Source organism: Erythrolamprus reginae, chromosome Z, assembly GCF_031021105.1.
Source record: "Erythrolamprus reginae isolate rEryReg1 chromosome Z, rEryReg1.hap1, whole genome shotgun sequence".
Taxonomy (NCBI): domain Eukaryota; kingdom Metazoa; phylum Chordata; class Lepidosauria; order Squamata; family Dipsadidae; genus Erythrolamprus; species Erythrolamprus reginae.
Window position 1 is genome coordinate 105,337,420 of NC_091963.1, and position 144,179 is coordinate 105,481,598.

General features: G+C 39.4%; 1 protein-coding gene across 8 annotated transcripts; it reads right to left on the minus strand.

The window, feature by feature from the left end:
- Positions 1-13,699: 13,699 nt before the first annotated feature.
- Positions 13,700-107,749, minus strand: MED24 (mediator complex subunit 24). Of its 8 annotated transcripts, none has more exons than XM_070728126.1 (27): positions 107,549-107,577; positions 106,664-106,715; positions 105,058-105,199; positions 88,775-88,857; positions 87,483-87,521; positions 82,955-83,028; positions 79,772-79,995; positions 78,919-79,030; positions 78,661-78,811; positions 76,393-76,506; positions 72,116-72,163; positions 70,733-70,815; positions 58,064-58,150; positions 56,235-56,346; positions 54,796-54,938; positions 41,714-41,751; positions 38,548-38,630; positions 36,554-36,732; positions 36,269-36,368; positions 31,247-31,422; positions 30,018-30,282; positions 28,493-28,674; positions 25,996-26,089; positions 21,192-21,291; positions 19,332-19,409; positions 16,053-16,201; positions 13,700-14,097 (listed from the first exon to the last, which is right to left on the minus strand). In XM_070728126.1, the coding sequence occupies exons 1-27, from the start codon at positions 107,560-107,562 to the stop codon at positions 13,981-13,983; spliced, it is 3,039 nt and encodes a 1,012-aa protein (XP_070584227.1). In that variant the 5' UTR covers positions 107,563-107,577; the 3' UTR covers positions 13,700-13,980. The 8 variants fall into 8 exon arrangements, with proteins under 8 accessions (XP_070584227.1, XP_070584226.1, XP_070584225.1 ...); XM_070728125.1 differs by having other exon boundaries at positions 19,332-19,412; XM_070728124.1 differs by having other exon boundaries at positions 21,177-21,291.
- Positions 107,750-144,179: the final 36,430 nt, after the last annotated feature.

The following is a 144,179-nucleotide window of genomic DNA, read 5'->3' on the forward strand; positions in this document are numbered from 1 at the left end:
CTCATCTCTTTTAACAATTGATGAATGCAACACTGTTGGTGGTGCAAGTGACTTATTGGAGCCATTAGCAGCCTTCCTTGGTGGTTTCCTCATTGACTTTGCTGGTGAAAAGCTGACTGTGGAATGTTGCAACCATCAGGTGTCCAGATTATAATAGCAGGATTGCTGGGATGGCTTAGAAATCAAAATTATTACTTGTCAAGAGCCATGGTGGCACAGTGGCTAGAATGCAATAGTACAGGCTACTTCTGCTGACTGCCTACGGTCTCCAATTTGGCAGTTCGAATCCCACCAGGCTCATGATTCAGTCTTCCCAAGGTGGGTAAAATGAAGAGCCATCTGTAAACCACTTAGCGACGGTTGTAAAACACTGTGAAGTTGCGGCCCTATCTGGACAGGGAGTCACTGCTCACAGTCACTCACGCTCTCATCACCTCGAGGCTCGACTACTGTAACACTCTCTACATGGGGCTACCTTTGAAAAGTGTTCGGAAACTCCAGATCATGCAGAATGCAGCTGCGAGAGCAATCATGGGCTTTCCCAAAAATGCCCATGTCACACCAACACTCCGCAGTCTGCATTGGTTTCCGATCAGTTTCCGGTCACAATTCAAAGTGTTGGTCATGACCTATAAAGCCCTTCATGGCACCGGACCAGATTATCTCCGGGACCACCTTCTGCCGCACGAATCCCAGCGACCAATTAGGTCCCACAGAGTGGGCCTTCTCCGGGTCCCATCAACTAAACAATGTTGTTTGGCGGGGCCCAGGGGAAGAGCCTTCTCTGTGGCGGCCCTGGCCCTCTGGAATCAACTCCCCCCAGAGATCAGAATTGCCCCCACCCTCCTCGCCTTTCGTAAGCTCCTTAAAACCCACCTCTGCCGTCAGGCATGGGGGAACTAAGATATTATTTCCCCCTGGGCCTCTACAGTTTATGCATGGTATGTCTGTATGTATGTCTGGTTTTTATAATAAAGGTTTTTTAGTTGTGTTATTATTGGATTGCTACATACTGTTTTTATTACTGTTGTTAGCCGCTCCAAGTCCACGGAGAGGGGCAGCATACAAATCCAATAAATAAATAAATAAATAAATAAATAAATAAATAAATAAATAAATAAATAAATAAATAAATAAATAAATAAATAAATAAATAAATAAATAAATAAATAAATAAATAAATAAATAAATAAATAAATAAATAAATAAATACAACCCCCCCCCATTGTGTTGTGGCCCATCCGTGTCCCACACAGCTGGTCATGGATCCTGAGGATCGAGATGCATGTAAGCTGGTACCCTAGGCCTGTATACCTGGCAACCGAGTCTGATAGCGAGGAGGTTGGAGAGGATGTGATGTCAGAGACTGAAAGCCAACCAGGATGTTCTGCATCTTCCGAGGTGCACATGAGTGATTCAAGAGAAAAGGAGGAGCTTCTTCTTGATGCTAGTGTGTGCAGAGTTGCCATAAGGTATGAGTGGCTAAGCAAGAGGAGGTCTCTGCATGAATAGATCTCTAGAACAATTGGCCACGCCCTTTGGCTATTTAAGGTTGAGCCATAAGCTGCTTCAGTGTGGAAGTCAGCTTTCGTTATGTTCCAGAGGTCTGCTCAGATTTCTTTCTTGGGATATTATTATTTCAATGATGAACTACGAACTGGGGAGTTGGGCTCATTATCTCTGGGCTTCCTGCCAACTTAGAGTGAGTCTGCTAATGAGAGCTGTGGGAGCAAAAAAAATATATCTGTGAGTTTCTGTTTCTGTTTTGAACTCTAACTAGCAGCTGGCACCAAACAAACCTATTTCTTGCTTTTTGCTGAATTTCTAAATCCAAACCTCCCTGCTCCTAAAATATTAGAATTTCAAGCTTAAATCTTGTAAAATCAGTATGTGTGAGCCTATTTCTTGGGGGGCTTGTCGCTGGGACAGAACACATTGCAACACTGAATGGTTGCTAAAAGCTACTATATACAATTAAACAAGGTCTACTTGTGTAACTACATGTAGTCTTCAACTTATAAACATTGGTTTAGCAACCATTTCAAGATAAAATAGCATAGTAACCCTGTGGTCATGATCACTATTTGCAATCTTCCCAGCTAACTTCAATGGGAGAAGCCAGATTTGCTTAACTGTAGCAAAAATAAGCCATTTAAATCAGGCATGACTCACTTACCAACTTGCTTAGCAATTGAAATTCTGGCCCCAACTCAAGGACTACCTGTAATGTTCATGTTGAGAGCAACCATCAGGTCTCAAATATATTTCTACATTTTTGTAAGCTTAAGCTGCCAAGTTATATGTCAGTGACAACTTGAAAGTGGAGGCTACAAGGTACATTTGTTCAAAATGTTAAATAAATAGTATCACAGAAATCAAATCAGGCAATTTGCTATATAAACTTCCCATTTATCTTTCCAAAAGAGCTAGTTCTTTATCTTACTACAAGGTTTGAAAACCAACAAATTAGATTCCAGTTCCTAAATTAACTGGTAGAATAAAGGCATATTGGGAAATAAAAAGGCTGGCTTTACTTCAATGTAGCTAATAAGACCCTCACTTATGATTAAGTGGTTCCACTGCTATTTTCATTAAAGTGTTTTTCCAATAATTAATTTAAATCTCCCTGAGGGAAGTGTAAAGAAGTAAGGCTGATAAATAGCAGTATAAAAGGTGCAAGATAGGATATTGATTCATGATAGATTGGATAAAAATGTGTAATTATGTATGTTTTTGAGATGTCTTAAGGCAGACGTAGGCAAGAGGCAGCCCGCGGGCCGCATCGGCCCACCCGCTGTTTGTGACCGGTCCGCGGAGGTCGGGTCCGCTCCAGTGCGAGGATGGAAGAGCTCACCGCGTCTGCCGGGACTCCTCCGGTTCCTGCTTTCCTGATGAATCATGAGGAAAGCAGGAATCAGAGAAATCCCGGCAGACGCGGTGAGCTCTTCCATCCTCGCACTCGAGCAGACCCGACCTCCTACCAAGAGCGCCGAGCACAGAAACCACGCAAACACTCCAGCGCAGTGACTGTGGTGCACCGTGTTTATTTATTTATTTATTTATTTATTTATTTATTTATTTATTTATTTATTTATTTATTTATTTATTTAGTCCAATACACAATGAGGGTTTTAGTGGGTATATATGTATATACACATAGTAAAATACATGATGAAGGTTATAGAGGAGATACTCATAGTAAAATATATCTAAGAAATAATAGAAAAGAATATATAGGAATAGAATATATAGGAATAGAATATATAGAATATAGGAATAGAATATATATATATATATATATATACACACACACACACACACACACATATATATATATACTGTATATACATACATATATACACATACATATACATGCATATATAGGAATAGAATATATCAATGAAAGAATAGAAGAAGAGATATAGGAGATATAGGAGAGTAATAGGACAGGGGACGGAAGGCACTCTAGTGCACTTGTACTCGCCCCTTACTGACCTCTTAGGAATCTGGATAGGTCAACCGTAGATAATCTAAGGGTAAAGTGTTGGGGGTCTGTAGAGTGGGTCTGGGTGTTTAGGTCAGGCCAGGGTCTGGGTCTTTACAGTATTGGGTGGAACTGAGTTAATTATATTAGTCCAGCCCTCTAAAACCATCCTAATTTCTCATGCGGCCCCAAGGCAAAATTAATTGCCCACCCCTGTCTTAAGGTATATGAATAAGGTATATATGGAAACTGTGGGGAAAAATAATTTTAAAAAATACATCTCCCTTCCTGTAACTAAAATCCATTATTTATGTCAAGGACTCTAAAACATGAAAGAACAGGTCTCAATTTCTTCTACATGACTTCCTGGTAATAAAAGAGTCTTCTCATATTTTCCCAACATGTTTTCTTAAGACAAATCAGATTTAGTTAGCTCAATTTTAATTTCTTAGTACCTAGTTGACCTCATTACCCTTCCTTGAATCTCATCCAACTTCCAATCCTTCTTAATATGAGATGCCCGGAATTGAGCAGAATACTTGAGGGTGATCTGGCCAAAGCAGAATTATTACTTCTCGTTACATGAATACCATTCTTCTGCTGAGGAACTGGATGATGAAGAATTTAAAATAAAGATAAATTGGGGATTGTTTGAAAAGAAGAAAGATACTTAAACAACTAAATTAAAACTAAAGACTCTTTACTCTTAATTCTTACTGATTTCATGGATCAGTCCAGGTAGCTTTTCAGGTTAAAGGAAGTGCCACTGGCTTTTTCTTGATTTTTTTCCCCAATTTCTCAATTTAAACTGTGGTCCAGGAATTCCCCAATGAATTCTTGCTGAGCAGTTCTGACCTTGCTTGACTTTGAAACTCAAACACAACTAAAATACAAACAGAAAATATTTGAAAGTTCCCAGTCAGTATAAAAAATATTAAAAATAAAACAAAGAAAACATAGTACACAGAATGAAATAAATAAAAAGGAAAAAAGAGATGAGAAGGATGGAAACACAGTGCATTTTCAGATTGTATTTTTTTATTCGAAAAACTATGGTGTAAGTCGCCCTGAGTCTAAAAATAGAATGAATAAAACTACTAAAGGATTGGAAAATATTGTACAACTTTTATATAATATTATTAATTTCTGAGAATGAATATAAGCTGTGAGTGCTTGAAAAAGCACTCTTATTGAATTTTTTTTGTTATTCTTATTCCCACCTACTATACTTTGCTTTTTTGCTTGCTATTAAGGTTTTGATTGTTTTGTTATACAATTTAAATATATTAAATGATATATTGCAGCATTTTAATTAAGTGAATAAATTAAGGTCATTGTTCATTCAACAGTTAGGAAGAATTTTATTCAATTCCCCATTAAGATCCAGCTTCACCCAATTACTCATGAACAGTAAGATTGCTGTCTTTAGTAGTAGATGATTTTAATTTCTGCTTTGGCTGTCACTTTGTGTGTGCGTGTGCATGGGTATGTATATGTGTCATTTTTATGGATTTACCATATTTTTGGGAGTATAAAATGCACCAGAATATAACACGCACCTTAATTTAAATATATTAAATGATATATTGCAGCATTTTAATTAAGTGAATAAATTAAGGTCATTGTTCATTCAACAGTTAGGAAGAATTTTATTCAATTCCCCATTAAGATCCAGCTTCACCCAATTACTCATGAACAGTAAGATTGCTGTCTTTAGTAGTAGATGATTTTAATTTCTGCTTTGGCTGTCACTTTGTGTGTGTGTGTGCATGGGTATGTATATGTGTCATTTTTATGGATTTACCATATTTTTGGGAGTATAAAATGCACCAGAATATAACACGCACCTTAATTTGGGGGAAGAAAACAAGAAAAAAAGAATTCTGCCTCTGCCTACCAGCATCAGGATTAGCGGCATCCTAACTTCCACTCGGATTTTAATAACAAGCAGCACACATCTTTTTATCTGTTCTAACAACAAAAATGAATTTTGCTTTCTAAGATTACAGAAATGTGAAATGAACATATTACAAGTAGTCATACAGTATATGATTGTATAATCTTCTATGGTTTTGCATTATTAACAAAACATATTAGTAGCAGATATGCCTTGATTTTTCAGAATCCACTTTTGTTGCATAAGATAAACCTCACATTTCTGCGATCAAAGTAGTCAGTTTACTTGTATAAGGTGACTAACTAAATTTCCCAAGAAAAGCCCCTTCAGGGAAAACTTAGAAGAATAATTAGATTTCTCTAAAGCACATATTGTTCAAATCTTTAATCAGACTTTCTGTTTTATCATCCATCTGTTGACATTTTTCTGCAGAAATTGGGATGGAATTTAACTGGAGTGGGTGAGATGTAGTGTGGCAGGGTATGACTTTCGTGGGAGCAGAAGACAGACTTGGTTCCACTCCCAAAATTCCACGGTCTTCTTACCTACCGCTGTAGGCACTGAAAGCCAGGCTTTCTCACAGCAAGGCCCGATAGCGAGGCAGCAAATCAGTCCTCCCAGATCTGCCATTTAATAGACATGCTACCATCCTGTACAATTCTTGCATTTCAGGCACCATTTTTGAAATGGTGGGAGGAGGATTCTATGCCTGAAATGCGCGGATTGTGGAGGAAAGAATTTTCAGGGGGCAGATTCCCTTCCGTGTTGGGGGAGGGGGATCTGCCACCTGGAAATTCTTTCCTCCATGATCCGCGCATTTCAGGCACCCTTTTTACAATTGGGAAGGGGGATCTACCACTTGAAAATGCTTTTCAATGCAGGCTGCTTTGGGAAACTGAGGCAGCAAGGCTGTAGGGCTTGTTGGGTAGCATGTTTATGAAATGGCAGGTCCAGGAGGGCTGATGTGCTGCCTCTCTATCGGGCCTTGTTGTAAGAAAGCCCAGCTTTCAACACACTTTCCCGGGACACTCTGGGAATCAGGCTCCATGGGGAAGTGAGGATCCCCACCGCCTGCAACCACCTGAAAATGCAACGCACAGAGTGGGTGGGCGGGGCTACATTGGAGTATAAGATGCACCCAGATTTTCACCCTCTTTTTGTAGGGAAAAGGTGCATCTTACACTCTGAAAAATACAGTATGTGTTTTAACCTAAATCAACCACTAGCTTGTCTATGTATATGAATTGGTATGAATGAGCAGTATGCGTGTTGTTTAACTGTTTTTAAATTTTAATTTGGGTTTTAGTAATTACTCGCTTTCTTCCTTGACTTTTTATTGGTAATGTTATTGTAATTTTATATTGTTATGAGCTGCCCTGAGTCCTTTGGGATTGGGCTGCATAGAAGTTAAGTAAGTAAGTAAGTAAGTAAGTAAGTAAGTAAGTAAGTAAGTAAGTAAGTAAGTAAGGAAGGAAGGAAGGAAGGAAGGAAGGAAGGAAGGAAGCAAGCAAGCAAGCAAGCAAATAAATAAAATAAATAAATAAATAAATGTAAGCTTTCAGCCTTCGCCAACCCTTTGTCACTTAATGTGGAGCAGAATACTTCTATCAAGAATGCTACTATATAGGAAGGATGGGAAAAAATAGTATTTGGAAGTTTAGTGTCTACTTACACTTAATGTGGCCTCAATCATCCCAACACCTTTGATTAACCAACCCAACTCTCAATCAATTGTTGCATTTCTAGTTGCGGTACTGCTAATTATGTGGCAAAAATAAGTTATAAATTTCTTCCACTGAGCTTTCAAATGTCATCCAACTCCAGGAAGTTGCTCTAACTACGCATTAGACCAGTCATCTAATTTTTAAACATTTCATTCACAAGAAATCTGAAGGAAGATGCAAGTAAGCATTTTTCATTACAGTGTAATAGCTATCTTGTGTCAGCCTGAGTATATTCCTTAGGCACAGCTCCAGTCCTGGAGCTGTCATTGATGTTCTGCAGGATTTCAAACCCAACCACTGCTTCCTTCTGCATCAAAAAAGGAAGGAAACACAAGTCATGGTCCAAGAGCAGCCTGTTCTTCCTAGACCCAAAGCTAACCAGGTCAAAGGATATCCCTTGCATCAAGTTCAAACCGCAATTCTTATTAAATTTCCTCATTTGGATTGGATCAGCAGTATTACTCTTCAGTGACTGGCCAACCTTTTCGTGTGAATTGGCCACTGCTTAGTTGTCTCCTGCCAGCCTGCTTGCTGAAGCAAATATGATGATGACCTCATGCACCAATCAAATGATGTACAATCTGACTGGAAACCCTGCAACATTTATGTAATACTTATGTAAGAAGAAAATCCCATTCACAAATTAGGATGTGAAGTCGCAGTGGGGTTGTGGATCAGAGGACTACACTCAGGAGACATGATGACACCCAAAATGTTCTTGAACAAACATACATAGAAAATAAAAATAGAAATATTACAATAATCATGTCTCATTTGTGGGTTGAGAATCTTATACATTATAGAGGTGGGTTGGAGAGCAGAATGCACAAGTCACAGGTTTTTATAGACCAACAAAAACATGCATGTATACACATGTGTCATGTGTGCATACAAGTGCATGTATGTACAAGATTATAAATGCACTAGAATTCTATAGTACATCAGACTAGTGGTAGAAAAAACAACAGAAAAAACAGAGAAATAACAAGAGCAAACACTTAAGTCAGGTATTATGACTATTAGATTTATTGTATATTTTAAAGTCAGCTTCAAAATGGAACTTAATAGAATCATCACTAGGTAAATGTTGGGGCTGCCAGATTATACTTAATGTTCTGCAAAAAAAAAAGGAAAAGGAACAGCTGAGCATCAGCTCATTCTGCAAACAGAAAGCTTGGCTGCTATCTCAGATCATCATCGGAGGAAGCAGACAGGCTCCAGGCAGACAGGAGAAGTGAAAAGAACATGGCATGTACAGTATTTCTGAAGCTGGAGCTTCTTTTTAGATGGTGTACTTGGCAGCCAAAGTCCATTAAAACAAAACAAAACCCTAGTACATGTTATCTATAGTTATCACAGCTGCAAAATGACAGCTTATAACTATGGGGGAGTGGAACAGAATAAGGTCCTAGGTAGAATGGGACAACTCTACGGAGTCTGGGAGTCTATGGAGAGAGGCGGCAAACAAACAAGCAAGCAAGCAAACAAACAAACTAATTAATTAATTAATTAATTAAATAAATAAAAATAAGTAAATAAAAAAATAAATAAAAAATAAAAAATAAATGATAAACAAATAAACAAACAAACAAACAAACTCATTGAGGCTGCTTTGCCACCGGACAACTCACCGCAGAATTGCCGGACGCCTTGTCTTGCTTTAGGTTTGAGCCTTTTCAAGTTAGAAGTCCCTGAGACTCAGGTAAGCCAGAGCATGGAGTCCACGTGGACTGAAACAGTATCAGGTTTATTTATTTATTTATTGGATTTGTATGCCGCCCCTCTCCAGAGACTCGGGGCGGCTAACAGCGACAATAAAACAGTGTACAATAGTAATTTGGTATTGATGATTAAAAATCTATTAATATAAAAACCAAACCAAAACCAGCCGCCCCGAGTCTTCGGAGAGGGGCGGCATACAAATCCAAATAATAAAAATAAATAAAATAAATAAATAAACATACATACATACATACATACCATATGCTACCAGTACGGGAAAATTGAGCTGCACAGCTAGCTTTGTTTCTGCTGCGGATATGCGCACGTCCTAGCGAGATTTTGCTTACGCTTGAGATTTTGATGATTTTTTTTTGCTTCTGCGCATGTTTGCCAAAATCTCTCATGTCCCCTCACAATGTTTTGCTTCCTGCGCATGTGCAGGAGCAAAATCTCGCTGGGATGCACCCTCAGAAGTAAAGCTGGGTGCGCAGTGCACTGGTAGCGGCGGAATCGGGAATCCACCCCTGGGCCCAAGGGCTGCTGCGATTCTATGCTCTGGCTCACCCCTGCCACAAGGACCTCCAACTTAAGAAAGTTCAAACCTAAAGCAAGTCAAGGCCTGCTGCAATTCTCCTGGTGCCAATCGGCTGCAGGAAGTTGTCCTAGACCCAGGCTTATTCATGTTCTGCACCAATCGTCACATAATAGTCTATACTTGACAGCAAGAAAGGGCTGTGATTCAATATGAACAACCCTGCACACTTTCATCAGCAGCCTGCTCGTTTTCTGAGAATCTTTAAGATATGTTCAATAGACATTTCTTACTGGATCAAGCCTACAATACAATCGTTTTTTTGAGATGCAATGTCTTACTAGTCAACAATCTCCGAGACCGCCTTCTGCCGCATGAATCCCAGTGACCAGTGAGGTCCCACAGTTGATCTCCTTAGGGTCCCATCGACCAAATGTCAGCTGGCGGGACCTAGGGGAAGAGCCTTCTCTGTGGGGGCCCCCGGCCCTCTGGAATCGGCTCCCTCCGGAGATTTGCACTGCCTCCATCCTCCTCGCCTTCCGGAAGAGTTTAAAAGCTCATCTTTGCCGCCAGGCCTGGGGTTCCTTAGATATTCCCCCGTGAGGAATGAATGCTTTAGTTTGATTGTTGAATGAATGATATTCATGATTTTTCTTTTTTCAATTAGAATTTTAAAGACTGTTTTTAATGTATTAATTGGATTGCTATTATTGTTTCTTGTTTGTTGTACATGTTGTGAGCTGCCCTGACTCCTCGGAGAGGGGTGGCATGCAAATCAAATTAAATAAATAAATAAATAACTTTAACCAGTATATATATTTTTTAAATATAGTATTTCTCCCCTGCCAAAGAAATTTTAAAAAATAAATATATGAGGTATATTGGGTTGCTCATGACTGTCATGTTTAAAAATGAGCTACTATTTTCAGAAATTTCCAAATTATATTGGAATTTGAGATTTTTTTCAAGCCAGACCAAAAATCTAAAACGGTAATAAAATGTAATATTGAAGTACATTATTACAAGTTTTGTAAAATTACAATTTAAATCAGAACAGTTCCGTTGATATGCGAGTTCTACAAAAGGAAAGAAATTGACAACACTAGGAATTGTGCTATTTGTATCCATTCTCTTATTTTGAATAAAATATTCTGTTAGGTAAATCTCTCTCTCTCTTTCTTTCTTTCTTTCTTTCTTTCTCTCTCTCTCTCTGAGATTTCTGGCGAAGTTTCGATGAGGTCCCACTTGTCATCTTTAGGCTGGTGCTTTTGTCCTTGTGCTAGGGCAAACATGTGTTCCCTTAATTTTCAAATTCAGCAAAAACATGTGACATTAGATGATAGATAGATAGGGAGAGAGAGAGAGAGATAGATAGATAGATAGATAGGGAGATAGATATAGATAGATAGATAGATAGATAGATAGATAGATAGATGATAGATAGATAGATAGATAGATAGATAGATAGATAGATAGATAGATAGATAGGGAGATATAGATAGATAGATAGATAGATAGAGATAGATAGATAGATAGGGAGATAGATAGATGATAGATAGATAGATAGATAGATAGATAGGGAGAGAGAGAGAGAGAGAGAGAGAGATAGGGAGATAGATAGATAGATAGATAGATAGATAGATAGGGAGATAGATAGATAGATAGTTTGATAGATAGATAGAGAGAGAGAGAGATAGATAGATAGATAGATAGATAGATAGATAGATAGATAGATAGATAGATAGATAGATAGGGAGATAGATAGATAGATAGATAGATAGATAGGGAGATAGATAGATAGATAGATAGATAGGGAGATAGATAGATAGATAGATAGATAGATAGATAGATAGATAGGGAGATAGATAGATAGGGAGATAGATAGATAGATAGATAGATAGATAGATAGATAGATAGATAGATAGATAGATAGATAGGGAGATAGATAGATAGGGAGATAGATAGATAGATAGATAGATAGATAGATAGATAGATAGATAGATAGATAGATAGGGAGATAGATAGATAGATAGATAGATAGGGAGATAGATAGATAGATAGATAGATAGATAGATAGATAGATAGATAGATAGATAGATAGATAGATAGATAGATAGGGAGATAGATAGGGAGATAGATAGATAGATAGATAGATAGATAGATAGATAGATAGATAGATAGATAGATAGATAGATAGATAGATAGATAGATAGATGGGGAGAGAGATTTTCTCTCAAAATTTTCTATATACAATTTTCTGTCATGTATACACACATAAACATGTATGCATATATATGTATGCATATACACATACGCACACACGTATATGCATATATACATACATGAATAAAATCTAAAGCCATTATGTTGATCCATAATTCACCAGTTCACCAAACTTTGTATCTGTGATGCAAAGTAAACAAATCCATCAGCTTTGTGTTTGGAACATAATTGTAGAATAGCCCAACATTTCTATTAATAAGTGAGACAGAGGTTGAGTGAGTTTTGCCTCATTTTATGCCTTTTTTGCAGCTGTTAAGTGAATTACTGCACCTATTAAGTTTGTCACAAAGTTAAGTGAATCTATTGATTTCCCCACTGAGTTTGCATGTCAGAAAGTTGCAAAAGGTGATGACATAACCCCAGGACAATGCAACCATCATATGAGTCAATTGCCAAGCATCTGGATTTGGATCACGTGATTATAGGGAAATTACAACTGTCAGTGTGAAAAAGAGTCGTAAATCACTTTCTTCAGTGCTATTGTAACTTCAAATAGACACTAAATGTCCTGTTGCAAGTCGGGGACAATTTATATTTAGGAAAAAGCAAAAAGAGGCTATCCTTTAGCATTGATAAAACAATTCAGACTTGAAAAAGCTATAAAATATGTAAGTTGGCAAACAGAAAAGAATGATAGCCGACTAAATTCTTTCTTGGAAAAAAATATATTAGCAATTTTTGATAAAGATCTATGCAATTTTTTAAAAAATATGCAACTTTTAAAAAAACCAATGCTAATTTGTCAAGTTAAAAATATTTATCAATGAATTGCGTGAGTGGCAGCTCTGCCCGTGCAAAAGGGTCCCGCGCTGGAGGGATGCGGACCAAATCTTCCCCTGGAGTCCCATGTTCCCCTGCAGCTACTTCCCATGCGAGGGTTCTGATTATCCTCTGAAGTCTGTGTCGGTCTTGTTGGTTTGCAGAACCAAACCAGAGAGAAAGCTTTCAGAAACTAGAGTCATCTCGACAAACTTCCTAGCAACAAAAACTCTTGGGAGAAGAGGCCTGGATAATCTTTGTGGTCAGTTCAGCAGCTACAGGAATAGTCCTAATGAATTGAAAGTTGTTTGGAAATCAACAAGATTCCTGAGATCTATTCGGGTTGTCCTTACAGGACAGAGAAAGGGTGAAGAAAGAAATGTTAGCAAGTGAGAGAACGGGAAAAGGCCTCTCAGCTGTTCAGCCTGGCAGCTGTGGGAAGACCTGGGCAAGACCTGGGCAGAAGATCCTGGAGAAGGAAACCATCCTCCCTTCAGAGCTTGAGCCCTACAACTTTAGGAAGATCCAATACCAGGAGGCGGAAGGTCCCCGAGGGCTTTGCAGCCAACTCCATGACTTTTGTAGGCGATGGCTGAGACCAGAAGAGCACACCAAAGCCCAGATGTTGGACCTGGTTGTTCTGGAGCAGCTGCTGTCCCTCCTGCCCCCAGAGATGGGAAGCTGGGTGCGGGAGTGTGGAGCAGAGACCAGCTCCCAGGCGGTGGCCCTGGCGGAAGGGAAGCAGGAGAAGCTAGTTGAATTGCAGACCAGAGAACCTATGAGAAAGAGGAATCCATCAACTGCTCCCGGGGAGCTGTGTTCAGTGAAAGTCTATCATGATTCCGCAAGTCAGGACTTCTCAGATGTGAAGAACAGAACGAATTTGAGTCCAGTTTATGGTGCTGCTGAAATTCTGGTTGAAGCTCCAAAAGTAAGAGAGGGATAATAACAAATAAAATGTACACAATGAAGGCGTTGTGTCCTTTAAGGAAGTGGCCGTGTATTTCTCCAAAGAGGAGTGGTCACGGCTGGATGCGGACCAGAAAGAGCTGTATCGGGAAGTCATGCTGAAAAACCATAGGAATGTGGCCTCTTTCGGTGAGAGCGTACAAATTGTTTTTACCAGAATAAAAACTGCAAATTTTGGAAAGAAAATAAAGTGTAAGGTGATTAATAAATAAATATATACTGTATATATATTTATCAATGATATCTGGTTCTAGTCATGATGATCAAGAATGCAGCTCCTTTTTGGCGTTAGAGAATAAATAGGAGGAAAATGCTGCTTATAAAATAAGGCAAGTTAAAATATTTTTTATTTTATTCTACAAATATTCATGAACAACTTAAGAGATGTCTCACTGGCACTGTGGATGATGCTGTTTGAAAGCAAACAAAAAAAGTTCAACCCTGGCAGGTTCCTTTTGAAGAGTTTTGGATTGCAATCGAAGCTAACTTGGTTATGTGCTTCATCAGAGGTGCAGCTCCTGCTTCTATGGAACAGCTTTGGAAAGAGTTTTCTCCACTGCTTCCTGTCTCCTGTGATTTTGCCTCTGGCCTTTGTAAGGTAATGGGAGGATCATAAGGCAGAAATGGCTTGGGCAGCCACTCGACGACCCAGAGGCAAGCTGAGGTCTGTGATGGCCAGTACGATTTTAGGGCTGGACATATTTGATGCTTTCACCAATTCCGAGACCTGGCCAGGAATAACAAATAAATCAATTGACCAAAGGCATACAGCAGCAAAAAGCCTCCTCCAAGTAGCCCACATTTCTCTGACAATCAATCTGTAAAAACTAAAGCTCTTATATATAAGAGCCCCAGGGGAAGAGCCTTCTCTGTGGCGGCACCGGCCCTCTGGAACCAACTCCCCCCGGAGATTAGAACTGCCCCTACTCTTCCTGCCTTCCGTAAACTCCTTAAAACCCACCTTTGCCATCAGGCATGGGGGAACTGAAACATCTCCCCCTGGGCACGTTTAATTTATGCATGGTATGTCTGTGTGTGTGTCTGTTAGCATACGGGGTTTTTTAAATAGTTAAATTTGTCTGATTGCTTATGATTTGTTTCTACATGTTGTGAGCCGCCCCGAGTCTTCGGAGAGGGGCGGCATACAAATCTAAGTAATAAATAAATAAATAAATAAATATAAGTAATTTTGAGTTCTTATGTCAAGGTCTGGATATGTATGTATATATGTATGTATGTGTACTGATTAATGCATATGTAAATATTAATAATCTGGGACCGGTATCATAGAAATCTAAGCATTAATAATTAAAATAAGATGTTATTTATTGAAAATATTAAAGAAAATTATGTGTGAATTTTTAAAAGAAAATGGTATGAATTTCCTGATCTGGTTTTCTTCTTTTTGCTTGCTTTTTGGTTAGTCTGAGTTTCATATGTCCCACACTGCATATTATTCAGAGTTTTATGGCTGGTAAAGAGAAAGGTAGAAATTATAGGTGTGAGTAAGAGTGGTGAAGAACCTATGTGAGTTAGTTTTACTAATAAAACCTAATTCTAATCAGGAAGATTATGAGAGCATCTTTCTAGCAAAGCTGCTTATCCCGGCAGTTAGTAATAGCTAGGATCCATCTTAATATTTCTTTTTGGGAGGAGGGGAAGTTATGTTTGCTTCCTCGGTGTGGAGGAGCATACTGTTTACCTATAGGGCAAGAATATGCTGGGATGCAAGATAATCTGAGATTTTAGTTTGCATAGAAGAACATCATCTCCCATGGGATAAAATTGTGATTTGGCTGTGTCTATGAATCATTTTTTCCTCAAAATAAAGAACTGATTGTACTGTTTCTTTAATAAATTTTATACAAATAATATTAGGTTTGTTTTGAGATTTTTTTAAAAAAGAAATTGGATTCTAGAAATATTTATAAATATTTATAGTATCTATATTATTTCCATACATTTAGTAATAACAAAAAATTATATATGGTAGGTAAGGTATGCTAATTTTTTATTTCCTTGCATTTTTAACATCTACAAAATTAATACATTTCATTTTCTAACCTCTAAAGATTATATGAATTTTATTCTGCAACCCACTGATGTTTACCCCAAAAACAATACCCTGCAATGGGCCTTGTTTCAGGTAACACACAAATGATCCCCACTTAAAACATTCTAATTGCTTTCAATACTATTATTTTTTTGCCAATTGACTCCCTCTAGTGTCAGAAAAATCAAACAACATACAAAGGAGACATTATTTACAAAATGCTGAAAATTTGCAAATCAGAGATGGCTGGTGCTTTAGCAGCCCATATCCCCAATAACAATGAAACCCAGAAGAAATCACTTGGGAAGTGATACTTTAAGCTAGGATTCAAATATTCAGAAATCTATTATGCAAATTTAGAAAGTAATTGCTTGAAAATCATCCCATCCTCACTAGAAGATTGTGGGCTGGATGGAGATTATCCAGCAGAGAATCTGGTGATTATTGGGGGAGGAGGGGATGTAATGGGAGGCTATTTAATTTAGTTAAATTTAATTGACTTCCTTGCTGCCCAATCCCAGTGAGACTCAAAGGGCATGCTACAGAGAGCACCATTAAGAAAAAAACACTCAAAAGGAAAGTCTGAAGAACAATGGGCGTCTGATAAAAAGATAATCGAACTGGCTTACCATGGTAAAAGGCATAAACTGTAGGATGCTGCCGCGGCTTCCTTGTTCCAAGCAATCCACACATTCCTCCATGAACCACTGCACAAACTGGGTATGTGTTCCAGCTGTCTTGGCTCCCAAGATGGAAGAGATCAGCAAGAAGAGGTTGGCTAGGGAGTAGAATGCATATGGGAAAATAATTAATACTTGCTCTTGGGTTGCCTACACAGAAACAGATAATCCTACGAGGCATCGAAGTCAGGATAAATGTTCCATTTTTTCTCCTGAGCCAAGCTTCTTTTCTTGTAACTACTTAGTTAGTTAGTTAGTTAGTTAGTTAGTTAGTTAGTTAGTTAGTTAGTTAGTTAGTTAGTTAGTTGGATTTATATGCCGTCCCTCTCCAAGGACTCGGGGCAGCTTACAACATATAAAAACAATGCAACATCATAATCCAATTAATTTAAAATAGTTAATCTAATACACACACTAATACACTAATCAATGTCATTTGGCGGGACCCAGGAGAAGAGCCTTCTCTGTGGCGGCCCCGACCCTCTGGAACCAGCTCCCCCCAGATATCAGAGTTGCCCCCACCCTCCTTGCCTTTCGCAAGCTCCTTAAAACCCACCTCTGTCGTCAGGCATGGGGGAATTGAAATTTTTTTCTCCCTTCCCCCTAGGCTTATAGAATTTATACATGGTATGCTTGTTGGTATCATTGGTCTCTTAAATTGGGGTTTTTTTTAGATTACTTTTTAATATTAGATTTGTTACATTGTTTTCTTTGTTGCTGTTAGCCGCCCCGAGTCTTCGGAGAGGGGCGGCATACAAATCTAAATAAACTAAACTAAACTAAACTAAACTAAACTAAACACACGCCGGTAGTATTAAAATCAGTCATTCACACAGAAAACACACACTACATTCGTTTGGCCAGGGGGCTAGGGTCTAATGGCCCCAAGCCTGGCGGCATAAATGAATCTTGCAGAAGACAAGGAGGGTGAGGGCAGTGCGGATCTCTGGGGGAGTTGATTCTACAGGGCCGGGGCCCCCACAGAGAAGGCTCTTGCCCTAGCCCCCGCCCCCCAAGCGACATTGTCTAGTTGATGGGACCTGGAGAAGGCTGACTCTGTGGGATCTAACCGGTCACTGGGACTTATGCGGCAGGAGGCGGTCCCACAAGTAATCTGGTCCGATGCCATGTAGGGCTTTATAGGTCATAACCAGCACTTTGAATTGTGTCTGGAAACCAATCAGCAACCAGTGCAGTGCTCACATTTTTGGCTTGCTATGGCCTCCTTGGGTATTTCTAGTTCTGCTTAGCGTTTTTTAGACCAGCTAAGGGGCTTAGGAGTCACCTGCTGTATTAGTAGTTCCATGTTGGTTCAAAAAAAAAAAAATTACAAGTGGTGTAAGGTCAGAGCAATGAATTCAATGCAGAATTTATTTTATTTTATTCATTTTATTAATTAGATTTCTATGCCGCCCTTCTGGAAGCGACTCGAAGCAATTTAGATTTAAAACTGCTTTCTTGGATCATAGTTCTAGTCTCACAAAGTATAAGCTTATGTACACTGATTCAGAAACAAGTCTGTGAAACGTATTTCTTAACTACTTACAAGCAGTTATTTGACATCCACTGCATTGAAGGATTTCTTTTATTTATTCTTTCTTTGGCATGAGCCCTATGTTAAGACGCCAGTTCAAAATCTTAGGTGCTAGGATTTTTCAATTCAGAGGCAAGGTTTTACATACTTTCAGAAGTAATAGCTTGCAAAGAAAAAATGTTAATAATATCCATCTTACTTCATTATGGCAAAACAATCATCTCCCATTTTTGTTAGTTTGGAGGAGGATGAATTGAACAATGAGTTAATTTTTTTTAATCAGTAAAATAAAAGTTGCAGCGATTATTAATTCTAAGTACCATATATTTGAACTTCTAAAAATTCCATTCTGGTGGATTTAAAGCTAAAAAATTATTAAATTAAAAGTTTCATTCTTTGCCCCATTTTAGTTTTGTCCTATCCAATTTATATTACTGTTTTTTTAAATATCATGTGATGTTTAAAACTATAAAACATTTCTTTCACTATTCAAAAGTATGATCTAACTCTGTGTAAATCACTCATTGAACTTTTGAGACACCAGATTTTCCCCTTGATTCCAGAATTCAGACAAAACATATCAACAAAAAAACATGCTTGCATTTCAAAATCAAATTGGCTTGGTAATAGTTAGATTTTAATTCCATTGTTATAACAAGAAAGCAGTATCATCTCTACATTTCCGCATGCCCTATAACCATGATGGCGAACCTATGGCCATATTGGAGGACATGTAAGGCATTGCCCATGTTAGCTCCAGTGCGCATGTGTGCACCAGTCAGCTCATTTTCGGCCTTGGGGAAGGCCATATTGCCCTTCAGAGATGTTTCCCAGAAGCCCCAGAGTGCAAAAAAGTGCCCAACAGGCAAACCGGAAGTTCAGAAAAAAGGACTTCCTGTTTCCTTCTTGTGCTGTTTTTTGCACTACGGAGGCTTCATGGAAGCTTCCTGAAGGTCCCGGAGTATGAAAAACAGTGCAACGGGAAACCGGAAGTCCGTTTTTCTGAACTTCCAGTTTTTTTCATGTGCAGAGTCAATACTGGGGGGGGAGGGGGTTGCACATGCATTAGGGGAGAGAATGGATGTGCACACGTGCTAGCACATGCGTGCATGCACATGTCCACACACCCTTTTGGTATACGAATCAAAAAAGGTTTGCCATCACTACCTTACAACAAGGGTGAATGAAGGGCTGTAAAACTGAGTGGTTAGGGTAAGTGGACTCAGCATACAGTATAGGAACCCCTTGTCTTTGACTTCTAGCCACAAAAAATTATGCTGACCAACACAGCTTGCCATGTGATTTGGAAAACCATGTACATATTGTCACCTCAGCAAATATGAAGATACCTCAAAAGTCTTTGCTGTACTTTTCACAGGTTATTGTTCTGAAAATTATTTATTTGTTTAATTCCAGGCCAAAATGGCACCTTTCAAATTCTGCTTTATACAATTGTTTATAATTTCATTGGCATTTAGATGTCTCACAGATTTTGCTCTAGTGCATGCGATGCTTTCTTTCCACTTTCCTGGTCTTGAACTGAAATAAAAACATTTAGATCTCTGTAACAAAGTTCCTATTTATCCCTTTGTATGGCAAGCTCCTGCACAATATGGGCTGCTGACCAAAGTAATATTTTGGCCTCCTTGGGGAATTTTATTCCTGGCACTCTTAGTAAAAGCTGAAGAACTTACCAAGAACTCTGTTAAGGGGATCACGCATGCTGACCGTGTGGAGTTGCGAGGCAGAAAGTGAAGTGCTCATTGTGCGGTCTGCTGAAAAAAGAAACAAATCCATTTCCGTAACTAGAAACTCACCTATGAAGACAAAGACTAAACGAGGAAGATTTCTTACCAGATCATGGTTAGTCAATGTGATGCCCATATATTTCTACAGGCCAGTCAGCACTCTGCCAACCTGAATTTTGTTAGATGCTTTTAATTGTAATGTTGTGTTTGTATGTGTATATTAGCATCAAGCGTAAACTTCATAAATAAAATATCTAATCCTCATTTAGTCTCATAAGCACTTTTAAAAATGACATGGTTGCAGCCCAATGTTTTGCTTATAAACATAAAAAAGATACAAGTCACTTACAGTGGTCAAGAATGGAATAGTATCTGGCAAAAAACCCTTTCTCAAATTTGTCTTCTAATGCATGTTTTTGTAAACTGTAAAAGGCAACCAATTTGTGATAGCACATTCTTTCTAAAGTTGTTTCTAAAGTCTACATGTGCCTATCAGTCAAGGAGATTTGCCTAAATAGAACTTCCTGACATTTCCCCTTTTGTGGAAATTAGTCACAGAACTTTCAGTGACCAAAAGAGATTGCTGATTTCTGTTTTATCATTATTTAAACAAATCAAATTAATGAAGTAGACTGTCGTTCTGAATGTCTGGTGGTATTATTCAACTCAGTTTTATCAGTAATATTAAAATATTTCAGTGTTCGACTGAAATCTTCTCCATCAGAGAAACTTATACAGCAGGCTTTGTAAAAATGGAGATAACAACACTGACAAATATTTAGGGATTATCAGAAGATTTACAGAGAAAGTGGAACATGAAACTGTTCAAGCAGGTATTATATGATTCAGTCTTTGCCAAATGGTTGTCTTTTATGTTTGCCAGATTACAATTCCCAAAACCAACAGCTGGCAGTGAATTATAAGAATTATAGCCCAGCAGTTTTGGAGAGCACTAGCTTGGGAAAGACCAATATAAATGCAAAATATTATTATGATCATTGTTATGGCTGCTGTATGTTATCAGATGAGTCTAGACTACAATCGCCTTTTCTGCTACTCCCATCTGTTGTCTCCTCCTGGAGGAAAACATGTTTCTGATCACAGATAATTTTGAAATGGCTCACAACTAAGCTAAGGTGAACCATTTTCACTTAGGCCATTTATTTGGTTGATCAACTTCAGAGAGAAGCCTTAACTCTATAACCAAGAGTAGACCTATGTTCTATAAGCAAGAATAAATAGAGCAGACCTATATATTCTATAACCAAAAGGGTGGTGGTGGTAGTATGGAGAGCCAAGACATAATTCAAATTAGAAAATAAAGTTATATTTCCAATTCTGTCAGGATTCCCCCCAAAAAACATATATTTACTCTTGGTTATATGGGCCTACTGTCTTTTGTCTTTCCGATTAAACTACTCTACATATTACAGCAGAAAAGAAAGAGAAATCTTCAACGAAAGGAAGAAACAGCACACATTAAAAACTCCCAAATTGCAAAGTTATAGAGGAAAAAGTGAAATCACAATAAAGCAAGAGGAAATCACGAATATTATGACAACAACACAAAAATTGGGCAAGAGTCCAAGGTGATGAACAATCATATTCTCCATCTCTAGGAAGCTCTGACTAATGCTGTAAATGTCTTGCTGTCATAGTAATTTTTCATTTGATAATCTTTTCCTGTGTTTTTTTTCTGCAGTGTTCTCTCTAAGGGGGGAGGGGGGAGAGAGAGAGGAACAAGCAAGCAGAGGGAGCTGAATGAAGGAAGTTCCAGAAAAGATTCCTCACCGTGATTCCACTTACTGGGACTAGACAGAACGCTGGTGTCTTCCTCGTTGGAGCTGAGCAGGCGCATGAGTTTTGATGGCTGAGTGTCATCCAGTGGAAAAAGACTGATGTAATCCTGGAAGAGTATGACAGCCCCCCCAGACAAAATTGCCGTTACTGTTAACAAAATGGAAACCAAAGCAGGCATTCATCCTCCCATTCAAGTACCAGCTTGCAGTACAATGTCAAGCAGGCTAATTAAGGATGATTCACACACCGTATTTTGATACTTCCTTCTTTTGCAATGTAGGAAGAGAAGTGAATAGAAAGCCAGTAAAAGTACAAGACAGCAAGAAAAGTTAAGAACCTGAGTTGTGGAGCATGACGCTCTGATTCAAAGACCGCTGCCGCCCTAACACTCCTGCAAAAGTATTAACACAATACTGACTTATCCTGCAGGACAGAGAAGTAAAAAATTGATCTAATTTATGATGGTAATTACAACTCGTAGTTGTCACTAAACTATAATTCATAATAGGGGGTGTAGTTCAACAATAATTGAAAAGCCATAGTTTTTACAGGAAACTGTCAATTTATCACGATTCATTTAATGACTGTTTGAAGTTAACAGGATCTTGGAAAGAGTAATGAGTGGCATGAAAAGGACTTTTTGTTGTGATTAAAAATTGCATTTTACCCGCAGCATATACCTGCATATTTGACACCTGGCAACTGGCTTACATTTGCGATCTATTGCAGAGTTTCATAGTCATGTGATGAGATTAGAGACACCCACCCACCTCCGAGTCTTCGGAGAGGGGCGGCATACAAATCTAAATAAACTAAACTAAACTAAACTAAACTATACTATTTACTGTATGAATCTCTTAATGACCCTGGGATTTGGGTTTATAATGACGATTCACTTAGTGAGTGTCGTAAAAGCAGTAAAAGAATGGGTCCAGTTATACATGTGCCTCAACTTACAACTGCAATGACTTATGATCAAAATTACAATCACAAAAATGAAAATTGAAAATTAGCACTGTTAGAGGTCTCTCTGGCCCAAATGTACTAGATGAGCAAAAGTAGTTGATGAGATGTATTAGTTAATGGCGTTGCAAATCTGAATAAAGATGTTGGAAAATTGTATATTTGATTTTTCAGGTGAGAAAAGGAAGCAGCATTTGTGAGATAATAAATACCCCAAGTAAATGAATAATTATTATACTGTAATACAGATGGAAGGTATATGATATTGTACGTGTTTTTTGAGTGGAGAGAAAAAAATTAACCCCAACAAATTCCAGTTACAATTGTGGTTGTAAGTCAAAGACTACCTACATAATAAGAACAAGGATAACAACACTATAATTACAAGAGCTGTACAATAGTTGGGTTTGATTCTAAGCTGAGGAAGACAACATTTGTGCTCTCAGCAATCATGGCGTCATAGAGACTTTCGTGGACACAAACCCAGTCAAATTCACTCTCTAATCACTTGGCGCAATGTTCAATGTAACTATTTTATCAGATATTAAAGAACTTCAAATGGCAAGCTAAAATTTAATACCTGGTGAGAACAAATTTACACCTCCCTGCTGCTTTTACATATGAACTCTGCTACAACATATATTATTGCCACCTTCTACAGAACAGGATTCAAAATATGTCTGATTATCTGTGCCAGAAACACCTGTTTTAAACACCTAGCTCTTTATTATAGAGTACTTGTTATATTTTTATTATATGCATTATGTTTTATAATTCTTTATAGCACACAATAAATGTTTTATTTGATTTGATATAGTCTCAAAAATTTTAAATAATATTCAATTGGCTAAAAGCAGAAAAAATATTTTGATTTAAGAAAGTTTTAAATGGATCAGGAGATCCGATTTGGAATTAGTTACTTTTGATATAACAGCAATTGCACATAGTAATTGCACTTAAGACTTAGATGCTGCTTCATGGTGCTTTACAGCTCTCTCCAAGAGATTTACATAGTCAGCATAATGCCCCTAACAATCTGGAGCCTCATTTTATCAAATTCGGAAGAATGGGAAGCTGAGTCAACTTTAAGCTTGTCAGAATCAAATTCCTGGAGCGAGCAGTGAGTTTGCCCTGCGGTACTGAATTCTAACTACTGCGTCATCATGGTTCTTAAGAGTTGAGAAACATGCATATAATCAATATTCTAAAATGGAATTCAGCCCTTCTTAGAAACTGAGGCTTGGCGAACGGATAGTGAGATAAAGAAATTCTGCATGATGCCTCTTTATTGGAAGAAATAAATTTGGATATGGAACGGTTCCAAGAAGAAATCCTGTAATGATGCTACTTCGTGCAATTTGTAAATGGGAGGTGAAAACTTTGAAGATTTCTTTTAAATATTGAAGAGTGTTGAAAGACCAAATCCTGTGACACCATGTAAGGGTGGACTATTTGAACATGGACTATTTGAACATGGATATGCTATTTGATATTTTTGGTGGCAGACTTTTGATGAACCCAGATTGAAAAGATGATGATTTTTGGATTGAGTAGCGAAAAAGCTAAGGTATAGGGAAAATAATTTTTTATCTGCAACTTTACAAGGTGAAGAGCTAATATAATAACCTGGTGAGATGAAGTTTTGAAGACATTTATTGCTTTTGTTTTCTTTCTCTTCCATTTCTCCCCCTTTTTTTCTGCATGGTCTATGACTGTGATGGCGACCTATGGCATACGTTACACATGGAACCATATTATCCATGGACTTGCAAGCTCAGGTCCAGCACGCTAGCTGATTTTCAGACCTTCTTGGCCCATTGGGAGTTGGGAAACAGCCAGTTTTCAGGCTACGGAGTGGGTGGAGAAGGCCTGTTTTTGGCTCTCCTCAAACTCCAGAGTCTTTCTAGGAGCCCGGGGAGGGCAAAAACGGCTTTTGCCCCCCGGAGCCCTTTGGAGACCAGAAAAGGCCCATTTCCCAAGTTGAAATGGACCATTTCTGGCCTTGATAGGGCCTCCATGCGAGGTAGGCTGTTTTTAATTATTTTTATTATTTTATTTATTGGATTTGTATGCGGCCCCTCTCCGCAGACTTGGGGCGGCATACAAATTTTACCCTCCCCAGGCTCTAGAAAGGCTCTGGAGCTTGGGGAGAACAAAAAAAAGTTCAACCAGAACTTGCCAAATGGGCCGTTTTCGGCCTCTGGAAGGCCTCAGGGGGAGGGTGTTGGGAGGGCTCTTTTTGCTGTCCCCAGGCTCTGAGGCCTGGGGCAAGTGAAAAATGGGCATGCCATCATGTGCTGGGAGCAGGCGGGAGGGATGCACGCATGTACGGAGGCTTTTCACCATCCACAGGCTCCTGAATAGGGCACACAATGGCCCAACGGGCCTACCAGAAGTCCGAAGGGGGGCAGTGGGGGGTTGTGCATGCATGCAGGGGGGAGGGCATTGCATTATGGGTGTGGCACGCATGCTAGCGCGCACACCCGAGCAAAAAAAAGGTTCGCCATCACAGACCCTGCTGAAAATAAAGGGAAAAAAGGTGGGGAAGTAGAAAAGAAAAGGAAATGATAACAAAGTTGGCAGAGGCAAGAAGGCCATTTCCTGTTGGCTACCCCAAGCTAGTACCATGGAATCCTCCCATTCTATTTCTGCATTTTACTTTTAAATGCAAATAGGAAAATATGTTAGAAATGGTCTTAGATGCTATTGTGTATATTCTAAGACTCTGAACCCACAACACTGCATGTGTCTTTTCAAACTGCCTTGTTTTACGGGTTTTGCGGTTTTCTTTAAGGTGCTAAACCTCTAATTTATATGGCTTGAGAAGAAAAAATAAGACATCATTTCTATGATCAGAATTAATAATGGCCAACCTTTAACTTAACAAAAACTAATTATTTGTTTAAATCATATTCATGTCTTGGAGCTCAGAATGAGCTACTCTCCTTGGTGCATTTTAAGTCCCAAATCTCTATCTAACTAACATTTTGAATATACAGAATATTGAGTTGGAAGGAACTTGGATATCCTGAATACCAGAGTTGGAAGGGACTTGGATATCTTCTAGTCCAGCTTTATGTTCAAGCAGGAAATCCTTTGCCAGTGATGGCAAACCTATGGCACACGGAACCATATGTGCTGGTACATGAGCAGTTGTCCTCGCTCAGCTGCAACGTGCATGTGTGTGCCAACCAGGTGATTTTTGGCTCGCACACAGGCTTTGGGATGGTGCTTTGGGCTTCCAGAGAGCCTCTGGGATATGGGGGAGGGCATTTTTACCCTCCCCCGGGTCCAGAGAAGCCTTTGTAGCCTGGGGAGGGCAAAAACACGAGCGTACTGTGCCCACCAAAAGTTGGGAAACAGCCAAATGCCTCCAACAAGTTATTAATCACAACAATACTGTGCTTTTTTCAAAACATTCTTGACCTTATTCTCAAGCATTCGTTTTTATATTTTTAAATTCATCAACTTCATTCCCTCTGCTCAATCTCCAGCCTTTTTCCTCCCCCCCCAACATCTTAGAGCAATGGTCCCCAACTTTGGGGCTTGGCTGATGAGGGGCAGAGGGGAACTGGGCCATGCAAACAGTGGGCGTGCGCACCTGCACATTCAGCTCAACGTGTGTGAGCTGTAGATCAGCACGCGAATGTATTCGCATGCAGCTCGACTGCAAGTGGTCCTGCACACACATGTACATATATGCCAGTCTGCTGCTCATGTGACTTGAGTTATGCACACGTGCCTGCCAGGCCACCTCATACATGGCCCAGTTTTGAATAGATCACAGTCCAGTAGTGGCTGCAGCCTGGGGATTGGGGACCCTTGTCTTACAGTAATTCCAGTGTACCTCTATGTCTTCTCTGTGCCTTTTTCGTTGCCAGGGAGACACCTGTCCCTTATTGTGGGAGGAGTAAGAACTGGAGGCACACCATACAGATAATCTGATAGGGGACAAAAAGAAAGTCAATTTCAAGGTTGGTGCATACCATTTTTAAAAAAAAAATTTAATTAAACATTTTTGTTAAAAAAGATTTTTACAATCTACTTATTTGACAGTTATCCCATTTTCATTTACATCAATTTCACATCCATTTGTCCCTCTTTTCAATTTACATTTATGTATATGTATGTATAAAATGGAAACATATGAACATATAATTCAGTCTTTACATAATTTTCTCTTTATGTTGAACAATAATATTTTTCTTACTAATATATCTCTATTTTACAATAGTACTATTGGGGGAATTGAGATATTTCTTCCCCCCAGGCCTATACAATTTATGGATGGTATATTTGTGTGCATGTTTGGTTTTTAATAAGGGTTTTTAGTTATTTTAAATATTAGATTTGTTATATGTTGTTTTATTACTGTTGTTAGCCGCCCCGAGTCTACAGAGAGGGGCGGCATACAAATCTAATAAATAAATAAATAAATAAAATACAAGGATATTACATTTTTACTGTTACTTAGCACATTTTCTTACTTATATACCATCTTAAAATTCATCATTCCTAGCCTATAGATCTATTGTTTAACCATTTAAACAAGTTATCCCATATCTTATAATATTCTGATTCTTCTTCTGTTTCTTACAAGATCTAGGACAGTGATGGCAAGCCTATGGCACGGGTGCCACAGGTGGCACGCGGAGCCATATCTGCTGCTCCAACCGGTATGTGTTTGCCGGCCAGCTGATTTTTGGCTCGCACAGAGGCTCTGGGAGGGCATTTTTAGCTTCCAGAGAGCCTCCAAGGGGATGGGGAAGGGCATTTTTATCCTCCCCCGACTCCAGGGAAGCTTTTGGAGCCTGGGGAGGGCAAAACATGAGTCTACTGGGCTCACCAGAAGTTGGGAAACAGGCTGTTTCTGGCGTCCTAGAGGGCCTCCGGGGATGGGGCAGGGGAAGCTGTTTTCGCCCTCCCCAGGCATTGAATTATGGGTGTGGGCACTCGCACATGAGTGATAATGCATGCTCACACTCTTTCGGCACCCAAGGAAAAAAAGGTTCACCATCACTGATCTAGGAAATGGATCAACAATCTCAAATTGTATTAGGAACTCATGGGATCATACACCATATTTAGAATCCACAGCTCACATTAGAGAAACATCTTTCAGCTGTGACAAGGGGGGCGTTTGCCCAGGTTCGCCTAGTGCACCAGTTGCGGCCCTATTTGGACCGGGAGTCACTGCTCACAGTCACTCATGCCCTCATCACCTCAAGGCTCGATTACTGTAACGCTCTCTACATGGGGCTACCTTTGAAAAGTGTTCAGAAACTTCAGATCGTGCAGAATGCAGCTGCGAGAGCAATTATGGGCTTCCCCAAATATGCCCATGTCACACCAACACTCCGCAGTCTGCATTGGTTGCCGATCAGTTTCTGGTCACAATTCAAAGTGTTGGTTATGACGTATAAAGCCCTTCATGGCACCGGACCAGATTATCTCCGGGACTGCCTTCCGCTGCATGAATCCCAGCGACCAGTTAGGTCCCACAGAGTTGGCCTTCTCTGGGTCCCATCGACTAAACAATGTCGTTTGGCGGGACCCAGGGGAAGAGCCTTCTCTGTGGTGGCCCCGACCCTCTGGAACCAACTCCCTCCAGAGATCAGAATTGCCCCCACCCTCCTTGTCTTTCGTAAGCTCCTTAAAACCCACCTCTGCCGTCAGGCATGGGGGAACTGAGATATTCTTTCCCCCTAGGCCTCTACAATTTATGCATGGTATGTTTGTATGAATGTTTGGTTTTATAATAAGGGTTTTTTAGTTGTTTTAGTATTGGATTGTTACATGCTGTTTTTATCACTGTTGTTAGCCGCCCCGAGTCTATGGAGAGGGGCGGCATACAAATCAAATCAATCAATCAATCAATCAATCAAATCAAATCAATCAAATCAATCAAATCAATCAAATCAATCAAATCAATCAAATCAATCAAATCAATCAAATCAATCAAATCAATCAAATCAATCAAATCAATCAAATCAATCAAATCAATCAAATCAATCAAATCAATCAAATCAATCAAATCAATCAAATCAATCAAATCAATCAAATCAATCAAATCAATCAAATCAATCAAATCAATCAAATCAATCAAATCAATAAATACTCCATCAAAATTACTATTTCACATTCCTATAAACTCAATGGAATGCACTCATTTGTAATTGTATTATAAAAATCTGATCATGCAGAACTTCCAGGAGGAAATAACACAGTACGATACTTGTCCCATTTCCAAAATAACAAAACAACCGCAAAGCCCCCTTTCCATTAAGTTTCAGCTTGTAGATATCTAATTTTTTTGGTGTCGTCCATTGAGATCTGTCTCTTACTTGGCGAGGGCCTTGCCTGGTGGGTCCATTAGCACATGCCATTTGGAAGAGTCCGTAAGCAAATTGGGCAAAATGTGTCCCAAGAGGGTGAGGGTGAGCTGCTGCATGTCCAGACAAAAAATAGAATAGAGCAACTCCACAGCTCTTATTGCATGTTCTTTCCGTGTCTCTTTTAAGAGTTCCTGAAAAAAAGAAAAGAGGCAGCAAAAATATTGCAAAGGGGGAAAAAAAGGAGTAAACTTTGCCCTTATTTTTCACTGAATGACAGCAATCAGTGTAGGTTTTATCCCACTACCATCTGAAAATCCTAATCTAGTTTACCAGTTCAGGCATTTAATACAGGGGTGAGTTCAAACTTACCTAGCTGCTAGTTCGCTTCCTCCTGCAACGCGTGGCCGTGCCTCATGGACGCACGCATGTGCATTGCAAAAAGCCCAAAACAATTTGGGGAAGAGCCTTCTCTGTGGTGGCCCCGGCCCTCTGGAACCAACTCCCCCCAGAGATTAGAACTGCCCCCACCCTCCTTGCCTTTCGTAAACAACTTAAAACCCACCTCTGCCGCCAGGCATGGGGGAATTGAGATCCTCTTTCCTCCTAGGCCTTTACAATTCTATGCATGGTATGTATGTATGTATGTTTGGTTTTTATATTAATGGATTTTTAATCATTTCTAATACCAAATTACTATTGTACACTGTTTTATTGTCGCTGTTAGCCGCCCCGAGTCTCCGGAGAGGGGCGGCATACAAATCCAATAAATAAATAAATAAATAAATTTAAAATAAAAAAAAAATTAACCTTAGAAAACAAAATGGTGACCATATGCACAGTGCCAGAAACTTGGCTTCTGCACATGTGCGGAAGAAAAAAAATTCTTTTTTTTTAAAGAGGGCACTGCCCATGGACCGGCACCAACCGATCCGGTTCGGTGACATCATCATGAGGAATCCACCCCTGGTTCAATAGGCTAAGATCCATAGTTTGTCAAGATAGAACATAAGAATTGCGATGATCAGGCCAAAGACCTATTAATCCAGTTCCCACAAAGCCAATTAAAAACCTCAGAGAAACCCATACACATCAGGTTTCACTTGATTTGCATTGGAGAACGAACACAAATTTGTGGTAAGTTTACTGCAAGAACTAATGAAGCTATTCCCATGACCGCTATGTATTAAATGCAATGAAATAAAAGTTCAAAATCATGCAGCAACACAATAAGCTTGAGGCATGCCTCTTTTGAACAAAAATAACCACTTCCTTGTTCTAGAAATAGAATATTTCTGGTTTCAAGGTATTTGCTTCTGATCTTGCCAGAACTAGTTCTCACAACAGCTTAACAACAGCCTCCCACTAATGTTTCCAAGCAATCCTGATATGAGTATGGCCTCTGACACTGGAAACGAGGCATATAGCCATCACAAATTGCAACAACCAATATCCTGATGGTCTGATAATTTAGTAAGTCTTTTTCTCAATCCTACAAATTGTTGACCGTCCCTTATATTTCCCATATTTTCCATACCTTGACAAGATTGTTGCAGAACCAATAGACACCGCCCATGTGTAATAGCGTATCAAAGATATGGATAGAATGGCTGTCTACCCAGCCTTTCTCCAGGACTTTGGAGAAGACGTTCGTCAGCACTTCTTTTATAGGCTTTTTTGCAGGGAGGAGATTCCAATAGGGCATTGGGTCAACTCCTGTAGCTGGGAATTTAATCTGCGCAGCCGTCTGCTGAACAACATCGGCACACATGTGCTCAAGGATTGAACTCATGATCACCACTCTGGATAGGGCAGGAAGAGAATAAATATTCAGTTATTGTTTTTCTTTTATGGCTTGCTTGGATGTGGCTATGAAAATTAATGTTCTAAAACAACCCTTTCCAAAAGGTAGTAGGAAAAATCTTTTAAAACAATATAGCAGTGATGGCAAAACTTTTTCCACTCAGATGCCAAAAGCGTGCACATGCGCGAATGCCCACACACATAATGTAATGCTCCTGTCACACGTCCTGTCCCTTGCACATGCGCGCATGGCCCACCATTTTGGCCTCACACTCCAAAACAGTGGTGGGAGAGGGGGGAAAGCCTCCCATCCCCAAAAAGCGCGGGGTAGAACCTCCAGAGATCTGGGAAGGTACAGGCCCCAAAAGTGAGGAGAAAGCATGAGCTTGTCTGACCTGAAAATCAGCTGGCTGGCAGGAGGCAATTGTATAAGTGCAGTGAACCTGAGTTGGTCAATGGCCCGTGTGACTGCAGAGATGCCACCACGTGCCACTTGTGGCATGCATGCCATAGGTTTGCCATCACAATACTATAGCCTAGAATTGGGACAATCATCTCAGATGTAGCTTGGGGAATGGAATATCCAAAAAATGCCATTGCTTAACTCTTTAGAGATTATCCTATTCTACAGGCAACAGTTTTTATACATCAAACAACACAATGTCATAAATAAATAATGGCAAAATTTGAGATTCAGAATTCAGTTCTATATAAAATAAATTACTACACTGAAATGATAAACATGCCAATAAGGAGAAAATAGGGATTGGTGCAAAGTAGAACAATAAACAAAATCTTGCAGCCTTCATCCTATATTTTAAAGTGATGTCAAGTGCCTCTAATTCTTAGTCACAGGCCATGCTGGCTGGGAATCATGAGGACTTGTGTTCCAAAACAATGTTGGAAAAAGCCTGATTTAAATACAGTGTTTTCTTCTTGAAGAGATCAAGATCTGCTGTTTACCTTTCACTGTAGAATTGCAGGGTGTTCTCGCCATATAGGGGGTTGCCCAGCTGTCGAATCATCTGCAGTGACTTCTCTCGTTCATCTAAGCCCAGCATTCGGACATGAGCCACAAGCCAAGCCACAGCACATACGGCCATGCTGCATACCTTTCCCTTGATGTTATCTGTGATTTTCTGGGATAGGAAGAGAAAGTTGTCAGGAACATAACTGAGAATTTTAATACGTGTTGTGGTTAGCTCTAGCCCAGTTCCTGCCCGAAGGAATGTGCAGATGGATGTTGGGGAGACAGGCCTGTTTTGCTCCCAGTAGAATCTGCCAACAAAGCCTCCTCTGACCAAGGAACTGTGAGTGACAGGGAAGAGGGGAGTTTGGCAGACAGCCCAGGAGGAGATCAGTCATCTGTATCATCCCTGCATTCTGAAGAAGAATTAATGACACATCCATGCATGCGTAGAGTGATGCATAGGAGACAACAACTGAAGGATTATTACAAGAGAAAATGAGGCCACCTGTGGTTGGGTGGGGCTGCTGTAATTAGTGCTACAGATAAAAATGCAGCCTGCTGTTTTAGCCTCATGGCAGTTTATCTGATTCATTGTTTCGTCAAGATTGTGGTTTTTGCTGTTCAGGATTGTGTGTGTGGACTCTCTGGACTTTAGAATTGGACTCAATTTCCCAGTTATTGGGTGAGCAATTGGACTGCATTTAACTTGTGCCTTATGTGTACCATAAAATCCCTTTGACATTTAAAAAGGGAGCTGTTTCTGTTTTTCTGTTTTGGGTTTTCCTTTTATCGTGTGGTGTCTTCCTGGAGTAATTACCCTGTAATTACAGGTGGTTGAGACACGCCGGCAGAACAATACGGAGGAGAATTTTTTCTTGCTATGGAGCAGAGAGAAGACTTAAACCGGGACAGATATTTCAGTGGTATTCTTTCTTGAAGGCTCATGTATGTAAGACAGGCATACACTGAATGAATAAATAAATAAATAAATAAATACACTGAATAAATAAATAAAATAAATTTGGGCATAGTGAAATAAGGAAGATCTTGGATTCTGGTTTCCAGAATTATTTTGTTAGAAATATGGCAGAATGCAGTCCTATAATGAATGTCAAATTAAAGTGATCAGGATTAAGGGTATGCCCATCTTTTTTCAGATCTTATACGGAGCTGTTCATAATATTAGCCGCTCCGAGTCCTCGGAGAGGGGCGGCATACAAATCTAATTAATAAATAATAATAAATATTTTTTTTGTTTAATGTATTCACAAGGGAATTATAAGCACATTCTGCTGAACATGCTTATATACCTACATTTATTTATTTATTTATTTATTTATTCCACCCTTCTGTTATAATAATAATATTATTATTTATATAATATAAAAATTATATGTAATTTTTATTGACCCTTAATTACAGTAGTAAAAGTAAACACAAACCAAATTCAGAGAGAAACAGAAACAATATAAAGATCTGGCTCAAAGAAGCTCCATTTTGGCCTGCAATGGGCTGGGGGAGGGCCAGGGAGGGCCAGATATGGCCTGCAGAGGTTCAATTTTGGCCTGTAATGGGCCAGGGAAGGACAACAGAGAGCCAATCAGAGCCTTGGAAGGTCAGATTTAGCCCTCAGAAGTTCCATTTTGACCAGCAAGATGGAGGGCAATACGCAGCTAAGAGGCTGGAGAGGAGACTGCTTGCTAGAGCTTCACAAGGTAAGTGATCCAGCATGGCAAGTTGGGTGGGTGAAGCAAATATGGGGAGCATGAGATATTTCAGTGGGTCAGGGGAGGCCTTGGGTGATCTTAGACAGGTGACCTGTTCCATCAGTAGGCCCTCCCATGGCCTTTCCCACCTTGAAATACCTCAACAAGCCTCACATTCGGTTAGTGAATGCGAAGGTGAAAGGAGGGAGTGATCCTCTGCAAGGTACGAGATTCCAATATACTTAAACTTAAATTTATGCTTTTCCCCATTTTTCCTCTTCTACCTAGTCTTTAGTCCCCTTTAGTGCCCAACTTCTAAAACCATAAAAACCTCACATCTTTGCTATGACTTGCAATCAGCATAGAACCTACGACTGTTGCAACATTCCAGTGGTCATGTGATTGCAATCTAGGCAATTCCACTTACCACAGGTTGCACCTGATCACCACCTGCAATCTTCCCAACCTCATTGTCCCAAAGGTGTTTTCTTTCAAGAGGGAGGCAATTGGACTTTCTAGTTTTTCTTTCGGTTGAGGAAGCTTCTTCGATTAGTAATGGAACATCTTCAAAGCAAAACCAGAAAGACCAGTTGCTTCTTGAAAAAGCACCTTTGGACAACTCTGACCTGGATGACTGAGAATCTCCACAGACATCAACCTGGTTGGTTACTGAGTGAAAATGGTCCCTCAAGAAATCCATCCTTGGATATTGTTCTGTCGGGCTCTCTGGTAGAATCCTCCCAAAAATTCACAGGTACAAATTTCAGACACACACAAGTTTGAAAATTCAAAACAATGTTCTTTATAATGAAAAGTCACTTAAACTAAGCCCTCTTGGTATAGCAAAGAGCAGTCCTCTCCAAACAAACTGGTAATTTGTACAAGTCCCTTATCAGTTCTGTGATACTTAGCTTGCAGCTGTGATACAATTCAAAGTCCTTCTTTCACAAAGTGAAACACACTTTGCTCTGGTTTAGGTTCAAAGCAGGGAAAAATCAGCACACAAAAAGTCAAAGTCAGTAAAGCAGGCACGAAACACAACGATCAGATAATCCTCCACAATGGCCAAACCCACAGGCTGCTCTTTATAGCAGCCTCATTAATTACCACAGCCCCACCCAACCACAGGTGGCCTCATTTTCGTTGATAATAATCTCTCAGTTGTTGTTGCCTATGCATCGCTCTCCGCATGCGTGGCTGTATCATTAACTCTTGTTCTGAATCCAAGGAGGAGCTAGATAATTGATCTCCTTCTGAGCTGTCTGCCACACTCTCCTCCTCCCTGTCACTCATGTCTTCTTGGTCAGAGGAGCCTTCATCATCAGATTCCACCGGGGGCAAAACAGGCCTGCAGCATGTGGATGTCTCCCCCACATCCACAGTCCTTGGGGCAGGAGCTGGGCCAGAGCTAACCACAACAGATATCAGGGTGCATCTTTTTCAGCCATCTTCCCTGAAAGCAAAAAAACCCCCTGCTTGTTGGAGAGATTTCATCCTGCACCAGGCAGAGGCTCTTCAAAGCAGTTTTCTAAGCAGTTGTTGGAACTCTTTTCAGCCAACCTCCTTGAGAACAAGAAACACTGCTTGCCAGAGGTTCCACCATGTGTAGGGTAGTTTTTTCAACAGGCAGGAGGAGAACTGCTGTGCTGTGTTGGACAGAACCTGGATCACAAAGATCACAGTTCTTCCCCCTACTTCAGATGGCAAACCTATGGCACATGTGCCACTAATGGCACATGGAGTCATATTTGAGGGCATGCAGGGTACAGCCCTAAGTCAGCTCCAGGACGCATGCACACCCTGGTTAGCTGATTTTCGGCTTTCTTTTTGGCCGTTTTCGCTCTCCCCAGGCTTCAGGGAAGCCTCCTGAACCCTGGTGATGGCAAAAAATGGACCAGCTGGAAGTTGGTTTCCGAACTTCCAGCTGGCCCGTTGACCAGAAGTTCAGAAACCAACTTTAGGAGGTCTTCCTGAACCCCCGGAAGAGCAAAAAGCAGCCTAATTTGCCTACTGGAAATCTGTAGGCTTTAGTGAGGCCTGTGCACATGGAAGGGTTGTGCATGAGTGGGGGGATGTGTGTGGGTTGCGTGCATGCATGGGGGGAGGGCATTGCATTGTGGGTGTGGGCACACACGCACATACTATCGAGTGCATGCACGTCCTTTTGACACCCGAGCTAAAAAGGATTCGCCATCATTGCCCTACATCCACTTAATGACTCCATCTAGGAAAGCTAAGATGCAGTCATAACATCAACTCAGGTCACATTATGGTCTGCTTTACAACTGCCATAACTTACGCCTATGGCAACTCCTGGCTCAACTAGCCTCAACAACGGTAGAATAACACCCATATTTTCCAATTCTTTAAATTCTTAAACTTATTGATTTTTCTTTTGTTCTGGATTACAGGGGTAGGCAACGTTGGCTCTTTTATGACATGTGGAATTCAACTCCCAGAATTCCTGAGATAGCATGATTGGCTCAGGAATTCTAGGAGTTGAATTCCACAAGTCATAGGAGAGCCAACTTTGCCTGCCCCTGTTCTGGAATAAAGAAAACTAGAGGGCTTTTCAAACTTTTATTCCGAAGATCTCCAATAGCATTAGATAAACAAATACAGTGGGCAATTTGCAAAAGTAATTAGAAAGTAAAGTTAGCAAACCCAGTATCCTTTTAAAGTTTCCATTGTGCTTGAAAGCATGATGGCTTGATCTCTTTGTCTCCTAGCCTACATGCCAATTCTTTAATCTTTGCCTCAATTTCTCTTCTCTCTTTTAGAGATATGCTTATTCCACATACCTCCCCCAGAAGTATGCTTTCTTAAATTTCACATCCTCCAGACTACCCAAATCAACTATGGAGAATAATGCTAATTTTTCCAATTAAAAATCAGGCCAAACAACCCATTGCTCTTTAATCTAGTGTTTCCCTTCAAATGTTTCGAGTTTTTAAATGTTTTAGAACAATGGTTCTCAACATTTCTAATTCTGCATGCCCTTAATACAGTTCCTCATGTTGTGGTGACCCCCAACCATAAGTCTAGAGCCAATTCTCCCAACAGAGCTTTAAGCTGATTGACAGGAAAATTAGAGGGACACCCCCCTGTAAACACCTGATTGATCAGATTGTAAAAATATGTTCCAAGATGCCAGAATAGAAGCTTTAAATTTGTCTTTTCCCATGGTCTTAGGCGACCCCTATGAAATGGTCATTCGACCCCCCCAAGAAATCCTGACCCCCAGGTTTGAGAACCACTACTCTGGAGTGTCATATGTGTGTTGATACAATCTCTGGGTAACAAAGATACCTGGACAGATTCAAAAGTGAGAACTCCATTCTCCCAGGCATTCAGAATCTCCAAGATGGCAGCAGAGATGCTTAGACATGCTTCTTGCCATTTCATCTGCCTTCTCAGTAGTAACGACATTATAGGAGGAGGCAAAAAAGCAAAATAAATATAAGAATGAGTATAATCCAAGGCATTGTTCTCCCTTATCCAGCTCCCCACTTACCCTTATTTTGTTTCACATTATTTTATTTTCAAACTGTTTTTTTTTTTTCAAAGCCTAGGATGTCCTCGCTAAATACTTACACCAACTTCATTTCTGAAGAATTATTCAGCAAAGCAACCAGTGTTTCTACTTTGGTGGAATCTGGTCGGAAGCAAGGGTGGTCAGGGTTGAGAATTTTCCCTTCTTCTGGCATGCAGGTCTGCATCCAGGTCTCAAAGAAAGGCACTTCTCCTGGAGGGCTAGCTTCTGACAGTATTACCTGAAAGCAGCCAAGCAAGAAATAATATACCATGAAATTCTTAACTAAGGACAATAGCACCCTCTAGCGAATAGTTGGTCAACCATAGGATAATTCTGAAAATGTTTTCACAGTATGCTACTTACTGCATTGTACAAATAGCACATGGAAATAAAAGAAAAATTTATTTCACTTCAGAAATAAAGAGAAGAGGCTTTAAAACGCATATATAAAAGAATCCCCCAAATTAACATAATTTATGGGACCAATTTAGAGTTAACCACATGCAGTAATTGAACTATCTCTATGTCTGTAACATTTTATTGCAATGGACTCTATTTCTCTTTAATGGCTTTTACGTTTACAATTGCTTTTATTAGTATGCATAATAAATTTCCTTGAGCAGTCTATTTGGAAATGTGACTCACTAACAGCAAACAAGAAATTTAATTTTTAGTAAATAAAATAAATGAAACATTCAGTGAAAAAAATAGTACAGTCACGAACAACAGAACTTTATATTGTTGCCTGGTATAATGGCCACTACAGATTAATAATTTTGGGGTGACAATAGTTTGGAAAAGGGAGGCAGAGAAGGCATTATCGTCTGCTTTCCTATTTTGTTTGTTTGAGGGTCAACCTCAATATCAGAGGTTTTGCAATTGCAATTTTTGCTTTATTATTTCCTTGCCAATTTTATGGACAAGAAGAGAATCCCAGAGATAATTTAATTCCCTAAGTCTAGAAGAAGAGCAGAGAGGACAACAAACCTCTGATTACACACTTTGATTATACCATTCTGCAAATACACGAAGATGAAACTTCTGGGTAATACTTTATTTTGCAATTTTAAATAAAGTTATCTTCCAATCCTCTACCCCAAAAGTTCATTTGTGTCAGGGACCTTGATAGTTTGTAAAAATGTTCTCTTCCACATGTCCATACCCTCGTCCTAGGAAGCCCATTTTAAGCCAGATGACATAATTATGAATACTGATTGTATACAAAGTGCTTGAGATCTGCAGGTGGTTCTTTATGATTTCCTGAACAATTTTATATTTCTCTCTTGGAATAATTTTGATGACATGGCCATTTTGGAGAAAATTCACTACTGCTCCAAGTTATCTTCAATTTAAGGCTGTCTGTCAGTGGATTGGTAGAATTCCAGAATTTTAAAAATTGTACAAGTTTTTCTAAACTGATGGGCACCAACACTACGCTCTAATTTTTATTCTTTTAAAAAGATATTGTGAGCCGCTCCGAATCTTCGGAGAGGGGCGGCATACAAATAGAAACATAGAAACATAGAAGACTGACAGCAGAAAAAGACCTCATGGTCCATCTAGTCTGCCCTTATACTATTTTCTGTATTTTATCTTAGGATGGATATATGTTTATCCCAGGCATGTTTAAATTCAGTTACTGTGGATTTATCTACCACGTCTGCTGGAAGTTTGTCCCAAGGATCTACTACTCTTTCAGTAAAATAATATTTTCTCATGTTGCTTTTGATCTTTCCCCCAACTAACTTCAGATTGTGTCCCCTTGTTCTTGTGTTCACTTTCCTATTAAAAACACTTCCCTCCTGGACCTTATTTAATCTAAATAATAATAATAATAATAATAATAATAATAATAATAATAATAATAAGTCAGCCATTTCAATCTGGTACTGTGCAGAAGTTTTGGAATATAAATCCCAAAATCTCAGCCAGCATGTAAGGAAGAATAGTAAATAAAAGATATTCTCAGCAATGCATGTTCAAGAACAAATATCTGAGCATGATCTCATTATTTTCTCTATGTGATGTAATACAAAAGTCATAATGTTCCTACCTCAGAGCCATAGGTCTGGGCTACATGACACAGCATAAGAAATGAGATGTCGAAGAGAAGTGCTCGGACTGAGGCTCCCTTAGCTTGGTTTCAGATGGAGAAGGAAGAAATAAAAATCAGAGCAATTGTCATGTGTAAATCAACATGTATCAGTGTACATGTATATGATGGGCTAGAAGTGTATTGTAGTCACCATCATACTAAACAGTAGCATTAATGTCATATGCCAACCCATTCGTTTTTATTTATTTATTTAAATAAATCAACATCTCATCAACAATGGTCCTTCAAATAAATGGAAATTTGATTTCCAAAAAATTTAGCCATCACAGTTCATACTCTGCATATAACTTCATTTATTTATTCGTCTATAACAGTGACGGCGAACCTATGGCATGGATGCCACAGGTGGCACGCAGAGCCATATCTGCTGCCCTAGCTTAGCTCCAAGGTGCATGCGTGTGCCAGCCAGCTGATTTTTGGCTCACAGAGGGTCTGGGAGGGCATTTTTTGTTTCCAAAGAGCCTCCAGGGGGCTGGGGAGAGCGTTTTTACTCTCCCCCAGCTCCAGGGAAGCCTTTGGAACCTGGAAAGAGCGAAACACTAGCCTACTGGGCCCACCAGAAGTTGGTAAACGGGCCATTTCCGGCCTCCAGAAAGCCTCTAGGGTGGGGGAAGCTGTTTTCGCCTTCCCCAGGCATTGGATTATGGGTGTGGGCACTCACACATGCACGATAGTGCTCGCCTATGCTCTTTCGGCACCCAAGGAAAAAAATCCTTGGGTGCCATCACTGATCTATAACAAAATATTGAAATTTTGCATCTAATTCTACCAAAGGAAAAAGGATTCTAAAGCATAAAACACCAAACATTTTTGGAAACAAACAGTTAAACATTTACCATCCACCCCTTGCCCCAGATTTCAAGTAATTTTTAATAATGTAAATAATAAAGTTGGTATCTTTTGCTCTAATTTGTGTAATCCCAAAACAAGTATTAAATTATATCATTATGCTAAGTGACAAAGGAAATAAGTGCTATTAAAATACATGAAAAATTGGAAAAGCAAAGCGATTTCCCCTGAAGAAGAGATAATAAAGAAAATGTTGATTTGTGCAGAAATGGACAGGCTGACTTTAGAACTCAAAGACAAGGGTGAGATGGAATATTACAAAATCTGGAATAAAGTGTATCAGTGGTTAGTAGTGAAGAAGAAATGTCGGGACAGAGAAACATTGATAAGTTGAGAGTAGAAAAATATTGTAGTATTGTGTGATATGTAGAAATTGTAGACCCATTGAACATAACTCTTATATATGAAGGGATATTTGTGTTTGAAGCTTGATAGATTATACATATTTAAATAGCAGGTATGAATGGTATTTATTGATAGGTAAAAAATGTTTGAACCAGAAATTTATTTATTATTTAAATTTATAGGCTGCCCTTCTACTGAACTCAGGGCAGTGTACAGAAATAAAACAAAGATACAAAATTTAAAACCCAATATATATTTAAAAAACCATTCATCCATCAGTCATCCATTACTACTAGCATACTACTGGCCGGAGTAGAGTGTTATTGCTCAACGGCCCCAGGCCTGCCGGCAAAGTTGTGTTTTTAAAGCCTTTCAAAAGCCCAGGAGGATGGGGGCAGTGCGGATCTCTGGGGTGAATTGATTCCAGAGGACCGGCGCCATCACAGAAAAGGCCCTTCCGCGTGGTTCCACCAGCCAGCATTGCTTGGCTGACGGGACCCAGAGAAGTCCAACTCGGTGGGATCTAATCAGTCTCTGGGATGTGTGATGCAGAAACAGTCCCGTAAATAATCTGGTCCTAAGCTAGGTAAGGCTTTATAGGTAATAACCAACACTTTAAATTGTGTTTGGAGACTGATCAGAAGCCAGTGCAGCTCATGGAGTGATGGGGTTATGGGTGTATCTGGGTAAATCCATAACAGCTTGCACAGTTGCATTCTGGACTAATTGAAGTCTCCAAACATTCTTTAAAGGTAGCCCCATGTAGAGTGCATTGCAGTAATCAAGCCTCGAGGTGATGAGGATATGAGTGACTGTGAGAAGAGACTCCAAATATAGAAATGTTGCACTATGTCCAATGTTTTTAATTGTTAACTTTATTCAATTAAAAATTACTTTAAAAAGACATGGAAAGCATGCTCAGTTCTATTTTTCTGGATTCTGAAATTTTATCAACTTCTCTGGAATGGTTTATGATGAAATAATAATTGTAAAACAGCCTTCCCCGAAGTCTGTTGGATTTCTACTTCCATAACACTTGGCTGGAGGATTATAAGAACTGAAATCCAATTTATTTCCCCCAGGCTTATTATAATTTATGTTTGGTATGTATGTGCTGTTTGGTTTTTTAAATTGATAGGGTTTTTAGTTTTTTTTCTTAATATTAGATTTGTGCCTGTACAATATTGTTTTATCGCTTGTTGTGAGCCGCCCCGAGTCTTCGGAGAGGGGCGGCATACAAATCTAATAAATTATTATTATTATTATTATTATTATTATTATTATTATTATTATTATTATCTTGAGGATAAATCTAGTCTGAGCAAAACTGCAACATTCACACAAATGAAAACAAAACAACTCTTTCAACAACTGAAAACTTGTTCCTGATATGTCCAGTGGAAAGTCAGAGAGCTTTTGCCTGTGTAATCACATGCAAACATATTCAGACTCCTTATCTTGGGCTGAGTGGGATTCAAAACATCACTCCTTCCAAAGGACTTGAACTACATGGGTGCACAAAGCAAGATTGGGGGGGGGGGGGAGGGAAGGAAGCAGACACACAGCTGCAAATTAACCCTTTTTCTTCGGGGTTGAGCACCCCACCCAAAGCACACAAAGTCACTATTCTTGGGATCGGAGGAAACGCTGGTGCACGTGGTAGCCAAAAAGACAAAGAGACCCCAGTCATAACTTGAATGTCCCCCTTATTGCACCAGGAATGCTGAGCTGGGCCAGCCTACGCTGCCAGGCACCATGCTCACTTTCAACTCTTCCCTGACCCAGGCCCCCTTCCCTGGCAGCCTTTTATGGTTAACCCATGAAAGCCTGCATTCCCAAGGCTAGCTACCCAGACACTTGATGGCAGTGGGGGGGGGGGAATAAAAGACAAAAGGTAAGAGGGACTTACAGCTTTCTCCACTGATATGTTTGGTAAATTCATTGAGCCTGAAATGGGTAAAGAAAGAAAATATGAAAATTTCACTTTAACCATTTAAATTTCTTTTTTTAAAGCTGGTATCTTTAATGTGCAAAATAACATTTAAAAATCAGGTAGATCATAATTATTTCCACCTTCCAGATGAGGCACAAGCAAAATCAGAATACAGGAATTCTGCATCTTCAGGCTTTAGTAGACCATTATTAGACATTATTTTGCTGTAGTTATCCTCTACCCCAGTGTTTCCCAACCTTGGCCACTTGAAAGTATCTGGACTTCAACTCCCAAAATTCCCCAGCCAGCATTCGCTGGCTGGGGAATTCTGGGAGTTGAAGTCCAAATATCTTCAAGTGGACAAGGTTGGGAAACACTGCTCTACCCTATAACAATTATACTAAAGTAAAATCTTCCCAACCCATAGTAAGCTGCAATGTCACAATTGTACAGGAGCCTCTGGACTTTTCTTTTCTAAAGTTGGGGAAATCCTGGCTTGGTTAAAAAAAATAAAAGCCCTTCATTAGATCATTCTTTGGCCTCTTCCTAAACTAATCTTCACCAATATTGTAAATTACCAAAGACACAAATGGTGGCAAGATTATAGCACTGATCAAACCAATAATTCCCCAGATCTTTAATGTACTCTACACAGGATAAGTAAGAGAAAATGGATTAGCTAATTATAATTTGCTCTTAAACTGCTCTGAGAAAGGACATCGGAATGCATGCCCTATGAAATAAAGAAATTAGATTAAGGTACTTTTCTTATGGAATCTTTATGAATATTCTCTTTGGTTTCTTCAAAATGTTACTCCTTTAATTATTATTCATTATATTCTTTTCTGATTGTATTAAATTGAATACAGTATCGATGCATTATTTTCTGATTGTACAGTAATACCTCATGATACGAACTTAATTGGTGCAAAAAGGAGGTTCGTAAGACGAAAGGTTCGTAAGACGAAACATTGTTTCCCATAGGAAACAATGTAAAGTCAATTAATCCGTGCAACCAAAACCCCCCCCGCAAAAAAACGGCTTTCGGCGACTGCTGGGAAGCCGCGCGGCTGTTTTAAAAGGTGACAGCCGGCCTGGGGGGCTTCCCAGCACCCCCCCGAACCCGGGTTCGGGGGGTGCTGGGAAGCCCCCCAGGCCGGCTGCGACCTTTTAAAACAGCCGCACGGCTTCCCAGCTGTCTCCTGAAGCCGAACGCCAAAGCCGAACTTCCGCGTTCGACTTCGGGAGACAGCTGGGAAGCCGCGTGGCTGTTTTAAAAGGTCGCAGCCGGGCTGGGGGGCTTCCCAGCAACCTCCCGAACCGAACCCGGGGTTCAGAAAAATTTTGCCTCTTCTTACGAACTTTGTTCGAGTTACGAACCGGCGTTCGGGAGGCTTCTGGGAAGCCCCGCCGCCCGGCTGTCACCTTTTAAAACAGCCGCGCGGCTTCCCAGCAGTCTCCAAACGCCGGTTCGTAACTCGAAAAAAGTTCGTAAGAAGAGGCAAAATTTTTCTGAACCCCAGGTTCGTATCACGAGTTGTTCGTAAGACGAGGGGTTCGTATCTTGAGGTACCACTGTATTAGCATTATATTTTTGTTTGTACTTTATCATATCATCTGGTAATTATAATTCACCAATACATTTTTTAAAGGCATCTCTCAAGCCAATTAATCTGGTAATAAAGTTACTCAAGAGTTGACTGCTGTTGCAGGTGGTCTGGTGCTTACTGGGCAAAAATCTCCAGTAAATGATGTAAAAAAAAGCTAAATCATGAAAACTATTAGTTGCAATTCTGGTGCGATGGCTCCGGTCTGTCTTTGCTGGTCAGTGCGTGCCACCATCTTTTAAAATATAATTTTCCATGATTTTCAACTCACTGAGCATGCGCAGAAGGAAATTGACCCTCTGCACATGTGCAGAAGCAAATTGCACTGGGGATGCACCCGCACACCTGAGAAATACACACACAGTGCACTAGTAGGAAAAGGTAAGCAACCTGCCCCTGACTGTACCTTAACAGACTCTTTGAATTTTGACCACCAATTGGTATCCTCCCATAGAAGAAAATATTGTAGTTCAATAAGGTTGAACTGTGCAGTCCCTGATGCTCCTTAGGCTTGATTGTTTTCTTGCAGACAAAATTATCATATTTTTCACATAAGACATATCTCCCCTCCCCCCCAAAAAGTGGGGGGGAAATGTATGCACATCTTGTTTTTAAATAATTTTAAAAATTATTTTTCTTCACAATACATCCATACATATATCTTAATTCATAACAAAATACACATGGTTATACATTTCTATTTAATAAAACATAAATCAATATCTAATTTGCACATTTCATATTTTTATTATCCACCTGTTTTCTCCTTTATATTATATCACTCCCCTCCCTCTATCTCCGTCTCCTTTCTCTACCTTCTTTCTCCTTCTATCCCACTTTCTTATCTTCCTCCTCTCCCTTCTTCCCTTCTCTACTTCCTCTTCTTCCTCTTAACCCTTCCCTGAGTGTGTCTTGTTACATTTCATCTTATAGTTAACAGACAGGTAATTTACGTCCCCAAATCCATTTAATTCATGGTGCATCTCTTAAATCTGTTTTTTTTTCTTTTCCCGTATCCATATCTATTCATATACCTTATATTTTCCTAGGCATATTAACTACTATCTTAATGCTTATCCATTTTGACCTGAATGTATAAATCCACTTAGGAATTTTAAAAATCTATTTGCCATTATTGATGCAAATATTTTATAGTCTGCATTTAAGAGTCTATGTTGGTTGAGGCAGGCATAATTCCATTTGTTGGGGGTCAAAGGAAAGGGAGGGCTTTGCCTTCTCTTTCTGCTCAAGATCCCCATATACAATTGGTGGGCCACTGTGTGACACAGAAAGCTGGACTCGATGGGCTTTGGCCTGATTCAGCATGGCTCTTCTTATGTTCTTATGTTCTTAAGAGTAAAATTGGTCTAGAATTTTTAATTTTTGGTAAATCAGTCTCTTCCTTTGGTATCAAAGTTATAAATACTTCTGTCCATGATTCTGGTGTCTTAGCTTCTAATAACAATTCATTATATAGTTCCAGCATCACAATTTCTAATGTTTCTTCAAATATTTTGAAGAACAAATTCTTACAAGAGGGACATGGTCAGCACCGTGCCGAGACGGCATCTCTTGCACTCCTACGAGAAGATGCCGAATCCCTGCTGTTTGGAGGAGCTGATTCCTGTTGGATTGGCCCGGGACCTCCCTGGAGGGGAGATGAAAAGGGGGTCTTGGTCCCCCGCCGTGGGCTGGCTTTTGACCTCGACCAGCAGTGGGTGAAACGACCTTGGTCGGCATAGCCACGATGACTATATACTAGAAAGATAGGATTTAAAGCATCGGAAGTCATCTGGAAGGAGAAGAAACATAAGTTTTTCTGCTAGAGGTTGAGAATAAGAAAGTTTGGAAGAAAGGATGAACTACTATGCTGTAGGGAGACCTCAGTATGTTTTTTAAAAAATGTTTTAAATGGAAGCGGCCATACTATTAGTGTACCGTTTAATTGCATTAAATGGTCCTAAAAATTAATTAAAACCTCTGGGCATCTAGACGATCCCATGCCTATTTTACCACCTCCTCTGTTCACGTTGTGGGTCCCCAAAGTAGGGGGGGAGTGGCCTTTGGGAGCTCTTTCACACCCACAAACACCCCTCCACACACACACCAGTTCATCTTGAGGGTCCCCAAAAATGGGGGGAGGGGGCTTTGGGAGCTCTTTCATGCACACACACACACACACCAGTTCTAGTCTGATCCGCATCTCATTCATGAGACTGTTACAGAAACATAGAGATGGAAGGGATCTCTGTATCTTTATTTGTATTATGCCACTATTATCCCCTCTGGAATCAATCGTTTAAAGTTTATTCCTTTCTGAATCAATCTCTCAGTCAAAAATTGATACTCTCTTCTCAAATCTTTAACTTGGAATTTGTTTTAGTGTTACTCCTTGTCTCAGTAGTATAATTTCTTAGCTTTTATTTATTTTATTTATTTATTTATTTATTTATTTATTTATTTATTTATTTAGATTTGTATGCCGCCCCTCTCCGCGGACTCGGGGCGGCTTTTGTAAGATTTCTGTTCTAAGAGATTTCTTTGTAAATCTCCAGGGAGTTTATTTCTCATCACATATCTAGTATGGCCTCTGTATATTTCATCAATTTCATTACATATCTTTTATTTGTTTCCTTCCATTGCTTCTGCCAAGATTTCTGCCATTACCTCCACCAGATTTTCTCCCGTCTTCTCTATCACGTTTTGAAAACGTAAATAATATTCAGAACAGTCCATCTGTAGTGTAATAATTGTTCTCTCTTGTTGTTGGTCTGTTTCTGTAAGTTGCTCCTCCAGCCCCTCCATCTTCTTATCAATTGCTCCCACTTTCCTTTCCTTTTTATATAAATGTTGTTCATTCTTTTCCATCAATTTTTGAACCTCTTTCAGTTCTTCTACTTTACCTATACTTTCTTTTATGGAATCTTTAAGATCTATTTGCATCCTGTTCTTCCATTCTATCGTAATGAGTTTGTCTGCAGGGGTTTTGGACTTTTTGCCTCCGCCAGTTGGATGAGGTTCTTTCTTCCGCAGCAGCTGATAGGCCACTGCATTATCTCCCTCGCCAAAACGCCCCTAGCTATTCGCCCCAGCCCTTTTATCACAAAAATCCACATTCAGCCACAGCCTTTTGGCCACATGGGACACTTCACCACCATCCAATCAGAACGGTCCTAACAAAATGCTACTTTGGGAAGGAAAGAATGGGACAGTTCGCTCTTTCATATACACACACACCAGTTCTAGTCTGACCCCCTTCTCATCCAACTGGCGGAGGCAAAAAGTCCAAAGTACAGTTCACCAACAAGATCTGAAGAGATTCATACATGCAATTGAATCCATGCAAGGACTTAGATCGGTTTTCCAACCAAGTACCAATGGTGCAGCAAAATGGACCAACGCGATGGTGGAGCAGTATCTCCATTGTTATGTAGATTACCAACAAGATGACTGGGCAAAGCTGCTACCATTTGCAGAAGTAGAGTATAACAATATCGTTCACAGCAGCAGCACTTTTCCAAGTCACCAGCAGCCAAGAGTTTGTTCCCATGCCGGAGCTACCCACGGAAGTATCCACTTCCATGTCCCTGGCTGAATGGATGGAAACCTTAAAAAAAAGATGGGAAAACACCGAGAGAGCACTGACTGATGCTGCCGAAGCCTACAAGAAGCAAGCTGACAAGCACCAAGAGGGAGATAAAGTTTTCCTATCCACAAAATATATCTGATTGAGATTGCCCAGCAAAAAGTTAGGGCCAAAATTCTTAGAGCTCTTCCCTATAGTCAAAATAATAAACCCGGTCACTGTACAGCTTGCATTGTCCAGAATATTGGGGAAAATCCACCCAGTGTTCCATTGCAGCTTACTAAAACCGATGACAAATCTGAATTAAGGCCACAAACCCTACCACTGCCTCTCCCCCTAGTAATATAGGGGGAGTTGCATTATTAGGTGAAAAAAAACCTTAGACTCCAAGCATTTAGAGGCCAATTACAATACCTCATTCATTGGAAGGGGTACCCTTTGTCTGAATCCACATGGGTAAAAAGTTGGAAAGTAAAAACGGACAGATTAGTTAAACAATTCCATGACAAATACCCAGATAAGCCCAAGGGTCCCCCTGGGGGAGGGAGGGGTGGTTAAACTGGTTAACCCCTTGTGATCTCCCTCTCTCAACTGCAGGATATTGTTTTTTCTTGAGGAGAGGCCGTCTGTCAAGCCAATGCAGAAGTTAGTGATAAATCCACAGCTTGCTACAGTATCTGTAGGAGGCGTAATGTTTATGGGAACTTGGGCGGGGTGCAGTGTTTCCTCTAATTTTTTTGGGGGGTGGGCGGAAAGGTATAGTGTCTGAGCGGCAGTCCCTTTGGGACTGGGCGGCACAGAAATAATAAATAAATAAATGAATAAATGAATGAACGAATGAACAAACAAACAAACAAACAAAGAAATAAAAAACCCACCCTGTTTTGCCTCAGAGAATTTCAAAATAAAATACTGTACTGTGTGTCTATAACAGTGAGCTCATAATAGGGCAACTCTATCAATATCAAAATGCCACTTAAATAGTTGAGCTAGTTTCAAACTAGATTTTGATTTTCTTTCTCTCTTCCTTACTCCCATTCTTTTTCTTTCTCTTTTCCTTCCTCTCTTTTTTCTATCTGTTTCTCTCTCTTCCTCTCTTCCTCTCTCTCTCCTTCCCTCTCACTCTTCCCCTCTCGGCTTCTGGGCAGGTTTGGAAAACTCTGAGTTGATGATGATTTTTAAGTGAGCGATTGCTCACTGCTCAGCTTAGAGGGAACTATGGCGTGGTGATTTACATGAGGGTGCAGATGCAGCCGCAAAGCATTATTTCGAGAAGTTCAAGGCCCTACTGTGTCCACCACCCGGGCGGATGAGGAAAGAGAAGTTGCCATGCTGGCACAATCTGAGTAGGCAACATGACAAGTTTGTGGGGGGTGGGGGGCAAGAGATGCGAACTTTCAACTGGGTGGGAAGCTCAGATTTGGGTTTCCCAACTGTAGGTGCCAGCATGGCTCCAGCAATAAATTGGAACTTTGAGAAATACTTTGAGTTGGACTTTGATTTAGTTTGGATGCTACCTGGAACCTTGACAGCAGAATTATTCTATCTTCTTTAGCAAAAATGGGAGAAGCAAATAAACTCTATATTTATTTAATGTTTTCTGTATTATTCACATGGTAATAGAATGTGAATCTTTTTGAAGCTTCTGTAAACCTGGAACACTATGACCTACAGTGTTATCTGAGTTCCATCTATGACCTATTACTAAATAAAAAGACTTGGTTAAACAGATGACACATGAAAGAATGTCATGTCGTTATGGAATATATTAAACCAACATTCACTGACTTCTTGGAAAACATATGGAACATTCTAGATTTATTAACTTATGACACTAGCAGCAATCCTTTTAAACAAGCATTTCCAGTACCTTTTGAACATATGAAATTTGAAGTATTTTGGCCCACTGCCCTTTACAGAACTGCTTCAACTCATTGATATGTTTGGCTGTCTTGCATAAGCAGTACTTCTCAGATATTGAACATTTCTAATCAGTAATATTCAGAACTTTGATTCCAAAATATTAAATTGATTCTGCTCCAGCCATTTGATTAAAGATTTATTTTTGTGGGCTACACCAGCATTACCCAACCGGTGTGCCGCGGCACACTAGTGTGCCGCGAGACACCATCAGGTGTGCCGCGGCGAGAGGCAGCGGAGGAGAGTGGGCGGATCGGGTGGGCAATGGGGCAGGGCGGAGAAGCCAGGGGCGCGTTTGGCCGGAGGCACCTACTGCTGCACCTCCCTGCCCCTGCCTCCCCACGGTGCCTCCGGCCAAATGCGCCCCTGGCTTCTCCGCCCTGCCCCATTGCCCGCCCGATCCGCCCACTCTCCTCCGCCGCCGCCTCCTGCCTTGGGGCGAGCAATCCGGGAGTCTGGGACTGTGTGGCTTTGCGCCTTGAAGAGAAAACGGCCGACTTTTCCCTGCTGCCGTTTTCTCTTCATGGCGCAAAGCCACACAGTCCCGGACTCCCGGATCGCTCGCTTCTCCGGTCAGCAAAGCCATCTGCCCAGGAAAGTGCCGCTCTGGCCGGAGAAGCGAGCGATCCGGGAGTCCGGGACTGTGTGGCTTTCGGCCGGGCTAACGGGAGGCGGCGCGAGGCCGGGCGCTGGGGACGTCTGGGAGGGCGAGGAGGCTGATGGCTGCTGCGCACTCCACTCTCTCTCCGGCTCTCTCTCGCTCTTTCTTTTTCTCTCTGTTGCTGGCATGGTGAACAGGAGAGAAAGAGAGAGAGAGAAAAAGAAGGGGAGAGAGAATGAGAGAAAGAAAGCAAGAGAAAGAGAGGGAAAGAAAGCAAGAGAGAGAGAGAAAGAAAGGTGGGAAGGAGGGAGAGGGAAAGACATAGAGGGAGGGAAGGAGGGAGAGAGAAAGAGAGCAAAAAAGAGAGGAAGAAAGAAAGAAAGAGGGATGGAGAGAAAGAAGGGAAGGAAGGAAGAGAGAGAAAGAGGGAGGGAGAAATAGAGTGAAATGGAGGAAGAGATATTTTTTTTGTCCAAACTTTTCTTTAGCACCCCCGCCCCCCCCCCCTTCAGTGTTCCCCAGAATTTTGAAAACATGAATAATGTGCCGCGGTTCAAAAAAGGTTGGGAAACAATGGGGTACACGACCCACATTTATTTAAACTTCAGCTCACAGATGACACAATTTGCTGATTCATTCTAGAATCTATTATTCACTCAAATCACCCCAAGGATGTAAAGCAGCCCCAAACCTTAATATTCTCATGCTTCACAGCTGAGATGAGGTTCTTATCGGAATTACAGCATCTTTGTTTCTTCCAACATCACGTTTTTCATTACTTTCCAAAAGTTCAATTCCTCTATCTAGAATGATATTTGAGACAGGCAGCAATTTTCTTTCTGGAAAATAGTGGTTTCCGTTTTGTTGTCTTCTGCTCAATTAGGTCTGATTCAGTGACTCTCAAGCTTCTGCAGTTCTTTCCCAGTTCTTTCCCAGACTAAACAATGTCGTTTGGCGGGACCCAGGGGAAGAGCCTTCTCTGTGGCGGCCCCGACCCTTTGGAACCAACTCCCCCCAGATATCAGAGTTGCCCCCACCCTCCTAGCCTTTCGTAAGCTCCTTAAAACCCACCTGTCATCAGGCATGGGGGAATTGATACTTTCCCTCCCCCTAGGCTTATAAAAATTTATGCATGGTATGCTAGTATGTATGATTGGTTTCTAAATTGGGGTTTTAAATTAACTTAAATATTAGATTTGTTTACATTGTATTATTATTGCTGTGAGCCGCCCCGAGTCTGCGGAGAGGGGCGGCATACAAATCTGATAAATGAATGAATGAATGAATGAATGAATGAATGAATGAATGAATGAATGAATGAATAAATAAAGTCAGTCAGTCAGTCAGTCTGTCTTTGTAAGATTTTTCAGAAGTAGCTTTCTAATGTCTCCCCCCTAGGGCTGAGAGAAAGTTACTAGCCCAAAGTCACCCAGGTACCTTTGTGTCTAAGGTGGAATTAGAACTTGTGGTCTCATGGTTTTTACCTGGTGCCTTGATCACAATGCCAAACTGGCTTTTTTGGCTAGACCTACTTATATATGTAGACACATAAACACTCTTATTCAATCTTTAATTTATTGCGAATGAAAGAACTGCAGAACCTTTGCTATTTCTCAGTCTCCCATGCTTTGTTCTTGGGTTGACTTTTATGGTATCGTATGGCCATCCATAGAAAGAATATCAATGATGCTTTTTCTTTTTTGGTCTGATGATGAATTGATGAAAGCCAAATGCTCTAGCAAGAGTTCTTAAACTCTATCCATATTCTTGAGCACGGACATTCTTTTTCTAAAGATCTACAGAGATCTCTTCCATATGGAGTATTGATGGCTTCCATAAACATACCTTATGAAAAAGACTCTTATGATGATGATGATTTTTTTAATTATGGACTATCTCCTCATGTTCAGATCTGATTGTTATCTCATTGATTGGAAATCTAATTCATCTTACACTCTTAAGAGAGCTGATTATTTAAGGCTTTACATAAGGACGGTTAATGTTGGCCTGAATACATTCAGTAAAGCTGAGAACACAGTAACCTGTTCCAGCTGTTGTTTATTTAACTGGAATATCTTAGATAAAATTCTAATCACAGTGTAGGTCACAGTGTAATCTCTGAGGATGACACATAGCCCTGTAGCTGTTTTGCTCACAACATTATAGCCTTTCAGTTAAGGCTCTAAGGCAGTGATTTTCAACCTTTTTTGAGCTGCAGCACATTTTTTACATTTACAAAATCCTGGGGCACACCACCAACCAAAATGACACAAAATGACACTCTAACACATTGTGATGCATTGTATATCACCCTCTGCGGGAGGCCTTTGATAAAAAGAAAAAGGTCAAATATCTATACAGTGTTCCCTCAATTTTCGCGGGGGATGTGTTCCAAGACCGCCCGCGAAAGTCGAATTTCCGCGAAGTAGAGATGCGGAAGTAAATACACTATTTTTGGCTATAAACAGTATCACAAGCCTTCCCTTAACACTTTAAAACCCTAAATTGCAATTTCCCATTCCCTTAGCAACCATTTAGATTATTACTCACCATGTTTATTTATTAAAGTTTATTTAAAAAAATATTTATTAAAGGCAGATGAAAGTTTGGCGATGACATATGACATCATTAGCTGGGAAAAACCGTGGTATAGGGGAAAAACCCGTAAAGTACTTTTTAATTAATATTTTTGAAAAACCGTGGTATAGACTTTTCGTGAAGTTTGAACCCGCGAAAATTGAGGGAACACTGTATATACCATCAGGATAGACATAACCAGCTGAGGCTGAGGCTTCATTTAGTGGTGGCAACATTTACCTCCGGTCCTGACCAGGATTAGAAATCGGGACCATGGGGAGGAGTAGCAGCTTCAACTACTCGCCACGGCCACACAATAGACAAGTGTGCAGCAGCCTGAGTGGGGACCTTCCTGGGTGTGGATGAGAGGCAACCTGCTATTGGTTCATCGGTAGTGGTCGGGATGAATCCTAGAAGATGATTGGCCAGTGAGCGTTCCCTGTGCCTCCACTCTTCCTGTCACTGATAGCTGGAGGGATTGTGAGGGGAATGTTTATGTTTGGATGGAGGCGGCTGGCGGCGGGCCGGATAAATGGCCTTCGCGGGCCGTAGTTTGGGGACCCATGTTTAATTTCCCCACGGCACACCTGACCATGTCTCACGGCACACTGGTTGAAAAACACTGCTCTAAGGCACTGGCAGGAATGAGTAAGAAGCAGCCCCATTTTTGCAGTTCCCTAATATTTTGTACCTTTGAAAACCAATGAGGGTTTTAACTCTTATGATTTTCAGGGAAAAAATCCTTAGGTAAAGTACATTCTTAACTTTCTAATAATTAGGCCAATGTTAGTTAAAATCTCATTAAAAGGAGGAGGGAAAAGAAGTAAACAAAAAATTATGTCCTCTTCCCATTCGGCAATGCTGCTGTTTAACCACTATAGCCCTTACAGTAGCAGTAGTTGTAGCTGCTCTCACCAATAATTTTTGAAAATGCAATCCTGAATCCCCAAAAGGTTGCCACTTACTCAAGCAAAATGAAATTGTTGCATTACTGAAGGCAAATCATGTCAGACTAATCTCATTGATTTCTTTGACTATGTCACAAAGGTGTTGGATGAAGGTGGTGCCGTGGATATTGCCTACCTGGACTTCAGCAAAGCCTTTGATACGGTTCCACATAAAGAGCTGATAGATAAATTAGTGAAGATTGGACTTAATCCCTGGATAGTTCAATGGATTTGCAGCTGGCTGAAGCATAGACATCAGAGAGTTATTGTTAATGGCGAGTATTCTGAGCAGAGTCAGGTTACAAGCGGTGTGCCACAAGGATCTGTTCTGGGTCCTATTCTTTTTAATATATTTGTGAGTGACATAGGGGAAGGTTTGGTAGGGAAGGTTTGCCTATTTGCCGATGACTCTAAAGTGTGCAATAGGGTTGATATTCCTGGAGGCGTCTGTAATATGGTAAATGATTTAGCTTTACTAGATAAATGGTCTAAGCAATGGAAACTGCAGTTTAATGTTTCCAAATGTAAAATAATGCACTTGGGGAAAAGGAATCCTCAATCTGAGTATTGTATTGGCAGTTCAGTGTTGGCAAATACTTCAAAAGAAAAGGATTTAGGGGTAGTGATTTCTGACAGTCTCAAAATGGGTGAACAGTGCAGTCAGGCGGTAGGGAAAGCAAGTAGGATGCTTGGCTGCATAGCTAGAGGTATAACAAGCAGGAAGAGGGAGATTATGATCCCACTATATAGAATGCTAGTGAGACCACATTTGGAATACTGTGTTCAGTTCTGGAGACCTCACCTACAAAAAGATATTGACAAAATTGAACGGGTCCAAAGACGGGCTACAAGAATGGTGGAAGGTCTTAAGCATAAAACGTATCAGGAAAGACTTAATGAACTCAATCTGTATAGTCTGGAGGACAGAAGGAAAAGGGGGGACATGATCGAAACATTTAAATATGTTAAAGGGTTAAATAAGGTCCAGGAGGGAAGTGTTTTTAATAGGAAAGTGAACACAAGAACAAGGGGACACAATCTGAAGTTAGTTGGGGGAAAGATCAAAAGCAACATGAGAAAATATTATTTTACTGAAAGAGTAGTAGATCCTTGGAACAAACTTCCAGCAGATGTGGTAGATAAATCCACAGTAACTGAATTTAAACATGCCTGGGATAAACATATATCCATCCTAAGATAAAATACAGAAAATAGTATAAGGGCAGACTAGATGGACCATGAGGTCTTTTTCTGCCGTCAGACTTCTATGTTTCTATGTTTCATTGTAATTTCCATAGGCAACTCCACAGCCAGGAGCAAACAACCTCACCAAATGAGAGTACAGTGTTCCCTCGACTTTCGCAGGTTCAAACTTCGCGAAAAGTCTATACCACGGTTTTTCAAAAATATTAATTAAAAAAAATACTTCATGGGTTTTTCCCTATACCACGGTTTTTCCTGTCCGATGACGTCATATGTTATCGCCAAACTTTTGTCCGCCTTTAATAGATATTATTTTTAATAAACTTTAATAAATAAACATGGTGAGTAATAATCTAAATGGTTGCTAAGGGAATGGGAAATTGTAAATTAGGGGTTTAAAGTGTTAAGGGAAGGCTTGTGATACTGTTCATAGCCAAAAATAGTGTATTTACTTCCGCATCTCTACTTCGCGGAAATTCGACTTTCGCGGGCGGTCTCGGAACGCATCCCCCACGAAAATCGAGGGAACACTGTATTACCCCATATTCTTTAGTTTATCGCAGGATGGGGAAATAACAGACAACCCTGACTTTCAACAATTCGTCATATAAACTCACTTGATGAATTTTCGAGCAAAGGATTTCAGCTTTCCTGTAGCTGCTGCAGCTGCCAATAATAGGTCCAAGCTCTTTCCTGAAAGCATATGGCCCAAGACTCCAAGTAGTCCTTCAGGGGATTTTGAGTGATCTGAATCCATAGTCTGGTATAAAAAGAAATAAAATAAAGGTGGTGGATCTAGATGCACAAAGCATAGAGATTTGACTAAAAGAAAAATCAGTTTCCAAATCTTTAATAAAATGACTATAGCTACGTTTAACCAGGAAACAAGCACTGGAAGCTGGTATCCAGCCCAGATTCTTTTCTTCCTTAAAATATTGTAATCTAATATTGTTAGGTCTGGGGACCAATTTTACCTTATCTTTGCCTACATTTGCAATGATATGAATTTAATAGCTAGTTTTTCTCCCCTTATAATTAAAATTGATAGCCACAGAGTCCCTAGGGAGTTGGGCAGCATAAAAAAAAAATCGAATAAATAAATAATTTTCGAGGCATTTGGAGAAAAGGACATTTAAGTCTATAATGTATATAATCTTGTACTTTATCACAAACAATTCCCATATTAGTTATGAATAAAGGGATATTAACTGATATATGCTGGATAGACAGAATTACTAAAGTTATCTCTAAAATAGGAACTAGTATTCGAATAGAATTTGCTTCTGCCTTCATTCCCAATTTATATCATCACATTCAGGAACTTGGACTATGTTTGTCTAAACTGCTCACAGTGCTAAGAGATAATGTGCTGTAATTTTGGTTTAATTCTATGGGAAAATCAAGCCACCATGGCTTTTCTAACAAGTACCAATACTATCCTGGTATTATTGTAAATTGATTCATCAGAATTATAAACTACAATTTCAGATTATTTTATAATCTACAGGTGATCTGTCCAAGCAGTTGCTTCATTCTCAGAAATTGCTAAAATGTTTCTATGTCTAGAATTAACTCTTCTTTACAATTAATACACAATCAAAATGAACCCTCAAATATCCATTTTGAAAAATCATGAACTGAGCAAAAGAGTAATTGAAACAAACAAACTTTTAATGTAAATTAACATAATATTATAAACCATCTAGTAAAATCACAATCAATCACTTTGCAGTGATATATACCAAACATTAATGTAATCCTATTATCCCAAAAACTGCTGACTTTATTTTTTTTTTAGAGACAATGTCCAAGGATAGCTGAAACAATTTCTTTAGTTGGAAAACTTTGGTTTGGACTCCTTTTAAGTTATTAGGCCTACTATTAATCACAACCATATAACAATCCAAAAATAACCCTATAAAAATTGCATTAAACTTCTTGAAATAAAGCCAAAGAATTGCATGTCCTAGCTATGTCTACTCAAAAACATGCCTGTGTTTAAAATACTTTAATCCATGGAAAACACGCACAGGATCAGGATCAAAACAGGACCTACTTTTAAAATATTGGTAACAGTGGGTTCTGCTCGCAAGATAAGGCCTGGGTTGGGTTGAATATTAGCATTTTCTGCAGATTTTAAACATGGTGCGTGTTCTCGATCAGCAGCCCTGGTTAGGAAAAAAGGAAAGGCATACAAGGTTTTATAAGCGTGGTGAATTTGACACTTTTCAATGCATTAGTAAAACTCAACACACATATTGGTTCTTTATCTTGTAATTCTAGTGTCATCGTTGTCATTTCTGTGCATTCTAATATCTTACTGTTTAAATTTAACATTGAAAGGATTGAATCCATTTTCCAATTTTGAGCATAAGTTATTCTGGCCGCTGTTAGTATGTGAAGAGCTAGGTTATCTTCTTTTTCTATTTTTTGTCTAAATATGTCCAGAAGGAAAAGTTACAATTTAAAGGGGATCGGTTTGGAAATAACTTGTTCCAGGCAATTTTTAATCTTTGTCCAGAAATTTTCACTTTTGGACACGTCCACCATAAATGATAGTAGGTTCCTACATCCTCTCTACATTTTCACATTTTGGTGAAACATTTGGGAACATTTTCGCCAGGTGTGCTGGGGGAGGTACCACCGGTAAAACATTTTGTAGATGTTTTCCTTGTATGTTGTTGCCAGTGTTAATTTGTAATTAGTGGTCAAAATTTTACCCCATTCTGATAGATTTATAGAGTAGCCAAAATTTTGGGCCCATGCAATTTTGGGCCCATGCAATCATGGTACTTACTTCCTCCTTTAACATTTCATGTTGTAACATAAGATTATATAATTTGGAAATTATTTTTTCATTGACACCCAAAAACAATTTATCTAAAATATTTGTTTTATGAAAACCTTATTTAGTTTTATCCTCAATATATTTAGATTTGACCTGCAGATAATGTAGCCAGTTTCGAGTTTGATTCTCGCTTTTCTTTTTTGTCCAGATGAATTTGTGAATTATTTTGTTTAAATTGGCAAAAAAATGTTTTGTTCAGTTTAATTGGGACGATCTAGAATAAGAATTATATATTCAATAGCACATTCATTTTAATTGTTGCAATTTTACCCAAAAGGAATATGGGTAATTTGGACCATCTTTCAAAATCATTACTTATACTGGTTCATAGTATTAATATTCTTGTGAGCCGCCCTGAGTCCACAAGGAGAAGGGCGGCTTATAAATCTGATAGATAGATAATAGACAGACAGACAGACAGACAGACAGACGGGTGGGTGGTAGGTAGAAGGTAGGTAGATAGATAGATAGATAGATAGATAGATAGATAGATAGATAGATAGATAGATAGAATAATTCTAAATTTAATACCTTTGTGGTTAACCATATTTCTACATTTAATCATATTTCTACATTTTTATTAAACAAAACAAAAATCACGACAGATTTAGAATGAGATTTTACACAGAAAGGTATTTTATTTGAACTTGCACTTTCATATAATAAATGCCTCAATAGTCTCAAAAACGTGAAAAACATGAACACTACTGGATTAAAACAGAGCAATTTGCTTTGAAGATTTTATTCCCGAAGCAGAAATATTCAAAAGAAGATATTGTTTTCAAAGATTAATATTGCTGTGATTACACAGTCAAGAATATGAGCACACGCTAATATTAAGAAATTTGGGGGAAATATATGATTCCTGAAAGCCTGAGGAATGGCCTTGGGCTCTAGCAACGCAGACCCAAACTTAGTTTCTATTTCTATTCCAATTCATGATGGAAACCTAATACATTTTTAATCACCATCAATGTTGTCTTTTTACTTGAACTTGCTCTTGTTCTTTTCATGAAAAGTTTTTCAAACAACCATACCTTTTTGCTATGAGATTATTCATGTTGATTTCAGACAGCAGGCCTTGCTTGCTACATTCCTGGAGGAGGAAGTTTGTGCAGTCGCAGCTAGAACAACAGAAGAAATTGATGTACAAATTTCTGAAGGAATATGGCAAAGACAGGTAAATGTCATCAGGCTTAACTGCCTCCTGTAATAGACAGTTTTGCACATCCTTATGAATTTTCTTAAGAAAATAGCTCCACTTGCTTTGAACAAGGTTATAAGAATGTGTGATCTTACACCTTCCATCAATATTTAAAAGCCATTGGCAAACATTCCAGATTGTTGGTAAAACTTAACTATACTTCTTCCAGCAGCCTGTCTTTGGAGGAAAAAGTGGGGGGAAATGCTGGAATGGAGTTGAGAGAGTAACAGACCCATTCAAGTTCTATCTTCACTCACTACTTGCCTTAAGCCTGTGATTGCAAACTTAAGTGCTGTTCTGCTGGGCTCTCTGATAGGAGCCTCCCAAAAATTCAAGAGTACAAATTTCAAACACACACACACACACACACACACACACACACACGTTTGAAAATTGAAAACAATGTTCTTTATCACAAAATTCAAAATAAACAAAGCACTCTTTTTGTATTGCAAAGAGCACTCTTCCCAAAACAACCGGGTAGTCTGTACAATTTCCCTTAAGCAGTCATTAAGTACTTAGCTAGCAGCTGTGAAGACACTTCACACCCCTTCTTCTTCCAAGGAAGTCACACACACACACACACACACACACACACACACACACACACACTGCTTTGGTTTCAAAGGCGTGAAAAAGCAACAAAGTCCAGCAACACAAGATTCCTGACGAACTCCAATCAGATATTCTTCTACAACTGCCAAACCCACATGCTGCTATTTATAGCAGCAGCCCTAATTACTGGAGCCCCACCCAAACACAGGTGGCCTCACTTATTTCCTGTAATATGTTCTTACTTGGTCTCTTCTACGCATAATTCTGCGCTTGTGTGGGTCCAAAACGTCATCATCTGAATCAACGGAAGATAAGGGAAATTGACAGCCTGGGCTGTGTGCCAAGCCCTCCTCTGCCGAGTCACTCCTATCTTCTTCTTCGTCCGAGGAAACTAAACTCTGAACTGACTCTGTCGGCAATAACACAGGCTTGTGACATGTTGAATTTTCCCTGCATCCACCTCCCCATTCCCTGGGGCAGGAGCTGGGCCAGAGCCAACCACAACAGGTATGCACAGCCATATCTGCTGGCATGCGAGCTGTTGCCCTGGCTCAGCTCCAGCACAAATATGTGCACTGACCAGGTGATTTTCAGTTCGCACAGAAGCTCTGGGAAGGTGTTTTCGCACTCTGGAGGGCATCCTGGGGGTGGATGAGGGGGCGAAAAACAAGCCTACCAGCCCACCAGAAGTTGGGTTTCTGACTTTCAGGGAGGTGGGGGAGGCTGTTTTCACCTTCCTCAGGCTCCAAGAAATCCTCTGGAGCCTGGGGAGGGTGAAAAATGGACCTACTGGGCCCTCTGGAAGACAGGAAATGGGACGTTTCCGGCCAGCCTCTGGAGGGCTTTCAGGGAGTGAGGAAGGCCATTTTCACCCTTTCCGGGCTCCAAGAAAACCTCTGGGGCATGGGGAGGGCCAAAAACAGGCGTACCAGGCCCACTGGAAGTGGACAAACAGGCGAGGGGGTTAAGTGCATATGCACAGGGGACAGAGAAGTAGGGGGGGGGGACATGCACATGCCTTGGTTCTACTAAATCTGTCAAAAGTTTCTGATTCTGGAATTCTTCCAGGTAAAGTTCAAAACCTGGGAGTTGGCAGTTGAACCATACAGCAATTGGTTCTATTTGGTGGACTGCCCAATCTGCTTAGCCCCATCTACATTAAGTCTGTTGGCATCAAACGAAGTATCAAAAATACACTAACACTATATTTTTGTATATTTCTGTTCTGGACCAAGTAGACAATGCAAGAGAAGTGCCTGGAGGTTGGTACAGTTTGATGCTTTGTAGACTGACTTCCTTAATATATCTGTAAAATATGAATTTCTGCCTTACCTAGTATTAAATACCCTGTTTCCCCGAAAATAAGACGTACCCCGAAAGTAAGGCATGTCAGAGGTTTTGCAGAATTTGCTAATATAAGGCACCCCCTGAAAATAAGGCGTAGTCAAGTTTACATACGGTATGGTGGAAAAACATACGGTAGCATTCAAAGCTGTTCATCGCGGTACCATAATAATGTGGCGTCCCCTGCTGGCCCCTTCCATCGCTTTGTACCGTCCAGTACAGCAGACACAGTCTGCTGCTGTCTCACCGCCATTACAGTCTCCACTACAGTGCATAGACTGTAGTTCCTCTGGTGGCCGGAAGCTGCAATAGCGGGAGTATACTCTTGTACCATATAAGTGCCGTTGTTTGTGTGTGTGGGTGCCATACTGACAGGTACCGTACCGTAATCAGTGTACCGTACGGTACACTTTCTTTGGTGGGGTCAGCTTTTCGGCCTGTGAATTTTTCTTATTTGAGAAATATAAGGCACCCCCCGAAAATAAGACGTAGCACAACTTTTGGAGCAAAAATTAATATAAGACAGTGTCTTATTTTCGGGGAAACACGGTATATATTCATAAGCCCCTCACTCTGATACATAGGTTTGGAGTCCAAGTTTCCTTTAAATCAGTCCTTTCACCTAGCCCCATGATGGAGAACCAATGGTAACACACAGCACCCTCTCTGTAGGCATGCAAGCTGTCATCCCAGTTCAGCTCCACCCCATATGTGCACGCTTCCCAGCTGATCTTTGGGTCTCTGCCACGCATGCACGGGGGCAGGATACGTGTAGAAGGTAGTTTGTGCATGCGCAGGGGCTGGGCGCATGCCGGCACATGCAGGGGTTCATGTGTGCATGCACAGGGGGCTGGGCGCATGCAGGGAACATGTACATTCATGCACGCTTTGGGCACTTGGTCTTAAAAAGATTAGACCTTGCCAAATCCCTCTCCCCTTGGTTGTTCCACCCTCCAGAATATCAACTGAGAAGACGTGTTGTGATTGATATTTAATACCCATTCACATGCCATTATCCACAGCTTGATGCTGCATCATCCCACCCTAAGCATCAATCTGAGGGAGTCTGAATTGCAATACATTATAAAGTTTCCATGGCATTTGCCTGCTCAGGTAAATGCTGCAGCAACTTCACAATATATTATTTTAAAGACCATCTCAAAATGATTTCTCTAGAGAACAGTTGGCCAGACAGTGAGTGGGTGTACACTTATCTTGGGGAAAAGGGGAAAAGAAGGGAACATGTGGAGGAGTAGCAAGTCTTCCTCTGATATCAGGCAGCTGTTGATTATTATTATTATTATTATTATTATTTATTATTATTATTTATTAGATTTGTATGCCGCCCCTCTCCTGTCTCTTCTAAAATGCATAATATACAATACTGCCTTTTCAGATGTTAAAGAGCGCCATATTTTTGTGTGTATAAGACGCACCTTTTTACCTCAAATGGTACGTCAAAAAAACGAGTGCGTCTTTTACACCGGATGTTAGGTGGTGGTCAGCCGCCGCCACGACTATCGCCAAGGCTGCCCAGCAGTTGTTGGCTGGAGGCCGGTGGTTCGGCGTGGCGCGTGGCAGCAGCTTTGGAGAAGGAAGGAAGGAAGGAAGGAAGGAGGGAGGGAGGGAGGGAGGGAGGGAGGGAGGGAGGGAGGAAGGAAGGAAGGAAGGAAGGAAGGAAGGAAGGAAGGAAGGAAGGAAGGAAGGACTTTTTGGGGGGGGGGATAATTTTTTTTTATTTTTCTCTCAACATACATTCAAACAATACAGTGTACCATCTAATTTTCCATGGAATAAAATGCAGTATTTTGTTAGTAACTAATATCAATCATCAAAAGTGGCAAAAGTTTTTTTCTAATTTTGTCATCCAGTTACATACTTTTTCTTTTAATTAAATTCCCTCCTTAATGTTCCTTCAAAAAGTACAACAATTATATCTCTAATAACTTATTAACCATTATTCCAAAGTGCTTCCTTCTTTTTTTATACATTTTCCTATAAACCAAGAAAATCTTGCATAGCCAATCAGATGTTAACAAAAGAAAATTAAAAACACAACATAAACATATACGAATTTCAGACTTCTTCCCCCCCCCCTCTAAACAGTACATTTACCTAATCCCGAATTTAAGAATTATTTCAGCCCATCTAACATTTAGCCAATTAGTACTTATCTACATTTCTTACTTAATTATTAAACTTAAATTTCAGTCAATTTAAGAAAAGAAAAAAAAGGAAAAAAATGTCTAAATATTCTCTATTTTCAATCAATTAAAAATCATTAACATCATTAATCTCCCCAACAATTCTAAATTCAATTCCATTTATGCATTAATCCAAATCAGTATCACCTACTACATATCTTATTATAATTAATACTTCTAACTTTATTAAAACAGATCAGCAATTCCTAAATTCATACATCCAAATAGAAAAAAAAATTAAAGTTTAGAAAGAGCAAACAAAACAATACTCCAAGCTTAATCAACCCTTCTCAAACTCCAATTTCTTTAATCTGAGCAGAACTTTGAACTGAACCCTTTTATTTTTTATTTTTTTGAATCGCCTTTTAATCCCATTTTATTCTTTCTATTCTTCCTTCTAGGAAGGAAGGACTTTGTTAGAAAAATAAAGGAGTTATTGGATCAAACTTTGGACACTTGACAACTGGTCCGTAGTTATGATGGTGGTCATGCCCCAGGGTTATGTGAACATTTTTTGGGATCTTCTGACAGCAACTGCAGGGATTCACTTAACGACTGTGGCAAGAAAGGTGGTAAAGTGAGGCAGAACTCACTTAATAACCGTCTTACTCAGGAGATAGAAACATTTGCCTCCATTGGGGTCAGAACAGAAGTCGAGCATTATCTGTCTGACCAGTGCACTCTTTTAGAAGCAGATCAGGAGTCCAATTTGAAGATGCACAGAAAACATCCAGGGGACAAGGCAGGTTGTTTACCGACCATTCAAAGTCACAACAGCCGTGAAAAAAGTGACTTATGCCCCTTTTTCACACTTACGACCTTTGCAGCAGCCCCATGATCGTGTGATCAAAACCTGACCGCAGTTTCATATTTATGACCATTGCTGTGTGTCCTGAGGTCACGTGACCTCCTTTTGTGACCGTCTCACAAGCAAAGACAATGGGGGAGGGGGGTCAGATTCGCTTAACGACCGGGTAGCATGAAAATGTGCCACTCAGACATTATACTTTTCTGCCCACACCCCAAAAAAATTAGAGGGAACATTGCGCTGATTTTCCCACGGGAGGGGGCTTGGCTCCTTCAGCCCCCACCCCAATCTTCCGCCTTCGGGGGCATTCCCAGGGCCGAGCTGCCTGCCTGCCCCAGGGGCTACCGGGCTGCCTCACAATATTCTTAAGCTTCAGAGAACTGGACAAAGCGTCCCCTCATTGCATCTTGGGGGCAGAGCCCGGCCAGAGACAGATAGCAGTGCAGAAGAGGCAATCCTGTTTGGCCGGTGGTAAAACCCGGAAATGGTGCAGTTCTGCTTGAAACCGGAGGATAAGCTAAGAAATGAGGTTGGCTGTTGGCTTGTCCCCGGAGATGGGAAAGAGAGGTGGGAGGGAAGTGAGAGGGGGACGGAATGTGAAAGAAAAGGAAAAAGAGAAAAATGAGAAATTGATGGAGGGAAAGAACGGGGGACAGGATAAACAAACAAATGAGAGAGAAGGGACTTTGATATGGTCGATTGACTAATCAAATAAAGTTGATATTGATTGATTGAGAGAGAAGGGATGAAAAGGAAAAAGAGGGAAAGGGAATAGAAAAACAGAAATGAAAGGAAGAGAGTAAGGAGGGAAAGATTGAGAGAGAATGAGAGAGGGAAAAGAGGGAAACAAATGAGAGAGAGAAGGGGAGAGAAAGAAAAAGGGAGAGGAAGAGGAAAGAGAGAAAAACAGAAATGAAAGTGAGAGAAATGAGGGCAAAAAGGGAGAGAGAGGGGGAGAGATATACAGAAATGAGAGAGAGGGGAAAGAGAGAGAGAAGTGGAGAGAAAGAAAGAAAAGGGAAAGAGAGAGGGAGGGAAAGAGAGGAAGGAAGGAAGGAAGGAAGGAAGGGAAGAAGGAAGGGAGACATTTCCCACAGAAAACTCCAGGAGCCACAAACTCACCCCCTTGTGGCTGGAGAGGTTATTATTACACTTTACGTCAAGACAACTAGACACAAGAACAGTTTTTTCCGAACACCATCACTCTACTAAACAAATAATTCTCTCAACACTGTGAAACTTTTACTAAGTCTACAATACTATTATTACTAGTTTTTTTCTCATCATTCCTATCACCCATTTCCCCACACTTAGGACTGTATGACTGTAACTTGTTGCTTCTATCCTAAGATTTTTATTAATATTGTTTCTTCGTTGCTTATTTGACCCTATGACAATTATTAAATGTTGTACATGATTCTTGACAAATCTATATTTTCTTTTATGTACACTGAGAGCATCTGCACCAAGATAAATTCCTTGTGTGTCCAATCACACTTGGCAAATAAAGAATTCTATTCTATTCTATTCTACTATTACTATTTAATACTACACCATTTGGTTCAGAATACTTTTTTCCTTGTTTTCCTCCTCTAAAATCTAGGTGCGTCCTATACACCGGTGCATCTTATACACTGAAAAATACGGTAGTTTTACACATACCCTGTTTCCCCCAAAATAAGACATTCCCTGATAATAAGCTCAAATTGGGCTTTCAAATGCATGGCAATAAGGCCAAGCACATATTTCAGGGTTCAAAAAAATAAAAGACAGGGTCTTATTTTTGGAGAAATGTGGTACCTACTACGCTATTATCTCATTAGTAACTGAAATAATTTTAGTCAGTGTTGTTCTATGCCCAATCACAATCAAGTGTTGGGATTAAAAAATGTAGAGGTTTAGGGATTCAACATAAAATGTGTCCTTTTAAGGAATTGTGTAGACTACCTTTAAGAGCTATCTGTAAAAGGCCTTTATCTGAATGCAATTATTTTAGTCTGTAATTAAAATTTTCAAGGTTTGGGTAAATGCTGAAACCCAAACAAAAGATATAATATCAAAGCTGTGTCACTTCAACCTTCACAATGGGGGAGATATCCCAAACAGATGGAAAACATCAACAAGAAATAGCCTTGGATTGAGAAAGACAAACTTTGCACAACAAGGAATTTGCCAGGACAAAACAACCTCCACAAATATAAAAATAGAAAAACAAGGAGAAAGTTGTACTGAGCAAAAAATATCTATTTTTTTATTCCCTTTTCTAACGGAATTTTTCTAAGCCTGAAAAAGAAACATAATATCGATAATATATTATGAATTAAATTGTTTTCCAAAATTACAAAATTATTTTGCAAAATATTTCCAAAATTATTGTAAAGAGCTTACAGTTATTATTCAATAATGATATTGGGCAATAATTTCTTGTTAAAGACAAATCGTCTCCCTCCTTAGTTGTTGAAGATGTATTCTTTCCTGCTTTATGACTTCTTTCCCCTCCGTAAAAAAGGATTCATTGTATTTTGTAGCGATTGTAAAAATTCATCCTCCTAGCATTTCTGGCAAGAAGTCAGTAGTCTTCTGTTCTAGGCACCTTTCCTATTTTAGTCTTTTTTATATATAGTTTTGCAAACTTCTGTTATTGTTATTAATCCATTCATCTGTTTCTTGTACCTATGACCACAACCTCACATAACCTTTTCACAGTGTGCCCCAATACCTGAAAAGAAGTGACAAAATAATAATAATAAACTCTCTGCGGAAATGCTTTAAGAGCCATGGAGAGAAAGTTGCCATTAATGCTTTTTAGTAACAGGAAAAGACTTATGTTATTTTCCATGGCCTTTCAACTATGAAAATATTTCATGCAGTAAATATTGCTGTGCTGTTCTACTTGTTGCTTCAAATTTTTATTTATACTTTAATCTTTTCCTAATAAAAAGGACTAGATATAAAATGGTTTTTTTCCAGTTCTTTCATTGTCAACAACAATAACAATAAATCCAGAGGATTTCAATCCTCTTGTTGTTGAAAATGAAAGGGCTGGAAAGAAACAATTTTATAGCCAGCTTCCAGCACTTGGTGGAAATGGAGTCAACAAAAGTTTAAATTGACTTTATGATGCTCAGTTGCTTCCTGTCTTTCCAAGTGGCTAATCCAGAGATAATGTCAAAGTAACCTCCAAAAATGCCTTGTGCAGAGTTAGGTTGAGATATGACACAGCCAAGCTAATTCAATGTTTTCTGACTCACAAGGACGTGTATTCTTGCCTGTCCAATCTTCCAAATGCTAAGCTTATCTACGATTTTCATCTTTCCTAATGCTTTCTAAATGTATATACAGTGGTACCTCATCTTACGAACGTCTCTTCTAACGAACGTTTCAAGATACGAACCCGGTGTTTAAGATTTTTTTGCCTCTTCTTCTGAACTATTTTCACCTTACGAACCCAAGCAGCTGCTGCTGGGATGAAGGGGTTTCTTTTTTTCCCCTTTTTTGAAGAAAGGGAGGGGCGGCTTGGAGGAGGAAAGATTTTGCAGAGAACAACATGCTTGCAAAGGCACTAAAAGGGTGTCTTTTGAAGAAAGAAAAGGGAGGGGCGGCTTGGAGGAGGAAAGATTTTGCAGAGAACAGGGTGCTTGCAAAGGCACTGAAAGGGTCTCTTTTGAAGAAAGAAAAGGGAGGGGTGGCTTGGAGGAGGAAAGATTTTGCAGAGAACAGCTTGCTTGCAGAGGCACTGAAACGGTGTCTTTTGAAGAAAGAAAAGGGAGGGGCGGCCTGGAGGAGGAAAGATTTTGCAGAGAACAACGTTCTTGCAGAGGCACTGAAACGGTGTCTTTTGAAGAAAGTAAAGGGAGGGGTGCCTCCCTTGCCTTTCTTCCTTCCCACTCACCCTTTAGCCTAGCCTTGCTTCTTCCACCCGCCCCCTTTAGCTGCTCCTCTCTGCCCTCTGTTCACCTCCCTTCTAAAGTTTGGGATTTTTCTGAAGGATTTGCACTCATTATTTGCTTTTACATTGATTCCTATGGGAGACATTGTTTCATCTTACGAACTTTTCACCTTACGAACCTCCTCCTGGAACCAATTAAGTTCGTATGATGAGGTACCACTGTACTGAAAACTCTATCATTGGATACCCAAATTGCCAATCTATCTATTATATTATATAAACAAGGTATATTTGTATTGTGTGCTTGCTTTAGATACAGTATTCTTTGCTTACTGGCTGCCTTTTTAATGACTATATAAAGTTATGATGGTGTTACAAAATAGCAATAGCATTTAGACTTATATACCACTTCACAGTGCTTTACAGCCCTCTCTAAGCAGTTTACAGAAAGTAAGTATATTGCCCACGACAATCTGGATCCTCATTTTACCAACCTTGGAAGGGTGGAAGTCAATGTTGAGCCTACTGAGATTTGATCTGCCAAACTGCTGGCAGCTGGTGATCAGCAGAAGTAGCTTGCAGTTCTGCACTGTAACCACTGCACCACCGAGGCTCTTATAAATAGAGCTTTGCAACCAATCCTCACAATTTGGGCCTCTAGTGTCCTGAATTCATGTGATCACCATTCAGGCACTTTGCAACTGTAACAACTCATGCAAATGGAGCCTTTGAAAATGGAGGGATTTTCTCCATTTTGAAACGAGGCCTTTGAAAACGGAGCATATTCTTCCATTTTCAAAGGCCCCATTTGCATGCAGATGAAGCTTCCAGTCTCTGCCAGGTCTATTTGACCAGACATAGACTTTTTGACCAAAGTGTCCTGGTGGTGGCAGAAAGGAGTCCAAGAGACAGCAAACACTTTTCATGCCGAGAATGAAAGTTTCTGAGGTCCATGATCTTGCGACAGTTCAGGCATCAAGTCTCTGCAAAAGATGGGTGCCTGAAATTGCACAACATTACAGCACTCAAATCCTATGGCATCTCAGGACTCCTCCACAACTGGATTACTGCATTCGTGTCAAACAGGCAACAAATTGTCAAAATTGGTAGCGCCATCTCCACCCCCGTCCCTGTCATAGGTGGCGTTCCCCAGGGAAGTGTACAAGGTACACCTCTCTTCATTCTCTACATCAATGACCTCTGTGACCATATCAAAAGCAACTGTGTTCTTTTTGCCGACGATGTGAAACTTTTCAACACCACTGACAACACACTCACTCTCCAAAAAGACCTGGACTTTGTCTTAGACTGGTCTAACGCCTGGCAACTTCAAATATCAACCAACAAATGCTCTACCCTTCACATCGGCAAAAAGAATCCAAACCGCACATACGAACTGAATAAACAATCTCTCACTGCTAACCCACACTCAGTAAAAGACCTTGGAATACTAATATCGAATGACCTAAGTGCTAAAGCCCACTGCAACAATATCGCCAAAAAAGCTTCTAGAGTTGTTAACCTGATTCTACGCAGCTTCTGCTCAGGCAATCTCACACTACTCACAAGAGCCTACAAAACTTTTGCCAGACCCATCCTGGACTACTGCTCATCTGTCTGGAATCCATACCACATCTCAGACATCAACACCCTTGAAAATGTCCAAAGATATTTCACCAGAAGAGCCCTTCACTCCTCCACTCGAAACAGAATATCCTACGAAAATAGACTAACAATCCTGGGCCTAGAAAGCCTAGAACTACGGCGCCTAAAACACGATTTGAGTATTGCCCACAAGATCATATGCTGCAACGTCCTACCGGTGAATGACTACTTCAGCTTCAACCACAACAACACAAGAGCACACAACAGATTCAAACTTAATACGAACCGCTCCAAACTTGACTGTAAAAAATATGATTTCAACAATGGAGTTATCGAAGCGTGGAACTCATTACCGGACTCAATTGTGTCAACCCCTAACCCCCAACATTTCTCCCTTAGACTCTCCACGATTGACCTCTCCAGGTTCCTAAAAGGCCAGTAAGGGGCGTACATAAGTGCACTGGTGTCCCTTTCATCCCCTGTCCAATTGTCTATCCTTTCTCTCACTTATCATATATATTCTCTTCCTTTCATATATCCTCTCCTCTAAGTTCACTTTACCCTTATACAGTGGCACCTCGGTACTCGACCACAATTCGTTCCAGAAGTGTGGTCGAGAACCGATTTGGTCGAGTACCGAATTTATTTATCCCATAGGAAATAATGGAAATGGATTTAATTGGTTCCCAGCCCCTGTTAACTCGCTGGGAACCAATTAAATCTATTTTCTTTATTTCCAATGGGATAAATAAATTCGGTACTCCAAGCTGCAGGAAAGGTGGGGGCTGCTGCAATCCCGGCAGCTTTGGGGGTCTCTTTCCTCATTGCTTTGTTTTATTACCTGTAAGGAGCTTCAAAAACTTTTTTCCTGTGGCTGCAACAGCGGCGATTTCCTTTCCAGTAGCAAGAGCGCCGGGAACGTCACGTGATGAAGGGAAGCCGGCGGAGCCATCTCAGCAATTGCTGCCGCTCCAGCAGCTTCTCTTCATTACGTGACTTCCCGGGGCTCTTGCTACTGGAAGGGAAATCGCCGCTGTTGCAGCCACAGGAAAAAAGTTTTTGAAGCTCCTTACAGGTAATAAAACGAAGCAATGAGGAAAAGAGCCCCCCAAAGCTGCCAGGATTGCAGCAGCCCCCACCTTTCCTGCAGCTTGGAGCTCTTAGAGAGCTCCTCAGCGCCCTGAAGCTGCCGGGATGGCAGCTTCTGGGGGCTCCTTTCCTCATTGCTTCATTTTATTACCTGTAAGGAGCTTCAAAAACTTTTTTCCTGTGGCTGCAACAGCGGCGATTTCCCTTCCAGTAGCAAGAGCGCCAGGAAGTCACGTAATGAAGGGAAGTGCTGGAGCGGAAGCAAATGCTGAGATGGCTCCGCCGGCTTCCCTTCATCACGTGACGTTCCCGGCGCTCTTGCTACTGGAAGGGAAATCGCCGCTGTTGCAGCCACAGGAAAAAAGTTTTTGAAGCTCCTTACAGGTAATAAAATGAAGCAATGAGGAAAGGAGCCCCCCAAAGCTGCCGGGATTGCAGCAGCCCCCACCTTTCCTGCAGCTTGGAGCTCTTAGAGAGCTCCTCAGCACCCTGAAGCTGCCGGGATTACATTTCAGATAATGAACAAAATTTTCTCTGGCTGTTCGGTATCCGAATTTTTGTTCGGATACTGAAGCAAATTTTTGCAGAAAATTTTGTTCGATATCCGAAATGTACGAGAAGGGAAGCGTTCGAAAACCGAGGTACCACTGTATATATTACTACATGTCTATTTTTCTTCCTATGTATTTGTGTATTGGACAAATGAATAAATAAATAAACTCTTTTCCCTCAAAAGCAAAGAAACCGTAGCAAAGAGAAGACAGATCTTCTAAAGTAAGGGAGACTAACGTGGCAGGATGGGAGAGGGAAGCAATTGTGGGGAGCGGAAGCAGGGGGATAGGGTGCTGTGGTGCTGCAACATTCGTAATTTTGGGGCTTGCTTATAAACAAGGGAGTGGAGGCTTATCTCGTAATTTTGAATGGGCACTAAATCAATGCTCGTAACCTGAATTGGCTGCAGAAAGTTCTCTGTCTTTTATTTGTGATGTTGCCACAAAAGGGACTTACTTGCACCGTTGGTCAGCTTTATCCAGGAGGGGTGTCAGCTTCAGTAGGAATTCAAAGGCACAATTCACATCTTCTGTGAAATCCTGCAACAGCAAAAGGGGACAGCATATTCTCCCTTAGATCTTTAAAAATCTAGGAATTGAGCCCTGGTAACTCTACTCCTAATTTGTTATAAATTTTAAGCTAAGGCAGTGCATTTCAATAAGGCATAGCGCTGAATATTTTAGAATAACTGGAATATGCAATTTTTAATACTTAACAAGGTTAAAAATAATTATTTCACATTTGATCCCCTGGTAACATTTTCTGTTTCTATTTGAAGTGCACAGAGTGAAATTTTATAAAGTGGTTTCTTCTTTTCCCATACCTTTGTATGTGGTAAATTGTTACCTATATTTTATGCAATTACCTTGGATTAAAAAATGATTCCTGCTTTGGGAAAGGCACTTTTAATGGTTTCCAGCTTTCAGTGGAATTTAATTATGAAGGGTAGGGTGGGTTTTATGTCTGGAGGAGGAGGAACAGATGTAACAGCCAATTATAATGACTTCCAATTTCAAAAGGGAGAATCTTAAAAAGTCAAATAATAGCTGTTAGTAAACATTTAATTTTCTTTTAAATTTCTTAAAATAAATTTATCCAAAACTATACTGCTTGTCAGTATAGGGACTTTACTCTTCATTATCACTGACATGGGTAAATTCACTGTTTATATGATCACCACTAGCCTAATTAATAATTTTCTATTTGTTTCTGTTTCCCATGATTTGTTTATTTGTTTTCCATAATTTAAAAAAGCAAATACAGTGATACCTTGTCTTACAAACTTAATTGGTTCCGGGACGAGGTTCTTAAGGTGAAAAGTTTGTAAGACGAAACAATGTTTCCCATAGGAATCAATGGAAAAGCGATTAATGCGTGCAAGCCCAAAATTCACCCCTTTTGCCAGCCGAGGCGCCCGTTTTTGCGCTGCTGGGATTCCCCTGAGGCTCCCCTCCATGGGAAACCCCACCACCGGATTTCTGTTGCCAGCGAAGCGCCTGTTTTTGCACTGCTGGGATTCCCCTGCTGGGATTCCCCTGCAGCATCACAAAAACACGGAAGTCCGGAGGTGGGGTTTCCCATGGAGGGGAGCCTCAGGGGAATCCTAGCAGTGCAAAAACGGGCGCTTCGCTGGCAACGGAAGTCCGGAGGCGGGGCATTCCAGCGACAGTGGTGGGTTTGTAAGGTGAAAATAGTTTGTAAGAAGAGGCAAAAAAATCTTAAACCCCGGGTTTGTATCTCGAAAAGTTTGTATGACGAGGCGTTTGTAAGACGAGGTATCACTGTATAAGAAACAGAGCATTAAAATAATGCTCAAATGGCATTCTGATATATTTTTACCTTTTCTCCTGGAGAATACTTTTTCAGTTTCACCAAAACTTGTGGTATCTAAAAAAAAAAGAAATAAAATTAACCATTTAGGAATCTTTGTTCCTAGTCTTTACTCCTCTGTCCTCCTAATAATACAAAGATATTCATGTCCATATAACATTGTTTCTTCCATATAAATCTATTCTGATTCCTCCCATAAAGATAGCCTCATTTTTAAAGATTCCCCTCATAGCAATTTTTATTAAAAACTGCAATTAAAAAGATAAAAACTAATGCAAAGTAGAAAAAATAAAAAATAGAAAGTACAGAAAATAAAAATAGAAAGCAAAATAAAAATCAAAGAAAAAATAATTTAGTAAGGAATTTATAATTTCTCTCTTGCAAAATCACTTTGGACATTGTTTGTTAAGTGCTATTGATAACAGCTATTAGGAAATCCTTGGTTTGGAATAAGCACAGAAAGAGTGATTGGATCTTAGATTTTGGAAAGTTACAAATGGACTAAAACTCCAAATGGATTTGAACTAAGATTTTGGAATTCATTCAGATAATCCCGCCTTTGGGAAAATGCTTGTGTTTTGAACTATTTTTAAAAAAATAAAATAGGATAAACTTTGAAAGTAGTACATTGGAGGGAATCAAAAGGCATTAAAGATTACAACTAAAGAATAATAATATTTAAATTTGACAGAAGGATGCACAATATTTTAATATTGGTCATACTGAATGACAATTTTTGAATAATAAGTTCAGAAATTGATTTTAATAGTATCTGCCTTTATAGACAGACTATGCTTAAAAGATGTCATGAAATAGGATACGTTATATATGACAAAATACGAAAGTGGATTAAAAAAGATGCACAAATAAAAAGAGGCAGCTGATGTTTTAGCAATTAAAAGGGATATATAAATAACAAAATTTGCCTAATTTTCCTATATTGGATTTGCAAAAGAGGCTTGTCAAAGTTCCTTTTGTGAGAAGGACAAAGAAAAAAATTAAAATAAATCAAATTTGATAAGATTATTTGAAGGAATTAAAGATTAAGACTGTTAGAAGTAAAAAGATCACATAAAATTGATTTATGTGATCAAGGTTAAAACAGATATGTTCTCTCTGGTAACCCTTAAATAGACTTTTGGTGATCAAGACTAAAATAAAATGGTTCCTTTTCTTCCTTCATCAAATTTATATGCTGCCTGACTCCCAGCAATTCTGGGTGATTAACAAATTATTAAAAAACATTTAAAAGAAGAAAAGAACTACAACAACAAATGAAGAGTAAAGATGGCAAAATGACAAAACCAGATGGGGAATAAAGAAAACACTGCACACAATCTAAAGAGAGTTTCAGCCACTCACAAAAGACCTGGGCAAAATGACAATACTTGTGAACATTTTGTGACATTAAAATAGCTCAGCTAATGCCTCAACTAGAACTCTATTATACCCCATGCAATTGTAATTGTCCATATTCTTGGAAGAAATCTGAAGTTCTTCTGATAAGATTCAGGTAAAAAAGGGCAGATTTAATATCTCTGCTTAGCTATGACATTGGCTGAATGTGAATACAGTAACCCCTCGCTACTTCGGGATTCATCTTTCGCGGATTTGCTATTTCACAGGTTTTTTCAGAAGGAAAAGAACGCCGGGGCAGGGACAGTTTGGGGGGGGGATTGCGGCGGCGGCCTCCTTCGGTCTGTGCGGTAGCTGAGAGAAGCTGGTCTCTCTCAGCAGTCAGCAGCGGTGAGTTTAAAAGTACTAAAAATACTCGTTAAATACATTAAAATATATCTTTCCTCTACGTCACGGAAATTCATTTTTCGCAGGTGGTCTTGGAACGCATCCCCCGCGAAAAACGAGGGTTCGCTGTAATCATTTGGAGACACAGCAGTGACATTGTGGAGAAGATCCAAAAAAATAAAGGAAAGCTTTGATGTTTTTAATCTGATTTTCATGCTGTTTCACAAGTTAACTATCCAATCTTTTATTCCACAATATTCCAATTTGTCCACGGGCTGAGCCTGTGTATATCTGTTTTGTCTTTTTCATGCTTAATGTATTCATCTCTGCATGGACAATTGGATACATGATGTCCTTGAGCTGCAGTAGTGATTTATTGAACAAGCTGGGAATGTTAAATTGCAATTTGTTGAGTCTCTTTTGGGGAATCTAGTAGCGTCATGGTGTGTTTACCAAGAAAGCCAGGAAGAAGAAAGACATAGCCATCTGGCTTATGTTTATATTACAAAAAAATATTATGCAGCTAAATGCAGACTTCTCCATACTCTACCAAAAGACACCAGCCCAAAAGAAAGTACAAAGAATAACCTGGGCTTCAGGTCACTATTATGTCAACAAACGTCACCAGCTAAACAGAGAAAGAATAGATATGATAAACATGTATTTATCCAGAGTCGAAATCAAGAATTAACATGGCTGTAGTTTTCTGCCACAATTTATGCCAAAATATCTGAAGAAAGGTTTTGCACATGGATTAGATAGGTCTGTAAATATCTTTATATTTTAAAGAGAACATCTAATCTTTGGTATACTGCCCCAGGAGCAGCTAATCCTGACCAAGGTACCCAGAACATTTTGACCTGAAGTTGCCAAGAGAAGTAAATAATTCCTCTTGTGTTGGGGAATTCACGCAATCAATGATTAGGGTCATAGACAAAATAAGTAGATAATTCCATGTTCCTTCTCTCTTCATATCATCCCCTTTTCCCCTCACCTTTCTGCACCCACGCACTACTCCTCACAGAGAACAAAAAATATTTCCTTTGAACAGACAACTTGCAGCAAATTTTTAAATTCCCACTGAAGGCCAGAGGAAATCAAATTGCAGACCCTCCTGGTTTAGAAGCTAGCACGGAATGGTCATGTACTTGAGCCGTTCTCCATGTTCATTCTTATTCCTCTAAAGTAACTTATTTTCAGTTGCAGACAAAGCAAAAAAAACCCAAACTTACAAACACTCCCATAGTCCATACAGAACACTAAAGAGCCATCTGAATGCATTCCCAACACTGCTATCATTCTACAATGAATTTCTTCTACACTCTACAATTGAGAGAAAAAAAATCCACAAAAGTAACTAAACAAAAAGAAAAGATGTATATACGTCCATAGCTGAATGGGTATTGTTGTGGTTCCGTCTGAGGCCCCTCAGGGAACGGCTGATCTTCTGTCGGTTTCCAGCTCAGAGGGAGAGGCTGAGGAACAGGAGGTGCAGGCAGACGAGGAGGAGGAATCCCAGGCTGAAGAAGAGGGAGGACAGCCAGAGTCCCCCCAGAGGGAGCTCTCCCCAGCAAGCAGCCTGGATTCCTTAGAGGAAAATGCACAAGCCATAATTGATCTGCGACAGAGAAGAGCTACTCAGAGAAGGGATCAATTGGCTAAGTACTTTCAGCATTAAAGAGGCAACAGCTGGGTTTGGGTGTGGTGCTCTTTGGAAAGGCTAAAAGGCAGACCCACCCTTCCTGGCTTGTGGAGTTTTATCTTTGAGAGTCTTGGGACCTGGCTGTGAACTTTGGCGTCTTGGAATCCTGGTTTGTGCCTTTGACTATTGAAACCTTGGGGTGGGTGTGCCAGCAAGAAGCTTGCTGTATTGTCTGGACATCAGGACTCTGCTGTAAAGTATTATAGCCTGTTTGTTGGGAAGAACAGGTTTTCCTCTGTGTTTATTTTTTCCAGCTATAAAATACTTTTGGCTTTTACCAGAGTGTCTGGCTGTTTTTTCCAGTTGGTGTTGAGGTCTGGGGGAACCCAGACAGAACAGGTATGAATGGGTTAAAATGCAAAAAAAGATTCCCTGGGTATTTGATCAGATTTGTGCAATGCCAGAGAATGTAAGACAGCTTGCAGAAGATGTAGAAAAAGCAAACAGCACTGAAACCATATTTGTAAAGCAGTAATGCAGATTTTAAAAAGAGTTCTTATTAAATTATTTCTGTTCACCTAAATCATACCATTGGGATAAACAAAGACAAGTGATAAACAATGCTCTCTATTAGGAGTGAAAGAAACTGATTTGTATCATTTCAGGCAATTGGTCTATCCAATTTATATTTGCCTGTAATAATTACAAATTTCATAAATAGTTTTTTGCCATTGCGTGTGTGGAAATATCAGGAATTGAACCAAGGACTTCTTGCATATTGTCTTCTCTGACCTTTGAAAACCAGATATTTATCATGAATACGCCTTCATGATAGCCTTCCGGTCAGAATCCTACTGAAGGCAGCAAAGCCCAGCTGTCTTTCCCTGACATTTAAGCTTACCTTGAGGAAAGTGAAGGCTGTCCATTTCAGCTCTTCCGTCCCTTCGGGAGATTCAATCAGTCCCACAAAGCAAGCTTTCCAGATCTCCAAAATAAAGAGTGGGGTTGGGATACGCTAACCAAGAACAGAGAAAAGGAATATCAGAAAACTGATGGAAAAAACCTAGAATACAAAATGATCTAAGCTTCATCCTAAACTAAATATGTACATGTATAGTGGATCCACAGTTTTTCTAGAAATTTCATTACACCCCAACCTCAACCAAACAGTGCAGATTCCTGTTCTATGAAAATGTTTCCTACTGCCAACAATCCCAAAATTACTTGATAAACAATGATATGTAACAGTTTCTGAAAAGAGAAGCATTTTTATTTTCTTTTTATTAAGCCAATTATACCTCTTTCATTCCACAGTAGGAAAACTTTCTGTTACGTCTCCAACTTTTGTGGGCTTGCAAAAAAAGGTAAAGAAAAGCTTTACCATTTAAAAAACTCCAGCTGAAATGATAAAGTGGCAAGTTCCATACCACCACTACTCCCAAAAAAGGAGACAGAACATGGAAACCCAAGAGAATCAACAGTATGTAGTAGCCAAACCTTCCCTAATTTGTTGGAAGAAAGGTAACTTCAAAAAAATGGAAGATCAAGGTCAGGTATCTAATATTTCTCCATTTCTGGGAAGGAGATTGGGTATCTGAGATACCAGATGCAGTATGGAGACATAAAGAGATACATGATTGTGCCATGGTCATATTCATCAGCATATCTTCTAAGAAATTCCTTAAATAATTACATGTCATTGTAGTTCCACTCAAAATGGTGGGTCACTCTAGTCTAGATAGTTATTATATAGTAAAATCATATTGGGCTGTACCAGCTCAGAATGAATACTAGTAAAATATCCTAACTTGATATTCCATGATATGTATATGTTCTGCATATAAAAGACTATGGCTAGATCATATTGTGCGCCTTATGCACCAGTTCCAGCCCTACCTGGATAGGGAGTCACTTCTCACAATCACTCATGCCCTTATCACCTCGATTACTGCAATGCTCTCTACATGGGGCTGCCTTTGAAGTGTGCAAAATTGTGCAAAATTTATTTATTTATTAGATTTGTATGCCGCCCCTCTCAGTAGACTGCAGCCACGCAAGCTATAGTGGGACTGCCAAGATCTGCCCACATTTCAACATCACTCCGCGAGCTGCACTGGTTGCCAATTGGTCTCCGGGCCCAATTCAAAGTGCTGGTTATGACCTACAAAGCCCTACATGGCTTAGGACCAGATTATCTTCGGGACTGTCTTTTGCCTCATGTATCCCAGTGCCAAGTTAGGTCCCACAGTCGGCCTTCTCCAGGTCCCATTGGTCAGACAATGTCGACTGGTGGGGCCTACGAGAAGAGCCTTCTCTGTGGCGGCCCCGGCCCTCTGGAATGAACTCCCTCCAGAGATACATACCACCCACTCCCCCTTGGTTTTTCGTAAAGCTTTAAAAACCTACCTTTGCCGGTGGGCATGGGGGCCGTGAGTGATGAGACTGTCTCCGGCCAATATGAGATATTATTGGACTGGAAGAATGTGTGTGAGTGTACGTGGGGTCTTTTAAAATATTTTAGTAAATGTTCATATTTTATAGTTATTAGATTTTGTATATATTATATTTAATGTTGTACACCGCCCTGAGTTGCCTTGAGAAGGGCAGCATATATATCTAATCTAGTCCAGTCCAGTCCAGTCCAGTCTAATCTAATCTAATTTAATCTAATCTAATCTAATCTAATCAATCAATCTGGCTATTTAGGTGCTGTATACTGTTGAACAAAGCGAAACAATAGGCTCACACATGATGATGTGCCATTTGGTTGGGTTCAACATATATTACATCAGGCCTGTCAATATATATCTAATCTAATCTAATCTAATCTAGCCTAGTCTAGCCTAGCCTAGCCTAGCCTAGCCTAGCCTAGCCTAGCCTAGCCTAGCCTAGCCTAGCCTAACCTAACCTAACCAATCAATCAATCTGGCTATTTAGGTGCTGTATATTGTTGAACAAAGCGAAACAATAGGCTCACACATGATGATGTGCCATTTGGTTGGGTTCAACATAGACTACATCAGGCCTGTCAAACTACTGGCCCATGGGCTGGATAGGGCCCACGCAGGCCACGCTCACGCTGGTGCCGCAAATATATTTTCTTCACAGAAGGCCAAACAGAAAGACAAGTACATAGATACTGAGAATTCCTCCATGATCCACCCATTACCTGCATCCTTTTCACCATCATCAACTGTTCGACTAGAGGCTGTGGCTCTCCAGTCAGATTCATGGTCCCTTCTAGCAGCACCACAGCATGTATGGTGGGGAAGCCTGTTTTGTTTAACTGTTCTGAATGAATTGAGAGCATGGTAGGGATACTGTATAGAGAATTGTGCAAACAAAGAAAGAAGAGATTAGTTTAACTTTACTTGCGTATGGAGAAGAAAACTGTTTATTCCTTAACCCGTGGCTGTTGTTTGCTCACCTTTTGACAAGATTAATGCACTCTTCCAATTGATTCCGCAACTGATTATTGTTAATATGTCCCACATTGTCTGCCAATTTGGCAAGGGACTGTTCAATTGCACTCCAGGAAGCTAAACAAAATACCATAAAGGTTACATTTTAATCACTTAGTTTGTCCAACAACATAAAATGTATCTCGTTTATTTTTCTTCCCAAAAAATTATTTTTATATATATCTACACTCAGTTTCTCACACAAGGGCAGTTAGAAAATGACTTGAAATTTGGCAGAATGCAACCTAGGTGGAAAAAAGGCTCAGTAATAAATGTGAATTTTATTAAGTATATTTATTGCTCATAGCCATGAATAGTGATGAACACGATCAGGGACAAGGATAAGATTTCTAGTCTTCCTGGTTTTACTAATAACCTCACCTATTTGCAGGCATATGCAATTTTACTCAATTTAAAAGCATCATATAAAGATCTGTTTTATATCAATTCAGCCTACTCATCTACAGCTGCTATCTAAAGTTCTAACTTCATCTTAATCTAACCAAGCATATGCATCTAGATTAAGTATGCTATTGCTTCCTTGATTTTCAGAGAAAGGATGGGAATAATGGTTAAGTTTATAAAGTTTTGTGGATCCGCCACCAAAAACAACACAAAAAAGAGGATCACTAAGAAACCTGTGTTGTTTCAAGCCTTATATAAAGAACCTCAACAAAATACTTCTACCATCAATTTAATTCAAATGAGTGTACACGTGAGTTTGAAGCCTAGAGACTAAACGTTTTGTGTTAAAATCTACAGTAAGATTTTCTTTTCATAATTTTAAAAGATAATCTCTTCCAAACACTGGCCACATACATGTATCTTCCAGCTTGGCAATGTGAACGAGGGCCCGATTTTTGGTGCTTCCCAAGATTTTCATCAGACGCTCCAAGCACATGTTGAGCTGGTTCTCTGCAGCCCCCTGTTCCAACAGTTCTTTCAGCTTTTCTGTATAGAAGGCAGCACACCGCAGCATCCAAATGAGAACACTCATCAGGGCACGACAGAGGCCAATGCATTCTTCTGCCTTGCCATGGCAGCTGCAAGTGGAGTAAGGAAGGGACAAAATAAGTCGTGCCTAGGAAAAAGACTATCTTGCTTGGCACGCAGACATTTACTGCAGAATGAATTTCCATGATCTTAAGAAACATAAACATAATCCTAGCTTCTTTGGAGGGATGAGAGAGAAATGTAAAATCTCATTAAAAGTATCAGGGGAAGATTTCCCCTATTTGAACATGGGCTATAATGCAAAGAAAGAAAGAAAAAATAGGAGACAATTGGAAGAGGAACCTGAAAGCAAGCCCAGGTTCTCATCATTATTCAATTGTCATGGTGGCCAGATAGATCTCAACAGTGAAGGAGAAAAGACAGGTGATTTTATTTCTGAAAGCTCCAACTGGTTTGTATAACCTTCTTTCCACTTGCCTGCCTACTACTGACTTCCCAGTTTCATAGCCGCTGCAATGGCGATGAAAGGCCTGAATGGCTACTGAAAGGCCATATTGCTGCATTACGTCTTCTGGCTATTGAGTCCAATCAAGTTTAGTCATGGACATAGTTTCCTCTAGCTACACCACAGTTGTAATTTAGCAAAAATAAACTCCCTTTATGGAAGTGATGAGCCCATAGTGAAAGCAGTAGAGCAAAATGGTGCAAGAGTACACCGTATTCAACACAATAGTTTAAGCCACAAAGACCTGTAAGCACCCTACTGTGAGAATAACTTCCAATTAGAAAATGACCATTTCATTCATTTATATAGAGCGTTGGTGAGACCACATTTGGAATACTGTGTTCAGTTCTGGAGACCTCACCTACAAAAAGATATTGACAAAATTGAACGGATCCAAAGACGGGCTACAAGAATGGTGGAAGGTCTTAAGCATAAAACGTATCAGGAAAGACTTAATGAACTCAATCTGTATAGTCTGGAGGACAGAAGGAAAAGGGGGGACATGATCGAAACATTTAAATATGTTAAAGGGTTAAATAAGGTTCAGGGGGGGAAGTGTTTTTAATAGGAAAGTGAACACAAGAACAAGGGGACACAATCTGAAGTTAGTTGGGGGAAAGATCAAAAGCAACATGAGAAAATATTATTTTACTGAAAGAGTAGTAGATCCTTGGAACAAACTTCCAGCAGACGTGGTTAGTAAATCCACAGTAACTGAATTTAAACATGCCTGGGATAAACATATATCCATTGTAAGATAAAATACAAGAAATAGTATAAGGGCAGACTAGATGGACCATGAGGTCTTTTTCTGCCGTCAGTCTTCTATGTTTCTATGTTTCTATTTCAAATCTTACTTCTGTGCTTAATCTTAGCCTTCCGTCTACAATATCAGCATAGTATTGTTACAGCATAGGTGTAATCTGAATAGTCCAAAATATAATATAATGCAAAACGCTATTATGGTATTTGAGTTTTCTAACCAACTTCCTGTCCATTTTTGGGGGGATTTCTCAGGAAAGAGAAAAAAAACAGGGGATTTATGTTATCAACCAGGGATATCAAAGTAGTGACATCAAACATCTTGCATAATGCGGTACCACAGTGCAGGCTGTGGCTTTCATTACAATTCATGTCTTTATTTAAACAAATTAAAAAGAGAAAATATTCAATTATTCAGTGATTAACATAACTGGGCCCAAAAAGCAGATGGGGACTGAGAGAAAAATCTTGTTGATGGGACAAGTACTTTTTCAACAAGCAACAATAATCTCGGAGCTGAAGGGTTCTGATCAAATTAAAAAGCAGAACATTGAATTAAGCAGAGAGAGGATTAAGTATTGGGCTTTGTACCTGGCTGTAACAGGTGTTTATCAGTGTTCTGGTAACAATTAAATATTCATTGTATTTTCTTATAGGGAGAGAAAATTTCTTGTTTCCTCACATTTCAATCCACTCCAGCACCCTCACCTGTTACCTCTATATAACACATTTAATCTGAATTTAGAAAGGTAAGATTTTTACAGAGTTTTAATTTTTTTTAAATCAAAATTAAAATATTTTAAAAGTGCCTTATCTAACAAGTATGGTTCTCCCAGGAATATTGAAAATAATGTAGAAGAAATTAGAGTACATGATAATTCTATATATATTCAGTTGCTAATTGTCTGGCTTTTTAAAAAATCCAAATGTTTCTCTTTACATCCACAGCATAGAAAAATATTTATGTTATTTCTGCTCTTTTTTGTATATTAAATGTTTTTTTTAAATCTAGCTCATTAGCTTAGTTAATTGTTGAATATATATATATTGCTGGTATTCAGATATGCTATCACAATCTCTCAGATGGATCAAGAATGTGCTTGAGCAAAGTTATGGGCAAAATGTCACTGTATGTTCTCAGATACATATAGTTTGGGATTCATGTGTTAGAAGTACATGATTTTTAGAGTTATGAATTCCATTTATTTGTATTGAAATTTCAATAATTTTTGAAAAGTTACAAGAATATATGACTGTGTGTTATTAAAACATCATTAATAGGATTTGAGTGATCTAAAATATATGGCCTTATTTCAAAACATAAGAAATCTCTTGCTCAGATTATGGCAACTAAGCAGAAATTGAACAGTTTACTTGCATGCAAGTCATTTACTAGAATATTAAATGGATCACTAATAAAGGAGAATTTTGTAACTCAGGATTGACACGAGGGGTTCTTGGTGCTCTCTGAAATTGCTTGTTTTCTTGCAGACATTTTATTGTTAACAAAAATAACTTTCTTGGCTTCGAAGATTGCAAAAAGGATTTTGCTTTTGAGACGCTGAGTTTTATCAAGAGTTTATACTGTGAATAGGAGGCCACGCCATCTGGGAACTGAACTCAGTGCAAATACTCATACATAAATACATTTTGTGACTGTAATATCATAGTTAAAAGACTGATCCTAGCAACCAGCAGGCATTTAATAAGCCACTGCCTGATAATACCAGTGTCTCAACTGTTCAACACACAGGCACCTGAATATACAATTCATTCCCTACCTGAGACGATCACAGAACATGTCCATAATTTCGAGTAATGACTGGACACAGAGCTCTCGGGAGAAGTCATCAAACTAAAACAAGGGCCACAAAAACATTGTAACTGATCTTAAATAACACAAAAATTAAGGCAGGCATGGGCTTGAATCTTGCAAGGTTGATATTTTCTACCATTTTTTCTAAAGCACTTTGATGTTTCAAGAGCCTTATACCAAACATTATCAATAGATAATTATGTTCTCATTATATTTTGTAAAAATGTCTCATACTTTTATATTTTACAATTAAGTCTCCAATGGAAATATGCTTTCTGATTTAACAAAATATCAAGTATTGCCTTCTTAAATGGAGATGTAGTCCAGTCTAAAATTCGAAGATTACTGATTCTTTACCTTTTATATATTTTTAAATTCATTCTACCTGGTGTATTATTTTAAAATTTCAGCCAGATCTGATTTTAAATCTTCCTGCAAAATGGATGATCTCAGACAACAGGGAAGCAGACTGGTCATTTTAACCAAGTCTTGCCTCCAGCCTTCAATGCAAAATTTTGAATTAGATGCTAACCAGCAAATTAGAAATTCTGAAATTAAATCCTAGAGGAAATATAAAGGCAGTCCTCAACTTACAACTATAATTGAGCCCAAAATTTGCTTTGCTAAGTAATGTTTTCATTGTTAAGTCAATCATGTCCCATTTTACAAGGGTTTTTTGCAATTGTTACTAACTGAATCACTACATCAGTTAAGTGAATCATGCAGTGAAGGGAATCTGGCTCCCGCATTGACTTTGCTTGTCAGAAACCTTCTGGAAAGGTTTGCAAGTGATAATCCAAGGACCCCAGGATGCTACAACGAAGCTGACCTAAGTATGGCCATTTTCTTTTCTGTAGCTTTCCTCTAAAGCAACGGTCCCCAAATTACGGCCCGCGGGCCACATGTGGCTCACTGAGGCCATTTATCCGGCCCGCCGGTGAGTGACAAGAGCACAGGGAAAAGAGAGAGAGAAAGAAAGAAAAGGGAAAGAGAGGGAGGGAAGGAGAAGTGGAGAGGAATGAAGGAGGGAAGGAAGGAAGGAGAAATGGAGGGAACTAGGAAGGAAGGAAGGAAGGAAGGAGGGAGGGAGGGAGGGAGGGAGGGAGGAAGGAAGGAAGGAAGGAAGGAAGGAAGGAAGGAAGGATGAAATGAATGGAGGGACAGAGGAAGGAAGGACTGTTTGGGGTGGGGGTATTTTTTTAAAATGTTTCTCTCAACATACATTCAAACAACACAATGTACCATCTAATTTTCCATGAATAAAATGCAGTGTTTTGTTAGTAACTAATATCAATCATCAAAAAAGTTGCAAAAGGTTTTTTTCTAATTTTGTCATCCACTTACATTCATTTTCTTTTAATTAAATTCCCTCCTTAATGTTCCTTCAAAAAATGCAACACCAATTATATTTCTAACTTCTTAACCATTATGCCAAAGTGCTTCCTTCTTTCTTTATACATTTTTCATAAGCCAAGAAAATCTTGTATAGCCAATCAGATGTCAACAAAAGAAAATTAAAAACAAAATATAAACATATATGAATTTCAGACCTTCTCCCCCCTCTAAATAGTACGTTCCCATTTTGTTTTTTACTTTAAAACAAGGTGTGTGCAGTATGCATGGGGATTTGTTCATGGTTTTATTTTATAGTCCAGCCCTCCAACAGTCCGAGGGACAGTGAACTGGCCCCCTGTGTAAAAAGTTTGGGGACCCCTGCTCTAAAGTTTCTTTTCACATTGCTTCAGGGTTAACACAGTCTGGAGCTAAAGGACCAGGAGAGGGGGTATAGAGATAGCTGGGGTGTTGTAGCCAAAATAAAATTATTTCTCCTGGGAATCAAGAATGTTTGTCCAGATATTCAAAAGGTGGAGACTGAGATCACCTAGCAACTCGACTATATGCTGAATGGACCATGTGACTGGAGACTCTGAGAGGAAGTGACAAAGTTTTACTTTTAATAGGGTGTAAATGTCTTTATCACCTCGAGGTTCTGCAATGCTCTCTACATGGGGCTACCTTTGAAGAGTGTTTGGAAACTTCAACTTGTCCAAAATGCAGCCGCACGAGCAGTCTTGGGCCTCCCGAGAAATGCCCACATCTCATCATCACTCTGCGGACTGCATTGGCTATCAATTAGTTTCCGGGCACAATTCAAAGTGTTGGTTATGACCTATAAAGCCCTACATGGCACAGGACCAGATTATCTCAGAGACTGCCTTCTGCCGCACGAATCCCAGTGACCGGTGAGGTCCCAGAGAGTTGGCCTCCTTAGGGTCCCGTCGACCAAACAATGTCGGTTGGCGGGACCTAGGGGTAGAGCCTTCTCTGTGGGAGCTCCGGTCCTCTGGAATCAACTCCCCCCAGAGATTCGCAGTGCCCCCTCCCTCCTTGCCTTCTGAAAGAGCTTAAAAACTCATCTTTGCCGCCAGGCTTGGGACTTTTAGATCTTCCCCTGACCACTGAATGCTTTAAGTATGACTGCTGAATGTTTGGTTAATAAGTTAATTGTTTGGTTAATTTTTTTCTTTTAATTGTTTTTAAATTGTAGTATTAATTGGATTACATTATTGTTCTGTTTTTATATATGCTGTGAGCCGCCCCAAGTCCTCGGAGAAGGGCGGCATACAAATCCAAATAAATAAATAAATAAATCCAACGGAAACTTAGAGTCGGTTTTCCACCAATTTGAGAGCCAATTTTATATGCCCCAATAAATTTTCTTTGAAGAATATGCCTGTCTTGGAGTTCTTATTGGGATGTATTACTTGGATCCTTGACACAACCCTTATAAATACATGCCAGTTGCCAAGCAATCACATGGCTATGCTACAATGGACATAAGTGTGAGAACTGATCATAAATCATCTTTCTCAGTATCATTGTAACTCTGAACAGTCATTAAACAAATGGTTGTAAATTGAGGGTTACAGTCTACATATTTTGATTTTGACAGCCAACTGCTAGTCAGTTACACTTAGGATAAGGTTCCCTCATTTTGTTATATCATTGTGTAGGTAATGTTGCTATGCTTTAATAACTCACAATTAACTGGGTTAATTGCTAAACATATACAGTGTTCCCTCGATTTTCGCGGGGGATGTGTCCCGAGACCGCCCGCGAAAGTCAAATTTCCGCGAAGTAGAGATGCGGAAGAAAATACACTATTTTTGGTTATGAACAGTATCACAAGCCTTCCCTTAACACTTTAAACCCCTAAATTGCAATTTCCCATTCCCTTAGCAACCATTTAGATTATTACTCACCATGTTTATTTATTAAAGTTTATTAAAAAAAATATTTATTAAAGGCGGACAAACGTTTGGCGATGACGTATGACGTCATCGGGCGGGAAAAAACATGGTATAGGGAAAAAAACAGCAAAGTATTTTTTAATTAATATTTTTGAAAAACCGTGGTATAGCCATTTCGTGAAGTTCGAACTCGTGAAAATCGAGGGACCACTGTATTGTACTGTGACTTGAAAACTATAATGACTAAGTCTATATAATAATATAAGATGAAGTGTATAAACTGCATTAGGATCAGGATTAGGCATGAAAGCCAGCTGGGTGAGCCTTGCTATTCACCTCATAGGGTTGCTGACATGGGGAAAATAGGAGGAAGAAAGCGTGTTGGCTATGTTTGCCGCCTTGAGTTATTTGGAAAAATAATAAAGGCAGCATACAAATCCATCAATCAAGAAATTAATAAACTTGCCAGAGTGTATGAATGCAGCTTTAAAATATATTTAAAAACATGATTCTAGGTTTAAAATTCAACATTTAATTCTGGGAAATGGCACAAATAGGGCATTTGCCCAGCGTAAGCTGACCAGAATTGCTGGGAGTTGGACACTGTACACACTATATATTTCTCAGGAAAGGAAGAGGAAAAACTATAATGATTATGGCATGTGAGGTCTCTATTTTCACATGCCCAGTTCTGCAAGGGTTCAAAGACTATGACATGAAAATCAATCAGGCTAATGAAATATATATGCACTTATTTCTATGATTTTTTTTTAGTGAAATGCATATTTACAGTATTTGGGGTTTTTTTGTTAAATGGCTGAAGAAACAAAAAGTTTGTTGAAGTTAGATCTACAAAACCAAGCAGATGACAACTAGGCAATGGTGCCAAGTGAATAACTTATACTTTAAATCTTCCTCTTTTTCTTCTTTTATAACATTTTCCAAAGTACATATATAGAATGGTATATATATTCATGGTATTATATTTTGAAGCCCGAATAATAGAAACAATGGTAAAATGTTGCACTCAATCATATGGGCTAGAATTTGCTGCAAAGCTCTAAGGGAAGCTAACACTTTTTCCTGGCTCACAAAATCTGCTAAATTGCACACCTGGTGTCATATCTGAAAAGGTTTCTGGGGACTCTGAACATACACTGGTGCCCTCTATACGAGCCAAGCTTGCAAAGGGCAGAATGACAAAATTCAGAGGAGGAATACAGAGAAATGTTTGAATACTACCTTGCTGATGGCCATCAGAACAGTAGAATATGACACCATCTGTAAACAAGAGAAAGGGGGTTACAAGCTAAAGCTAATATTTAATCAAACCGACAAACAAGGCCTGCCATTTCAACTGCTATGTGAAAAGAGTGAGGGACAGCAAGGTCACCTATCAGCAATACAGCTTTGCTGATGCACTGGCTTGGCACAAATTTAAACAGACATTTTTAGGCAATGGTGTAGTTTCACATCAACATTAGAGTCAGCAGCCCAAGAAAAAAAACAGAGAGTTTAAAATGAAACCAAAAAGCTTTTCTTATGGCAATTTTTACCAAGAATCTCATAGCAATGAGGCAATTGATGGCAACAGAAAAACAGTCACTTGTTTCATTTTGGGAATAATGATAATAATCACCACCACCCTCATCATAAAACTTGTGCAGGATATATAACATCCTTTTTCAAAGTAACAGATGCATCTATTATAGGGGCAGGGGATCCATGTTAGCCCAAAATCAATTGATTAGCACCTTTTAAGACAATTTCATAGGATTTCACAATAGTTTTTATTCTTTTGATCATAGAAGATTTTTTTAAAAAAAATTGGCTACAAAATAATGAATTAAATATTAATATTTAATTCATTCAAATATTTGAACCCACTCCCCACAATAAAGCCAAATATCTTTGGCAGTTCTGCATATCAGCAGGAAACAATGGACAATGAGATTCATTAATTTCACTAAAAGAAATATTTTCAAAAGTTAAAGTGGGCATGTGAATAAAATCAAGGGAATAAATATCTATGGAGATTCTCAGTCATCCAGGTCGTGATTGTCCAAAAGGTGCTTTTTCAAGAGGCAATTGGATTTTCTGGGTTTTCTTTGAAGATGTTTTACTTCTCATCCAAGAAGCTTCTTCAGTTCTAATCTGATCTCAGAACTGAAAAAAAAACTTTGGATGAGAAGCAGAACGTTTTCAAAGAAAAATTTGAAGATCCACTTGCCTCTTGAAAAAGCACCTTTGGGAAAATCAGGGATATAGTTTCAGTGCCCTGTACAAACCTTTCTTACAATTTAGCAAAATGAAAATACACAAATTTAAAAAGATTAAAATTGCAAGATTATTTTAAACCTGCGCCATGAGCTATTTAATACTAGATTAGCTCAGACTTTTTCCAATTTTTTCAAAGATACTTCAGTCTTTCAGATACTTCAAAGATACTTCAGTTCTATAGCTAAAATGATATTTAATCCATTAACATTAATTTACATCCTCTGAAATTAAAAGATTTATGATGGGGTTATTACCTGAGAACTGATGGCATATTTCAGATAGGATAGGAGTAATGGATTTGGCGATGGGCCAATCATAGCCTGTTCAAGAAGTGCTTCTGTAATTAAAAAAAAAAGGAAATTATTTCTAGAAAAGTGCAATCATTTTCACAAAGAATAATAACAGCCATAATTTGGTCCACTAACATTGCTCATGAAATTGGATCACTTTCAAGAATCACCAAACTCCTATATTTTTGCAGTGTTTTGTGTTAATAGAAGCAAATAATTCAAGGGAGAAAAAGAAAGTACGGTATAGTACCTTTGTTCAACTAACACTTATGAGAAGGAAATGGACACTGTTGCCACCATTCTCTCCTCACATGCTAGAGTGATGATGGACGCGGAGCCATATCTGAGGGCACATGATGCGTTGTCCTGTGCACATGCATGCGCTGGCCAGCTGATTTTTGGGCTTGAGGAAGACTGTTTCCGCACTCTGGAGGCTTCAGGAAGCTTCCCTGAAGCGTCCGGACTGCAAAAAACAACCCTATGGGCAAACCGAAAGGTTTTTTTTAAATATGCATGCACTAGCCAGGAATGAAGAATAAATTTAAACCAGAAAGCTAGCTGCCAGGTTTGGGGCCAATTTCCATAATTTCTTTAAGACGGTTTATTGAAGACCTAAGTATAATGGTTTAATCAGAAATTTACGATTACATGGGTAAATATGGCTAAGTCATTCACAACAAAAAAGGGTCCAGCTACCTTATGTAGATAGTCATTAACCACTGCATTAACTTATGTGTGAGCACATATAACTTCTGCTTGAGCAGAGGGTTGGACTTGATGACCTGCAAGATCTTTCAACTCTAATAGACAAACAAACAAACAAACAAACAATGTCTCAGATCACCCCCAAATTGTGGACCAGATGTTTAAGTGGGAAAATTAATCAACCCCTTTCTCCAACCATCAAATCTTCAGGCTTGTCTGGATTTAATTTTAATCTCAAGCTGTCTGTAGCAGTCTTGGCAGGAAGCAATCAAATCTGGTAAAAACTGAAAAGGAAGGTGCATAAGTGCCACTGAATTTTACCACTTTTTACACTTTTTACTATTCTCCCAACAGTCTCATAAATATGGTAACTAACCTGGAGAATAGAACTAAGTCTTGTAACAATTATACCTTTTTAAAAAAAGAGTGAAATGAAAGACCCCTAGTACTACTGTGTCACACCTACTCTTAACTTGGGAGCAGGTCCACAACAGAGTTGTATTATAACTCCCAAGTCTCAAGGTAGTTCAGAAGTTAATAATGTCAGAAGCTATCAAGGCATTCACAAGAAGAGACAAGTTGTCCTTATCAGGCTCTGTTAATAAATAATCCATCAGGTAACCCATACCATTTCTATGTCATTGCCTGCCCTGAAATAGATGTAGATAATTTGAACTTGAAGTTATTCATCCTCTAAGAAATGGAAAATTCAAAAATGGCCTGAAATAATTAAAAAGCAAACAATCTATCATTGGTTTTGTAAAAGACGGCATACCACTAGTTCTTCCCAACTGCTGAGATAAATATTAAGGATCGGTATTTCCCTAGTTGATCTCTTGAGGATATGTGTTTGCATAGGCTCATCAAAGCACCATGTCCATAGACTGAAACTGACCCAACAATCCAGGACTAATCAATGCAACATCATTCAATGGTGTTGTGAATATAAGCTGTTACTTATATTCATGGTCAATGGTGAATATGGCCAAGAAGTCTAGCAACTTTGTCTATAAACAAAGTATTGTATATAAAGATATCACAATTTGCTACCAAAGATTCAAGAGGACTTCATTATCTAAAAGGGCCACATTAGTCCCCAAATCATTTGAAAAAATAATTTATCAATCCCAATTCATATAAATACTATAATTTAGGAGCAACTAAATTCCATAAAACTTTTCTTAGTACCATAACTTATAAATTTAAAGCTTTATAGATAATACTATGGTAACCCATCCAAGAAGATATATCAAATTTCAAGTAACATTAGCTGTAAACTATATTTGTTCTTCTCCATATATGGGGATTTTTAACCATATATTATACCAGTCTTAATCTGAAAAAAGAGTATTAGCTTCCAGCAATGAAGACATTTTTCAGGTATACATTTCAAGATGTTTAAATAAATCTACGAATATTTTAGTACTAGTAGGCAGTATATTAAGTTTATTAAAATTAACAGAATAACCTGAAAGTTTATCCAAATGTTTTATAATGCCCATAAATAATATGTCTCACACAATTCCAGATAAACCTATATCTGGTTTATCTGGAATTAGCTTCTTCAAAATGTTGCAAAGTGAACAAAATACAGTACAGTATTTAGCAATGATATGGCCACACCTTCTTCCCATCCCGCTTCCTATTTCTACTTCTGAATCGAGACATTGGACGGACAACTGCATCCAGGTGACATCACTCAGTTTCTCCAACTGGGTTTCTGGCATACAAATAAGATCAGTCTCACAATCAAGGATCAAATCACCTAGATCAGAGGTAGACAAAATTGGCTCTTTTATGACTTGTGAACTTCAACTCCCAGAATTCCTGGGCCAATCATGCTAGCTCAGGAATTCTGGGAGTTGAAGTCAACATGTCATAGAAGACTCAACTTTGCCTAGCCTTGATCTAGACCAGTGATTTTCAACCTTTTTTGAGCTGCGGCACATTTTTTACATATACAAAATCATGGGGCACATTGAGCTGGGGGGTGGGGGGGCTAAAAAAAGTTTGGACAAAAAAATTATCTCTCTCTCTCTTCCTCCCTTTCGCTCTATTTCTCCCCCCCTTACTCTCTCTTCCTTCCTTCCTCTCTCTCTCCATCCTTCTTTCTTTCTCTCTTCCTCTCTTTTTTGCTCTCTTTCTCTCTCCCTCCTTCCCTCCCTCTCTTTCTCTCTCTCTCTTGCTTTCTTTCTCTCTTTCTCTTTCTCTCTTGCTTTCTTTCTCTCTCCTTCTCTCTCTCTCTTGCTTTCTCTCTCTCTCTCAGCTTCGCAACACACCTGACCATGGTTGAAAAACACTGATCTAGACGATGACCTTTTTTAAAGTTGAGGTAGAATTCAAAAGAAGTTTAAAAAAGGAGGGGTGGATGTATCTTTCCATTTAGCTGGAAATCAGGCCAAATGAAAGAACAGGAACAATCTTCTTGACTTTTTATTTCTTGAAAGAACCATTTCTAGTCCAATTATGGAACTACCATCTACTCCAGAAGCTGATAATCAACCATTCCTTCTCCAAATATAAATCCTATTTGATAAAATGAAGCAACTCTACAAAGTCCCACCCACATATAAAAGCACCAGCTCAACATCTTAAATATCAATTCAAATCCTATTTACAAAACCAGTGAAAAAACCACCTAAAATTACTTTACCCAAATAGCAAAGAAAAGAGCTAATGACAGCATGAGAATAACCTTGGTGACAACTGTTTTTTCCCCACAAGAAGTTATATGCCAATAGTATACCATATTATATTCTGGTCATGGCAGTAACAAAGACAATACAGATCTCCTTTTTGTTAAAATGGCATAAAATTCTAAAGTTTGTAAACATAAACAGTAAATATATTTTGTAAATAATATGTGAATAGTTCCAAATAATTCGTAATAATCGCCATAAAATTGCTATTTGCACCATTAATTCCCAACTCTTAGCTGAAAACCCAATGAACTAAGCATTCTTTCCTGCCAGTTCCACAAATCAAAAAATGAACAAATACTATTGGAATGCGCCAATCCATATCCTTCACAAAATCAGTTGCTTTCCTTCCTATGTACACTCTTTTCAACTACACAATGATGTAGTTATATGTAGTATAATAGAGCCGGGCTGGCGCAGCAGGTAGAGTGCTGTACTGCAGGCCACTGAAGCTGACTGTAGATTTGCAGGTCAGCGGTTCAAATCTCATCGCCGGCTCAAGGTTGACTCAGCCTTCCATCCTTCCAAGGTGGGTAAAATGAGGACCCAGATTGTGGGGGCAATAGCCTGGCTCTGTTAAAAAAAAGTGCTATTGCTAACATGTTGGGTAGCCGCCTTGAGTCTAAGGAGAAGGGCAGCATAAAAATAAAATAAATAAAATAAACTGTGTTATTATAGCCTATTATATTCTACTTTGTCCACTTAACATGTTTCTTACAAGTCATGCATGACTTTTTCAATCTCTTTTTCAGTCTCTTACTTCTATTTTCCTGTAAATACTGGACCTTGCCTTTACTTCTGCTGACAATTCTTTCACCACATACGCCACCATTGTATTACAATGTGGTTTTAATATCTATTCCATTGTTCTTTCCACCACTCACACACACACACCAATAATTTGCATGTCTTTCTCATCAATCTTTTAAGGAGAATGCGAACAGATGTTAATATTCTTCAGGACAAGGTCTCAATAAAAAGAAGTTACCAGACTACCAAACAACCCTAACATCCAAGTGTCTTTCCTTTTTATATGTACATCTTGTGCATTAGCTTTAGTTATTGGAATAACAAAGGAAAAAGTAGCACCCAGAAAGTTTTCTCTGGTATACAAATAACAAACATCATAGCATAGAAAAAAAGAATGAACCGCTGCATACAGGAACGGGTATTTCAAACTCTAAATCTTTCTGAGAGTTAGTGACTCCCCTAACAATTGTTCCGATGGATTATTCCATGCATCTATCTGTCATTTTTCCAACTCCAACTGTTAAGAATTTAAAATTTTCAGTAATCAATAGGCCTTGCCAAGGGTGCTATATTTAGCAGCCATTCAGCTCAAAAAATCCCACTTCTTATACGATGTATGCTGGATTGCCTCGAAAGCACTTTCAGAGAAGCCATACTTGCTGTGAATTATTTATTCATTCATTTGTCCAATACACAAATACATAGGAAGAAAAATAGACATGTAGTAATATATATAAGGGTAAAGTGAACTTAGAGGAGAGGATACATGAAAGAAAGAAAATACAGTGTTCCCTCGATTTTCACGGGTTCAAACTTCGCGAAAAGTCTATACCACGGTTTTTCAAAAATATTAATTAAAAATACTTCACGGGTTTTTTCCCTATGCCACGGTTTTTCCCACCCGATGACGTCATATGTCATCACCAAACTTTCGTCTACCTTTAATAATTTTTTTTTTAATAAACTTTAATAAATAAACATGGTGAGTAATAATCTAAATGGTTGCTAAGGGAATGGGAAATTGCAATTTAGGGGTTTAAAGTGTTAAGGGAAGGCTTGTGATACTGTTCATAGCCAAAAATAGTGTATTTACTTCCGCATCTCTACTTCGCGGAAATTTGACTTTCGCGGGCAGTCTCGGAACGCATCCCCCGCAAAAATCGAGGGAACACTGTATATATGATAAGTGAGAGAAAGGAAAGACAATTGGACAGGGGACGAAAGGCACACCAGTGCACTTATGTACGCCCCTTACTGGCCTCTTAGGAACCTGGAGAGGTCAATCGTGGAGAGTCTAAGGGAGAAATGTTGGGGGTTAGGGGTTGACACAATTGAGTCCGGCAATGAGTTCCACGCTTCGATAACTCAATTGTTGAAATCATATTTTTTACAGTCAAGTTTGGAGCGGTTCGTATTAAGTTTGAATCTGTTGCGTGCTCTTGTGTTGTTGCGGTTGAAGCTGAAGTAGTCATTGACTGGTAGAACATTGCAGCATATGATCTTGTGGGCAATAATCAAATCGTGTTTTAGGCGCCATAGTTCTAGGCTTTCTAGGCCCAGGATTGTTAGTCTATTTTCGTAGGATATTCTGTTTCGAGTGGAGGAGTGAAGGGCTCTTCTGGTGAAATATCTTTGGACATTTTCAAGGGTGTTGAGTTGTAGTCCCAATAAAGTTTCTACTGTTTTATATCTATATTATGTGTTATTATGCACATTCTTTCTATGTAAATTAGATATATTTGCACAATGTCATTTAAATTAGGATAATTTATGGTCCTTGATGCTCTCTGAGCTTTCTTGCTTTCTTGAAGATGTTTCATTATCCTAACTAGGTAAGATCATCACTGGTAGCAAGGAGTGCTGTTTGCTGCCAGTTTATATTTTTATGTCTTGCCTGTTTTGTGTGGATGTGGGTAGTCTTAGAGATTTTTTGGTTGGGCTGTTTACAGATGTCTCTTTGGCAGTTCCTTGATTGGGGTATTGCTTACTTGATTGTTGGTCTGAAGTTGACCACAGATCAATCTATGTTGATCTGAGTGCTGATTACTGGTGAAGAGGTGCTGCAGTCTTTTTTGGGCTGGTTGATTGTCTCTTTTGCATAGTCTATTGTTGTGGTTGGCTCTGGCCCAGCTCCTGCCCCAGGGAATGGGGAGGTGGATGCAGGGGAAAATTCAACATGTCACAGGCCTGTGTTATTGCCGACAGAATCAGATCAGAGTTTAGTTTCCTCGGACGAAGAAGGTGGGAGTGACTCGGCAGAGGAAGGCTTGGCACACAGCCAAGGCAGTCAATCCTCCTTATCTTCTATAGCTTCAGATGTTGACATTTTGGACCCATGCAAGCGCAGAATTGTGCGTAGAAGAGACCAAGTAAGAACATATTACAGGAAATAAGGGAGGCCACCTGTGTTTGGGTGGGGCTCCCGTAATTAGGGCTGTGGGTTTGGCCGTTGTGGAAGAATATCTGTTGCAGTTTCATCAGGAATCTTGCGTGCTGGACTTTGTTGCTTTTTCACGCCTTTGAAACCAAAGCAGAGCAGCGTGTGTGTGTGTCTCCCTTGTTGGAAGAAGGGGTGTGAAGTTTCTCCACAGCTGCTGGCTAAGTACTTAATGACTGCTTAAGGGACATTGTACAGACTACCGGGTTGTTTTGGGGAGAGTGCTCTTTGCAATACAAAGAGTGCTTAGTTTATTTTGAATTTTGTGATAAAGAACATTGTTTTGAATTTTCAAATGTGTGTGTCTGAAATTTGTATCCTTGAATTTCCGGGAGGCTCCTAACAGAGAGCCCGACAGAACAGTCTATAGATCTTGTTAATATTTATAGGCCTATTGATGGCTGAGTTGTCAGAGTGCTGGGCTTCTAGAAATTCTCTGACATTTTGGGGCTTGGCCTGGTCTAGGCTTGTCACATTTTCCTACACTTTCCTATCTCCCTCTCCCTCCCTCCCTCCCTCTCTCTCTCTTTATTTAGGCAGGCTTATATGCCGCCCTACTCCCAGAGGACTCTGGGCGGCTCACAACCAAACAGACAGAAAATACAATATAAAACCCCATTTAAAAAACAGTATAAAACAATTTAAAACCTGCGACGAACAACCAAAAGTTTTTAAAAACTCTGTATATCTTTCTGAGTTGGATCTTGATCGCATGTCATCCAATCAACAACCCCAGGCCTGCTGGAAAAGCCAGGTCTTTACGGCTTTTCGGAAGGCCAGTAGGGTTGGGGCAATCCGGAAATCGGTCAGTCTCCGAACACTCTTCAAGGGTAGCCCCATCTAGAGCCAATTGTGGGGGGTGATAAGGGCATGAGTGACCGTGAGAAGAGTCTCCTGATCCAGATATGGTTGTAAATGATACACTAGGCAAACCTGTGCTAAACCCCCTAATTAAAACTATAGTTAAATGTGTCTATACGTTGTAAAATTAAAGCATTTTCATCATGTCTTCTGACTGCCAATTAGTGTTCGTAGATGCATTCTGTCAATTTATGGTGCCAATTGAAATTAGCCTGGTTTTATAGGCAACTTCTCAAAAAATACATATAATTTATCTTAATACTTTTAGAGGGTAATCAATCAAAAGACAGGAAACCAATTTTGACAACCTTATTACTGCCTTCTGGTACCAGGAAACATACTTGTGACATCCTTTCCTTTAGTTCTTAAGACATTCCCATGTTAACCCCATACTTAATCTCCCATTTCTACAAATTCACACTTTTGATAATTACCCATGGTTTTTACAGGATGGATTGTTTGCATAATTATGCAGAAAAAAAGTATTCTGTATAAACAAAGAGCTAAAATTAATAATGACCATGTTTGTTTAGATTTCAATATTAATCCAGATGGTATGTTGCAAAATTAAACAGAACAGTACAGAGCTTTAAAAGCTTTATAGCCTTAAAAATGTTGAGCAGACTTTGAATTCCAAGCTTGCACCATACAAGAAATTATACTAGGATCAGTGGTGAAATGTACTTTTTTTTGCCACTGGTTCTCTGGGCGTGGCTTAGTAGGCATGGCTTGGTGGTGGGGTCATGTGACTGGATGGGCATGAACTTTAAAAAAAAACCCTAGCACTTTTAACTAAAATTTTTTTAAAAAACAGTTACGACGATCAACTGATGCTTCCCCAGGTTAGGGGTTAGCAGCCTCGCGGGAAGATAACTCTTTCCACAAGCCTCGCAGGTGGGCTTCTCCAGCTCTTCACTCGGCAGCCTCCCAGACACCGCCCTGCTCTTTTTCTCGCCCACCACATTCTGGAAAGAAAACATCTAGCAAATGCGGCTTTGGCGAGTCCGACGTGCATCTGGCCTGCGGAACAATGCCTCTTGAGTGCTAGGACCTGGCCACAACACTTAAGAGCGAGGTGCCATTGCCATTGCAGCCGGTTGCTTCCTCTGAGCCTCTTGGGCATGCATGGGCAGCTCGAATTATATTGCCGAGCCCAGCCCCTTTCACCGCGCGTATGAGGAAGGGGAAGCAAGCTTTGTTTTGGGGAGGGTCGCGCAAGCCGGATGCAAACCCAAAAGGCAAGTGAGTCTTGCCATGTTCCTCTGAATCAGCTCCTCGGACCATCCCAGTGGAGCTTCCTCCTCCTCCCCTACTGCCAGCGTCGGTCTTATTATTATTATTATTATTATTATTATTATTATTATTATTATTTATTAGATTTGTATGCCGCCCCTCTCCGTAGACTTGGGGCGGCTCACAGCAATAATAAAAACAATGTACAATAACAAATCTAATATTTAAAAATATCTAAAAACCCCTTATTTAAAAACAAGACATACACACAAACATACCATACATAAACCTTCTGCAGCTGCTCCTATCGGGCTGAGAGCAGCAGCGGCGGCAGTAGCGGCAGCAGCGGAGGGGAAAGGCAAGTGGACAGCAGTTGGACAAGCGCAGCGGCACTTCCTCCCATTACCACCACCAGCCTTACCTTCTGCTGCTGCTGCTATTGGGTTGAAAGCGGCTGTGGCTGCAGAGGGAAAGGCAAGCAGGCAGTTCCTTAGATGAGCGCAGTAGGTCTTCCTACCACCACCACCACCACCACCAGCATCACCTGCTGCTGCTGTTGCTATCAGGCTAAGAGCGACCGCAGCAGCGGAGGGAAAATCAAGCACAGTGGGTCTTCCTCCCCTCCTCACCACTCGCATCGGTCTTACCTTCTGCTGCTGTGGCGGTGGCGCTCCGGGATGGCAAAGTGTTGGTTATGACCTATAAAGCCCTTCATGGCACCGGACCAGATTATCTCAGGGACTGCCTTCTGCTGCACGAATCCCAGCGACCAGTTAGGTCCCACAGAGTGGGTCTTCTCCGGGTCCCGTCAACTAAACAATGTCGTTTGGCGGGGCCCAGAGGAAGAGCCTTCTCTGTGGTGGCCCCGGCTCTCTGGAACCAACTCCCCCCAGAGATTAGAATTTCCCCCATCCTCCCTGCCTTTCGTAAGCTTCTTAAAACCCACCTCTGCCGCCAGACATGGGGGAACTGAGATATTCTTTCCCCCTAGGCCTTTACAATTTTATGCATGGTATGTTTGTATGTATGTTTGGTTTTATAATAAGGGTTTTCTGGTTGTTTTAGTATTGGATTATTACATGCTGTTTTTATTACTGTTGTTAGCTGCCCCGAGTCTACGGAGAGGGGCGGCATACAAACCAAACCAAACCAAACCAAACCAAACCAATCAATAAACAAGCTGCTACAGGGCTGCTGCACATGCACAAGGTATTGGACTGCTGGTACTCCAGCATATCATCAGACTTGCTGAGATAAGGCCAGAGCACAGGTGCCGTGGACTGAGGAGGGGGGCAAGTGGATGGCAAGCGGCATTCAGGACCAGCAGAGGCAGCAGACAACCGAGAGCAGTGCACTCGCTCCAGCATCTTTCGCAATTCTCCTCTAGTGCAGACTGGCGTCCTTGCCTATCAAGTGCATGCTATGCCCAGTTCTGGCAGCTCACCATAGAATGCTGAGGTCAGAGCCTCCCTCCACTAGTGAGGAGGGCAGGGGAGTGCTAGCATCACCAAGGCAGGGTGCCAAGGAGAAACAGGGATGGATCGAAATCTGCACACTGCATATTGTCTGCATTGGTTGCCGATCAATTTCCGGTCACAATTCAAAGTGTTGGTTATGACCCATAAAGCCCTTCATGGCATCGGACCAGAATATCTCCGGGACCGCCTTGTGCCGCACGAATCCCAGCGACCGGTTAGGTCCCACAGAGTTGGCCTTCTCCGGGTCCCGTCGACTAAACAATGTCATTTGGCGGGACCCGGGAGAAGAGCCTTCTCTGTGGTGGCCCCGACCCTCTGGAACCAGCTCCCCCCAGATATCAGAGATGCCCCCACCCTCCTTGCCTTTCGCAAGCTCCTTAAAACCCACCTCTATCATCAGGCATGGGGGAATTGAAATTTTTCCCTTCCCCTTAGGCTTATAGAATTTATACATGGTATGCTTGTTTGTATGATTGGTCTCTTAAATTGGGGTTTTTTAGATTATTTTTTAATATTACATTTGTTACATTGTTTTCTTTAGTGTTGTTAGCCACCCCGAGTCTTCGGAAAGGGGCGGCATACAAATCTAATAAATAAATAAATATGCAGCCTGTGGACATCTGCTTGTAGGGTGAGCGAGCAGCAACTGGAGGACTGGTTTGGGGAATGGCCAGCCAGCCATCACTACTGGTTCAGCGAAGCACCGGTGGCCACATCTAACAGTCTGAACCAGTAGCCTTTCACCCCTGACTAGGATTATCATAAAAAGGACAACTTTAAAAAAAATATTAAGATCAATAGAAAAAGAATGGAATGTTGATCAAAAAGTGAGAAAACTCTGAAATCTATAGGGATAACACAATATTTAATGCGGAGTTCCAGATAGATATTTTGCCCTTTCCTTTAGAATTACAAGTAGTCCACAACGTACAACCATTAGTTTAGTGACTCTTCAAAGTTACAGCTTTGGAAAAAGTGATTTATGACTGTTTTTCACACTTATGACCATTGCAACATCCATGTGATCACATGATAAAAACCTAGACACTTGGCAAATGGTATAATTCCTGGTTGCAGTGTCCAGGGCTCAGGTTATCTCCTTTTTGTAATGTTCTGACAAGCGAAGTCAGTGGGAAAGCCAGATTCACTTAACATTTTGACTAATTTAATAAATGCTGTGAACCATTTAGCAACTATGGCAAGAAAAGTTATAATCTAGGACTTCACTTGTTTTGCTTAGCAATAGAAATTTTGGGCTCAATTGTGGTCGAGCACTACCTGAAATTTCTAATGCTTTTATGAAGTCTTGTGAAGAAGAATATCACGAGGCAATGAGTAACAAGAAGGAATACCTTCACTGAACAATTAAACCATCTTAATTTTCATTGAAATGGCACTTTTCGTTGCATAAATTAGTCATATATTTTCCTTTCCCCAATTTTCTATATGAAAATTTTAAGTATTGTAGCTCCATTTTAAAATAAGCACTGTTTTATTTCTCCAAAGGAGTAAGCCACAATGGGTCCTAACTATGATGAGACAGAAATCTATTTCATTAATGACGATTATTTCAAATAATCATTAATTATATTGTTTCTCTAATAGCACTTTGAGATAATTATGTTTTATCTGTCTTTAGCTGAATCTAAAATTCATTAAACAGAAGTAGAAACTTTTAATATATTTTTAATACAAGAAACTAAGGAAGAAATTGGAAGCTACAAGCTCTGGCTTTATCTCCTAAAAACCTATCAAGAACTATAATTTTATGAGAAAGTTAAATTCTTCTTAACTACATATTTGTTCCAGGACCTCTTAGCCTTTTATTGCTAAAGCTAAAACAATCTTAAGGGGAAAAATGTGTGGCAGGAAAACAGAACATATTGAGGATTTGTAAGAAGTGTGAAAGATAAAAAGACATACTGAGAACCTATCTATAGTACAAAAATGAACTTGTTCCAAATCAATTCTGTAGATTAGAAGATTTCCATTAATGTATTAAGTCATATGGCTTTCTCTAAATGAGAGAAGAAAGCTTTGCATAAACTATAATTTATCTCCAAACTAGAGTGCTTTTATACTAAATCTGAATAAAACATTGGGGCAGAGCCAGAAAATGTTTATAGTTGGGCAGCCAGGCTACAAGCCAAATTTTGCACACATATTCAGCAAAGCAGTAAGAAATTTTTCTTTGGGCATCTCAGATTGGCAGCTGAGCTGTTTTCAATCACAAAGACACACATTCTTATGTGTTTCCTGACAAACTGCCTCCTGCTTTTTCAAACCCAAGTAGGCAATTGCAATATGTAGAAGCTTATATGGATTCTTGAGTACAAAAAAAGATGCTAAAATAATTCCAAAGTAAGAAAATGTCGCTGAAGTGTTGGTCAAGACATTTCTAGCCTCCCTTCCTCAAAAGAATCCCAACGCCAGGAATGGGGCTAATTGCAGAAAAAGTTGATTGACAATATCCAAGCAAGAGTAAAAATTAGTCAATTTCCTATACCAACTATTATTTAAGAATTATAGTTTTGTATTTCTGTTTAACAGTTTCTTCAATGGCAAAAATAAATAGAAATTATACATTCTGCTGTTTTGAAGTGTTTAGTTTTAGATTAATTGGATGTGTTCAAATGGGGTGTCAGTGGAAAAAATATGGCTTTAGTATAGTAAATTATCCAACTCTCTGCAGATCTAATAAGGGCAGAGAAATGTTTTGCTGCTCTTATTGCCATGATAAGGGCCTTAACAATAGCTTTAAATCGTGTCCCATCTAGGTCATCCTTTTGACCTCCGTAGAAAACATACGTTAAATAATCAATTTTTAAAGTCATCTTTTGTTTTTATCCAATGTCATGTACTTTTAACCTGTTTTAAACCCCAGTTTGTTTGTTTGTTTGTTTGTTTGTTTATTTATTTGATTTCTTCTCAGGGTGAGACTCAGGGCGGCTCACAACATATAGAAATGTAAATAAAATTTACAGATTAAAATCCCCATAATTAAAAAGTTAACAACAGATTCATCCATTATCCATCAATTCATTGGGTGGGGCAAGGTGTTAAAATTTTAATGGCCCCAGGCCTGCCAGCAGAGGTGGGTCTTTTAAAGTTTATGGAAGGCAGGGAGAGTGGGGGCAGTACAGATCTCCGAGGGAAGCTCATTTCAGAGGGATGGGGCCGCCACAGAGAAGGCTCTTCCCCTAGGTCCCGCCAGATGACATTGTCTGGCTGACAGGACCTGGAGAAGGTTGACTCTATGGGACCTGACTGACCGCTTGGAAGACGGTCCCATACGTAATCTGGTCCTATGCCATGTTATAGTGCCTCTGTGAACCATGGGGAAAGAGAGCTCCATAGGCACAAACCTGTCCAGAATCTCAATGGCCTTTTGATTCCAGTTTATTACTAAGGCTTTGGCAGGGCCTTTAGGATATCCTCCAGTTCCTTCTGGAACCCACTTGGTTACATAGGCCTCTGGAGCAGATCATACAAATGAGTCCAGTCTCCCTGCAGAGTAGAGTGGTTTAAGAGAGCCTCAAGAACCCAAGCGTGTGATCTGATCATCACAGCTTCCTCACCAAGTCACACTGATATTGCTCCAATTCCAATAAGAATATCAGATCTGGCTTGTATCTGAAGTCAGACCAGTGACAATCTGGAATAAATCCATGGCTGTCGTGCTCTCTTGAACCACTTCTGAGGCCAAACTCAGGAAGGAAGATTGAAGTTACTGAGAACCATAAGTCCAGTGAATTTCACTGCAATGCTTCTAGGAAATTGACTGTAACTGTGCTACATCTGCAATGAAATATACCACAGCAACTATTAATCTCTTTTTGAGAAAAACCACACCAGCTCTGAATGTGTCCTCCTGTGTCCTGCATCCCTCCTTGTTATCTGAACTGTGATTCTTTGATCTGACTGGCAGGCTAGATGACATTCTGAATTCTACCAGAATTTGAGTCTCTGAACCAGTGCTTCACTGGCTCTCTACTAAAGTTTCTAACCATTCAGATTTCTGGCAAGACCTATATTTCTTGCTCTCTGTCTTGTGTTTACTTGCTATTCTATTTGCTGCACTCTATACTTGTTACATATAATTTAGTGTATACAACCTGAAATAAGATACCACACTTTCTACAAGATACTGAGCAATCAGAATTTGACACCCTAATAATGATGATGATGATGATGGTTGTTGTTTAAATTGGTTGAAGGTGTTTCACTGTGTAAATATTCAGAAATGCTGGTCTAAAGTGTGCAATAGGGTTGATATTCCTGGAGGGGTCTGTAATATGGTAAATGATTTAGCTTTACTAGATAAATGGTCAAAGCAATGGAAACTGCAGTTTAATGTTTCCAAATGTAAAATAATGCACTTGGGGAAAAGGAATCCTCAATCTGAGTATTGCATTTGCAGTTCTGTGTTATCAAAAACTTCAGAAGAGAAGGATTTAGGTGTAGTGATTTCTGACAGTCTCAAAATGGGTGAGCAGTGTGGTCGGGCAGTAGGAAAAGCAAGTAGGATGCTTGGCTGCATAGTTAGAGGTATAACAAGCAGGAAGAGGGAGATTGTGATCCCCTTATATAGAGCGCTGGTGAGACCACATTTGGAATACTGTGTTCAGTTCTGGAGATCTCACCTACAAAAAGATATTGACAAAATTGAATGGGTCCAAAGACGGGCTACAAGAATGGTGGAAGGTCTTAAGCATAAAACATATCAGGAAAGACTTAATGAACTCAATCTGTATAGTCTGGAGGACAGAAGGAAAAGGGGGGACATGATCGAAACATTTAAATATGTTAAAGGGTTAAATAAGGTTCAGAAGTGTTTTTAATAGGAAAGTGAACACAAGAACAAGGGGACACAATCTGAAGTTAGTTGGGGGAAAGATCAAAAGCAACATGAGAAAATATTATTTTACTAAAAGAGTAGTGGATCCTTGGAACAAACTTCCAGCAGACGTGGTTGGTAAATCCACAGTAACTGAATTTAAACATGCCTGGGATAAACATATATCCATTGTAAGATAAAATACAGGAAATAGTATAAGGGCAGACTAGATGGACCATGAGGTCTTTTTCTGCCGTCAGTCTTCTATGTTTCTATGTTTCTATTAGCTGTTTCACACATTTCCCATTCCATGAAAGTTACATAATGGAACCTGAGTGCTTCAGCCAGCATGGATTGCATTTATTCATACACTATGAAAGTGAAAAGCAGTGTTTCCTATTTTGCCTCATATAGACCCTTAGTGTGGTGCCTTAATATTATGCCTTAGTGGGACTTAGCGGGACTTTTAAAGCTCCAAATGTAAAATATTAAAATAATTACCGTTTCCCCCAAAATAAGACATCTCTTAATAATAAGCCCAATCGGGATTTTGAGTGCATGGCAATAGGGCCTAGTGCTTATTTCAGGGTTCAAAAAAATATAAGACAGGGTCTTATTCTCGAGGAAACATTGTAGTAAATTCAGGATATTCATTTACAGTTACAAGTCCAACTATGTTTAACTACGTCTTTTGCTTTTGGACACCTGTAATCCCTTAATTTGAGGTAGTTTTTATAATGTTAAAAATGTTTGACCATATTTAATTACCCAAAGGCATATTTCCATCGTGATTCAGGTTTATAAATCAAAATGTATTGATTTCTTCACATACCATGAGGAAAAAGAAACATTTTAAAAGACTGCAACCCCCATTTTTTAATTGATCTGCTTCATAATTCATAGAAATCTACTTACCCAAAACTCTAGGTAGTAGACATAAGGAGATTATAGGACAAAGATTTCTTTTTCAAAGGAAAATAATAGCTACTTTGAATACTTGGCAGCACCCGCATAATGACCCTTTGTCTTATAGTAACTAAGCTTGATTTAGCACTGCACTTACTAGCCTCTGGAATCCACTGTAAGGCTTGGGTTATCTAAAGTACCAGAGTAGTCAAATACTAATGCATGTGCTGCTAAACAAGAAGTATTGTCATTCATATTAATTTGTTTTTCACTGAAGATCACATTGTTTAGGATCAACCCAGAGTTTAACATTTATGATGTACAAAAGTTATGAAACACACCTGCTAAGTTCAGGATGTCCCAGGTAGTCCCCTTGGGGAAAAATTTCTTCATATTTATGGCCCACTGATAATCACTCCACCTTTCCTTCCATGCCTGGAGGATGGCCTGTTTGAGATTGACTACTTTCATCATCTTCCTTTCCTGAAAGGAATAGAGAAAATGTTTATAGTATGTATGTCCAATCCATGGACCATTTGGACAGCTAATAAAGCAGGCTGACAAGATTGTAACCTTTAAAAATTATTATGTGATTTTTACCAATATTTTTAGCATTACTATATATTTTATATGCAGCTAAAGACAATTCCTCTTCAAGTCAAAGGTTGGCCCCCCATGGTTTACAGTATCTCTCTCATATCTTCATCAGGTTTCTGGTTTCCGAACTATATAACTACTGTATATAACATTGCATTATATATAAACGGTGTAATATTGTATGCTATAAACAAAAAAAATTCTACTCCCATGACTTTTTGTCCAGACTAGGATACATATGGCCAGAATATTCAGGAAGCAATTCTCAAAGAAAAAGTGAAAAGAAAAAATATTAATACGTCAGATCAGAAAACAAAGAATCATTTCACACACTGCTCTGAGGAGAAAGAAGAACACTTGTAAAAAATGTCATAAGTGGGGGACTACTTGCATTTTAAACCAAGACAGTTTAAAATATAGATAATCCTCTACTTATGACCCCAACTGAGCCCAGTATATCTGTTGCTAAGCAAGGCAGATGTTAAGTGAGGTTTGTATCATTTTACATACTTTTTCCCATTTTTCAGCAAATCATTGCAGTTGTTAAACAAATCATGCAGTCGTTAAGTGAATCATGCTTCCCCATTGACATTGCTTGTCGGAAGCCAGCTGGGAAGATTACAAATTCTGATCACATGATCCAGGGACAGTGCAACTGTCAAAAATAAATGCCATTTGCCAAACCTCCAAATTTTGATCACATGACCATGAGGATGCTGCTGAGATCCTAAGTGTAAAATCAAGTGTCAGCTTTTTCAGTGCTGTTGTAATTTTGAACAGTCGCTAAACAAATGGTTGCAAGTGGAGGACCATACACCAGTACATATTTTGAAGTGTAAGCTTGTGGGGCAGAGTTTCAGTCTATATAAAATATATTGGATCAGTGATACCGTTATTAAAAACATGTCCCCACTTGTTTTGCTTTACATTTCAAAATGTATGTTATGTTTTGATAATGAATCCTTTCCATCACATTTACTTGGAAATAAGACCCGTTGAATTCACTTTATAGTTACACACTAATTTAAAAAGTTTTATTAATACCACTTGTGAGGCCGAAGCTACTGTTTTGTGTGTGCAAATACATTACATACATACATACATACATACATACACACACACACACACACACACACATATACGTGTGTGTGAAACATATTTTTGCTGATAATGAAAATGAAGGGAAGCAAAAAGGAAGCAATATACTCCCTCCCATATTTGGGTATACCAGGGTTATTCAACAGAATATGTATGTATGTATGTATGTATGTATGTATGTACGTGTACGTATGTATATACACACACACACAAATAATATATACATCTTTTTAATCAAGCACTGTGGCTTACCGTGTTATCAAAACATCTGCCCTTTTGGTTCGCAAAAGTTGAGGCTTGCAGTCTACAAAAAAATTTTGATACAAGACCCAATCCTAAACAATATCTATTTGTATATGTATGTATATGCTTATTTATACTCTTCAGCTTGGAACATCATGAGAACACTTTGAATAGATCTTACACTGCTTAAATATTATAGAAATGTACCTTTATTTGTATAAAAATTTGAAAATAAATACTATGGTATGTATAAAAACATACCAAATTAATGCAACTTAACTGAAATCAGGAAAAAATATTTTCTGTTCACTTTTTTAAAAGTACTGTCAATAATCATTTCTTTTCATGATTAAGCAATTGGGAAGTACAAAGCCTTGATTACAAGCGTGTTAGGGTCATTAACTTTAAATTCAGAAATCAGGAAAAGTATATTTTGCTCACTTATTAACAAGCAAGCAAGTTAAGATCCTTTTATTTAGTTATAAATATTACATTCTTTACACCTTGAATTTTAACATGATCTCTAATAAGATCCTTAAATCTCCTCAAATTTTTCATATGCCTGCTAATGTGCAAATCTGCATTACAGATTATTATGTACTGGAATTGTCAAAACACAAACAATTTATATTACGATAAATCTTGATTTGAGTCGAAATCGCATGGTTCAAAGATGAGTGATAACAATGATAATTTTAAAAATATACGTTTGAAGTAATTTAGAGTATTTACTGCCAAGCAGTCATATATATCACTAAAATCCCCCCTTTTACGGATGCCTTGGAATCCCTTAATAATACTACGATATTAAATTTCAAGCAAAGGGCCAACTCCGGAAACAAATTAATAAAGTTCCAGAACTGAAATACATTATCATCACTTAGTTTCTGTTACCGGTTTTGGGGCATGAAATGCGATGCACTAAAGCAGAAAAATTAAACAGCGACAGAGACCCTAAAGCTCATTTATGATACCGAAAAGACAAAGATGAACATCCTACATTAGACTTACCAGCTCCCATTCACATATAAAGGGAACACACAGCGTTTACCTCCTGGGATCCGCCATCTTCGTACCTTAGAAAGAGCCTCGCCCGGATTGGCTAGAACAACCTTCTGCACTGCAAAGGCTGTTGGGAGTTGTAGTTCGAAAATGACAATTGTTTAACATATTTGTTAAGCTCAAATGGCCAGGGAAGATGGAACTTATTTCTGCCTATATATACATATTACATTATTACAAAGAAGATCACTAAATCATTAATTTCATAGCCTGAGATTATGCTTTATTTTTCAGAAACTAGGAAAGCATGTTTATGAGTGTGCTTAATTATATTTAATCTTGTTTCTCAGAATTTTATTGCATTCTTTAGTGCCTCATTTTTACTACTGAAGTTAAAATCCAGGAGCCAGAACAGACGTTCAAATGGAGAAAATTCTGTTGTCACTAATGTATTCAGATATTGTAAAACAATTTTCTTAAATGAACTTTGTCCTGAGCTTCTGCTCTTATCCAGATCGGGAAGGGGAGGGTTGAGGTTATTCCTCTGTTCATTGAGTTAGGAGATTAGGGTAATATCTCCAGGCTTATTTTTTTCTTTTTTTATTGCTACTGGTGGAAATATGGGAAGATGAAACAGGAAGACAAATGGCATAGAATAGAATAGAATAGAATAGAATAGAATAGAATAGGATTCTTTATTGGCCAAGTGTGATTGGACATACAAGGAATTTGTCTTGGTGCATATGCTCTCAGTGTACATAAAAGAAAAAGATACTTTTGTCAAGAAACATGTGGTACAACGCTTAATGATTGTCATAGGGGTCAAATAAGCAATGAAGAAACAATCAATATTAATAAAAATCTTACGATACAAGCAACAAGTTACAGTCATACAGTCCAATTCTAATCTAATCATAATAGCAATATGCAGTAGCACTGAAATTTATATACCATCTTTACAATGGTAAATGTTTTTTAAAATACATGACATAATGACCACTGTAAGAATGCCTGACATGTTATTAAAGATAGCTACTCCAGGTTTGATTAGGGCAGTTATGAATTTCTTGATCATCTGACATTGGATGACCAGGAAAGTAATGTATACCTGGTTCACACCAGACTCATTGAAAAATGCTATGCAAACATATAATATTATCCTATGCTAGTTGAAAATCATCACCTTCATTAGTTAAATGAAATATGAATTTTCATCTTATCGGAACTGAGCTTCAGTTGCTGTTTCTCATCCACACAATTACCACCAGCAGTTAGTTAAAGCAGTTTCAGTTTTAAAAGTGAGCTAAAATGGAGAGTATATATAAAAATGTTTTATTAGTAGATTTTAGATGTTAGTGCTAATCGGAAATGGTAGGAACTATATATTCTTTGCTACACTGAGTCTTGCCTTGAGCATGACTATATATATTATGCCAATTTTTAACAAAAATCAAAAGTATTAGACATTTATTTATTTATTTATTTATTTATTTAATTGGATTTGTATGCCACCCATCTCCGAGGATTCGGGGCGGCTCACAGCATATATAAAAAAAGAACAGTAATATAATCCAATTAGTACTACAATATTAAAAACAATTAGAAAGAGAAGATTAACCTAAAAAATTAACTTATTACCAAACATTCAGCAATCATACTTAAGGCATTCAGTGGTCAGGGGAAGATCTAAGAGTCCCAAGCCTGGCGGCAAAGATGAGTTTTTAAGCTCTTTTGGAAGGCAAGGAGGGAGGGGGCAGTGCGAATCTCTGGGGGGAGTTGATTCCAGAGGGCCGGGGCTCCCACAGAGAAGGCTCTTCCCCTAGGTCCCGCCAACCGACATTGTTTGGTTGACAGGGCCCTAAGGAGGCCAACTCTGTGGGACCTCACTGGTCGTTGGGATTCGTGCGGAAGAAGGCGGTCTCGGAGATAATCTGGCCCTGTGCCATGTAGATTGATTGATTGGATTTTTATGCTGCCCCTCTCCAATGACTTTATATTACCCATAAATGGCTTAGGGACAAACTATCTATAGGACCATCTCTTATCACATACCTCCCAGAGAACAATAAGATCGCACAGGATTGGCCTTCTCCAGGTCCTGTCAACTAAGTAATGCAGGTTGCAGAGCCGCGGAGGAGGGTCTTCTCTGTGGCCGCCCCGGCTCTATGGAACCAACTCCCCCCTGATGTCCATATTGCACCCACCCTACTGGCCTTTCAACCTGGCTTTGCCGGCAGGTCTGGGGGCCATGAACATTTACATCCATCATGGCCGAATTTTATTGAATGGTATGCATGTAGCTATTCACTGGCTGCATTACTATCACTATTAATCTTCTCATCGTTCCCATCACCCATCTCCTCCCATTAATGACTGTAACTTGTTGCTTATATCCTTACAATTTATATTAATATTGTTTTGTGATTGCTTATTTGTACCCTATGACAATCATTAAGTGTTCTACCTCATGATTCTTGACAAGTGTATCTTTTCTTTTATGTACACTGAGAGCATGTACACAAAGACCTGGCCAAAAAAGAATTCTATCTATCTATCTATCTATCTATCTATCTATCTATCTATCTATCTATCTATCTATCTACCTACCTACCTACCTACCTACCTACCTACCTACCTACCTATCTATCTATCTATCTATCTATCTATCTATCTATCTATCTATTCATCGTCTATTCTATCTATCTATACCAGCTTGGCTTTGCTATCCCCATTGTCAGTCCCTCTTTCTTTCTCAACAAATGGACCTTGAACTATAATCATAGTTCCATTTTAGTGATCAGATGAAAAGGGGGTTTTAGGGATTTATGACTGGAGTTATGTTGATTTCTGTTGTTTGGAAACTACAGCACATCTATAATGGTCACAGTATTCCATAGTCACATGATAGCAGTTTGAAACCTTCCTAGCTGGCTTGAGACAAGCTAAGTCCAAAAGGAATCTGCTAGGAAAAGTAATAAATTGTGTTCACATGATATTTTATTTAACAACTGCACAACTGTAAAATAAATCTTCCAATCCTTATTGTGTTCGTATCTCAAGGAATACCAATGTGTTTATTCCTAGTCACTCCTACATCTTCGAATCCCCTCTAGGGCAGTAAAGGCAACCCTTTTTTGGTTTGTGTGCCAAAAGGGTGGGCGGGGTGCTAGCATGTGTACACATGCTGCCCCCGCACATGCGCACAATCCTCCCCATCCCCGTGCATGCACACAGGCCTCACTGAAGCCTGGGACAGTGAAAAAACATCCAAACAGGCAAACCAGGAAATGCACTTCCGGTTTGTCTGTTATGCTGGTTTTTGCACTCTGGAGGGTTCAGGGAAGCTTCCTGAAGCCCTGGAGTGTGAAAAACAGCAAAACGGGCAAACCAGAAGTCCATTTTTCCAAACTTCCAGTTTTCCTGTTGGGTGGATTTTTGCACTCCAGGGTTTCAGGGGAGCTTCCCTGAAACGTCCAGAGAGCAAGACCAAAGATCAGCTAGCCAGTGTCTTCCCCAAGACTAAAAATCAGCTGACCAGTGCACCCATGCATGCTGGAGCTGACATAGGGCAACACCTCATGTGCCCTCTGATATGGCTTCCGTGCCACCTGTGGCATACGTGCCATAGGTTCGCCATCATGGTTCTAGGGCATTGCTTTCCAAAACTGGGTAAATTACCGTATCCCGAATTGGGTAAAAGTGGTTTTTCTTTGGGTAAGGACATACACACCAATCATAATGGGAGCTTTTAAATTGACTTAGTGTTTTATCTATATTGGGTAAGAAGGGATTTCTTATAAGTGGTTTTGAGAAATAAAGGAAAGATTGCTCCAGGGTGTCTGCGGTAATGGGTGACAAAGTCTGACATTGCATTTTTGGAATGTGCTGCTGAATAATATCAAAATAATGGGGAGCACATGCATAGCGCATGCAATGAGTTACAAGAATAATCTAGAGAGACAGAAGGAAGAGCCGCAGCCTAGACATCAGTCTGATAAGAGTATGAGTCCAAAGCAGAAATGGGAGGTGGAAAAAGTATCTCAGAAATCATTTTCCCTATTGTTCTGGAACTTCGGAGTCCTTGGAGAAGGGCGGCATACAAATCAAATCTAAATAAACAAATAAACAAATAAACAAATAAACAAATAAATAAACAAACAAACAAACAAACAAATAAACAAATAAACAAATCAAATAAACAAACAAACTTAAAGGCAGGGAAGAGGAAACATATTTTTGGATTCCAAGGTTCTGCTATTGCAACTTTACAATAAAAGTGTTTTTATTCTTGTTTCCTGATCTGGACTACTTTGAATATCTAGTTTGATGTGTAGAAAATAAATTGATTGATGGTTTTCCAGTTACTTATTTCCTTATCGACAGAAAAAAAAATCCATCTCCTGTTCTAAGCTGCCTTTAACCCTATTCAAAGCACAAAAACAAAGGTCAACTGTTCTGCTTTTAAATCAGGTTGTCCTAGTTGGCAACTTTAATACCTTTGGACTTCCACCCTCAAATTTCCCCAACCATCCCTATTTTAAATAATATTAATGACAACTAAGACTAAAATAGACAGATGTCATTGATCACATGGCAGCAATTCTATAGAATGCAAAATTGAAAGCAAAGGCAAGAAAGCAGATTGAAGCCAGGTGAGCATTCCAGAAAAGCCACACAAAGCAGTCATGCAAGAAGTTATACTGGTAGGAAATAAAACAACAGCTTGCTCCTTGTCAATTCAGATAGTTGCTCAAATCTAAATTAGTTGCAATGCTAAATGCACCACGACCGTCTCTCAAAGCTCACTTCCCAGAACTAGCCAAGATAAAGGTAATTAGCACCACTCTGGTAATCTGCTTTTTAGATTGGAGCACAGACTGGCTAAATTTGTAAATTGCAATACCATATTCAGTAGACACAACCTGTTTGTTGTTTTTGCTGCAAAAACCAAAACAAAATGCCCTAATGAAGCTCTCTTCTGGAAGCTTTTAAATAAACAGAAGATTAGAACTCCTCCTCTGTGAGGAAAAGATTGTAGTGGCTAAATTCATATGATTAGTTTGGGGCTAGCATTGAAATAGGCAGCCCCCAACTTGCAAGCTTCATAACTCCATTCCCCATTTTTTGTAGGTGCCCCCCTGAGTCCCCCCAATTCCACCATAATTAAGATTTTAATGATCTCCATGTTTTGTTTTACTTTTGTTTATTTTGGCAAATTACTATGCTCTAAAAGAGATAGTTGAAGTTTCTGAGAGTCATTAGAATTAAACAGGGATAGATTTGATTAGTACAGTGATACCTCATCTTACAAACGCCTCGGCATACAAACTGTTTGAGATACAAACCCAGGGCTTAAGATTTTTTTGCCTCTTCTTACAAAATATTTTCACCTTACAAACCCACCGCCACCGCTAGGATGCCCCACCTCCGGACTTCCGTTGCCAGCGAAGCACCCATTTTTGCGCTGCTGGGATTTCCCTGAGGCTCCCCTCCATTGGAAACCCCACCTCCGGACTTCCCTGTTTTTGTGATGCTGCAAGGGAATCCCAGCAGGGGAATCCCAGCAGCGCAAAAACGGGCACTTCGCTGGCAACGGAAGTCCAGAGGTGGGGTTTCCCAACGAGGGGAGCCTCAGTGAAATCGCAGCATTGCAAAAACACAGAGGTCCAGAGGTGGGGTTTCCTATGGAGGGGAGCCTCAGGGGAACCGCAGCAGTGCAAAAACGGGTGCTTCAGCTGGCAAAGGGGGTGAATTTTAGGCTTGCACGCATTAATCGCTTTTCCATTGATTCCTATGGGAAACATTGTTTCGTCTTACAAACTTTTCACCTTAAGAACCTCGTCCCGGAACCAATTAAGTTTGTAAGACAAGGTATCACTGTATTTGGATCAAATCCTGCCAGAAAATACAAGGGTTTCAAACTGGTTTTACAGAGCTCATCCTTATCTCATCCAATACTTGGCTGAGCATCCAATCAAATCAACAGCTTATGTTAAATTCTAATGTTTTTCTTTCTTTCTTCTCCCTCAGCAGCTCCAAATGGTAAAATATATTGAGCAGTCAAGGATCCATAACAGTTATGAATTACTAGGTAGGAGAAAACAATATTTTAAGAGACCAGTCCACCGCTCTCCTTTCACTGAAACTGAAGGAAAATGTTTACTCAGTTGCAAAATCATGATAGGAATCAAGAAAAACATTACAATTTACAAAAGAAGGAGGGAGATTTTTCTATGTTCCAGGGGGAAAAAATGTAGCGTGGCATTTCCCTCTGCATCTCATTAATATGGATGTCGGAGGGCTTTGCGGTGGACATACTCGGTGCTGGAGTGCCTGGAAGAAGGAGGGTCTGCCATTATAGTGAACAAGGAGATTGTGAGAAAGAAACTGCCAGATTGAAATTGACAGTATGAAAACCTTGTGGCTGCTGGATGCTATAACTGAAGACCAGGGGATACAGAGATACCTCTCAAATAACAGCAGAGGTACTGGTAGACATTTGGGGCGACCCATGAGAGACCGGGGGTGTCGTGGAGGTGAGAAAGCTGATAACAACGACAGTGGCAAAGAGAAAACCTGGGACGACAGAGGACAGAGTTTATACTCAGGACTGTTTGTCCTACTAATAACATCATACATCCCTCAGACTCACCTTTTTAGACTGGATGATATCTATATGAACTTGGCTTAATTGATTAATTAACTGACCAGTTGAAATATCTTCTACCTATATATTTATTTTTATTACTTATATTTATCTATATTTTTAATAATTAATATTTTAATAATATGAACTATTAGTTTTATATTAACTCTTTTTAATTAAATTATTGTGGGGATTTTTAAGTGGATGGGAGGATGGTAGTGATGGCATGAATGAATGGGACTATTTTAGTAATTATTGGAATGAATGGAATACTGTGAATGAAAATGAATGGGAGGGGAGTGATAGATGGAATGGAGTGGGTGGGAGGGATTATAATATGTATGGAATGAATGAATATGACATGAATGGAATTTTTGGCACACCTGACGCTGGAGGGGCAGGAGGGGAGGGGACACTTATCTCTGGGGTGGCAGAGGGTCAAATATCCCAGTCTTGCTGGGGAGAGGCAGGTATGGCGGAAGCCATGGAGCTAGCCGTTCCAGGGGAAGGAGGAATCGCTGCTTAGTAGCGATCCCTTCTTCAGGCTCCATGAGCTTAACTCAAGGCACTGGTGATGAGTGTAATTCTGGCCCTGGGCTCAAGTTGTTGCTACTCAATGCCAGGTCGGTGGTAAATAAAGCTCTCCTCATCCGGGATCTGATCCTGGATGAGGAGGCCGACCTGGCTTGTGTGACCGAAACCTGGCTGGGCCCGGAGGGAGGAGTTCCTCTCTCTGAAATTTGCCCAGCTGGGTTTCGGGTATGGCACCAACCTCGACCCCAGGGAAGGGGGGGAGGAGTGGCTATTATAGCCAGGGAGAGTCTTGGCCTGCGTAGGCTCATTGCTCCAGAGGTTGCGGGTTGCGAGTCCCTCCTGGTGAAGTTGGACTTAGGGGTTCAGGTGGGCTTGTTACTCACGTACCTGCCTCCCAGCTGCGTGTCAACAGCCCTGCCTGTGCTGCTCGAGGAGGTGGCCGGGCTGGCGGTGGAGTTCCCCGGACTTATCGTCCTGGGGGACTTCAATCTGCCGTCGCTCGGCGGTTCCTCTGGACTGGCACAGGAGTTCATGGCCACCATGACAGCCATGGACCTGACTCAAGTAGTTCAGGGTCCGACTCACGAGGGTGGGCACGCACCCGATATGATATTCCTCTCTGAGCAACTGAGTAATGATCTGAGATTAAGGGGCTTAGAAGTGCTGCCTTTGTCGTGGTCAGATCATTTCCTACTGCGGCTTAACTTCCTGGCTCCAATCCTTCCCCGCAGGGAGGCGGAACCAATTAGGAGGTTCCGCCCCAGACGCCTGATGGATCCAGAAGGCTTCCAGATGGCGCTTGGGGTTATTCCAGATACACTTGTCCACAGTTCGGCAGAGTCTCTTGCTGAGGCCTGGAACAAGGCTGCAGGGGAGGCTCTTGACCGGATTGCGCCGTTGCGACCTCTCCGCGGCACTAGACCCCGTAGAGCTCCATGGTTCAACGAGGAGCTCCGGGTGTTGAAGCGCCAGAAGAGACGTCTGGAGAAGCGATGGAGGAAGAGTAAGTCCGAATCCGATCGAACACTTGTAAGAGCTCATATTAAGACTTACAAAGTGGCGCTCAAGGCGGCAAGATGCGCGTATCATGCCGCCTTGATTGCATCAGCGGAATCCCGCCCGGCCGCTCTGTTTAGGGTAACCCGCTCCCTTCTTAATCAGAGGGGAGTTGGGGAGCCCTTGCAGAGTAGTGCCGAGGATTTTAACACGTTTTTCGCTGATAAAATCGCCCGGATCCGAGCAGACCTCGACTCCAATTGTGAAACAGAGTCGACTGACAATGAGTCAGTCGAGGTGACTGGGGCTAAACGTCTTTGTCCATCTGTCTGGGAGGAGTTTGACTTGGTGACACCTGATGAAGTGGACAAGGCCATTGGAGCTGTGAGTTCCGCCACCTGTTTACTGGATCCGTGTCCCTCTTGGCTGGTTTCGGCCAGTCGAGGGGTGACACGGAGCTGGGTCCAGGAGATTGTCAACGCCTCCTTGGGGAGGGGGTCCTTTCCGCCACTTTATAAGGAGGCGGTTGTGCGCCCCCTCCTCAAGAAGCCTTCCCTGGACCCAGCCGTGCTTAATAACTACCGTCCAGTCTCCAACCTTCCCTTCATGGGGAAGGTTGTCGAGAAGGTGGTGGCACTTCAACTCCAGCGGTCCTTGGATGAAGCCGATTATCTAGGTCCTCAGCAGTCTGGATTCAGGCCCGGCTACAGCACGGAAACTGCTTTGGTCGCGTTGATGGATGATCTCTGGCGGGCCCGGGACAGGGGCTTGTCCTCTGTCCTGGTGCTCCTTGACCTCTCAGCGGCTTTCGATACCATCGACCATGGTATCCTTCTGCGCCGGCTGGAGGGGTTGGGAGTGGGAGGCACTGTTCTTCAGTGGTTCTCCTCCTACCTCTCCGGTCGGTCGCAATCGGTGTTAGTGGGGGGTCAGAGGTCGACCCCGAGGTTTCTCCCTTGTGGGGTGCCTCAGGGGTCGGTCCTCTCCCCCCTGCTATTTAATATCTACATGAAACCGCTGGGTGAGATCATCCAAGGGCATGGGGTGAGGTATCATCAATATGCCGATGATACCCAGTTGTACATCTCCACCCCATGTCCAGTCAACGAAGCAGTGGAAGTGATGTGCCGGTGCCTGGAGGCTGTTGGGGCCTGGATGGGTGTCAACAAACTCAAACTCAACCCAGACAAGACGGAGTGGCTGTGGGTCTTGCCTCCCAAGGACAATCCCATCTGTCCGTCCATCACCCTGGGGGGGGAATTATTGACCCCCTCAGAGAGGGTCCGCAACTTGGGCGTCCTCCTCGATCCACAGCTCACATTAGAAAAACACCTTTCAGCTGTGGCGAGGGGGGCGTTTGCCCAGGTTCGCCTGGTGCGCCAGTTGCGGCCCTATTTGGACCGGGAGTCATTGCTCACAGTCACTCATGCCCTCATCACCTCGAGGCTCGACTACTGTAACGCTCTCTACATGGGGCTACCTTTGAAAAGTGTTCGGAAACTTCAGATCGTGCAGAATGCAGCTGCGAGAGCAATTATGGGCTTCTCCAAGTATGCCCATATCACTCCAACACTCCGCAGTCTGCATTGGCTGCCGATCAGTTTCCGGTCACAATTCAAAGTGTTGGTTATGACCTATAAAGCCCTTCATGGCACCGGACCAGAATATCTTCGGGACCGCCTCCTGCCGCACGAATCCCAGCGACCGGTTAGGTCCCACAGAGTTGGCCTTCTCCGGGTCCCGTCGACTAAACAATGTCGTCTGGCGGGACCCAGGGGAAGAGCCTTCTCTGTGGGGGCCCCGACCCTCTGGAACCAGCTCCCCCCTGAGATTAGGATTGCCCCCACCCTCCCTGCCTTTCGTAAACTCCTTAAGACCCACCTTTGCCGTCAGGCATGGGGGAACTAAAACACCTCCCCCTTGCCCATGTTGTTTTGTTGATTGACTGACTGTGTGCCTGTTTTTTATATATACTGTTTTTTTTATGAGATTATTAATTTCAATTGGAATCTGGATGGGTGGGCATTGGATTTGGTATTGTGTACTGTACTGTTTTTTATTATTGTTGTGAGCCGCCCCGAGTTTGCGGAGAGGGGCGGCATATAAATCCAATAAACCTAACCTAAACCTAACCTGTTTTTAATAGAATGAGGATGGAACACCCATTGTCATATGGAAATATCTTCCAAGGATAATGGTGATGGGAGGGGTTATGTACGGATAACTGGATGAGAGGGAGAACAAGCAGGGGTTGACATCATAATATAACAGCACAGAACAGACCAAAAAATAAACCCAATTTAGTCTGCAGCCCACTGGTACAATGTATGTTTTGCAGGCATTAAAACTCTATGTTTTAATATCCCCTATTTTTGCAATACTGTATCACAGTTAGGCTTAGAAAAGCCTTTAAGTGTCTCAGGCAAGGAGAGTAGCCAAGTTTAGAGAGCTAAACTGTTCTAATGATTTTGAAAGAAAGGAGCTTTAAATGTTAATTAAACACAGAAACCTTAAGTGCACACCCAGAATTTAACTGATACATGTTTTGCAGGCACAGAAATAAATAAGCTGTACCTGTTAATTTGCTGTATTTCAGAAGATATTTAAAAAGCCATAGGAACTAGGCAATCCCATCTTTAAACTTTATTTTATTTATTTGTTTGTTCGTTCGTTTTGTCAAATACGTATTGGTAGTATACAAAGATATAATAATGTTTATATACATGATACTAGTAGGAGAGAAACATTAGGACAGGGGACAGGAGGCATGCTGGTGCACTTATACATGCCCCTCTTAGGAATCGGGAGAGGTCAACAGTGAATAGCCTAAGGGTAAAGTTTTGGGGGTTAGGTGATGATAATAGAGAGTCAGGTAGTGAGTTCCATGCATTAACTACTTGGTTACTAAAGCGTATTTCCTGCAGTCAAGTTTGGAGCGGTTTACTTTAAGTTTGTATCTGTTGGGTGCTCCTATGTTGTTGTGGTTGAAGCTGAAATAGTCGCTGACAGGAAGGATGTAACCCTGTAATCTACAACTCTTCCACTGTAAAAAACATTTGTACCACTCAACTTGACCAAGGTAATTCAATTGATGCAATCTATATTGACTTTTGCAAAGCCTTTGACTCAGTTGTCCACGACAAACTTCTTCTGAAACTCAAATCCTACAGCATCTCTGGACTACTACACAACTAGTTAACAGCATTCCTATCTAACAGACAACAAGTGGTCAAAATAGGAAGTGCCACTTCTCTTCCTGCTCCTGTTAACAGTGGTGTCCTCAAGGTAGTGTTTTAGGACCCACACTATTCATACTATACATAAATGATATTTGCGATTGCATCACTAGCAATTGCGTTCTCTTTGCAAATGATGTCAAACTATTTAATACCACCGACAATACTGCTACCCTTCAAAAAGACCTTGACCACGTAGCAGAATGGTCTAAAACCTGGCAACTTCAAATCTCCACCACTAAATGCTCTGTCTTACACATTGGTAAAAAGAATCAGAATACTAAATATAAATTTGGAGGAATTGAACTTATTGATAACCCTCAATCTGTCAAAGACCTTGGAGTACTCATATCCAATGACCTAAGTCTTAGAGCCCAATGCAACAACATTGCCAAAAAGGCTTTAAGAGTTGTTAACCTAATCCTTCGCAGCTTGTTCTCTGGTAATTTTGAACTGCTAACAAGAGCTTACAAAACATTTGTCAGACCAATCCTAGAATACAGCTCACCTATATGGAACCCACATTGCATATCTGATATCAACACAATTGAGAGAGTCCAGAAATAATTCACAAGAAGAGTCCTTCACTCCTCTTCTTACAACAAAATACCTTACTCCGCCAGACTTGAAATTCTTGGTTTAGACAACTTACAACTCCGTTGTCTCCGTTCAGACTTAATTATAGTTCATAAAATCATATACCAAAATATCTTACCTGTTAACGACTACTTCACCTTCAACCGCAACAACACACAAGCACGAAATCAATTTAAACTAATCCAAACTTGACTGCAAAAAATACAACTTCAGCAACAGAGTAATCAACGCCTGGAATGCACTACCTGATTCTGTGGTTTCTACTCCTAACCCCAAAACCTTTAACCTTAGACTATCTACAATCGACTTCTCCCCCTTTCTAAGAGGTCTGTAAGGGGCGTGCATAAGCACACCACTGTGCCTACTGTCCCTGTCCTATTGGCTTCTTTTGTTACTTTTTATCATTACTTATCTAATGTTTTATTTGTACAAATTATCACCCTATAATTGTTTGACAAATAAATAAACAAACAAACAAATAAACAAACAAATAAATAAATGGATGTTGTGGCATATGATTTTATTGGCTTTGCTTAGGTCATGTTTAAGGCAATGCAGTTCTAAACTTTCTAAACCTAGGATTGTAAGTCTAGTTGTGTAGGTTATTCTGTTACAAGTGGAGGGATGGAGGGCTCTTCTAGTAAAGTATCTCTGGACATTTTCTAGAGTGTTTGTGAGTAGGTTGTTAATTTCTAGGCGGAGGACAATTGATTAGTTTATGATTGATTCCATGAGTTTGCATGTGATGCAGCATAGAGAGATTGGTCTATAGTTTTCAACTAGGCTGGGATCTCCTTTTTTTGAAGATGGGGATGACTGTTGCTTGCAACCATAGCTTTGATAGTGAGCCGGTCCTGAATGATTTTTTAAAGATTATGTTTAGTGGTTCGGCTATGGCTGTTGAGAGCTTTTTTAGGAAGTATGCACATAGACCATCAGGCCCAATTGATAGAGAAGGTTTAAGATCACATAGTGCTTTTTCAACGTTGTTTTCTGTGAAGTCTATGTATGTCAAGTCATTGTGAGTGTTAATTTTCCTGACCTAACTTTCCTAACCTAACTTTCCTGGAAGTGTACCAGCTTCCAGGAAAGTTAGGCGTATTCCTACTCTCTGTAAAGCAGATGAAACAAAGGCTGAAAAAGTGAAACTAACCACACAACCATATTATATTGTGACTCAGCTGTGTAAACCAGTTTACTTAATTCCTTTTAAAGGAAAGATTGATACCAGGAGAACACTGATTTATAATTCATTTTTCCCAGTATCCTCTATCAGAAATATGTTTGCTTGAAACATTAAGCCACAGTTCATGTGGGCCTGGTTTATTCAATTAATCTAATTTTCTGGGTTTAATGAACTTGAAAGATAACCTAGCAATATGCCTTAAATTTCTATGTTACACTAAATACAGTTGTGATTCATTCTGTATTCCAAATGCAGCCAAAGTGGGGGGGGGGAGAGATGTTTGTAAACAAATATAGATTTATTTATTTATTTTTGCTAACCAGAAGTTTGCTATGCCTCTAAAACAGCAAAATAGTCAGATATTCAATAGAAAAAGAATTAATTGACAGGAAAAGTTCAGATGCTGGATTTGTCATTGCTAGGAAATTATTTTAAAAATGAAGAATGTTTGCAAAGAGCAAAACTGGCAAAGATCATCCACAAGCATTAAAAATTTAGTCTGGAAAAAAACATAAATTTTGCTCCAGGTGAGCTGATGGAATCCAGGCCAGGAATTCTGAAGGCTTTACTTTAGCAGGTATGGGCAGGGGTGTGGAAATGAGAGAATCTAATCAGCAGGAATGTGAGTTAGAGACCCCACCCAATACCTTGAGGCCTAATATTCTTCAATTTGTTGGAAAAAAGCCAAAGAAGTTGGTTTGGACACGGTGGGAGGTTAGCAGATGAGATAAAGAAGGCAGGGTGCAAAGAGGTTTGCAGTATTGAACATTTCTGAAAACACATCATAGTCCTAATATCTAAGGAATAAAAATGACATACAGTACCATTGTCTTCCCCACTTCCCACTTCTGCTTTGCCTCAAGTGTTTTCCTCTAAATAAACATTTTGCCATTTATAAAAAAACAAAATGTGTACAGTGCCACTATAGCAATATAAATAGTATGTAGAGGGATTTGTGTTTTACAAGAATTCCTAGCAGGTTAAGGCTAGCCACCAAATTTCAGCAGGGAAGTGATTGCATTTTGGCAATGTCTAATTCTTAAACAAAACTCGATTAAATATGGTTTAACACATTGTATTATTCCAGGGTGCAAAAACTATGGCCTGCTTACACTTCTAACCCTAAGTGCTCAACTAATATATTCCATAATTCAACTCTGTAGCTCTGAATGGTTGTGAAGAGACCAGTCATAAGTCAAGGAATACCTGTATTAAATTTCTTCTCTAGCCTATGTATCATTCTTCTGATAATAAGAACAATTAACCAGTGGAATGGCTTGCTTTCAAAAGTTGTGGGTGCTCCGTCACTGGAGGATTTTAAGAATATATTGGACAGTCATTTGTCTAGAATGGGACTTCTGCTTGTGCATGGTGTTGGACCTGAAGATCTCCCAGGTCTCTCCCAACTCTTCTATTATTCTGTTACTCACCATTTTGGTACTTCACAAATATCAAGTATGCTATGTAACTCAAAGAAATTTTTATCTCAAATGCTGAAGGACTTTATATTATAAGCACTTGTAGGGAGAGCACCAGATTGATGAAGACCTAAACTCTCAAAGGATGACTTTGATCCCAGCTGTTGAAAACCATTGGCATAATTAGTTTTTAACTGGTACCACTCATTGTATTCCCGAATTATTTAAAGCAGTATTTTTCAAAGTTGACAATTTTAAGATGTGTGGACTTCAGCTCTAGAATTCCCCAGCCAGCATATTGGCTGGGGAGTGTTGAATGTTGAATTCCATACAGCTTGAAATTGCCAAGCTTGAAAAACGTTGATTTAAAATATTCAAGTTTGATCTTGGCTTTCAAAGGATTCCCACTCTTCTTATACTGTACAAGATTTTAGAGTTTCAGAACAGAGACAGGTATAAATTGCATCTATGTTTTAGCCAAGGTTCACCAAGTTCCTTTAAATGGGCTTCAGCAAATTACTAATTTAGTCACAGTCCCATCAATAATTTTAGTTTGTTTAAGCTGCTTTGGTTCTGGATGCATAGTTGATGAAGGATTTATCCTACCTTGCTAACATGGGCAAAAGACCTTCTGCTAACCTTGTGACTCAGTTTCTATTGCATCTCCAGCCCACTGCAGATTCAGCTTACATTAGTTCTTTGCTATTCCATTTTAACTCATTTTTTTCCTGTTCTCCCAATAGTATAAGACATTTTGTACAACGTTCTGTGATGCCAATGAGAAAATTAGAAGATCGTGGCCTGGGATCTTCTCAGCCACTGGTCACTTGAAGATTTATTTTATTTTTATTTATTTATTTATTTTGTCCAATACACAATGAGGGTTTTAGTGGGTATATATCTATATACACATAGTAAAATACATGATGAAGGTTATAGAGGAGATACTCATAGTAAAATATATTTAAGAAATAATAGAAAAGAAGATATAGTAATAGAACATATCAATGAAAGAATAGAAGAAGAGATATAGGAATAGAAGAAAGGAATAGGAGATATAGGAGAGCAATAGGACAGGGGATGGAAGGCAATCTAGTGCACTTGTACTTGCTATCATATGCAACTCCCTCTCCCTTGCTCTGTTTTTTGGGCTATGGTTTTCTCAGATCTTTGGCCTTAGCTTCAGGAGAGACCAGACAATGACTTCTACAATGTCTTCTGTCCACCTAGTACCTGAATAACACTTCCATTTAACCATTGCACAGTTATTGTTTTTAGGTACATAGAACTAGCATTTTCCAGTAAGAATGTCAGACCAGTTTTAAAGAGTTTTAACTATGTTTTGAAAAAGAAGCAGCAGCAGACCTGTATTTTTAACACAGAACTAATATTCTCTGCCTCCCTTAATTTTACTGTGTCTGTCCCAAATGAAGTAAGTGCACAACTTAATATCAGAAGGGAGCCCAAAATTTCTGCTGGTAAGCAGGGCAGTTGCTAACTGAGTTTTGACCCATTTTAGACCTTTCTTGCCACAATTAAATAAATTCCTGCAATTGTTAAGTTAGTAACATGATTATTAAGTGAACCTGGATTCCCCATTCATTTTGCTTGTCAGAAGATTGCAAAAGGTGATAACTTGAGTCCTGGATGCTGCAACCATCATAAATACAGGACAGTTGCCAAGCATCTTAATTTTGATCTCATGACCATGGGGTCTACACCAATTGTAAGTGTAAAAAATGGTCTTAGGTCACTTTTTTCAATGTCATTTTAATTTTGAAAAGTCACTAAATAATGGTTATAAGTTGTGGATCACTTGTATTATAGTTTATGTTTATACTAGTTTTTCATGGCTAATATTTCACTCCAATCTTGCCACAACCATTATGCAAAGATTAGGAAACATTGATCTAGAAGTTCTAGAACTATAATAAATATATTTATTCACAAGGAAATACTGGTGGATGGCAAATATATATCTTAGGTTTATAAAGGGAAAATATAATACTCCCTGCTCCCTGAGAAAAATCTTCGGCTGGGTGCCAGCAGAAATGACATATCTTTAATCATGGGGTTGCTTCATTCATATGGAAAGCAGGAAGGGGGGGATTATAATGTTTACTGAATGGGAGTGAGGGAGAGTAGCTGAATCCTTCCCATTCCTCTGCTGTGTCCTGCTCCAGGCATTTTTCTCATGAAAAGTAAGCAATGTGGTGGGGGGAAATTCCCAGGACAACTGTGACAGAATTGGGAAGGATTCAACGGCCTCACCCATGCATCCCAGGTTTGAAGTTAAAATTAGATACACCCATATATGCCATATTGCCCATCTAGACAAGTTTAACACAAACCTGTACAGGAAAAAAACAAGGCTTTTTTTTTACAGTAGTTAAGTTGTATGTTAGAAATATTAAGTTTTTGGGACCATTCTTGCCAACTTAAAAGAAAAATACACGATAGACACCTCAGTTAGTTATTTTAACAGTAATTTAATTCTTTCTTAGAAATCAGTAATCTAAAAGAGGGGTGCATAAAAGAATCCTCAGAGAGGGGCAGCCCTATACATACAATAAGTAAGTAAGTAAGTAAGTAAGTAAGTAAGTAAGTAAGTAAGTAAGTAAGTAAGTAAGTAAGTAAGTAAGTAAGTAAGTAAGTAAGTAAGTAAATAAGTGAATGAATGAATGAATGAATGAATGAATGAATGAATGAATGAATAAATAAATAAATAAATAGCTAGCTAGCCAGGGTGGCGCAGCAGGTAGAGTGTTGTACTGCAGGCCACTGAAGTTGACTGTAGATCTATAGGTCAGCGGTTCAAATCTCACCACTAGCTCAAGGTTGACTCAACCTTCCATCCTTCCAAGGTGGGTAAAATGAGGACCCGAATTGTGGGGGCAATATGCTGGCTCTATTAAAAAGTGCTATTGCTAACATGTTGTAAGCCGCCCTGAGTCTAAGGAGAAGGGCGGCATAAAAATCGAATAAATAAAATAAAATAAATAAAATAAATAAACAAACAAACAAATAATCTTTTTACAGATTTTTTGGGGGGATTCCCATTTAACACTTTGGGAAATCTAAATGCTTTAAAAGGTATTGAGTGAGGGGAATCATAGACATGAGACCAAGGCCAGAATTATTCACTTTTTCGGGGACAGGTAGGGAAACAGTTTGTGGAGATTAGTTTGCACTATGCGATTCATTTTAAGTTGTGTGGAGAAATCAGTTTTTATCTGTTTCTGCTTCATAATGTCAGGAGATGATTGAATTAAGTTTATTAGATTTATAAGCCGCCCTTCTCCAATGGACTCAGAGCGGTGTACAAAGCTAAAAGGTACTGTTCCGTTTCAGCAATAATCCAGAAGTAGACATTGTCATACAGTAGTCATTCAAAAGTAGACCTTGGAGGTCATCAAACAGGGTTTCTGGGCCCAGAAAGATCCCCAGTATCTGACAATGTCTGTAGAACAGTTCTACTCCCTGGTTTTGAATTTTATTTATTTATTTGTTTGTTTGTTTGTTTGTTTGTTTGTTTGTTTATCCCAATACACAATGAGGGTTTTAGTGGGTATATATCTATATACACATAGTAAAATACATGATGAAGGTTATAGAGGAGATACTCATAGTAAAATATATCTACAAAAGAATAGAAAAGAAGGTATAGTAACAGAACGTATCAATGAAAGAATAGAAGAAGAGATATAGGAATAGAAGAAAGGTATAGGAGATATAGGAGAGCAATAGGACAGGGGACGGAAGGCACTCTAGTGCACTTGTACTCGCCCCTTACTGAGTTCCACGCTTCGACAACTCGATTACTGAAGCCATATTTTTTACAGTCAAGTTAATATTAAGTTTAAATCTGTTGTGTGCTCTTGTGTTGTTGTGGTTGAAGCTGAAGTAGTTGCCGACAGACAGGACATTGCAGCATATGATCTTGAGGGCAATACTTAGATCTTGTTTAAGGCGTCTTAGTTCTTTAGTATTGGGACTTTCACAACCTCCGCTGGCAGGCTGTTCCACTGATTGATTGCCCTCACCATTAGAAAGTTCTTCCTTATTTCCAGTTGAATCTCTCCTTGGTCAATTTAATCCATTGCTCCTGGTCTGGCCCACTGGTGCCCTAGACAGGCAGGACGTTTCAGCATATGATCTTGTGGGCAATACTTAGATCTTGTTTAAGGCGTCTTAGTTCTAGGCTTTCTAGGCCCAGGATTGAAAGTCTAGTCTCATAGGGTATTCTATTTCGAGTGGAGGGGTGAAGGGCTCTTCTGGTGAAATATCTTACTTTGAATTTTATTAAATCTATATGCCACCCAATTCCTGATGGACTTTGGGCGGTGTACGGCAGTAAAACGATATACAACAATTTAAAACCACAATACGAAAAAACATTAATCACTTCTAGGCAGGAGCAGAGTGTTATAGCTCAACGGCCCCAGGCCTGTCAGCAGAACCACGTTTTTAAGGCTCTGCCAACAGGCCTTAAAAAAGCAGGCCTTAAAAACCAAAAATGATGATGATGTTACCATTTCACATACGTTCTCTTCAGTACTATCTCTAACCTCTCAGACTAATTCTAAAAACAGAGCATTAGGATTTCATAATAGATGTTTCTTAGCAACTTCTTTAAACTCCTTTAAATTTTAGAAGACTGTTGTACGACTAGCTTGGATGCATTTTTTCAAATGTATCCAGATCAGGAAAATGCAGCATTCATCTGTGACGTATCATTTATAGGAGCTAGCCAGATTGAATTTGGAGTCAATTCTAACACAGCTAATGGGTTTGCATAATTATGTTTTCGCTAATCCTTAGTTCTAATCTGGTGCTGTAAAATTCAGGATGGGGAAAAAAGTTACTCCAAAGAGTAGGTAAGTACAGAATTGTAATAATTCCTGATTTTCAATGCATATTGACTATGCCTATATATAGGCAACAGTTTGGAGAACTATGGTTTATTATAAAATTCCACCTGTATATGTTAAACTAGAATATTTAAATGCTGTGTTCACACAATTAAGTCTTGGTTCATTTAACCATGGTTGGTTAGCATCAAGAGTGGTTTCACTCAGTGCAAAGATACTGATAATAATTTATAACTTCAGCAATTGAGTTATACATACACTGAACATAGTAATTTGGCTTCTTTAGTTCCATGCACTGTAAACATAATAGGTGCAAATAAGGAGCAGTTCCATTTTTTTCTTCTACAGCTGTGTCCCTCTTCTCTGCAGAACTCAAGCACGCTGCTCATATAAAAGATTGTCTACACAGAGACATTAAGCATACCATTGTTATTTTTATCTGAAAAACGGACCAATTTTTTAGATGTTCAAAATTGATTGACAAAGAACAGGAGGAAGTTTATCTAGCAACTTTTCCAGTTTCCAGCCAATCAGTAGCTCCAACTGCAAACAGGATGAACCGGTTTCTCCTGAGCTTGATTCGGGGAAGAATGCATGTCTAACCATAATAGTAAAAATAATTTAGGTTTTAACTCAATTCGTTGACTCGTGATTTCCTCTAACCATTTTCTTATTTTTGTCCAGTATTTACTGGCTTCTGGACTCAACCACCACATATGAAAAAATGTACCTTGATTATTGTGTTTGCATTTTTTAGCATTCTGCAGATCTTTTTGGAAACATTTTCGCCAATCTAACTGGGATAAATGCCAACGATAGAACATTTTATATAAATTTTCCTTCTAGGCTGCCAACATTGTTAGCTTATAGGGGGTTTTTTCCCCATAGTTTCCCCCAATATTCTAATTCAATATTATAACTGAAGTACTTTGCCCAGGTTATCATGGTTCCTTCTTCCATTTTAAATCTCACGAAATAGTTATACATCTTTGTTATCATCCTCCATCCTCTGTACAGTATTATTTTATCAAGCTCTTGTTGTTAGATCCTTTTTATATCTTGCCTGAATTTGCAAATACAGCTACCAAACTGCCCTCATATATCTATTCCTTGTTGTTTTAATTCTTGTTTTTAACTTTTCTTGGGCATCTAATAGTTCTTTGTATCTTACAATTTTGTATCTTACAATTTTATTTAGATCCAATTCTTTTGGCTGTATCACTGCCTCCATAGTTGATAACCACCCTGGTATTTTAGTATAATATTTTTTCTTTATTTCCCCTGTACATGTAAAAGGGTTTCTCTCATTTGATGTCTCTGAAAATAAGTATGGACTTTACTTTTCCCTTCCCAAATAAATCCCCACACTTATTTCACCCACATTTCTAAAAAAGTTAGATTATCCACCTGATTCACTTCTTGCACTTATTAATTGTATTGTTATATCTAGCATTTATATTCTACCTTTTTTTCTTAGAGCTTGAAGTAGTTTTCATGACAGGCAGAATGTCTCTTAGTTTTTATACAGTAGGCTCACAGAATAGCTATCTTAGAGTCAACCAGGGAATTCTGTGCTGAATGTGAATCTGCCTATTTCTAGTGCAATTATTGAATCAATATTCTATATTAGAGTCTGTAAGGAGTTGGGCGGCCTACAAACCTCAATAAACAAACAAACAAACATTAACTTTAGAGAATATACTAGTTGTACAGTATTGGCATAACACACTAACTCTAATAAACTATAATTAGGAAATGACAATGCATATGAACACTTAATAATAGCAAAGTATATGTTCACGCAACACACTACATCCAAAAGAGCAAGTTACCCTATAATTTGACATGATGGCCTAGTAGTCAACACAGCATACAAGAGGTTTTTTTATATATATATATTTTTATTGATTTTTTTTAGAATTTTACAAAAAACAAACAGAAAGCATAAAGTGTACCATCACCATATAGGAAAAAAAATCCCTTCACCAGGGAAGAATCCATTTTGTATCCTTCATTTGCTTTGTCTCTGGGTTACATTGTTCATTCTTTATAGAGTGATTGAATTTTATTTCTTACATTTGCATCGCTTACTGATGTTGTTAATTTTTAATCTTCTCCCACCGCCTCATTGTTGCTGCTAATTTTCCTTCATTATAATTATGTAGTCTAATTTCCATAATTTCATAGTGAATGTGATCCGCCATGTATTTGCACCAATTTTTTATCGTCCATTTATTGTCATCTTTCCACCCAAGCACTATAGTTGCCTGGGCACTTTCTATCGCTGCAATTTTGATTTCTTCGTATTCTTTTACCTCACTATTTTTTTATCAATAATGCTGCTTCCTTAGTTATTTTCCAATTACCATACAAGAGTTTAACTGTTGAAATTTGTGGCAATGTACAAAGTATTTTGAGAGTTATATGTGGCTGGATTAAAGGTCATAACTCGCCTGGCCTTATACCCAATAACAAAAAGATGGAAAAGGTGTAAAACTTGTCTTTTTTATTTCTGAAATGCAGTTTATGAATTTGCTTATTGCAATTATATTCTTTTTCTCAAAGGAAATCAAGTCAATAATGCTCTCTTTCTGTTGTATCCCCGTGCTTTACTCATTCTGTGGAATACTGTACCTCATAAAAGAAAATTTCAAGGAACACACATATATTTGGAAACAGAAATAGAAAATAGAAACTTTTCCTACCATGAATTTCTTTAATATAATGTATATAATTGGACCAAACCAATATTCACATTAGGAAAATACTGCCGGCAATTTCCCCAAAAAATCCCCATACCAAAAAAGGTTGTTATCCTTTTTATTAGCCTAACTCAGATATTTTTGATAAAATATTACAAAATTATCAGATAATAATTTGTCCACTCCTTCCCAGGAGATATGGGATATGGAATTTCTAGCATATAAACTCATACTTCTTGGGGTAGGGGGAAATTTTTTAGAAAACATAGACAAGTTCATTTGAGTGTGTGCCATATGTTTTTCTTAGCAATGAGAATGTTAGTTGCTTGGAGATTGCTTGGATAGTCTATGAAATCAAGCATCTTTTAAATTAACTTATTTATTGACATAGAAAATGACTGTACACGTGCTGCACTGATTGATATATATTCAGCTAACAGATAGACATAGGATTTGCTAAGCGGGCCAATAATCCATGTGTTATGAAATTACTCTGAGTGCTTCTTGCAACTTAATGCAAGATGTTAAAATCCTAATCTGCATTTGTAGTATGTAGCTCCAGATCACATATACAATAGTGGTATTGGGTATGTCAAGCCTGTGCTGTGATACACAGGCACATGAATAATAAGCAAGTCTGGATACCCTTCAAAGATGCCCAGAATCTGGTGAAATGGATGAGAATGAGAAGTGAGCAACTTAATTCCGAGAAAAGGCATGCAGTACTGGCTAAAAATATGGCTGATCTCAGCGGTAATTTGCAAATGATTATAGAAGGGTGTGCTCAAATTTATAATTTGGAGTTACTTCTGGTCCTGTAACCATCTAAGTTATAATGATAGCTAGAAATGTGCTTTTGTTTGGAGACGTCGGTTTGCCTGGTAATCATATATGTATGGTTATCTTCCAGGCTAAACAATTGTAGTTGATTGTCCAGAAATCTCAACTTTTCCTACTAACTTCCTAAGTTTAGCATGCTAACTTTCTAAAGCTTTTATGACTGGGAACAGATTATTTGACCTTACCTTTTAGCGGAATTGTTGTTCCTAGTTGTTGTTAGCATGTTAAAGCCAATAAAGACATTGGGTTAAGATCCTGTCTCACCCCAGTTTCTGAAACCCCCTTGTTCTCTTGACAGAGCAACTGTTTTGTCAGATCTTTCATTAAATTGTCTCTTGCTTTCCTCTTCCATCCCCAAATGGTCCTGTTGCTGTTTATAGACATTCAAAATACATTTCTATTGTCTTGTTTAAATGCTATTTTCCTGTATGCCACTTTCAAAGGACGTACCTTGAAAGGCAGCTTATATGTAATTTCCCCCCCCTCTTTAATACTGCAGACTCTAATTTTGGCAACTGCCTAAGATTGTTACAATAAATAAATTGACCACTGGCCAATTGACCTTGTCAGAAATATTTTTATCTAAGTACTGTACTGTCTTTGTAGCAAGCATCCAAGTATTTAAAAAATGAATACTTAAAGGAGTCACCCCAAAACAAAATATATCAGCTAGCAGAAGCTGCTGTCTCTGCAGACCGTATATTTAAATAGTTCTTTTTAAAAAGGAGGATTTCTTGCTAGTAACATTCTCATGCACTTTTTTTGTACAAACCGCTGGCTTCCCTCTTCTATTTATCAAGGTCAGCTTCTCTTAGCTACATCCTGTCCATTGTAGTGCTCAAGTAGCTTATGGTCTGGCTTGAGATTGACACTTAGAGAGCCATCAAGCCCCATCACGCTGTTCTAGAATATTATTTCTCTCCAAATTTCTTTCCTGAATTACTATTTAGTCTTATTTTCTCCTACTGCCTTCGCTGAATAAATTCAGCAGGGTAGCCCTTCAACTGTTTGAATAGATATTGATTTCAAGCTTAAATGTGAAATTTTTAAAAAGTTACTTTGCACTGTTAGTAACAAAAACAATTGAAAATACACAAACATAAATACTGGGAGGCAACAAAAGGTAATGGGAACTGTTTAAGTTTGTTTGTTTTTTTTAGCAATCCTTTAGCTTTATCAATAAATTTTTGCTAGCTGATACAGACCTCATATTCTCAGAAGCTCTGTACTTTCCCATCTTTTTTCTACTTGAGCTAAAACTTTGTTTTATATTCTGGTTTTGAAATACAAAACCAAAAATGTCTTCTCTATTTCTACTACATCACAGCCCCTAACCTTTTAAAAATCCTATTGCTAGACTATATCAGTTAATCAATACCCTATCCTGATTCTTATTCCAATTATCTCTTTCTATACCTGCCAACTTTTTTCAGATTGAATCTTTGATATACTATTTGGAGTGAGGGATGGGGAGGAGATTCCACAGAAAAATCATATCGTAGAAAATCATAGATTGCAATGAGTGAAATAATTTATATAATCAGCAAGTGAGTTATCTTACCTCTGCATGCAAATTGATGTACAGCAAGATTGAAAGGATGTGTTGCAACTTCACAGGTTTGAACGAATCCAAAGAATAAAGGGGCATTTGAAATAGGCTATGATGGTGGTAGATCCAAAATATAAATAAGAAATTGAACTGGTCTGAATGGACACCAGCTACAGATCTAATCACAAAAGCAAATTCTGTTTTGTATATAAATTTTAAGACATGGGCTGGTCAGGTTAATTGCAAGATTTGGTTCACGTTCAGTTAGCTCTCATTTCTTATTTGGATATATGGTTTGGTTTGAGATTAGAGAAGGCTTATTACCAGAGAGCCAAATGCTGGTTCACCTCCAGCAGGCCCAATTTTAGATTCACATTGAAGAAGTGATGGTATAGGATGCTGAAGCAGAGGGGTCCCAATGACTCACCTCCTTCTGAAACATTCTAAAAATGCATACCTTTGCATTGGCAGAAGGTGGTACCATATAAAGTACCTTTGAGATATCAATAACCCTGATTAATGCATTGTTATTTTAGATGCATCCCTTTAAGAGTTTGAGATCAAATGTATATGGAGCTGGAGGATCAGTGATGAACAATATTATGTGCTTATTTCTGATATTGATACATTCTGATATATGTTTTCTCTGCCATCTGAGTCTATCCCTTATGTCTGGAACACAAAACATCTTCACAAAGGCCACCTTCCTTCACCTGTCTCCTTAAGTCCCCTCTTTTTTTTCTTCTTTTCTTCAACTGAAGGGGAACCTACTTGAATTATTTCTCATTCTTACTCATGACTGCTCACTATTGAATCTGAGCTGTCAGAAATTAAAGCCGCCATCATAAGATCTCTGTTTCCACTACATATAAAAGAACAAACTACTTATATTAACACATTTTAACTCAGTATATTGTGCAAATACAACCTATGATCAGACTGTAAAACAAATGAAGAAAAATGGGTTTAATTCAGCAGTGGATTGCTTCCGGTTCGGTGAACCAGTATTGGCAGTGATGGGAAGCACATGTGTGCAAATTGTTTATTTATTTTATTTTATTTATTTATTTTGTCCAATGCACAATAATACACAATGAAGGTTATAGAGGATATACTCGAGGAAAATATAGAATAGAAGTGAAAACTTAGAAATAGAATATATCAATTAGAAAATAGATGGATATTATGAGAGTAGTATAAGAAGAATAGAAGAATAGTAGATACGATATATGAGATACAGGAGAGATAATTTTTTTTATTTTGATTGATTGATTGATTTTGTCCAATACACAATGAGGGTTTTAGTGGGTATACACATAGTAAAATACAGAATGAAGGTTATAGAGGATATACTCATAGTAAAATATATCTAAGAAAGAATAGAAGAGAAGATATAGGAATAAAACATATCAATGAAAGAATAGAAGAAGAGATATAGGAGTAGAAGAAAGGTATAGGAGATATAGGAGAGCAATAGGACAGGGGACGGGAGGCACTCTATTGCACTTATGCACGCCCCTTACTGACCTCTTAGGAATCTGGTGAGGTCAGCTGTGGATAGTCTAAGGGTAAAAAGTTGTGCGTTAGGGGAAGATACTACGGAATCCGGAAATGAGTTCCATGCTTTGACAACTCGATTACTAAAGTCGTATTTTTTACAGTCCAATTTGAAGCAGTTAATATTAAGCTTGTATCTGTTGTGTGCTCTTGTGTTGTTGTAGTTGAAGCTGAAGTAGTCGTTGACAGGCAGGACATTGCAACATTGGTAGTGATAGGATTTAGAGCCCCCTACTTGTTGAATATGCCATGGCTAATTAACCATTAGTAAATGGATTATATGAACACAAGGGAAGCTTTTTGTTATTATCTTAAAGATGTGTGTTTAAAAATATTTAAATTCCCCATATTTCTGTGGAGTTATTATTAGAACAAGCTGCCCAGAGAGTTATGGAGGGAAGTTTACAAATGACAATCACATGATTGTGAGATGCTGCAATCATGGTAAGAGTGAGCTGGTTTGCCAAGCTCCTGGATTGCACGTGAGTGCAGAGTTGCTGAGGTGGTTGGAACATCAAGAACTAATTCAAGTCCCATTCATTAGCACTGCCAGAGCTTAAAATGATTGCTATAAGAGTTGTCATTAAATAGGGATTATTGGTTATCTTCTGCTTAAACTATTAATTTAACAACTGTTCAAAGTTACAATAGCAGTGAAAAAAGTAACTTATGACCAGCCCTCAGACCTATGATTGCTGTAGAATTCTCACAGTCATACAATCAGATTTTGGGCATTTGGCAAACAGTATGTATTTGTGATGCAGAATCTTGGGATCATGTAATCACCATGCATGACCTTCCCAGATGGCCTTTTGATGAGCAAAGTCAATAAGGCTTGCCAGATTTGCTTAATGACTTCAATATCTGCAGTGTTTTGTTTAACAATCATGGCAAAAAATGATCAAAAATTGGATGTGACTTAACAACAGCCTTGCTTAGCAATGGAAATTTTGGTCTGAGTTGTTGATCGAGGACTACTTATACACCTGTAATGTAAATTCTTTGTCCTCACTGCAAGTTATTAAATGCATGCAAGTTAAAACTTGATGAAGTATGAACCTTGGGTCTAGTGTAAAGTTAAGCATTAAAAACACAGAGATTCTATTAGAAAATAAAGTACAATAGATAACGTTGATACAAATAGGATAGATCTAACAAAAGGAAGGAAGAATGGCGACTGAAATCCCTTACATCTTTAATACATATTTCCTTTTAGGAAATGCAAAATGACAGGGTAAAGTTGCCAGATGCTTGGCAGATTTTAACTGGTAAAGCTCTCTGCTAGATGGCTGTCCATTTGATCATTTGTTAAAGTCTACAGAATTATGAATCTACTATTACATGAAATCAAAGTTAGTTGGTAATCATAAAGGGGTTGAGGAAAGCTATAGACATTGTAAAAATTAACTGATAGGTATATGGGAGAGCAATTTATTGTAAAGAGGCCCCGTGGAAGCTTGCTGAAAATTTCTCATTATTTCTAAATGACAAGGTCTCCCCCACCCCATCACCACACCCTGTCTTTCAGTATTCAGTTACAGTCATTGCTGCTGACAAGCAGACTTGAAATTAAAGACTGATGTATTTGCAGAAGAAATTGTAAATACTAGGTGGGCGTTGGGGGGGGAGTGAGGGGGTGGTAATTGCATGAAAGTCAGTTTTAACAAAAGCCAGCTAATTCTCATCATTAGCTATGCAACAGGTTATGAATCTCCTGGGGATCAGGGAAATGTGCAAAGGGTTGGGTGAGAGTTGGACATAAATTGTTGATCTGAATAGAGGAGAATGTTGTTATTAATGACACTGAAATAAAACACCCAAGTCTCTTAGCCATTTCCAGGAACAAGGGGAATACTATTTTGGCATCTCGGGTATAGGACAGGTAGAATATTCATGACAATATTTAAACTGAATTATTCAATTATAAAAATATAATGTAGCCTTTTTCTCTTATTATTACCAGGAGAGCTGAAGAAAAGACAAATAATACAGGTCAGGTCCTCTTTTCATACAAGTAAAATGCAAAATAAAACGGTATGACTGTATTTTTCATAAATGGCAAAAGATGTTATTTAGGATATGTTATATCCTTTAATACTTGAGCTAGGAGGCTCAAGTGGGTTCTGTATTTCAGGGCATTGAGAAGATTTATTTATTTGTTAGAATTGAAAGAGACCTAGTAGGTCATCTAGGTCAACCCCCTGCACAAGCAGGAGTCCAACCACACCCTATTCAGATGGCAATCCAATCTCTTCTTGAATGTGTTTATTTATTTATTTTATTTATTTATTTTGTCCAATACACAATGAGGGTTTTAGTGGGTATATATCTATATACACATAGTAAAATACATGATGAAGGTTATAGAGGAGAGACTCATAGTAAAATATATCTAAGAAATAATAGAAAAGAAGATACAGTAATAGAACATATCAATGAAAGAATAGAAGAAGAGATATAGGAATAGAAGAAAGGTATGGGAGATATAGGAGAGCAATAGGACAGGGGACGGAAGACATTCTAGTGCACTTGTACTCGCCCCTTACTGACCTCTTAGGAATCTGGATAAGTCAAACGTGGATAATCCAAGGGTAAAGTGTTGGGAGTTTGGGGATGACACTATGGAGTCCGGTAATGAGTTCCATGCTTCAACAACTCAGTTACTGAAGTCATATTTTTTACAGTCAAGTTTGGAGCGGCTAATATTAAGTTTAAATCTGTTGTGTGCTCTTGTGTGGTTGTGGTTGAAGCTGAAGTAGTTGCCGACAGGCAGGACATTGCAGCATATGATCTTGTGGGCTATACTTAGATCTTGTTTAAGGCATCTTAGTTCTTTCGTATTGGGACTTTCACAACCTCCACTGGCAGGCTGTTCCATTGATTGATTGCCGTCACCATTAGAAAGTTCTTCCTTATTTCCAGTTGAATCTCTCCTTGGTCAATTTAATCCATTGCTCCTGGTCTGGCCCGCTGGTGCCCTAGACCAGTGATTTTCAACCTTTTTTGAGCCGTGGCACATTTTTTACATTTACAAAATCCTGGGGCACACCACCAACCAAAATGACACAAATCTAATAAATAAATAAATACATACATACATACATACATACACACATACATACATACATACATACATAAACAACCCCCTCATATATACAATCCCATGTAACATCCCCTTATAAATACAGTCAATCATCAATCATCCCTCCTCAAATTTATACCACTGTCTCATTTCTGGGTACTTCTCCTGTGTTTCCCCCTTTTCTCTCTCATGTTTCTCATTTCTCTCTCTTCTTCCCTTTTTCCCTCATTCCTTCTCCCTCTTACTTCTCCTCTTTTTCCATCCCTGTCTCTCTCCCCCCTTTATGCGTGTGTGTGTATACATACTCGAACCATTTCCAAAACCAGTTGAGGGCTGGTTTTTTTTTCTCTTTTATTCTTTTCAAAAACAGGTGTGAGTTGGGGGGGTTTTCTTATTATTTGGATGCTTTTTACAATATGCTTCAAGAATCACCTCTCTCTCTCTTTTGTTTCTCTCTCCTCTCATTCTCTGCCTCAATCATTTTATCATTTCTCCTTTTTTCTCCCCTTTTTGTTCTCATTTCTCTCTCTCTCTCTCTCTGTTGCTCTCTCTCTCTCGTTCTCTCTCTTCCTTTCTTCTCTGTGGAGGCCAGCGAAGGTTTTCCTTAGTTTGAATGTTCTGAGCAAGCTGGCAGGGGGATGGGAAGCAGCCCCTTTACTGACAGCCCGGGACGGGACTGTGAGAGGGGTGGGCGTTCCCACAGCGCTTGGAGCGGCTAGCGGACGGATCGCCAGTGCCGCTGCAGCCACCAGGAGGAAATGGGGGAGCTGCCTTTCTGGCGGCAGTCCAAAGTGGTGGGATTAGTCATCTGTTGTCCTCAGGAAGGCAGAAGCGAAGCGCCCCCACCGCCCGCTCGCTTTCCAACGCTGCGCCCGTTGCGCCGGGCTCTTTGCCTGAATCCGCCTCCGAAAGTGTGCGTGTGAGGTGGGGAGAGGTTGCTTCTGCAATGGCATGGCCAGAGAGAAGCGGGATAGCAAGGCGGCGGCATTCTTCTGCCTGGCCTGGGGCTCTGCTTGGTTTTCCCGGGCTTCCCACAGCATGTAGGTGGCTGAGAAGACCGAGCAGGACTGTGAGAGGGGTGGGCGTTCCCACAGCGCTCGGAGCGGCTAGCGGACGGATCGCCAGCGCCGCTGCAGCCACCGCTGTGGGAGGAGCCGCGCCCCAAGAAAGCCGGAGAGAAGGACGGATCAGGCGGGCGGGGACAGCCACAAGTAGAAGCCTCAGCCCTGAAGCTCCCACTTGCAGAAGCCGCCCCTCCCCCGGCTATTGCCCGCCGCTATTAGCGAGGAGAAGCCATGCGCGCGAGGGGGCCGACTTTCAAAACAACCTTTGCCGGCCTCCCACGGGAGGGTGCCAATAGCAGCGGAGGGTGCCAATAGCCGGGGAGGCGGCTTCTGCAAGTGGGAGCTCCAGGGCTGAAGCCTCAGCCCTGGAGCTCCCACTTGCAGGAACCGCCTCGTGGCACACCTGACGATGTCTCGTGGCACACTAGTGTGCTGCGGCACACCGGTTGGGAAACACTGCCCTAGACAATAGTGTAATTCCCGCTTCTCTGTGGCAACCCCTTAAGTACCTATATACGGCTATCATGTCCCCCCTGGCCCTCCTTTTCACGAGACTATCAATGCCCAGTTACAGCAACTTCTCTTCGCATGTCTTGGTTTCCAGTTCCTTTATCATTTTGGTTGCTCTCCTCTGTACCCTTTCCAGAGTTTCTATGTCCCTTTTGTACTGAGGTGATGGTAGATTAGATGGTAGATTAGGTTATGCTATTATAGATAGACACATAATAAACAGAAATATATTTTTCTCACTCAGTAATAACATCAATATACTATTTTTTCCTTTAAAGATGAAAATTGCCATGCTTGGTGTGGCAGCAGTAGGCTGTGTTCAGTTTTGTTTAATGTATTCTATTTTTTAAATAGTATTCCTGATGTCCACCAGATGTTTACTTATATAGATTCCATTTTCTGGCTGTATACCAATGATGATGCATTTATCATATAGTGCTTATATAAGATAGCACTAACATCCTTAACAAGCTGGGCGTACCAATGACGAGAAAAAAGCAGCTGCCTCATTGACTGGTATTGGCTAATATATGTTTGTTAGCATATACTTATGCTGGCAAACAAGTATAGGGCAATTGGTTTTTCCAGGATTTCTTTCTTCAAGAGCCCCAATTGGGATTTTCAGTGTCTGCATTTCAACAAAGATAAGCCATTTCTTGATGCTTTTTTTCAGACAGCAAAATGTCTTAGGCCAAACCTGCTCTAAAAAGACTGCTGTACACCGATAATGTATTAAAATGTACCACTCTCTATGTACCAAAATCTATGCCACCAAATCAAATGTATCAAAATGTATGCCACCAAATAAAATGTACCAAAATCTATGCCGCGAAATAAAGATTGAATGCACCAATTGTCACATCAACCAAGAAGAAAACCTTCTACGCATGAAATCCACCCGCACCTTCTATAACTTTGTAAACAAACAACTCAAAGATTAGAGATCCATCCTACTCCTTAAAAGACCAAATGGTAAAGAATATAATGGTGAAGCTGTTAAAGCCAACCTCTTCAATACCTTATTCAGCTCAGTCTTTGTAAACAGCAATGGCTCATGCCCAATATTTCCTAGTTGTATCATAAATAACTGTAAGGATCTAACACACCTTGATTTTACAGAAGATGAAGTTAAAAAGGCATTATACAACCTAAAACCATCTCTATCTATTGGACCTGATGGACTATCTTCATACTTCTTTAAAAAAGTTTTCCACAGCTCTCTAAGCATAATTTTTGAAAAATCCTTCAGGACTAGCCTGTTACCCAACTTATGGTCACTAACCATAGTCATCCCTATCTCCAAAAAGGAGATCCAAGTAATGTTGAAAATCACAGACCAATCTCATTATATTGCGTCACCTGCAAAGTCATGGACTCAATCATAAATCAATCCATTACCCTCCACTTAGAAACTCCACTTGACCTACTATCTAACAAACTATCCTGCAATCTACAACTCCTACACTGCAAAAATATATGGACTGCACAACTCGATCAGGGTAAAGCAATAAACGCAATTTACATAGACTTGTAAAGCCTTTGATTCAGTGGTACATGACAAACTACTAGTGGTACATGGCAAACTAAATCTTATGGAATCTTTAGACCCCTACATGATTGGATAACTGTGTTCCTGTCAAACAGACAACAAGTGGTTAAAATAGGGAATGTCCTATCAAATCCTATACCTGTCAACAGTGGTGTCCCTCAAGTTAGCATTCCAGGACCAAAACTCTTCATCCTTTACATAAACAACCTTTGTGATCCTATTATAAACAACTGTGTTCTCTTCGCCAACTAAACTATTTAACACCACCGACAATGCTGCTACCCTTCAGAATGATCTTGACCATGTATCAGAATGGTCAAACAATTAGCAGCTTCAAATCTCAACCACCAAATGCTCTGTCTTACACATTGTAAAAAAGAATCAGAACACAAAATACAAGCTTGGAGTATACTACCTTGTAGACAAACCTCACTCTATCAAGGACCTTGGAGTACTCATATTTAATGACCTAAGTGCCAGAGCCCACTGTAACAACATTGACATTATTAATCTAATCTTGTGTAGCTTCTTCTCTAGCAATTTGTTTGTTTGCTTGCTTGTTTGTTTGTTTGTTTATTTTATTTGACTTCAATGCCACCCAATCCCGAAGGACTCTGGGCGGCTTACAACAATATAAAAAATACAAACACAATAAAAATAAGTCAAATATAAATATTTAAAATGATAAATCTCAGTTAAAAACCCACAACTCAAACAATATTACAGTGCTAACCAGAGCATATAAAACATTTGCTAGACCAATTCTCAAATACAGCTCACCTATCTGGAACCTGCACTGCATATCAGACATTAATACAACCTAGAGAGTCCAGAAATATTTCACAAGAAGATTCCTCAACTTCTCTGCTCGCAACAAAATATCTTATTCTACCAGACTTGAAATTTGGGTTTAGACAATTTAGAACTATGTTGCCTCCGATCTGATCTATGTTAGTTCATAAAATAATCTACCACAATATCCTACCTATCAATGATTACTGTCGCTGACCTTACCCCATTCCTAAGAGGTCAGTAGGGGGCGTGCATAAGCACACCATTGCAACTACCATCCCTGTCTTTATGCCCTATTCTCATTTATCTCTACTTACTTTGCTTATGTTTATGTTTATACAGTATTTATACTGCTATCTTATACATGTTCGACAAACAAACAAACAAATAATAAACTATCACAAATGTTGCAGCCCTGAACAGTACAATCTAAGCAACATTTGCAAGAACTATTACATCAGTTTTATAGGATGCTCACACGTTTCTCATTTGTTGGTGGCCAGAGTTTTAGATGATGGTGTTAATTTTCAAAGCCCATAATTGCTTGGGTTCTCAGCATTTGCAGGAATCCAGAATCAATTTTATAAGGCTTGTTCAGCATGTCTTGTGGAAATGGGCATGTCTAGTAATTCTGGATTGCTGTTCCCAAGGAAGTATACTTGGTGCTAATGTCATTATCTTTCAGTACCAGGTAAAGTCAGAGTTCTATTTTCTCCCCCATTTTAATATATCTGTTATGCATAAATGTTCACACTGTAGAATAATTTTTCACAATTAGGATGGCAGTCGTAATATCTTTTATTTTTGATTTACTCTACTTTTGAGTTATTTTTTGTAATTTAATCAGATGTCGATGTTTTGTATGCCACACTGAAAACATTTAGGCTGGTTTTGGGTTTTTTTTTTGCATAATCAATTTATGGATTTACATTCCCAAGAAGGGTTGTGAAATGCTACAGAAGGATGAAACTAAATAGTTTGGTATCGCTTGGAAATAGGTGGATATTAATCACTGTTCCACATCAAAAAGCAAATATCATAGGCACCCCGTATGAGGATGCAACCTGGAATGTGCTTGGTTAATTACTTCTACCTATATATTCCTCTGATGCCCACAGTTGTATCCAAATCACCTTTTTGTATTAGCAAATCTGCACTGGCTTACAAAAGGAGATGTTTCAGTAGCTTTGATTATAAGCATGTCCTAAAGGATTAATTTTAAAGAAGAAAGAAAAAGTCCAAGTCAGCCATGTGCATCACAACTAGAACATTTGGGAGAATAATGTGGCTTATGACCTGACATATAAAATCTTTGCTTTGTTTCTGTACTGTAAAGCCACAGAAATTCAAATATAAACAAGCTGTCTATTGCCCCCTTCTCCAAAACGTCTTCTCAGCTTGTGGTGGCTTTTTAAAAAAAACAAATTATGCAACATCCTGAATTCCATAACCACAAACTTTGGGACTGAAGGAAAGATAAAAGAGAATATGATGGATTAAAACAAAAGATAATCAAAAGGGAAAAAATCAACCTTATAAAGAGGGTATAATTGTGCTAGCAGTTAAGACTTATAGGGACTATGGTACCTTAATCCAGGCATACTGTATTATCTACTCTATAAACCTTTTTATTTCCCCAACAACATCTTCCTGTCTCTTTAACACCTTCATTTTAGGAAGAGGTACAGCAGATTAAATCTTTCTGTTGGGCACCAAGATGCAGTTACAAGGAAATTACTGCACCTGTTGAATATTTGCCTCTCATAAAGCAGTTTATTGCCAGAGTCATCTTTCCTGGAAATGTAATTAAAGTGTGGAAGTCTTAATTTTATGGGAGAAGCTGCACAATTGAATATGTAAACAAAAGTCTATATTTATTTAGGAAGTAATCATAAATAACCATTTGGTTCAATGAAGAACTGTCTAAAATCTATGCTTGGGTAATATCTTGTTATTAGGTCCACAAAATTGGCCCAATTCTGGAAAGATTCAGAAATTCCCCCAGAAAATACAATAATTAGAAAAATACAGTATATGAAAGCACCAAAATAGATTAACAATCGATTTGCAAGGCCAAAAGGACTCAAAATACTGTACTTTGTAATTTGGGACAGATAGTATCAATGGATTCAGTATAGGAAAACAAATGAAAAGAAAGCTAAAATTGGAGCACATTATTTAAATATATATACAGAAATGTACAAGGTATAAGTATAAAAGTATATAGAAGAGTACAATGTATAAGTATACAAATATTTAGCATAACAGTATAAAATATAAGTATATTATCTATTCTATCAAAATAAGATTAAGTGTAGCACGATTAAATGCATATAAATTTATAAAATGTAATGAAGCTCAAAAGAAAACTAGGCAAGAATGTACCAATGCGTAATTACTTACTATGCTTATTGTGATTTTGTTTTGTTTTTTAATGAAAAATTAATAAACTTTATTTATAAAAAAAAATAAACTAAGTTCTAATAGAACAAAGAAAAGAAGAGAGCCTGGAAAAATGGGCTAATAATCTTGGTTATAATATACAAATGGATCAATGGGAAAGAATGTGATTAAAAGGACTAGAGTTCACATTGTCCTATAACAGTGATGCCGAACCTATGGCACAGGTGCCACAGGTGGCACGTGGAGCCATATTTGCTGGCACGCAAGCTGTTGCCCTAGCTCAGCTCCTACCTGCATGTGTGTGCTGGTCAGCAGACTTTTGGCTTGAAAAGATGCTCTGGGAGGGTGTTTTTACCCTCCCCTGAGCCTTTTGAACTTGGGGAGGGTGAAACACAACCTACTGGACTCACCAGAGGGCCTCTAGAGGGCCTCCAGGGGGGTGTGGGGAGGTGTTTTTGCCCTCCCAAGGCATTGAATTATAGATGTGGGCACTCACACATGCACGATAGCGCCCACTTTTTTGGCACCCAACAAAAAAAAGGTTCGCCATCCCTGTCCTATAACTTAAGAGAGAAAAATATTGAATACAAATAGACATTGTGGTGCACTGTTAGATTTTAAGGCACTCTCTGAAAGCCAAAAGGGATCTCACTCCAGCAGCAAAGATTCCAAACAGTGGAGACCATAGCAAAAAAAAAAAACACAACAAAACCCTGAGAGTAACAGTATAAAAGGGACTTTGCTGGTCTTTTAGTCCAGCGGTCCCCAAACTTTCAGTTTGGCAGCCCAGGAGGAGGGAGTAAACAGGCACAAGCAAGTGGCAGGGCAACATGTTCACACCAGCCCACCACTCAGGCAAGTTGAACAGCGTGCACACACACTTGTACCGGGCACTTGCTTACGCTGCCCAATTCCCAATAGGCCAGTAGTGGGCCATGGCCTGAGGGTTGGGAATCCCTGTTCTAGTCCAATCCACTATTTAAGCAGGAGA

Coding starts and splice junctions, on each gene's coding strand:
- MED24 (XM_070728123.1), bottom strand. Junction 54,939..56,234: donor CTGTTACCAATATTTTAAAA/GTAGGTCCTGTT, acceptor TTTTTATACCAG/ACTATGGATTCAGATCACTC. Junction 19,413..21,176: donor TCCCAGTAAGTGGAATCACG/GTGAGGAATCTT, acceptor TTCTTTTTTCAG/CAGACCGCACAATGAGCACT.